The 133,773-nt window shown below is 43.1% G+C and overlaps 5 protein-coding genes across 7 annotated transcripts; 3 read left to right on the top strand and 2 right to left on the bottom strand.

The window, feature by feature from the left end:
* The first annotated feature begins 16,274 nt into the window (after positions 1–16,274).
* LOC115201392 (cytohesin-3) lies at positions 16,275–53,903 on the top strand. The gene is made up of 13 exons (XM_029764973.1): positions 16,275–16,681; positions 37,778–37,860; positions 38,386–38,450; positions 38,868–38,934; positions 39,213–39,331; positions 41,261–41,341; positions 41,533–41,645; positions 43,092–43,240; positions 43,314–43,425; positions 49,208–49,284; positions 51,021–51,092; positions 51,241–51,395; positions 52,878–53,903. The coding sequence occupies exons 1-13, from the start codon at positions 16,663–16,665 to the stop codon at positions 52,948–52,950; spliced, it is 1,185 nt and encodes a 394-aa protein (XP_029620833.1). The 5' UTR covers positions 16,275–16,662; the 3' UTR covers positions 52,951–53,903.
* Positions 53,904–54,471: 568 nt separating this feature from the next.
* LOC115201387 (ubiquitin carboxyl-terminal hydrolase 42) lies at positions 54,472–91,763 on the bottom strand. 2 transcript variants are annotated; one of them, XM_029764967.1, is made up of 18 exons: positions 91,645–91,763; positions 66,719–66,977; positions 63,966–64,175; positions 63,207–63,317; positions 62,788–62,887; positions 62,329–62,396; positions 60,414–60,484; positions 60,222–60,304; positions 59,970–60,081; positions 59,691–59,831; positions 59,341–59,441; positions 58,999–59,155; positions 58,261–58,917; positions 58,060–58,136; positions 56,557–57,666; positions 56,067–56,437; positions 55,850–55,965; positions 54,472–55,689 (listed from the first exon to the last, which is right to left on the bottom strand). In XM_029764967.1, the coding sequence occupies exons 2-17, from the start codon at positions 66,966–66,968 to the stop codon at positions 55,898–55,900; spliced, it is 3,687 nt and encodes a 1,228-aa protein (XP_029620827.1). In that variant the 5' UTR covers positions 66,969–66,977; positions 91,645–91,763; the 3' UTR covers positions 54,472–55,689; positions 55,850–55,897. The 2 variants fall into 2 exon arrangements, with proteins under 2 accessions (XP_029620827.1, XP_029620828.1); XM_029764968.1 differs by lacking the exon at positions 91,645–91,763 and adding an exon at positions 91,124–91,534.
* Positions 91,764–92,190: 427 nt separating this feature from the next.
* Positions 92,191–123,194, bottom strand: LOC115201390 (eukaryotic translation initiation factor 2-alpha kinase 1). 2 transcript variants are annotated; one of them, XM_029764970.1, is made up of 15 exons: positions 122,840–123,194; positions 112,023–112,190; positions 111,644–111,780; positions 111,486–111,529; positions 109,705–109,804; positions 109,538–109,618; positions 109,327–109,423; positions 109,153–109,201; positions 108,702–109,059; positions 107,918–108,014; positions 106,110–106,216; positions 96,445–96,565; positions 96,071–96,150; positions 94,234–94,467; positions 92,191–92,484 (listed from the first exon to the last, which is right to left on the bottom strand). In XM_029764970.1, the coding sequence occupies exons 1-15, from the start codon at positions 122,991–122,993 to the stop codon at positions 92,359–92,361; spliced, it is 1,953 nt and encodes a 650-aa protein (XP_029620830.1). In that variant the 5' UTR covers positions 122,994–123,194; the 3' UTR covers positions 92,191–92,358. The 2 variants fall into 2 exon arrangements, with proteins under 2 accessions (XP_029620830.1, XP_029620831.1); XM_029764971.1 differs by having other exon boundaries at positions 112,023–112,151.
* Positions 97,171–106,106, top strand: LOC115201391 (ankyrin repeat domain-containing protein 61-like). Its single transcript, XM_029764972.1, has 5 exons — positions 97,171–97,656; positions 98,648–98,742; positions 99,055–99,226; positions 104,908–105,108; positions 105,245–106,106. Exons 1-5 carry the CDS (start codon positions 97,504–97,506, stop codon positions 105,899–105,901), a joined length of 1,278 nt encoding a protein of 425 aa, XP_029620832.1. The 5' UTR covers positions 97,171–97,503; the 3' UTR covers positions 105,902–106,106.
* Positions 123,195–123,912: 718 nt separating the features above from the next.
* LOC115201388 (mismatch repair endonuclease PMS2) lies at positions 123,913–131,389 on the top strand. Its single transcript, XM_029764969.1, has 10 exons — positions 123,913–124,626; positions 124,768–124,907; positions 125,038–125,124; positions 125,236–125,338; positions 125,478–125,661; positions 126,627–128,164; positions 128,401–128,568; positions 128,658–128,758; positions 128,934–129,103; positions 130,944–131,389. Exons 1-10 carry the CDS (start codon positions 124,526–124,528, stop codon positions 131,085–131,087), a joined length of 2,736 nt encoding a protein of 911 aa, XP_029620829.1. The 5' UTR covers positions 123,913–124,525; the 3' UTR covers positions 131,088–131,389.
* The last annotated feature ends 2,384 nt before the right edge of the window (positions 131,390–133,773 follow it).

The following is a 133,773-nucleotide window of genomic DNA, read 5'->3' as shown; positions in this document are numbered from 1 at the left end:
CACTCTCACTCCCTCACCCCAGATCAGCTCCCTCTTCCTGGCTATCTCCACTGCAGCCCGCAGAGATGGTGGGTCCGCCATCTGAACATGCTTACCCAGTTCGGTGGAAGAGAGCGCTCTAATAAAACTGTCCCGTGCCAGCTCGTCTTGCACCCCAATCGGCATAGTTGCATAAGCCCGCCTGGTCAGGCTCAGAATACCACTTGCCAACGCCTTTAATGATTCCCCCTGAAGTCTCTTTTTGTTACTCAGTTCAATCCGCAGCATGTTGGGCTGCGCGTCGCTGCCGAAACGGCCCCCCAATGCCTCCACTAGCGCACCGTAGTCGCCCCTCTCGTCCGGGGCTAGCGTTAACAGGCATTCCGACGCCTCCTCTGCCAGGCTCAGGGCAAGCTGTAACGCTTTCGTCTCGTCAGACCACCTCCCGGCTGCAGCCAACAACTCGAATTGAGTGAAAAAAACTTCCCATTTACCTTGTCCATTGAACTTTGGTAGTTTAGCCGCTACCGTGGCTAATGGCAATAGGCCGCCGCCATCTCTGTTTACATACGCAGGCCCCGCCATTTCCGCACCCGGTGACGTCGATATCCCCGTCGCCGTGACGTCTGCTCTCGAGCGGAGTGAAGGAAAACCCGCCAGTTCTGCCATCTTGCTGACTGACAATTTAACTCCCGCCATGTGGCTCTCCAGCTCATCTACCGCTGTCGCCGCCCGACCCTCCCGACCGGGTACCCCCGAGCCCACAACGGACACTTTGTCCGACTCTTCCTTAATTTTCTGCCTCGCCCCAAGCATCATGACCGTAGATGCGAGTTACGCTAAAGCCAACCCGGCCTATACTGAACAGCTAACTCGCCTAGTCTCGATCCCGTAGTTCGAAAGCACTTCTGACACCAATGTAATGACCCGGCTGGGTCATAAAAGGAAAAGAGACGGACTCCAGGTGTGCAGGTCAGAACACAGGTTTATTCCTAAACTGGGCTATTGTTGTGGCCACAGCCCACGCCGCTAAATACCGAACGTACACAATTACACCATGTCGGGTTAAGGGTCACCCCCATAAGAACAGATCAAGGCCCGAACAGAAAAGAGAGCGAGAGATGAGACAGCAATCCCTATTTATGCATTTCCAAATCCCGCGGGATTACCCATCATACCCCCCACCCTTTCCCTCTGTCCTGACACATTCAACCCCTGCTAGTAGCCATGAGAACCATAACACACCCACGAACACAGAACACAATACCGGGTCGTTACAGTATGTTTCCGGTCGATGCACCATTGTTGACAAAATTACCTAGTGGCACAGATTTGCCTACTGTTCCATTTGAGAATGGTGCTTCTCTCTCCCTGCATTTGCCCGATGACCTTGCCCAGTGCCCTGCATAATCGAATCCGCCCATTGGAACTATCCAACCTTCTGATGGATACAGATTGTGGTAAAGATATTATTTCTTAGGAGAACTGAACCTTCTGCCATGGTGTTATTCAGTTCAAATCCAACAACATTTTATTGGTCACATACACATACTTAGCAGATGTTATTGTGACTGTAGCGAAATGCTTGTGCTTCTAGTTCCAACAGTGCAGCAATATCTAACAAGTATTTTAACAATTCAACAACAACTACCTAATTCAAACAAATCTAAGTAAAGGAATGGGATAAGAATATATACATATCAATATATGGATGAGCAGTGACTGAGCAGAATAGGCAAGATGCAATAGATGGTATAAAATACAGCATATACATATGAGTAATGCAAGATATGTAAACATTATTAAAGTGGCATTGTTAAAGTGACTAGTGATCCATTTATTAAAGTGGCCAATGATTTCAAGTCTGTATGTAGGCAGCAGCCTCTCTATGTTAGTGATGGCTGTTTAACAGTCTGATGGCCTTGAGATAGAAGCTATTTTTTAGTCTCTGTCCCAGCTTTGATGCACCTGTACTGACCTCGCCTTCTGGATGGTAAAAGGATGAACAGGCAGTGGCTCTGATGGTTGTTGTCCTTGATGATCTTTTTGGCCTTCCTGTGACATCGGGTGCTGTAGGTGTCCTGGAGGGCAGGTAGTTTGCACCCGGTGATGCATTGTGCAGACTGCACCACCCTCTGGAGAGCCCTGCTGTTATGGGCGGTGTGGTTGTCGTTCCAGGTGGTGATGCAGTCCGACAGGATGCTCTCAATTGTGCATCTGTAAAAGTCTGTGAGGATTTTAGGTGACAAGTCAAGTTTCTTGCGCCTTCTTCACAACACTGTCTGTGTGGGTGGACCATTTCAGTTTGTGGAGGTCATGTGGTTGCTCTCTTGCATTTCCTTTCCACTAAGTGTTTTGAAGCAGAACTGGATTTTAAGCTCATCCAACAGCTGAATTGAGCTCAGTTGAAGCCTTCCTAGTGTGTGTACATGCATGCATGCTGTTTTCTACTTCACTTACATTGGCTCTCAAAGATCATGGTGTGGAATTATGAATATATCTATCTATACCAGGGTTTCCCAAAGTCAGTCCTACCTTTATCCAGAGAAATTTACAATAGTGAGTAAGGATATAGACGTGTCATCTCAGCTGACCAATTTAAAGGCTCATGTCCACCAGATGCATCAAACTCTTTGCGTTCTGGCATTCATTGTCAATGGAGCAGTCCGAAACGCTAGGTTGGGGTTGTCGCAATAGGCTGCGGTGAGTTCTGTACCTCATGAGTTCAGCATTGATTTACCATGCGGTGATACAAACGACAGTAGGCCTGCACAAGCAGACTCCAACTAGCTAGCTTTTCAACTAGCTAAAAGCTAGCTAGTTGGAGTCTGCTTGTGTAGGACTACTTTCGTTTGTATCACCGCATGGTAAATCAATACTCAACGCACCGCAGCCTAGTGCGACACCCCCAACCTAGCGTTTCGGACTGATTCCTTGATAATAAATGACTTCCGCCGGAACCAAAGAGTTTGATGCATCTGGTGGACATGAGGCGTTAAGTTGACAGTCAGAGGAGATGGCGAGACCATATCCTTATGATTGCAGTGTTCAAAACAACTGGGAACTCTTAAATCACCGACTTCAGTGCGCTAAAGACAACTGAGAACTCTGAAAAAACGAGCGCCGACTGGGAATAATCTTTTGAATGGTCATCCAACTCGGAAGTCGGAAACTCGGACATCTTTCTAGAATGCCAACATTCCGACATGCAGATCACTGACATCATAATTTGACTTTTTTTTTCCTGAGTTCCCATTTGTTTGAAAGCACCATACTTTCATCCATTTTCACGGACAAAAGTCTGTCTAATTGGCCGACAGAAACGTTAGCCAATTAAAAAAGAGGAACACGTGCATGGTCCAAGGACCAACATTTATTCATTCTAGTTTGATGTCCGTTCTCCACGGATCAGTCTGGCCAAATCCATTACAAATGTACAGGTAACTGCCAAAATAATATGGAAACACTTGAGTAAATGAGGGATACAAAGTATATTGAAAGCAGGTGCTTCCACACAGGTGTGGTTCATGATTTAATTAAGCAAATAACATCCCATCATGCTTAGTTAGGGCCATTTATAAAAATCCTGGGCAGGCCATTATTTTAGGTAACATGCCTATGCCCCCATAGGATGACAATGCTGCCATCCACAGAGCACGAGTGGTCACTGAATGGTTTGATGAGCATGAAAACGATGTAAGCCCTATACCATGGTCGTCTCAGTCACCAAAGAATAATACCTGCCAGTCCATGACAGCCTGTCCAGCCAAGCCAACCATCTCAGCAGGATACACGCTCGCTCGCACACACATACATATGCATACACACATCCACAAAGACTTTCTCTATTCCAGCGCTGCCTGCTGGAAAGCCATATACAGCTGTGTCAACACTGAAAATATACAGCGCAGTAAATCTGCACCGGAAATGTTGTCTTTGCATCTCAAATGAACTTCTATCATCTCTATTTGTTCTTCCTCTAACAAACCCCTTCTAGCTTCACCCTTCCCTGGTTACTTCATGGATTATAGTCATAAAGCGTATCTCGCTCTTCTATGATGGTGGCAGAAGGATTCCCTGCTGTGTATGCAACCTCATTGTTGTATTTAAGCCAGAGGCTCTTGCTGTGAGGCTGCCTGCATGAAAATAGACCTACTAATGAAAGTACATGATCATTAGGCTGTTTGTGTGAGAAACGTATTTTGTAATGAGTTGTTGCACATTCATCAACCAGCAGCAGAGTTCTTTGTTGTTGCATTATAAATCAGCAACCAGGACATTTTCAGTGAGAAAAAATTCAGCCATAACCAGTAGCCACCGTTTCAGTGATGCGTCCTGCTCAACTGTGTACTGTACCGTTTCGCAAACACATCTCAAATACAAAACACCAGAATTAAATTATACAGTAGAAGGAATGTTCCTGTTTGTAGGGGGATGGGAAGTGTCCTGTCCAGCAGGTGTCCTGTCCAGCAGCCTTGCTCTACTTTAGGTCTAAGGTCATCACATTGTGAGAAGGAAGGATGTCCCCCACATTTCCTTTTCCCTCCAGCTCTGCCTCCCACTCCCTCGTCTGACCGTTTCACCCTCTCCCTCCCTCTGTGAGAAAGGAAGCTTATCACATTCACTTCACTGTGTGTGGTGTAGTGGGTGAACGCATTCATACTCAGATGTTTTCATTTTCTTTCGAACTACGGTGGAGTACAGTAGTTCTTGGAGAGTAGATGGGCAGGCTTTTTTCCACGTCCGATGAGTCTGAGCTATGAGCTACCCCCTAAACGTTGTAAGAAGAAAACTGACACCAGTTACTGTAAAAAGGCCCTGATTTGATCTAACGACTGTGGATGTGGATGGTGGATCTGTGATTTGTGACAAGACAGGTGGTTCATTCTTAAACTCAGCTGACTTAGTGACTCATCACTTTCCACATTCTTTACAAATATATCACAATATTCCCACCCTGCCAGGAATCACTGCCATGAGATTCAATCTGATTTCTCTGTCAATGAACCGAATCTCACAACTATTCAACCATGGTTGTTGAGTCTAATGCCAGTCATGGACATGCAGCAACATTATGTGGACACTGGGAGAGTCCCTAAAACTCACAGAGTGACTGGAGATACGATAGTCACAGTATTTCCTGGACAGTTGACTGAGACTCAGCCAGTTGGTTGTAGTCAAGAGGTGCCTCATTATAACCTTCTGGGTCACGTAACATGTTATCTTGCTCAAATATGTTGCCTAGACTTTACCAAGAGCAGCAATAGCGCAAGATATACTAGCTGAGGCAAACATGTCTGTGTGTCCCCTACTGTTTTAGAAAGTAATGTTTCATCAATATGGGTCCATTGGAGAACAGAAATCAAACATGAGCGTTGGTCTGACTCCACAAATTCTTCAAAAGGAAGCAACATTTCATGCAGAAATTGGATATATTCTTGCTGTCCTCTTGAAAGAAGGAAGTGTACATCTCATAGACAGAACAGTGTGCAAGAGACTGAAAAGGCAGCATTCGGATAGCAGTGAGGGCTTGCTAGTGGGGTGGGGGGAGGCTGTGTAGCAGCCCTCAGTTCAGCTCCCAGGCAGGGTGGCAGATGAATATTATCATATATGACGGCTCAGCACAGCCTAAGTTAACTCACACAAACGCACACACACACCGGACCATGTTAAGTTAGTCAGCTTCCCACCATTCCCCAGGACTGATGCCTTAATCTGACAGACATATGCTGCCTCAGGGAACATGACTGCCTCCAGCTAAATATGGAATGAAGAGCATCATGTGGATGTTCCTTTAGCCTCTGATTGTAAACAAAAACATAGCATTAAATTGGACAGTTTGGTTGGGGGTGGGGGGATCAAAATGTATCATAAATCCAAGACAATAAAGCCATTTGAAAATGAAAAAAGGTGACAGAAATGTCATGGGGGGATGGACTTCAGCTGTACCTTAGCAACGACAATAGATTGAGAGATTTGAGACCCATTACATTAGTTTTTATTGATTTCAAGAAAGAGCAGGAATTGTGTCTGATTGAGAGTGCTTTTCATTACTCCACCCTTCCACAACCACACACAGCAACATTTTTAAAGGGAGTAAAAGTGGGGGGGAAACAGAGCCTTTCCTGGACCAGGCCGGACATCTGTTCTCAACACAGGAAATCATTCTCCAAAATGGAGGCCCCACACTGTCTCCCTGTGTGTGTGTGTGAGTGTGTGTGTGTGTGTGTGTGTGTGTGTGTGTGTGTGTGTGTGTGTGTTGGATTGAACTCTAGATCTATTTTCTCTCTGTTCTTCTCCCTTGACGAGTGGTCCTCGGTGCATCGTTTAAACCAGCTAGCAGTACTCTCTGTATCACAGGCATCCTCTGTTGTAGCTGAGATAAAACAGCTGTGTCACAGTGGAAGAGAAGGAGAGGGAGAGAAATAGAGAGAGAGATAGAAGGAGGGGGGAAAAGAGAGAGGAGAAGTGGAGAAGAAGAAGGGGGAGAGAGAGAGAGAGAGAGAGAGAGAGAGAGGGGAAAGACAGGAGGAGAGAAGGAGTAGGAGAAAGAAAGGAGCGTCAAGGGTAATCTGGAGGTTTGATTTGGTGTCTAAAGGAGGATGGGATTGCGTCTATCGGCCTAACCTCTGTTCACTGTCTTCTAATACAAAGTTCATCATCTCCCAAATCTGACACATCATGTACGGTACTGTAGGACTTGCCCTAAGGAGATAACCCCTTAAACTCCTGGAAGGTTCTCAACTGTGTCACAAAAAAGTTTTCTCCCCTTAACTTTCTTTATAATATTGCGTGATTTGAAATCTAAACTGCTTTGTGCTTCTAGCTAAGGGAGGTCTCTGCATATCAGTAGGACTGTATGAGGTCTTTCTGTGAATTAGCTGTAACCATCCACGCTCAAAAGCAGGGAGGAATCTTCATTTGTTTACCCCTGCAGCCTTTGTGAGAGGACCATTCATTTTCTGTTCCAGTAAACGCTTGTCGCATGTTCATTACAGACAGCACAGTTGCATCATTATCCTGGTCAGATAAACATCTCCTGGTTGTCTTCTGTGTCAGTGATTGCATAAATGAATGTGGATATCATAATTTGTATGATCCTATATTAAATTGTGTGGATATCATGATCCATATCATCTTATGTACTTTACACTACATAACCAAAAGTATGTGGACACCTGCTCGTCGAACATCTCATTCCAAAATCATGGGCGTTAATATGGAGTTGGTCCCCCCTTTGCTGCTATAACAGCCTCCGCTCTTCTGGGAAGGCTTTCCACTAGATGTTGGAACATTGCTGCGGGGACTTGCTTCTATTCAGCTACTAGAGCATTAGTGAGGTCGGGCACTGATGTTGGGCGATTAGGCCTGGCTCGCAATCATCGTTACAATTCATCCCAAAAGGTGTTCAATGAGGTTGAGGTCAGGGCTCTGTGCAGGCCAATCAAGCTCCTTTACACCGATCACAACAAACCATTTCTGTATGGACCTCGCTTTGTGCACAGGGGCAATGTCATGCTGAAACAGGAAAGGGCCTTCCCCAAACTGTTGCCACAAAGTTGAAGGTACAGAATCGTCTAGAATGCCATTGTATGCTGTAGAGTTAAGATTTCCCTTCACTGGAACTAAGGGGACTAGACTGAACCATGAAAAACAGTCCCAGCGAACAGTTATTGTGCTGCCAGAGGCAGTTTGGAACTTGGTAGTGAGTGTTGCAACCGAGGACTGACGATTTTTACGGGCTTCAGCACTCGGTGGTCCTGTTCTGTGAGCTTGTGTGGCCTGCTCCTAGACATCTACACTTTACAATAACTGCACATACACTTGACCAGAGTAGAAATTTGATGAACTGACTTGTTGGAAAGGTAGCATCCACGTTGAAAGTCACTGAGCTCTTCAGTAAGGCCATTCTACTGCCAATGTTTGTCTATGAAGGTTGCATTGCTGTGTGCTCGATTTTATACACCTGTCAGCAATGGATGTGGCTGAAATAGCTGAATCTACTAATTTGAAGGGGTGTCCACATACTTTTGTATATATAGTGTATGTGTATTCAATGTGTATGTGCATTCGTATACTATGTAGGACTAGCCTAGATATCATGATATGATAAAGAGAAAGAGAACGAATGAAAAAAAGGTTAAACATTATAAGGGTATATTGCCTGTGTGTAAGAGAAGCTGTAAGAGAAAGTCATACCAAAGTAAAGGAACAATCAATGCCCACTGACTTCCTCTAAAATAAAAAAAATGACATGTTTTTATTGTCACATAAACCAGATAGGTGCAGTGAAATGTGTTGTTTAACAGGATCAGCTGTAGAACTACGGCACCCCTGGAGCAAATTAGGGTGAAGTGTCTTACTCAAGGGCACATCGACAGATTTTTTACTTTGTCGGCTCAGGTATTCTAACCAGCAACCTTTCGGTTACTGACCCAACACTCTAACCACTAGACTACCTGCTGCCCTAACTCATTTCATGATGTAATAGTTATGTCATGGCTGTTCTACTGTCAACACGCGTCAGTGTGGATATTATGTAAGGGGTGTGGTGAAGTGAGGTCAGTTTTCCATAATTGTTACACAATCCTTTGGCAATCCATGAAACGGGAGGGATCCAATGTTTTCCCATCCTCACAGTATGGTTCATGGGATAACATTCATTGTGTATCAGTAACTAAGGAGAGATGGGAAAAGGCAAGAAGTAGTGTAAGCCAACAGTATGGGGCCAAATTAGATTATTTTTTATACTCCAAGGGGTGGATCTGTCCCAGGACTTGGTTGTTTTTCCTTGGAAATCCATTTAATTCTCACTGTATGCTGTCTTTCATCCTATCCGCTCCTCCTCCAAACCCTGAAGCAGTAGGTCTACACCCCCGTAACAACAGAGCACCCTCCCCTCCCTTGACCCTTCCAATCTGTACAATGGCTCTTCCTCTCAACTGCCATTGTGCAATGACATGAGTCCTCTGGACCTGTAGGTGGACTGTACATGTACTCCTGTGAGTGAGTCACACTTGCCCATGCAGGTCGGATGCACTGAAGTCATTATGTCAGTACTATGTTGACGATTGACAGGAGGAACTGCCAGGAGTTTCTGTAACATGATGAATATATATAATAATTTACTATGTTTAGCTGTTGGTTTCATCTGTGATGTCACCAGTGGGAGGAACCTATTCCTCTAACATTCCCCAAAGAAATAGGAGAGATACAGTAGACACTTTGATTTGATCCTTAGAGCCAACACTGAGAACAATCCAATAATCATGTGTTATACATGGTGCCATTTCATTATGCCTTTGCAAATTCCAAACACATTACTCCAGAAAGATGAATATATTAATGTCATTATCACCATTAAATGACAGCAGGGGCGTAGGCACTGGTAGGCCTGGGTGGGTGCAGACCCATCCACTGGAAAGCCAAGCCCACCCAATCAGTGTTCAGTGTTCCAAACGGGACATTAATTGTTATTTTACCTGAGTACAGCACTTGACTTGGGCAGGAACTCACTAGAACCAGCATCACAAATGTTATTCTGCTTGAGTTCCTGCACCTCCTATAGAATATTAGTGCAATAGTAAATATAAACAGTATCTGCACCCAAAATGAGTATTGGAACATATTTCAATCCAAGTAAAGCACTGGCTTAAACACGTATACACCATCAGATGAAATTCATAGCAAGCAGTAAGGAGAGGGTGGGTGGGTGGGTGGGTGGGGAAATGAAAGGGATATTGGCAATAATAATAATAATAATACATATTATTTGGCAGATGCCTGTCAGGACACTCAAGGACATCTTACATAAAATCTAGTGCTGTACATAAAATCAATAATTTAGGCCTATGTAATGAATTTGAATTATGCTTGATTATTTACTGGAAAAAAACGATAAAAACAAATCGTAAAATAATGGGCAGGTTCTGGCACTTGTCACTTCGCACTGATACCATGTGCAGTAAACAGTAGCTATCACTGTGTAGGCTTGGCTACACTGTGTAGGCTACTCACCATTATCTATCTAGCTAAGACTCACTAGCCAACTTGGCTAGCAAAAACAAGTAAAATGGCTAAACAAAGCTCACTGTTAAATTTTTTGTTGGAGAATTTGTCAAGTTATTTGATATCAGTGATTTTGCCATAAAGGGCCTCCAGTCCCTCTCTATATCAATCACTGATCTCATTGATCAAATCAAATCAAATCCAATTTTTTATATAGCCCTTCTTACATCAGCTGATATCTCAAAGTGCTGTACAGAAACCCAGCCTAAAACCCCAAACAGCAAGTAATGCAGGTGTAGAAGCATGGTGGCTAGGAAAAACTCCCTAGAAAGGCCAAAACCTAGGAAGAAACCTAGAGAGGAACCAGGCTATGAGGGGTGGCCAGTCCTCTTCTGGCTGTGCCGGGTGGAGATTATAACAGAACATGGCCAAGATGTTCAAATGTTCATAAATGACCAGAATGGTCAAATAATAATAATCACAGTAGTTGTCGAGGGTGCAACAAATCAGCACCTCAAGAGTAAATGTCAGTTGGCTTTTCATAGCCGATCATTGAGAGTATCTCTACCGCTCCTGCTGTCTCTAGAGAGTTGAAAACAGCAGGTCTGGGACAGGTAGCACGTCCGGTGAACAGGTCAGGGTTCCATAGCCGCAGGCAGAACAGTTGAAACTGGAGCAGCAGCACGGCCAGGTGGACTGGGGACAGCAAGGAGTCATCATGTCAGGTAGTCCTGAGGCATGGTCCTAGGGCTCAGTTCCTCCGAGAGAGAGAAAGAAAGAGAGAAAGAGAGAATTAGAGAGAGCATATTTAAATTCACACAGGACACCGGATAAGACAGGAGAAATACTCCAGATATAACAGACTGACCCTAGCCCCCCGACACATAAACTACTGCAGCATAAATACTGGAGGCTGAGACAGGAGGGGTCAGGAGACACTGTGGCCCCATCCGATGATACCCCCGGACAGGGCCAAACAGGCAGGATATAACCCCACCCACTTTGCCAAAGCACAGCCCCCACACCACTAGAGGGAAATCTTCAACCACCAACTTACCATCCTGAGACAAGGCCGAGTAAAGCCCACAAAGATCTCCGCCACGGCACAACACAAGGGGGGGCGCCAACCCAGACAGGAAGACCACGTCAGTGACTCAACCCACTCAAGTGACGCACCCCTCCTAGGGACGGCATGGAAGAACACCAGTAAGCCAGTGAGTCAGCCCCTGTAATAGGGTTAGAGGCAGAGAATCCCAGTGGAGAGATGGGAACCGGCCAGGCAGAGACAGCAAGGGCGGTTCGTTGCTCCAGAGCCTTTCCGTTCACCTTCACACTCCTGGGCCAGACTACACTCAATCATAGGACCTACTGAAGAGATGAGTCTTCAGTAAAGACTTAAAGGTCGAGACCGAGTCTGCGTCTCTCACATGGGTAGGCAGACCATTCCAGAAAAATGGAGCTCTATAGGAGAAAGCCCTGCCTCCAGCTGTTTGCTTAGAAATTCTAGGGACAATTAGGAGGCCTGCGTCTTGTGACCGTAGCGTACGTGTAGGTATGTACGGCAGGACCAAATCGGAAAGATAGGTAGGAGCAAGCCCATATAATGCTTTGTAGGTTAGCAGTAAAACCTTGAAATCAGCCCTTGCCTTAACAGGAAGCCAGTGTAGGGAGGCTAGCACTGGAGTAATATGATCAAATGTTTTGGTTCTAGTCAGGATTCTAGCAGCCGTATTTAGCACTAACTGAAGTTTATTTAGTGCTTTATCCGGGTAGCCGGAAAGTAGAGCATTGCAGTAGTCCAACCTAGAAGTAACAAAAGCATGGATACATTTTTCTGCATCATTTTTGGACAGAAGGTTTCTGATTTTTGCAATGTTACGTAGATGGAAAAAAAAGCTGTCCTTGAAACAGTCTTGATATGTTCTTCAAAAGAGAGATCAGGGTCCAGAGTAACGCCGAGGTCCTTCACAGTTTTATTTGAGACGACTGTACAACCATCAAGATTAATTGTCAGATTCAACAGAAGATCTCTTTGTTTCTTGGGACCTAGAACACGCATCTCTGTTTTGTCCGAGTTTAAAAGTAGAAAGTTTGCAGCCATCCACTTCCTCATGTCTGAAACACAGGCTTCTAGCGAGGGCAATTTTGGGGCTTCACCATGTTTCATTGAAATGTACAGCTGTGTGTCATCCGCATAGCAGTGAAATGTAACATTATGTTTTCGAATGACATCCCCAAGAGGTAAAATATATAGTGAAAACAATAGTGGTCCTAAAACGGAACCTTGAGGAACACCGAAATTTACAGTTGATGACGTAAATGTACAGTTGCTTTGTCAGAGGACAAACCATTCACAGAGACAAACTGATATCTTTCCGACAGATAAGATCTAAACCAGGCCAGAACTTGTCCGTGTAGACCAATTTGGGTTTCCAATCTCTCCAAAAGAATGTGGTGATCGATGGTATCAAAAGCAGCACTAAGATCTAGGAGCACGAAGACAGATGCAGAGCCTCAGTCTGATGCCATTAAAAGGTCATTTACCACCTTCACAAGTGCAGTCGCAGTGCTATGATGGGGTCTAAAACCAGACTGAAGCATTTCTTATACATTGTTTGTCTTTAGGAAGGCAGTGAGTTGCTGCGCAACAGCTTTTTCAATTTTTTTGAGAGGAATGGAAGATTCGATATAGGCCGATAGATTTTTATATTTTCTGGGTCAAGATTTGGCTTTTTCAAGAGAGGCTTTATTACTGCCACTTTTAGTGAGTTTGGTACACATCCGGTGGATAGAGAGCCGTTTATTATGTTCAACATAGGAGGGCCAAGCACAGGAAGCAGCTCTTTCAGTAGTTTAGATGGAATAGGGTCCAGTATGCAGCTTGAAGGTTTAAAGGCCATGATTATTTTCATCATTGTGTCAAGAGATATAGTACTTAAACACTTTAGTGTCTCCTTTGATCCTAGGTCCTGGCAGAGTTGTGCAGACTCAGGACAAAGGAGCTTTGGAGGAATACGCAGATTTAAAGAGGAGTCCGTAATTTGCTTTCTAATGATCATGATCTTTTCCTCAAAGAAGTTCATGAATGTATTACTGCTGAAGTGAAAGCCATCCTCTCTTGGGGAATGCTGCTTTTTAGTTAGCTTTGCGACAGTATCAATTTTTTTTTTCGGATTGTTCTTATTTTCCTCAATTAAGTTGGAAAAATAGGATTATCGAGCAGCAGTGAGGGCTCTTCGATACTGCACGGTACTGTCTTTCCAAACTAGTCGGAAGACTTCCAGTTTGGTGTGGCGCCATTTCCGTTCCAATTTTCTGGAAGCTTGCTTCAGAGCTTGTGTATTTTCTGTATACCAGGGAGCTAGTTTCTTATGACAAATGTTTTTAGTTTTTTGAGGTGCAACTGCATCTAGGGTATTGCCCAAGGTTAAATTGAGTTCCTCAGTTAGGTGGTTAACTGATTTTTGTCCTCTGACGTCCTTGGGTAGGCAGAGGGAGTCTGGAAGGGCATCAAGGAATCTTTGGGTTGTCTGAGAATTTATAGCACGACTTTTGATGCTCCTTGGTTGGGGTCTGTGCAGATTATTTGTTGCGATTGCAAACGTAATAAAATGGTGGTCCGATAGTCCAGGATTATGGGGAAAAACATTAAGATCCACAACATTTATTCCACGGGACAAAACTAGGTCCAGTATATGACTGTGGCAGTTAGTAGGTCCAGAGACATGTTGGACAAAACCCACTGAGTTGATGATGGCTCCGAAAGCCTTTTGGAGTGGGTCTGTGGACTTTTCCATGTGAATATTAAAGTCACCAAAAATTTGAATATTATCTGCCATGACTACAAGGTCCAATAGGAATTCAGGGAACTCAGTGAGGAACGCTGTATATGGACCAGGAGGCCTGTAAACAGTAGCTATAAAAAGTGATTGAGTAGGCTGCATAGATTTCATGACTAGAAGCTCAAAAGACGAAAACGTGGTTGTTTTTTTTTGTAAATTGAAATTTGCTATCGGAAATGTTAGCAACACCTCCGCCTTTGTGGGATGCAAAAGGGAATATGGTCACTAGTGTAACCAGGAGGTGAGGCCTCATTTAACACAGTAAATTCATCAGGCTTCGTTCATTGACTATAACTGCCTTGGAAGTGAGGGATCTAACATTAAGTAGCCCTATTTTGAGATGTGAGGTATCACGATCTCTTTCAATAATTGCAGGAATGGAGGAGGTCTTTATTCTAGTGAGATTGCTAAGGCGAACACCGCCATGTTAAGTTTTGCCCAACCTAGGTCGAGGCACAGACACGGTCTCAATGGGGATAGCTGAGCTGACTACACTGACTGTGCTAGTGGCAGACTCCACTAAACTGGCAGGCTGGCTAACAGCCTGCTGCCTGGCCTGCACCCTATTTCATTGTGGAGCTAGGGGAGTTAGAGCTCTGTCTATGTTCGTAGATAAGATGAGAGCACCCCTCCAGCTAGGATGGAGTCTGTCACTCCTCAACAGGCCAGGCTTGGTCCTGTCTGTGGGTGAGTCCCAGAAAGAGGGCCAATTATCTACAAATTCTATCTTTTGGGAGGGACAGAAAACAGTTTTCAACCAGCGATTGAGTTGTGAGACTGCTGTTGAGCTCATCACTCCCACTTACTGGGAGGGGGCCAGAGACAATTACTCCATGCCGACAAATCTTTCTAGCTGATTTACACGCTGAAGCTATGTTGCGCTTGGTGACCTCTGACTGTTTCATCCTAACATCGTTGGTGCCGATGTGGATAACAATATCCCTATACTCTCTACACTCGCCAGTTTTAGCTTTAGCCAACACCATCTTCAGATTAGCCCTGCCCCCTGGTAAACAGTGTATGATCGCTGGATGATTCGTTTTAAGTCTAATACTGCGGGTAATGGAGTCGCCAATGACTAGGGTTTTCAATTTGCCAGAGCTAATGGTGGGAAGCTTCGGCGTCTCAGACCCCGTAACGGGAGGAGTAGAGACCAGAGCCAGAGAAGGCTCGGCCAACTATAGCGCATGGGTGGAGAAGCATAGGGCAAAGTTATATTTCCAATGAAATTAAATTCGAAGTGAAGTGAAGCGTGTTTCATGATTTCTGAAATGCTTTAATAAATCAAATCAAATTGTATTTGTCACATGCGCCGAATTCAACAGGTGTAGACCTTACCTTGTTTACTTACAAGCCCGTAACCAACAATGCAGTTTTAATCTAATAAAGACAGTTTCAGTACATTCAGAGACAATTGATCAGCACTACAACGCTGTTTTCTCTGCTAACGCAAGCGGTACCAGAGCGCCATGTCTATGTCCAAAAGGCTCCTTAACAGCTTCTACCCCCAAGACCCCCCCTTTTGTTTTCACGCTGTTACTCGCTGTTTTATTAAAACTGCATTGTTGATTACGGGCTTGTAAGTAAACAAGGTAAGGTCTACACCTGTTGAATTCGGCGCATGTGACAAATACAATTTGATTTGATTTATTAAAACATTTCAGAAATCATGAAACACGCTTCACTTCACTTCGACTCGAATTTAATTTCATTGGAAATATAACTTTGCCCTATGCTTCTCCACCCATGCGCTATAGTTGAGCCCTATAGGGATTTAATTGATATCACACAGTAATACATTGTAGGCGCACTTGATCTCCCGCGCCCAGCAGAGAATTCACTCCGCTTGCATTTTGACTCAAAGTGATCTCGACTAAGAAAAGGTTGGTGACCACTGTTCTAGTCTATATAGGCTATGGCTGCCTATTGTGATTATTACTGTTATATCAGGGCATTATGTTCTTATCTCAAAGTCTATTCATTATAGGCCTATGGTTTATTATGTTTCGGTCTATGTGATTCCTATGTTAAATGCAAGAATCATGGATTTCAAGACTATTTGGTCTGTAAAGCGAAATTACATGTCAGATGGTTTGTTGTGTTAGATCGATTACAGTAGGGTATAAGGTAGGCTATGTTTTTAATGATAATTTAATGATGATTTGAGTGCCCAAATTGTGGTCCACCTACATTGTTGCTGGCCCCGCCATCAACGGATTTCTGCCTACGCCATCGAATGACAGTTTAAGCTTGTTGCACAAAATACAGACTCTGTATCTTTTATCAGTGCAATTTCTCAGAAGTTTTTAATATGTTTTATAGATATAGATTACATGGAACTAATGAAACATTTTTTGAGGGTGAGGGGTTGTCTGTCACAACCGGGGCGGAGCGGAGTGATGACGTAGGGTAAACGTTTAGCCATGTAGAGAATCCGCTATCCTCCTTTGCATTGGACTGCATTGGAGTAGGTTGGCTAACCTGGATAGAGAGGAATGGTAGTGGCAGGATAACTATTCTCATCGCATTTAATACATCCAATTCTTGGAAACGTTTCTTAGACATTTACATCTTTAATTGTAATACATGGATGTTTATTTGGTGATATCCTAGATTTCTCATGACGGTAGGTTGTTTTGTTATTAATATATTCTCGCTGTTGCATTTCGACTGTGCACAGCTCAGCACCCTGTGAGTCTTCGGTCTGTCATTACAGGATATAGATCGTAGCCTATCTGCCGTTTCTAGACAGTAATACAAACACGTCTACCTTGACATCTAAACTTGACCCACCGATCTGATTTCTGGACTGTCTCATCACGGCATTCACGAGATGGACGAAGACAATCAAGGTAAGACGCACGATGATTCAATCACCGTCTCTCTTTCCCTCATCTGCTGTGATGTGTGCATGGACTGGTAGGGGACTATATGTTATGTGCCGTAAAGCATGAGTCGAGGCATACAACTGTGACCACCAATGCATGCATTTAATCATCAGCAATTGATCTCTATTTTCCTTCAACACTAAGGTATTAAGAAATGCAATGGTATTTTATCAAATGTTGTCAGTCTTGGGGGTACATCTGGGGTAGGGTATAAAGAGACCTAGTGGAGGATGGTTACTGTTCATGTTTCTTAATCATCAGGTGGGACAATAAATTATGATTATCCATCAAATAAGAGGGTGTATATTAATTGACCTCAGTGTGAGGAATGCATAAAAACGCATGCAGCAATGTTTAGTGCTTCTTCGACAAAATTTCGTCTGTGTTTAATGTTGCGCTAAGTCGCTTTGAAGTTTGTGCTGGAGCTCGAGCTAGGCTTCGCTTCTTTCCATTATAAAGCAGTTATATTGAAACAGCCGCTCAAGGCCCTGGACGTGTGAAAAAGATAAGATAAAGGTATCATTTTTTTAAACCAGGAAAGCCAACTTTTGCAACATTCATTAGACCCTTCAGAGTGGTGTCCGTTCCAAATGGTTTTACAGTTGAAATCGGAAGTTTACGAACACTTAGGTTGGAGTCATTAAAACACGTTTTTCAACCACTCCACACATTTCTTGTTAACAAACTATAGTTTTGGCAAGTCGGTTAGGACATCTACTTTGTGCATGACACAATTAATCTTTCCAACAATTGTTTACAGACAGATTATTTCACTTATAATTCACTGTATCACAATTATAGTGGGTCAAAAGTTTACATACACTAAATTGACTGTGCCTTTAAACAGCGTGGAAAATTCCAGAAAATGATGTCATGGCTTTAGAAGTTTCTGATAGGCTAATTGACATAATTTGAGTCAATTGGAGGTGTACCTGTGGATGTATTTCAAGGCCTACCTTCAAACTCAGTGCCTCTTTGCTTGACATCATGGGAAAATCAAAAGAAATCAGCCAAGACATAATTATTTTTTTTGTAGACCTCCACAAGTCTGGTTCATCCTTGGGAGCAATTTCCAAACGCCTGAAGGTACCACGTTCATCTGTACAAACAATAGTACGCAAGTATAAACACCATGGGACCACGGAGCCGTCATATCGCTCAAGAAGGAGACGCATTCTGTCACACCTGGAGATGAACGCACCTTGGTACGAAAAGTGCAAATCAATCCCAGAACAACAGCAAAGGACCTTGTGAAGATGCTGGAGGAAACAGGTACGAAAGTATCTATATCCACAGTAAAAACGAGTTCTATTTCGACATAACCTGAAAGGCCGCTCAGCAAGAAAGAAACCACTGCTCTAAAACCGCCATAAAAAAGCCAGACTACGGTTTGTAACTGCACATGGGGGCAAAGATTGTACTTTTTGGAGAAATGTCCTCTGGTCTGGTGAAACAAAATTAGAACTGTTTGGCCATTATGACAATCGTTATGTTTGGAGGAAAAAGGGGGGGCTTGCAAGCCGAAGAACACTATCCCAACCGTGAAGCACGGGGGTGGCAGCATCATGTTGTGGGGGTGCTTTGCTGCAGGAGGGACTGGTGCACTTCACAAAATAGATGACATCATGAGGAAGGAAAATTATGTGGCTATAATGAGGCAACATCTCAAGATATCAGTCAGGAAGTTAAAGCTTGGTCACAAATGGGTCTTCCAAATGGACAATAACCCCAAGCATACTTCCAAAGTTGTGGCAAAATGGCTTAAGGACAACAAAGTCAAGGTATTGGAGTGGCCATCGCAAAGCCCTGACCTCAATCCCATAGAAAATCTGTGGGCAGAACTGAAAAAGCGTGTGCGGGCAAGGAGGCCTACAAACCTGACTCAGTTACACCAGCTCTGTCAGGAGGAATGGGCCAAAATTCACCCAACTTATTGTGGGAAGCTTGTGGAAGGCTACACGAAACGTTTGACCCAAGCTAAACAATTAAAAGGCAATGTTACCAAATACTAATTGAGTGTAGGTAAACTTGTGTATTAAAAGCTGAAATAAATAATTCTCTACTATTATTTCACATTCTTAAAATAAAGTGGTGATCCTGACTGACCTAAAACAGGGCATTTTTACTAGGATTAAATGTCAGGAATTGTGAAAAACTGAGTTTAAATGTATTTGGCTAAATTGTATGTAAACTTCCGACTTCAACTGTATTTAAGTGACAGTGATAAACTACAGCCTATGGCACCCCATAGGTCTACTGCTTGCATGATACAAGAGAAGACCCACACACAGTATAGTTTGATCCCCCCCCCCCCCCCCCCCCCCCCACACACACACACACAGGAGGGTTGAGATACACAATCTTACACACATTTACACAATCTCACACACGAACACCAAATCCAAACAGGATAATCTTCCAGCCCCATCCCAAGGCAGGGGGCGAAGGCCATGTAAATGAGTTGTAAACATTTGTCTTGAGAAGAGAAGCAGAATAACTGTTTGGCAGTTAAACTGTGAGAGATTAGCAGATGCTGAAGAGGGGACCCTCTACATATCTCACCCCTCCTCAGCCCACACTGGTCCATCCTGTTTCTGTAGCGTTAACCCTTTTCATGCTCTACATTATAGGTCGACTGATTTAATCGGAATGACCGAATAATTAGGGCCGATCTCAAGTTTTCATAACAATTGGTAATCGGTATTTTTGGACACCGATTTTCGGATTTCTTTTCTTTTATTATAATTATTTTTTTTACACCTTTATTTAACTAGGCAAGTCAGTTAAGAATGTGTTCTTATCTTCAATGACGGCCTAGGAACGGTGGGTTAACTGCCTTGTTCAGGGGCAGAACGACAGATTTTTACCTTGTCAGCTCGGGGATTTGTTTTTGCAACCTTCCAGTTACTAGTCCAATGCTCTAACCACCTGCCTTACATTGCACTTCACGAGGAGCCTGCGTGGCAGGCTGACTACCTGTTACGCGAGGGCAGCAAGAAGCCAAGTAAGTTGCTAGCTAGCATTAATCTTATAAAAAACAATCAATCTTAACATAATTACTAGTTTATCTAGCTTGTCCTGCGTTGCATATAATCGATGCGGTGCCTGTTAATTTTTTATTGAATCACAGCCTACTTCGACAAACGGGTGATTATTTAACAAGCGCATTTGCGAAAAAAGCACTGTCGTTGCACCAATGTACCTAACCATAAACATCACTGCCTTTCTTTAAAATCAATACACAAGTATATATTTTTAAACCAGCATATTTAGTTAATATTGCCTGCTAACATGAATTTCTTATAACTAGGGCAATATGTGTCACTTCTCTTGCGTTCTGTGCAAGCAGTCAGGGTATATGCAGCAGTTTGGGCCGCCTGGCTCATTGCAAACTGTGAAGTCCATTTATTCCTAACAAAGGCCGTAATTAATTTGCCAGAATTGTACATAATTATGACATAACATTGAAGGTTGTACAATGTAACAGCAATATTTAGACTTAGGGATGCCATCCGTTAGATAAAATACGGAACGGTTCCGTATTTCACTGAAAAAATAAACGTTTTGTTTTCGAAATGATAGTTTCCGGATTTTACCATTTTAATGACCAAAGGCTCGTATTTATTATGTTATAATTAAGTCTATGATTTGATAGAGCAGTCTGACTGAGTGATGGTAGGCACCAGCAGGCTCATAAGCATTCATTCAAACAGCTCTTTCGTGTGTTTGCCAGCAGCTCTTGCAATGCTTCAAGTATTGCGCTGTTTATGACTTCAAGCCTATCAACTCCCGAGATTAGGCTGGTGTAACCGATGTGAAATGGCTAGCTAGTTAGCGGGGTGCGCGCTAATAGCGTTTCAATCTGTGACTTCACTCGCTCTGAGACTTGGAGTAGTTGTTCCCCTTGCTCTGCATGGGTAACGCTGCTTCGAGGGTGGCTGTTGTCGATGTGTTCCTGGTTCGAGCCCAGGTAGGAGCGAGGAGAGGGACGGAAGCTATACTGTTACACTGGCAATACTAAAGTGCCTATAAGAACATCAAATAGTCAAAGGTATATGAAATACAAATCGTATAGAGAGAAATAGTCCTCTAATTCCTATAATAACTACAAACTAAAACTTCTTACCTGGGAATATTGAAGACTCATGTTAAAAGGAACCACCAGCTTTCATATGTTCTCATGTTCTGAGCAAGGAACTTAAACGTCAGTTAAGAATGTGTTAGCTTTCTTACATGGCACATATTGCACTTTTACTTTCTTCTCCAACACTTTGTTTTTGCATTATTTAAACCAAATTGAACATGTTTCATTATTTATTTGAGGCTAAATAGATTTTATTGATGTATTATATTAGGTTAAAATAAGTGTTCATTCAGTATTGTTGTAATTGTCATTATTACAAATATTTGTAAAAAATCGGCCGATTAATCGGTATAGACTTTTTTTGGGGGGGGGTCCCCCAATAATCGGTATTGGTATCGGCGTTGAAAAATTATAATCAGTCGACCTCTACTCTACATAACCCCTGCCTGGTTAAATTAAGGTTAAAGGGCAGAAGGTAGCCTAGCGGTTAAGAGCGTTGGTTCGAATCCTGAGCCTACTTGATTGTCACGTCCTGACCAAAATAAGTTGTTATTTTCTATGGTAGAGTGGTCAGGGCGTGACAGGGGGTGTTTTTGTGTTTGTTCTATGTTTTCTATTTCTATGTTGTAGTTCTAGTTTGTCTTTCTAGGTTGGGGTTTATTGGGTTGACCTTCAATTGGAGGCAGCTGGTCCTCGTTGCCTCTGATTGGAGGTCATATTTAGTAGGGGTGTTTCTGCATGTTGTTGGTGGGTTACTGTCTTTTGAGCAGTGTGTCGTCCTCTCTGCGTCAGTTTGTTGTTTTGTATTTTCAAGTTATTAATGTATTGCATTCAATTTCATTTTTAATAAATATGTGGAACTACGAAAACGCTGCATCTTGGTCCGCTCCTTCGAACAACCGTGACAGACTAACCCACCAACAAAGGACCAAGCAGCGAAAGAAGGAGCAGCAGGAGGAATGAACATGGGAGCAGATTTTGGACGGGGAAGGACCCTGGAGTCAGGCTGGGGAGTATCGCCGACCGAAGGAGGAACTTGAGGCAGCGACGGCAGAGTGACGATACTACGAGGCGTTATACAGTGGGGGAAAAAAGTATTTGATCCCCTGCTGATTTTGTACGTTTGCCCACTTACAAAGAAATTATCAGTCTACAATTTTAATGGTAGGTTTATATGAACCGTGAGAGACAGAATAACAACAAAAAAATCCAGAAAAACGCATGTCAAAAATGTTACAAAATTATTTCCATTTTAATGAGGGAAATAAGTATTTGACCCCTCTGCAAAACATGACTTAGTACTTGGTGGCAAAACCCTTGTTGGCAATCAGAGGCCAGACCTTTTTTGTAGTTGGCCACCAGGTTTGCACACATCTCAGGAGAGATTTTGTCCCACTCCTCTTTGCAGATCTTCTCCAAGTCATTAAGGTTTCGAGGCTGACGTTTGGCAACTCGAACCTTCAGCTCCCTCCACAGATTTTCTATGGGATTAAGGTCTGGAGACTAGCTAGGCCACTCCAGGACCTTAATGTGCTTCTTCTTGAGCTACTCCTTTGTTGTCTTGGCCGTGCGTTTTGGGTCATTGTCATGCTGGAATACCCATCCACGACCCATTTTCAATGCCCTGGCTGAGGGAAGGCGGTTCTCACCCAAGATTTGACAGTACATGGCCCCGTCAAATGATGCGGTGAAGTTGTCCTGTCCCCTTAGCAGAAAAACACCCCCAAAGCATAATGTTTCCACCTCCATGTTTGACGGTGGAGATGATGTTCTTGGGGTCATAGGCAGCATTCCTCCTCCTCCAAACATGGCGAGTTGAGTTGATGCCAAAGAGCTCCATTTTGGTCTCAACTGACCACAACACTTTCACCAGTTGTCCTCTGAATCATTCAGATGTTCATTGGCAAACTTCAGACGGGCATGTATATGTATTCTTGAGCAGGGGGACCTTGAGGGCGCTGCAGGATTTCAGTCCTTCACGGCGTAGTGTGTTACCAATTGTTTTCTTGGTGACAATGGTCCCAGCTGCCTTGAGATCATTGACAAGATCCTCCCGTGTAGTTCTGGGCTGATTCCTCACCGTTTTCATGATCATTGCAACCCCACGAGGTGAGATCTTGCATGGAGCCCCAGGCCGAGGGAGATTGACAGTTCTTTTGTGTTTCTTCCATTTGCGAATAATCGCACCAAATGTTGTCACCTTCTCACCAAGCTGCTTGGCGATGGTCTTGTAGCCCATTCCAGCCTTGTGTAGGTCTACAATCTTGTCACTGACATCCTTGGAGAGCTCTTTGGTCTTGGCCATGGTGGAGAGTTTGGAATCTCATTGATTGATTGCGTCTGTGGACGTGTCTTTTTTACAGGTTACAAGCTGCGGTTAGGAGCACTCCCTTTAAGAGTGTGCTCCTAATCTCAGCTCGTTACCTGTATAACAGACACCCGGGAGCCAGAAATCTTTCTGATTGAGAGGGGGTCAAATACTTATTTCCCTCATTAAAATGCAAATCAATTTATAACATTTTTGACATGCGTTTTTCTGGATATTTTTGTTGTTATTCTGTCTCTCACTGTTCAAATAAACCTACCATTAAAATTATAGACTGATCCTTTCTTTATCAGTGGGCAAACATACAAAATCAGCAGGGGATCAAATACTTTTTTCCCCCACTGTATGCACCGAAAGGCAAGTGCGAGAGGCAGCCCCCAAAACATTTTTTGGGGGGGGCACACGGGGAGTTTTGCTAAGTCAGGATGGAGACCTGAGCCAACTCCCCGTGCTTACCATGGGGAGCGGGTGACGAGGCAAGCACCTAGCTATGCGGTAATGCGCACTGTATCGCCCATACGCATTCACAGCCCGGTGCGCTTGGTGAAAGCTCCTCATCGTTGTCGGGCTAAGATTGGCATTCAGCCAGGACGGGTTGTGCCAGCCATAAGCTCCAGACCTCCAGTACGCCTTCACAGCCCAGTACATCCTGTTCCAGCTCCCCGCACTCACCCTGAGGTGCGTGCTACTAGTCTGGCGCCTCCAAAGCCAGCCCACGCATTAGGCCTCTAGTGCGTCTGCCTTACCCAGTACGTCCTGTTCCTGCTCCCCGCACTCGCCCTGAGGTGCGTGTTACTAGTCTGATGCCTCCAAAGCCAGTCCGACGCATCAGGCCTCCAGTGTGCATCCATAACCCGGTACAGCCAGTGCCTGCTGTGAGCACTCGGCCCCCAGCGACGCTCCTCAGCCCTGAGCCTCCAGCGACGCTCCTCAGCCCTGAGCCTCCAGCGACGCTCCTCAGCCCCGAGCCTCCAGCGACGCTCCTCAGCCCCGAGCCTCCAGCGGCGGTCTGCAACCCAGAGCCTCCAGCGGCGGTCTGCAGCCCAGAGCCTCCAGCGGCGGTCTGCAGCCCAGAGCCTCCAGCGGCGGTCTGCAGCCCAGAGCCTCCAGCGGCGGTCTGCAGCCCAGTGTCTTCAGCGGCGGCCTTTAGCCCAGAGTCTTCTATGGCGGCGGTTAGAGGTCCGACGCCTCCGGCGATGATCCATGGTCTGGTTCCTCCGGACATACAGAAGCGGGGGGATCAGCGGGAGTTGGGGGTACTACGCCCGGAACCAGAGCCGCCGCCATAGACATTAGTCACCCACCCTACCCTCCCTTTGTGTTTTGTGTTTTAATTTTGTATTTTTTTTTTGACCGTGTGCATTCGGAGTCTGCACCTTTAGGGGGGGTACTGTCACGTCCTGACCAAAATAAGTTGTTATTTTCTATGGTAGAGTGGTCAGGGCGTGACAGATGGTGTTTTTGTGTTTGTTCTATGTTTTCTATTTCTATGTTGTAGTTCTAGGTTGGGGTTTATTGGGTTGACCTTCAATGGGAGGCAGCTGGTCCTCGTTGCCTCTGATTGGAGGTCATATTTAGTAGGGGTGTTTCTGCATGTTATTGTCTATTGAGTAGTGTGTCGTCCTCTCTGCGTCACGGTTTGTTGTTTTGTATTTTCAAGTTATTAATGTATTGCATTCAGTTTCACTTTTAATAAATATGTAGAACTACGGAAACGCTACATCTTGGTCCGCTCCTTCGAACAACCGTGACATTGATGAAACATCTGCCAATGTGCCCTTGAGCTAGGCACTTAATCCTATTTGCTCTGGATACAAGTGTCTAGTAAAATGTGTGTGTGCGCTCAAATCATACTGTACACTATGCTGGCATGCTAAATTTACCCCTGGTAGTCAGAGTAGCGCTGGTTAAAATGCCTTTTTAATTCAAGCCAAAACCCTTAAACTCAAATCAGTGCTGTGCAGAGTGTAACGCTTCATAATGTCATGGAGCTGTACTGTGCGGCATATGGTTAAAGTTGGGGCATAATTTGTTCCGCCTCCGTTTACTGCCTGCTAACAAGGAGAGGGGAAAAAGGGCCATGATATAGGATTAGTTCATGTTCTTATATGTGCTGATAGTGAGCATGCATACTGCCTCTCATAGGAGAACAGAGATAATTACACAGAAGAACACAACACACACACACTCCGGCACACTCTGAGAAACTAGGGCAGTGAGTAGAGTAGAATATGGAATTCATTAATGCGTGTTTACTCCTACTTCTACACACTTGGCGCACTCCTCTGTGCTGTTTACATGCCACAAGACAGACGTCTGCGCTCACATTGTGTAAAACAGACCCTAAATCACAAGTGTTGTATGGCACAAAGTCTATTTTATAGACTCATTGTGTAGTTAGGCTGGTAGAGTGAAAGCAGAAATTAAATACTTTGTAGTCCTACAAATTGTCCAGCGCTCACTTGATGCTGGTTGTGGGTTTTTAGAGCCTCTATTTCCTCTAGTTTCTGCAGGGACATTTTCAGCTTTGCCTTCGTCAGGGGGATAAAGGAAAGTGCTCTGTTTGAATGGTGTTTTTATTAAGTGTTCTGTTTGAATGGTGTTTTTATTAAGTGCTCTGTTGGAATGGGCTTTATACTGAGTGCTCTGTTGGAATGGGCTTTATACTGAGTGCTCTGTTGGAATGGGCTTTATACTGAGTGCTCTGTTGGAATGGGCTTTATACTGAGTGCTCTGTTGGAATGGGCTTTTTACTGAGTGCTCTGTTGGAATGGGCTTTTTACCGAGTGCTCTGTTGGAATGGGCTTTTTACCGAGTGCTCTGTTGGAATGGGCTTTTTACCGAGTGCTCTGTTGGAATGGGCTTTTTACCGAGTGCTCTGTTGGAATGGGCTTTTTACCGAGTGCTCTGTTGGAATGTTGGAATGGGCTTTATACTGAGTGCTCTGTTGGAATGGGCTTTATACTGAGTGCTGTGTGTCTTGTCAGTATTTCTTGTGTCCGGATCCTGATAACCTTAGTGACACCCTCTCTCTTTCAACACGCTTTCTTCTATCTGACCGTGGGAAACACCAAGTGGGAAACCCCTTTCCTTCCATTCTCTCTGGGCAGAAAGTGTCTGTGTTTGTGCATGATTTGTGTGTGTGTGTGTGTGCATGATTGTGTGTATTTGTTCTTTGGGACTGTAGGTTGCGGTGTTGAGGGGCAGTTGTATCTGTCAGTAGGCTTTTCTTATCAGAAATGGGCACCTTGACAACAAGTATTTTTTCAAATGAATACTTTATTCTTTTATGTTGAATTCATCTCCATTTTACTGTCAAGTCCTTTGGCTTTCATTCTGTATCTTGGAGACTATAATTATGCCATTTATCATTCTCACTGGGCATGGAAACATACATGTTCTTTAAGAAGAACATCAATACAAACTGCTTGAGTCTTTGGGGTGTTGAAGTTTCATATGAATCCAGACATGAGTGGTTTCCTGCCCTGAATATACACTATAGGTCTATTTCGTTGGCCAGCAGTCTTCGTTGTGGCGGTAGGGTGAGGGGTGTGAGGGGACATTAGGAAGTCATTATTGCCATGCTGTGGGTGCCTTTTGGCTGGTCTGTAGCTCGAACACTGCCTGGAGGGCCTTCTGGCTTGCACAAGGCATCTGCTAGCTACAGCCATAGGCTATATGGCTCCATCAGATACAGCCAGTCAACGAACTAGCCCCCCTACGCAGCTGTTTCTCTCTCTGCCCTTCTAGTTTTTCAGAGTAAGTCCTGTTTTCTTTCTTATGTTTTCTTTTACCATCCTGTGTCTTACTGTCTTCCTTCTCCACTGTATCTTTATGACATATTTCTACTCTGTGTGCTATATGATACATGTTATATTTAAAGCCCAAAATAGGCTTTGACTTGATTCTTTTGAGATGACCAGAATGAGAATATAATCTGTTTTTCCATCCTTAAAGTAGCCTTTGAGGCCTCCTACCATGTTGCCTTATTGAAACAGCTTAAAAGGAGATTTCGAAAAAAAGAATTCCGTTCATTTTGACTGTTAAGATTGAGTTCAGTGTATTGTGGGACAACATTGAAGGATTAGGCTAGACAGTAGACGCACGTACGCGCACGCACGCACGCACACACACACACACACACACACACACACACACACACACACACACACACACACACACACACACACACTGCTTAAGGGGTGAGGCATCATTGGCACTGCACAGACTAGGTTTAAGGAGGGATTGAGAGGGACTCTTAAAGGATTCCAGTACTGCTGCCTCGTCTGTAGAGAAACACCACATATGGAATTGATTATGGAGAATACTGAGGAGGCTTCCCAAGGTGTTTTCAGTGCCATAGAAGAGAGGGTAGTGGACTAGCACGTACGACTGTCTGGAAGAGTTGGCATGTCCCACAAATCATTTTGTTTGGATGCAGTATATTGCCTCGATTGTTAATGAGTTATCAAATTAGGAAGAATGAGAAGAGAGACAGACAGGGATGGAGTTCAGATAGAGGAGAAGAGAGACAGACAGGGATGGAGTTCAGATAGAGGAGAAGAGAGACAGACAGGGATGGAGTTCAGATAGAGGAGAAGAGATGTAGAAGGAGAGACTGAGAATTAGCAAAAGAGAGCGAGCGAGAGACCGTACTTTCCTTGAGTAATAATTATCTTATTTCACTAGTAGGGGAACTTAATGGAAGTAGATCCAATATTAAGGGGGTAGTTAGAGGCTGGATGGAGGCTGGATGGAGGCTGGATGGAGGCTGGATGGAGGCTGGATGGAGGCTGGATGGAGGCTGGATGGAGGCTGGATGGAGGCTACGTGGGTTGTGTGTGTTTCTTGGCCAGGCTAGGTAACTGCTGCTCTCTGGTAGAGCTGGGCGATATGGACAAAAATCCATATCATGATAAATTGACTGAATTATCACGATAACGATCAATTGAACGCTAAGTTTACAACATTAGTGTGCACCAGTTACTTTTTTACATTACCCTTTAAACTACTACTACTACATTGAATGTTGTGGCTATCAATTGTTCCGTTAGCGATAGCCTATATTAGGACTTATTTCATTTCAAATGTCACATTCCTCTAGTAAAGGCTACTTATCGATATCAGTAAAATGTCCTCAATAAATGGTTGGTTCGGTCTGTATCGATCATTTTCGGTTTATCATCCCAGCTCTACTCTCTGGAGCCCTCAGCCCTGTGGCCCTGAGAAGACAAGAATGTAGAACCAGAACACCTATTTAGAGTTCACAGGGATTCTAAAAGGAAGAAGTGTGCTGTGCTTGTGTTTTCAGGGATTCTAAAAGGAAGAAGTGTGCTGTGCTTGTGTTTTCAGGGATTCTAAAAGGAAGAAGTGTGCTGTGCTTGTGTTTTCAGGGATTCTAAAAGGAAGAAGTGTGCTGTGCTTGTGTTTTCAGGGATTCTAAAAGGAAGAAGTGTGCTGTGCCTGTGTTTTCAGGGATTCTAAAAGGAAGAAGTGTGCTGTGCTTGTGTTTTCAGGGATTCTAAAAGGAAGAAGTGTGCTGTGCTTGTGTTTTCAGGGATTCTAAAAGGAAGAAGTGTGCTGTGCTTGTGTTTTCAGGGATTCTAAAAGGAAGAAGTGTGCTGTGCTTGTGTTTTCAGGGATTCTAAAAGGAAGAAGTGTGCTGTGCTTGTGTTTTCAGGGATTCTAAAAGGAAGAAGTGTGCTGTGCTTGTGTTTTCAGGGATTCTAAAAGGTGTGCTTATAGCTAGTAACTACACAAGATGTACAGGTAGACGTCAAAGGTGTGCTTATAGATTGTAACTACACAAGATGTACAGGTAGACGTCAAAGGTGTGCTTATAGATTGTACAAACGTTCACCCTAACAACACAATATATAACACAGAAGTCAGTAAATGTCTTAGGTGTTCTATGACTGTTATTTTGAAGTGGCCTGTGTGTCTAGTCTTTCAAGCCTCCAGCAGGTCAGCCAAAGACAGCTTTGCTCCGCCTGGTCAGAATAGACAAGCATCAACATCCTGGACTTCCAGGCAACAATCGCCAGGCAGTGGTTTGTCTTCAGTCTTCAGTCACTCGACCCCCATCAAGCTCTCTGATTAGAAGTGGGTGCCAGAAACAGCATCAATCTCATTCCAAGGTGTATCAAATCTACAGAAATATGAATGTACTGGCAGCAGGCATATGGGCGTGAAGTATCAGGCCCTAGCTGATATAAGGCCCCAGCACATCAAATCAAATATTTACATTCTAGTGGTGATCCTGAGCAGATGTTGGACATGAGGGGACATGATGTCTGGACAGACCAGGGTGGAGGGAGGGACCACCCGGATGGATGGGTCACCCCCTAGCAGGGGTCTGCTCCCGCTCCTTAAAACAGCAGATTAAACAATGCAATCATTGGATGGCAGTTTGGTTTAGCCCCCCAGTACTAGATCTTAGATCTCTCTAGACCCTGGTACTAGATCCTGCTCTAGTAGCTAAACCCCAAGATATTACCCCCCACAATCTTTGCTCTCCACTCACCCAAACATGAGCTATTACTGCAAAATAATGGTATAGTGATCGCTCCTGCATAGTTGTATACACACATTCATAGATACACATTTATAGTATTATTTTTTTTTCTTCTGGATCCACAAAGCAGTGAGGTGCAACATACTCAACTATTGAAAAGGCCAAACAACAGCCGGATTATACGTTCATTAAAATAATACACTTCCATTAGCTACACTGACTAACATACAGAGTACAGTACACACACTCATCATAACCCATTGCCCTTTGGCTTGCCCTGTACTAATCATTCCACACATTCTTGCGTCTTGACAAACTGCCAGGTCGCATCTCCATACAGCTAAACAAGACTACAAATGTTTGTTACTGTGTCTGTCCGTGTTGTCACTGCCAAAGTAGGTTACTGAAGAGAGGGAAAGAGTGGCTGGCTGGCTGGCCATTGGAAACAACATCTGTGTGTGTGCACTGTATACATCCCACTTCCACTGTGGCCGTCAGCCCCATGGTCCGATTGGGATTAAGAGCTGTGGGGGTGGGTGTTAGCGGGTTTAAAGCCAGCTGGCAGCACGAGCGTGTTTCTGTGTGTGTGCTACAGTTTGTATGTATGCATGTACAGTGCTGTGAAAAAGTATTTGCTCGCTTTTAAATGTTCTCTTTTTGCATATTTTTGATACTGAATATTATCAGATCTTCATCCAAAACCTAATATTATTAAAATAATACTTATTATATTTATTTAATTAACACATTTATGCAACACCCAATTCCACTGTGTGAAAAAGTAATTCCCTCTTACACTAAATATCTGGTTGTGCCACCTTTAGCTGCAATGACTGAAACCAAATGCTTCCTGTAGTTGTTGATCAGTCTCTCACATCGCTGTGGAGGAATTTTGTCAAAGCATCCCCAAAGCATCCCACTACCACCACTATGCTTGACCGTTGGTATGAGGTTTTTACTGTGGAATGCAGGGTTTGGTTTTCGCCAGACATCATGGGACCAATGTCGTCCAAAAAGTTCTACTTTTGACGCATCTGTCTGTAGAACGTTCTCCCAAGAGTCTTGATGATCATCCAGGTGCTTCCAGGTGCTTTTTGGCAGACTTGAGTCAGCTTTCCATTTTCCATTGATCATCCTTGAGATGTTTCTACAACTTGATTGAAGTCCACCTGTGGTCATTTTAATTGATTGGACATGATTTGGAAAGGCACACACCTGTCTATATAAGGTCCCACAGCTGACAGTGTATGTCAGAGCAAAAACCAAGCCATGAGGTCGAAGGAATTGTCCGTAGAGCTCTGAGACAGGATTGTGTCCAGGCACAGATCTGGGGAAGGGTACCAAATTTTTTTTTCAGCATTGAAGGTCCCCAAGAACACAGTGGCCTCCATGATTCTTAAATGGAAGAAGTTTGGAACCACCTAGACACTTTCTAGAATTGGCCACTGAGCAATCAGGGAAGAAGGGCCTTGATCGGGGAGGTGACCAAGAACCTGATGGTCACTCTGACAGAGCTCTAGAGTCTCTCTGTGGAGATGGGAGAACCTTCCAGAAGGACAACCATCTCTGCAGAACTCCACCAATTAGGCCTTTATGGTAGAGTGACCAGATGGAAGACACTCCTCAGTAAAAGGCGCATGACAACCTGCTTCGAGTTTGCCAAAAGGCACCTAAAGACTGTCAGACCATGTGAAACAAGATGATCTGGTCTGATGAAATCAAGATTGAACTCTTTGGCCTGAATGCCAAGTGTCACATCTGGAGGAAACCTGGCACCATCCCTCAGGTGAAGCATGGTGGTGGTGGCAGCATCATGCTGTGGGGATGTTTTTCAGCAGCAGGGACTGGGAGACTAGTCAGGATCGAGGGAAAGATGAACGGCGCAAATTACAGAGAGATCCTTGATGAAAACCTGCTCAGGACATCGGACTGGGGCGGAGGTGAACCTTGTCCAACAGGACAACGACCCTAAGCACACAGCCAAGACAACGCAGGAGTGGCTTCGGGACAAGTGTCTGAATGTCCTTGAGTGGCCCTGCCAGAGCCCGGAGTTGAACCTGATGGAACATCTCTGGAGAGACTTGAAAATACCTGTGCAGCAACGCTCCCCATCCAACCTGACAGAGCTTGAGAGGATCTGCAGAGAAGAATGTGAGAAACTCCCCAAATACAGGTGTGCCAAGCTTGTAGTGTCATACCCAAGAAGACTCGAGGCTGTAATCGCTGCCTAAGGTGCTTCAACAAAGTACTGAGTAAAAGGTCTGAATACTTATGTAAATGTGATATTTCAGTTTATACATTTTTATAAATTTGTTATTTCTAAAAAACTGTTTTTGTTTCGTCATTATCGGGTATTGTGTTTAGATTGATGAGGGTAAAAAGCTATTTAATAAATTTTAGAATAAGGCTGTGACCTAACAAAATGTGCAAAAAGTCGAGGGGTCTGAATACTTTCCGAATGCACCGTATGTATGTATGTATGTATGTATCAGAGGAGGCTGGATTGGAGAAGCCATAGGAGGACTGCTCACTGTAATTGATGTAATAAATGGAACGGAGTCAAACTTGTGGATTCCATAAATTTGATGTTTGATACAATTCCATCCATTACAATGAGCCCGTCCTCCTATAGCCCCCCCCCCCCAGCCTCCTAAGGTATGTATGTATGTATGACATGATGAGGTTGGTGTCACCTTAATTGGGGAGGACGGGCATGTAGTAATGGCTGGAGCGGAATAAGTGGAAACCGATGGTTTCCATATGTTTGATGCCATTCCATTCATTCTGTTCCAGCCATTATTATGAGCCTTCCTCCCTCAGCAGCCTCCACTGATGTGCATGCATCTGTATATGTGTGTTTGTATCTGTGCGCGTGTCTGTCTGTGCTTCTGCATCTGCGTGTCTGCATGACGTGTGTCCCTGTAAATGTGTGTTTGTGCGTGCATGTGAGGCCAGTGAGCGGAGTCCAAGTGGTGTAAAATTAAATGGATTGGTGACAACAGGCTTCAGATTACAGGTTATAGCCAGAGGAGGCTTTCAGAGACAGCCTGCCTGGCCTGTCTATCTCATCCCATCTCTTTGCTGGGGCCAGTGGAGTGACAGGGTTCTCCCATGCTCCAACACACAGACCAGGCTAGCTAGGGGACAGTGAAGACAACCCGCCAGGCTGTGCCCATTACCCAGTTTAGCTTTTAAAATGGGAAGTTGGCCCATGTACAGTAACAGAGTATGGGATTTGGTCTAAGTCCTACTCTGTTCCACTGGTCAAGCTGGGATGAGTGGGGGTTCTGATTTAAGGATTTATCACACTTTCCATTCCAACAAGTGGCTAAAATGTGATGAAATGGACAGTCTGTTTTAGGTCTATTTGAATGTGTATCATGTGCAAGGCTATTTTGTACTGTAAGCTGACTAAACATAATGAGGTGGGCTTTCTTACCCCCAAATGTATCCCATCCTGTCAGAGATTCTACAGAGTAATGTGCACAGATCTCAAGTCAGAAGTTGTCTCTGTTCCTGTATCATCAACTACCCCAGTTGCAGAGGGAGGGTAGTGAACAGTTGGTCGTTTTTGGGTGAGGACTTCATCGTAGGGATTTACTCCTAAAAGGAGATTGAGGGGATTTGTTTTGGGGGTAAATTTATAGAGGGTTAGGGTTATTTATAGATTTATAGAGGCTCTGCTCTGTGGTGCTCATGTTGGAGTTTATTTAACCCCTGCCCCCTGGTGCCATTTTTGCACCTGCTCAACCCAACCTGTCACTCCACTCACTGGAGTAGATTTGACAGAGTAGATGTGTAGCTATTTCAGTGGCACTCAACTGCAACTCTCAAATCAATTTGAGATTCAGATAAAACTGTGTTGACATACACTACTGTTCAAAAGTTTGGGGTCACTTAGAAATGTGCTTGTTTTTGAAAGAAAATACTTTTTTTTTGTCCATTAAAATAATATCAAATTGATCAGAAATACAGTGTAGACATTGTTAATGTTGTAAATGACTATTGTAGCTGGAAATGGCTGATTTTTTAATGGAATATCTACATAGGCGTACAGAGGCCCATTATCAGCAACCATCACTCCTGTGTTCCAATGGCACGTTGTGTTAGCTAATCCAAGTTTGTCATTTTAAAAGGCTAATTGGAAAACCTTTTTGCAATTATGTTAGCACAGCTGAAAACAGTTTTTTGATTAAAGAAGCAACAAAACTGGCCTTTAGACTAGTTGAGCATCAGCATTTGCTGGTTCGATTACAGGCTCAAAATGGCCAGAAACAAAGACCTTTCTTCTGAAACTCGTCAGTCTATTCTTGTTCTGAGAAATTAAGGCTATTCCATGCAAGAAATTGCCAAGAAACTGTAGATCTCGTACAACGCTGTGTACTATTCCCTTCACAGAACAGCACAAACTGGCCCTAACCAGAATAGAAAGAGGAGTTGGAGGCCCCGGTGCACAACTGTGCAAGAGGACAAGTACATTAGTGTCTAGTTTGAGAAACAGATGCCTCACAAGTCCTCAACTGGCAGCTTCATTAAATAGTACCCACAAATCACCAGTCTCAACTTCAACACTGAAGAGGCAACTCCGGGATGCTGGCAGAGTTCCTCTGTCCAGTGTCTGTGTTCTTTTGCCCATCTTAATCTTTTCTTTTTATTGGCCAGTCTAAGATATACCTTTTTCTTTGCAACACTGCCTAGAAGGCCAGCATCCCGGAGTCGCCTCTTCACTGTTGACGTTGAGACTGGTGTTTTGCAGGTACTATTTAATGAAGCTGCCAGTTGAGGACTTGTGAGGCGTCTGTTTCTCAAACTAGACACTCTAATGTACTTGTCCTCTTGCTCAATTGTCCACCGGGGCCTCCCACCCCTCTTTCTATTCTGGTTAGAGCCAGTTTGCACTGTGCTTTTCTTTCAAAAACAAGGACATTTCTAAGTGACCCTAAACTTTTGAACGGTAGTGTACCTGTGGCACCTAGACGGTGTAAACAGGTGGAATACAGACTGGTGAATAGACATTAATGACTGCTAAAAGTAAGACTGATGAAGACTTGTTTTGTTGATAAAGGAACCATTCAGTTGTTGTGACTGTCAGAGCTCTGGACCCTGTTAGATTCACAAATGACTCTTTCTCTGTCTGCCAACTGGAGACTCTACTAAACTCATTTCCTGGATTAGTCAGAGGGCGGTTGCCAGGGTGGATTGTAATAGCAATCTAATTTGTAGACCCCCTACCCTATCTCAATGTTTAATGTCCACCACCACTGGACCAGAAGGGTACATTTATTACCCGTTTTAAATGTACCTTCCCTGCTTTTGCCTTGCTTGTTTTCCTGTTGATCTGATAGATGAAGGTGTGTTTTGCAGGGTGATATAATGGTCAGAGCAGATGTGGTGTAGGGAGGCTTCTGAAGGGAGCTCAGCCTTACATCTAGGCTGCTTAAACCAGACGGAATGCTGCACTCGTGTGGTGTGCTCAGTCTGAGCAGTGTTCAGTCAGGTTTAACCAGGTTAGCTCCCATACACCTTCTCATTAACGTCCATGATGAATCAGATAGTAATCAGCCAGATGAATTTACCCAGACGGTCCTATTAACCAGGAGACATATTAGAACCTCTTGTCTCAGGCAGGGGAAAAACCAGGCTATGTTCTCTCTATGCAGAATATCATCCATCCAAAAAGCAAATTACATAAGTCGAAATATATTTGCTGTAAAAAGCAATAATCTAATATGCGTTGAGTCGATGACGCACATTATTATAGAAATAGACTCAAATGGGTTTCTGGAAAACAGGATTTGATATTTCGTGTGTTCTTGGTAATAATAAGAAAAATTCAGTACATTTCTGCTTTGAAATAGGCCAAATTGAAATGAGCAGACATTTCCTATCATAGATAACATTGTGCCACTTCAAAGAATAACTTTAGCCATTTCTCAATTGAGAGCTGCGTCAACTTGAACTTGAAACTAATTGCATCACATTCAGTCACAGTTCCACTTAGGTTGTATAACCAAAGCGAGGTTAACCCCGAGGTTAGCCAGCTAATTATTGTCTCTATTTGGATGTTGAACTCCAGTCAGTGATTATTGCAGCTCCACATCCCTTCCATTGTCATAGAGCAACACAGACAGCAGCACAGTGAACCAGGAGGAAATCCTGAACTGGCTCTCTGTCTCACTACCTGACCCCCAGACACACAGTGCAACATAGGATTACATAAAATAGTTAAGGGAACAATCCTTTTGACTTCACTAGTTAAATAAAAGTTTAATACAATTTTAAAAAAATACTTTACACAGGCTTTTGTTTAATTGTTAGTCTTATTAATATCATTGCTGCGATCAGTGTTTAGACCCCTGAGCACCTCTTGTAAGAACTCTAGTTGCCAACTGCTAAATTAGCACTGGGCATCTCTTGTGCTAGGCTCCCATGTTATTTCATTGGCAAGACATGGCTTTAGTTCACTAGTAATGTTATTCGGTTCTGTATAAAGGGAAACTGTGAAGGAAACACAGTATGTTTCCACAGTATCTATACGCAGTGGCTTGGCAGTGATATCAGGCTTTTCATGTTCCTGCTTTATGAAGAGAGATTTAGTGGGTGTATAGCCTATCTATCTTCCTCTTAGCTGGGTTAATGAAGCCGGATCACAGTGACCCTTCTCTGGTGGTTTCACTGAGAGAGAGAAAGAGAGGGGGATAAAGATGGAGAGAGATGGGGGAGAGAGGGATAAAGATGGGGAGAGAGGGATAGAGATGGGGAGAGATGGGGAGAGAGGGATAAAGATGGGGAGAGATGGGGAGAGAGGGATAAAGATGGAGAGAGAGGGATAAAGATGGGGAGAGAGGGATAAAGATGGGGAGAGAGGGATAAAGATGGGGAGAGAGGGATAAAGATGGGGAGAGAGGGATAAAGATGGGGAGAGAGGGATAAAGATGGGGAGAGAGGGATAAAGATGGAGAGAGGGATAGAGATGGGGAGAGAGGGATAGAGATGGAGAGAGATGGGGAGAGAGGGATAAAGATGGGGAGAGAGGGATAAAGATGGAGAGAGAGGGATAAAGATGGAGAGAGATGGATAAAGATGGGGAGAGAGGGATAAAGATGGGGAGAGATGGGGAGAGAGGGATAGAGATGGGGAGAGAGGGATAGAGATGGGGAGAGAGGGATAAAGATGGAGAGAGGGATAGAGATGGAGAGAGATGGGGAGAGAGGGATAAAGATGGGGAGAGAGAAGGGGAGAGAGGGATAAAGATGGGGAGAGAGGGATAAAGATGGGGAGAGAGGGATAAAGATGGGGAGAGAGGGATAGAGATGGAGAGAGGGATAGAGATGGAGAGAGATGGGGAGAGAGGGATAAAGATGGGGAGAGAGGGATAAAGATGGAGAGAGAGGGATAAAGATGGGGAGAGAGGGATAAAGATGGGGAGAGATGGGGAGAGAGGGATAAAGATGGGGAGAGAGGGATAAAGATGGGGAGAGAGGGATAGAGATGGGGAGAGAGGGATAGAGATGGGGAGAGAGGGATAGAGATGGAGAGAGATGGGGAGAGAGGGATAAAGATGGGGAGAGAGGGATAAAGATGGGGAGAGATGGGGAGAGAGGGATAAAGATGGGGAGAGAGGGATAAAGATGGGGAGAGAGGGATAGAGATGGGGAGAGAGGGATAAAGATGGAGAGAGGGATAGAGATGGGGAGAGAGGGAGAGAGAAGGGGAGAGAGGGATAAAGATCGAGAGATGGGGAGAGAGGGATAGAGATGGGGAGAGAGGGATAGAGATGGAGAGAGGGATGAAAGAGAAAGGGGGATTGAGAGAGAGAGAGCGAGGGCACTCGTGTTCGCTTCACCTCAGCTCTAAGCCCTTGGGCGGTTAAAGAGTCGAGGGCGATGGTTGCGTTAATTTACCAAATTCGCTTTTAATGAACGGAAACTTAATCTGGATTGGTTTTATTAATAGAATATTCCCAAGCATTAAAAAGGGTCAGAAAACACTTTCATGTGGAATAGTTAAGACCATTCACCTTTTTTTCACTAATTAAGACAAATGTATCTGCTTTGATGTGTGTGACGCGTAGTGTAACAAGATGCATCGGCAGTAAGACTAGGATGTTCTCCCCCTGTGATCTCTCTCTTCTAGTACCTCAGGATCTCTCACTGGAAGAGAGGGGTGAGCTGTCAAACATCCGGCGGAGGAAGAGAGAGCTGCTGGATGATATTGAAGTGGGTAGCCTTGAAGTTGCTTTGCCTCGGCTTAGTAGCTGGGAAAGCTTTGAGGAAGAGTGTATTGTATTTTTCTGACATGCTCGTGTACAGATGTAGGACCTTAATTTGATTATACTGTTGTTGCAAGAAATGTTCTGCACCGCAGGAAATGCAAACTTGTAGTGTATTCAAAGTTTAAAAAGACTTATAAAGTTTGTAATTTCCACTTTAAAATGTCCATCGATTTGCCCTGACAAAAAATGTATCAATCTCTACAAAAATGTCCATTAATTATAATCCACACAATAGTTATCATGTCCTGTTGCTGCAGGATTATTTTCCTGCAGTGAGAAACGTGTCAAATTAATATTCTACATCTGTAGCCTCTATCATTTTCTCAGAATTACTATTTTGGATCTCTGTCAGTGTCTCTGTTCATTCAATGTATGTTCTTGTACAGTACTGCTTTCACTCATGAAGAGTTTTCTCAGAATACAGCCTATTCCAAGAATCCAATTCTATTTATTTTTCTTCCCCTCTCAGCGCTTGAAGTTTGAGATCGCTGAAGTCATGACTGAGATTGAGCAACTAACGTGTGTAGGAGAAAGGTGAGTGAACAGCCCATGGTCTCATTCACTGTTGCTTGAATTAGTTTTTCACTGTTCTAACTTGAATAGTGAAGAATTCTGTGCAGTGCTTTCAATCAACCTTAGCCAATGAACCGTATCTAACTTCCACAACCAAAATGTGACAGAACTACCTTATAATCTCATCTATCACCATCAGCCTGCTTCGTTTCCCATCACTAGTTGATCCCTAGTGTTATCTCCGGTGAGAAAGGACATGTCTTAAATCTGGCTCAATGGGTCACAGGCACTAATGGGTCACAGGTGTTCGAACAGATGAAGGTTAAAAAGGCACCTGTGGCTTTTTACATGTAAAGAAATATTCATGTTTTTGTAGGAGAGGTTGCTTGGTTGTATTGTAGGTTTTTCATGGCTTTCCTTCCATTTCATGTCTCACAGCAAAACAACACAGAGGAACAAACAAATCGCCATGGGGAGGAAGAAATTCAACATGGATCCTAAGAAGGTATTTTCATGTTTATGTGTATAACTAGAGCCTCGGGGTTCAGGGATGGCCACGTCTTAATTATTTTATTCCGCCTTGGGATAGCTTTTGGTGGTGCTGTGTCCAGTATATTGAAAAGTTATGTTCACGTTTGCATGCATGACCTCAAGTCTTTTATTTCAGTCCTGGTTTTCTGGGTGTTGTCCAGTAATGGAACCCTGTGATATACTGCTCTGCTACAATCATTCACCCTTGATTGAGATAAACAGCCCACTGTCTGTCGTCCATCTTGTTTCCAGGGGATCCACTTTCTCCTGGAGAACGACCTTCTGCAGCACACCCCAGAAGACATCTCTCAGTTCCTCTACAAGGGTGAGGGCCTGAACAAGACTGTTATCGGAGACTACTTAGGGGAGCGGTAAGCCATCCTATCTATCTACCTAGTAGAGAAACTGTTTTTCCCCTCCCTGTCGTGCTCCCAAAGCCGCGCTGCAGATTTATGTCCACCGCGTGATTAGTCCATTCGCTTGCCGATTCTAAGGCCATCCTTGCGGGATATTATGGTCTGGATTTATTGATGAAAGTGGCCACCAGGTTCCCTCGGAATACAAATCACCTTGGCAAAGAGTCGTCGTGGGTGTCTCTGGTCTCGTCTCCCCCGCTTATGCCAGCTCACTGTGGACACCTGCGTAGCAATAAAAAAGACTTAATTCTCCACAACTCAACCCAGAAACACAATGTCAGGTAACAGAGGGGCGTCAGCTTGGGACTAGAGATACGGCAGTTTAAAGGACTTAAAGACAATATTGTTGGCAGCTTCAGATGATATCAGAAGTGAAAGACCAGGAGGTTAGGTTATATGAAAAACAGGAGGAATAGATGAATGGAGAGAGAGTCTATGTATTGAAAGAGATGTCCAGTGTGACGCAGACTGTGTGTGTGTTTGCATCAGACTGTGTGTGTGTGTGTGTGTGTTTGCATCAGACTGTGTTTGCATCAGACTGTGTGTGTGTGTATTTGTATCAGACGTGTGTGTGTTTGCATCAAACGTGTGTGTGTGTGTGTGTGTGTGTGTGTGCGCGTGTTTGCGTGTTTGCATCAGACTGTGTGTGTTTGTATCACACGTGTGTGTGTGCGTGTGTGTGTGTGTGTTTGCATCAGACGTGTGTGTGTGTGTGTGTGCCAGTGTGTGCCAGACGTGTGTGTGTGCGTGTGTGTGCCAGTGTGTGCCAGACGTGGGTGTGTTGGAGTCAGTCGTCAATATTAAGAGTCTAGATGTTAAATCTATGATCCCCCAAACGTCCTACACTATTCCCGCCTCTAAACCCAGTGGTAATGATCAAAGAGCCAGCCCACTCAGTGGAAATAACTGTAAACATTGGTGGGGCGGCTATACTTAGCATTTTGTCCTAATTGAGTTTACGGGAGGATCTGGAACCTATCATTACACACACTGTAATTACAGATTTAATGGAGAGAAAGAGAGCGAGAGAGGGATGGAGAGAGAGAGAGAGTGGGCGGATCTGTCTTAAATGACACAATCGGGCAGGATCTTTGGTAATGTGTTAGTAATCCTGTCCTGATTTCCTAGCTCTTCTTATTGCTCCTGTTGATACAATACAAGGTTGGATTTTTTCACAGATCATTGTTTTAAGTGAGATTCAGAGATTCAGAGACACATTAGTAATAAAGCTGTTGATTTTTATCAGCTTTCTCAGACATGTCTCTCTTTGTACACACAGCAACTCTTATTTACTTGGAAAACTTTGTTACAGAACCATTTCCTGAGTTTGGTTTCCTTCTGAAGTTTATGAGCGATACATAATACAATGAGTTGTCAGGCTCAGGAACATTCAATTGGATGTTCAATAAACAACATCCGAGGACCACAGGCCACTATGCTTCAAAGGTGATGTTGACTGTCTTCAACAAATCTCTCTCACAAAAGACTGTGTGGATTCTGTTGGCTTGTTTTTCATCAATCAAATGCATCCTTGACCATGTCAAGCTTCATTAGCTCAGCACCTCAAGGTATTGGGATCCATTTCAATAGGCCAGCTGTTAAGATTGCTTCCAGACTCTTGCTGAGTTGTTTTGTATATCAATGAAGGCAGAAAATTTTCTGAAATTCAAAGGAAAGGGCATCTGCTTGGGCAAAATTAAACATTTGCAGTGGAAATATTGTTTTTCCCTTCTGGGCTCAACCTGTGTGTGTGGAACTATTCAATCTCTTCTCCAGGAAATGTTTTGGATATTCCCTTGATAATATTACCATTCTTTGCTTTGGAAAAATGCCTTGAGAAAAAAAACCACTTCCTGATTGGAATACCTGTCCTTGTGTCCCCAGAGATGAGTTTAACCTCAAGGTGCTGCAGGCGTTCGTAGAGCTCCATGAGTTTGCTGACCTCAACCTCGTCCAGGCCTTAAGGTGAGCTGCATGTTTCCATCATCTAACAGGGAACAAACTAAACAAAACTGGTTTTTATAAAGGGACTGATGGAGTCATTTCTATATAAAAACAGACTCTATATGGTATACACTCAATACTGATGATGAAAGTTAATTGTTCATCTGTGTTCGATGAAGTGTCTGCATGTTTCTGCTCTCTGTCTGTTGCAGGCAGTTCCTGTGGAGTTTCCGTCTTCCTGGTGAGGCTCAGAAGATTGACCGGATGATGGAGGCGTTTGCCTCGCGATACTGCGGCTGTAATCCCGGGGTGTTCCAGTCAACAGGTCAAATCCTCGACATTCAACATTAAGTCTGCCTAGACCCACAGGGCTCAAAACGCTGCTACATTGAAACTTGACATTCACTATTGGTAAGCCCCATAGGGGCTCTGGTCAAAAGTAGGGCACTATAGGGAATAGTGTGCCATTTGGAACTTAGTGATAGTGAATGTCCATTCACTGTTTTAGATCAGTTCCTCTGAGTTGACCACTGTGGGTCTAGGTCACCCTCAGCCTTGCATTCTCCTTATACGAAAGTAATTCAATTATCACTAATGAATACTTCCTGATCTTGATTGGAGACCTTTGCCTTTGCCATCTGTCCTGGGTCAAAAGTTCACATGTGGAATCAACAACTAGTAGTTAGCCACCAAAACATCTGACCATGTATGCATCTCTTAGGTGGATGAAATACAGTAGGACCGGATGAGACAACTTTTTATCCCCACACAATCCAGAATTATTTACAAAACAACAGCTACAGTAAGGCTAGTATTTCCACAATAGGTAATACATACTTTATAGTTCATTTTCTATGCCTGTCATGGCTCTACCCAGAGAGGGAGGGACTGTGCAGTGAATCTGTGCTCTCTTCACACAAGACACATCCAACTTGGCATAGAAGTCAATTCAGTGTCTATTCCACGTTGGTTCAACAACGTTGACTCAACCAGTGTGTGCCCAGTGGGATCTCTGCTCTGAGTAAACCAGAGCAGAACGACAGTACTGTACCACAACTCCTAACACACTTAGTGGGGGCCTCTGTGGTAGAGACAGACAATGCACTCAGTGGGGGCCTCTGTGGTAGAGACAGACAATGCACTCAGTGGGGGCCTCTGTGGTAGAGACAGACAATGCACTCAGTGGGGGCCTCTGTGGTAGAGAAAGACAATGCACTCAGTGGGGGCCTCTGTGGTAGAGACAGACAATGCACTCAGTGGGGGCCTCTGTGGTAGAGACAGACAATGCACTCAGTGGGGGCCTCTGTGGTAGAGACAGACAATGCACTCAGTGGGGGCCTCTGTGGTAGAGACAGACAATGCACTCCGTAGCTCTGGACAGACGGACGGACAGGAGTGCATCAGAGGGAAACAGAGAATAATTATTTATGTACAGACATGGGCTGGTATGTGTCAGCAGGAAATGAATATACCACCAGTACAATGGAATGTCTACTTTCTACAGACTCTGGGTTTTAGGTTTCGTTAATCCCAAAATGTAGTACAGGAGTGTCATGGATGCAGGAGAGCAGAGGAAAATAAAATAAAAAGTTGTTTATTGTTTCTAGATCAATATTCAGATATGATCGATATATTGACAACAGTATTCCCAAAACACATGAATATACTCTAGTGTCTCGTATCCCTGGTTAACCTCAGTGAAAGGCAGAGAGGTGTGTCTGTTGAGGCGTGTATCAGTACTAAATATTCATTACTTCTCTCCCTCCTGCAGACACCTGTTATGTGCTGTCGTTTGCCATCATCATGTTGAACACCAGCCTGCACAACCCCAACGTCAGAGACAAGCCCCCTGTAGAGAGATTCATCTCCATGAACAGAGGCATCAACGAGGGAGGAGACCTGCCAGAGGAACTACTCAGGGTAAGACAGAGATAGTGTGCGTGGAGAGTAAAAGTTTCTTCCATTACTCAACCTTTCGTATTCTGTTTTGCAGAATTTATTTGATAGCATCAAAAACGAACCCTTCAAAATCCCAGAGGACGATGGCAACGATCTTACACACACGTTCTTCAACCCCGACAGAGAGGGATGGCTACTGAAACTAGGTGAGTGACGACCAAAGAATCCATATCTTGGTACTTGGTTCACCAACATGCATACAAATATACTATATCTGTATTCGCCACGTTTAGGGCAGATGGAAATGTTAGCGATGCGAAAAATGTTGCGAACTTGGCGAAGCAACTCTTTCGTCTCGTATTGTGTTTCTGCACTACTGTCTCGTCCTTCTGTTTCCCCCTCTCTCGCTCCAAGCATGGTCTGTGTGATTCAGCTGCTCCTTGCTCTGTCGTTCCTTTTATGTCCTTACTGCGTCATTGTTGTCTCTGTTGAATTAGGTAGTCTTTTAAATGTGCCCTCTTGTTTTCCCTCACACCCTTTGACCTGTCACCTTTCTGTTCTGTTCTGTGACTGGCTGTGTCTTCTTACTCTGCGCTAGGAGGTAGGTACCCCCCCTAAATCCCAGTAGAAATTACCCCTAACCACTGATACAGGGTCAGATTTTCCCCATCCCCATGAATGGTTATGGTTAGGTTTGAGGGTGGCGGTAAACTGATCCTAGATCTATGGTTTAGGACAGCTTCTACTCCTACCCTCCCTCCCTGCCTCCCACCCCTCTGCTTTACCTCATCCTGAGGTCCCATGCTAACAACATTTAGCTCTTATCTTCCAAGTCAACAGATGTATTAGCTGCTGGCTGGTTAGTGGTCATCTATGAGCTTGTTTGTTGCAGAGATGTGTGTGGAACTGTGACTTATGGTTGACAGGGGTGATGGGGTTATCTAGAATGGGTTGTGTGATCTCTTTGATCTTGGATGAGGATCCACCCATCACATTCCTCCTCTGACTGGCCAACATCTGTCTCACACAGCTCCCATTTATGTTAACCATGATAACATGCTATTTCACTTTTGGGGAACGGTGTACGGCCAGGAGTTTTCCTGGCCCTCGTTACCTGACCAGGAAAAACTGAGGACTAGTTATTATTGGCTTGTAGCTAGAGTTCACAAATAGGGACCCAGAGTGATCAGGAAAAACTCCTGGCGCTAGGAAGGGGTGCATTTCCTTTATTTAGGTCATGGGTTTGCGCTATGAGAATGTGTTCTGTATGCTAGCTACAGTATGTGCTGATCCTGTGGTGTTCTGAGTTCCTCCATCCTGCTGCTGCTGCTGCCCTCCAGGCCTGAAACACCTCCTGCTGTGAAACACCTCCTGCTGCTGCCCTCCAGGCCTGAAACACCTCCTGCTGCCCTCCAGGCCTGAAACACCTCCTGCTACTTCCTACTTCCTCCTATCTGGTTGCATGTCAAATGACACCCTATCCCCTATATAGTGCACTACTTTTGATCAGGGCCTGTGTATTGCACTATAGTGCATTCTGAAACTATTCAGACCCCTAGACTTTTTCCACATTTTGTTACATTACAACCTTATTCTAAAATGTATTAAATAATTGTTTTGCCTTCATCAATCTACACACAATACCCCATAATGACAAAGAGAATTTATTAAAAATCAAAAACTGAAATACCTTATTTACATAAGTATTCAGACCCTCTGCTGTGATACTCAAAATTGAGCTCAGGTGCATCCTGTTTCCATTGATCATCCTTGAGATGTTTCTACTACTTGATTGGAGTCCACCTGTGGTAATTATATTGATTGGACATGATTTGGAAAGGCACACACTTGCCTATATAACATCCCACAGTTGACAGTGCAAGTCAGATCAAAAACCAAGCCATGAGATCGAAGGAATTGTCTTAAAGCTCCGAGACAGGATTGTGTCCAGGCACAGATCTGGGGAAGGGTAGTAAAAAAATTCTGCAGCATTGAAGGTCCCCAAGAACACAGTAGCCTCCATGATTCTTCATTGGAGAAGTTTGGAACCACCAATACTCTTCCAAGAGCTGGCCGCCTGGCAAAACTGAGCAATCGGGGGAGAAGGGCATTGGTCAGAGAGGTGACCAAGAACCAGATGGTCACTCTGACAGAGGTCCAGCATTCCTCTGTGGAAGGACAACCATCTCAGCAGAACTCCACCAATCAGGCCTTTATGGTAGAGTGACCAGACGGAGGCCAATCCTCAGTAAAAGGCGCATGACAGCTCGCTTGGAGTTTGCCAAAAGGCATCTAAAGGACACAGACCATGAGAAACAAGATTCTCTGGTCTGATGAAACCAAGATGGAACTCTTAGGCCTGAATGCCAAGCGTCACGTCTGGAGGAAACCTGGCACCATCCCTACGGTGAAGCATGGTGGTGGTGGCAGCATGCTGTGGAAATGTTTTTCAGCGGCAGGGACTGGCAGACTACTCAGGATTAAGGGAAAGATGAATGGAGCAAAGTACAGAGAGATCCTTGATGAAAACCTGCTCCAGAGTGCTCAGGACCTCACATTGGGGCGAAGGTTCACCTTCCAACAGGACAATGACCCTAAGCACACAGCCAAGACAACACAGCAGTGGCTTCGGGACAAGTCTCTGAATGTCCTTGAGTAGCCCAGCCAGAACACAGACTTGAACCCGATCGAACATCTCTGGAGAGACCTGAAAATAACTGTGAAGCGACGCTTCCCATCCAATCTGACAGAGCTTGAGAGTATCTGCAGAGAAGAATGGGAGAAACTCCCCAAATATTATTTATTATTTTTTTTTTTAACTAGCAAGTCAGTCAAGAACAAATTCTTATTTACAATGACAGCCTACCCCGGCCAAACACTAACCCGGACAATGCTGGGCCAATTGTGTACCGCCCTATGGGACTCCCAATCACGGCTGGTTGTGATACAGCCTGGAATCGAACCAGGGTCTGTAGTGACCCCTCTAGCAATGAGATGCAGTGCCTTAGACCACTGCGCCACTCGGGAGCCCAGGTGTGTCAAGCCCAGGTGTGCCAAGCTTGTAGCGTCATACCCAGGAAGACTCAAGGCTGTAATTGCTGCCAAAGGTGCTTCAACAAAGAATACTTATGTAAATGTGATATTTCCATTTTCTTATTTGTAATAAATTTTGCTTTGTCATTATGGGGTATTGTATACAGATTGATGGGGTAAAAAATTATTTAACAGATTTTAGAATAAGTCTGTAACGTAACAAAATGTGGAAATAGTGAAGGGATCTGAATACTTTACGAATGCACCGTATATAGAGAATAGGGTGCCCTATGGAATGCATCCTCTCTCTATCCACTATCTATCCCCCCCTCTCTTTCCATCCCACCGGCTGCGCTTGCCAGATCATTTTATTTCCAGTTTTCCTCTCTGAGTTGCAATACGTCCGTATGCTAATTTCAGCATCCCTTTGGATGGAGCTACCTGATGGAGAAGCTGTGTTTTTTATGATGTAGTTAGAGTCATTACAGCAGCCTGTCAGGTAGTGAAATGAGTCATTACAGCAGCCTGTCAGGTAGTGAAATGAGTCATTACAGCAGCCTGTCAGGTAGTGAAATGAGTCATTACAGCAGCCTGTCAGGAAGTGAAATGAGTCATTACAGCAGCCTGTCAGGTAGTGAAATGAGTCATTACAGCAGCCTGTCAGGTAGTGAAATGAGTCATTACAGCAGCCTGTCAGGTAGTGAAATGAGTCATTACAGCAGCCTGTCAGGTAGTTAAATGGAAGCGACTGAGCTGCCCTAACTGAGGTTAGAGCTCTCTAGGTGTACTCTGCTGTGAGTCTAGTAGAGCTCCCCTCTCTGTGGAACATCAGCATAAATACATAAATCAATGTCAGGTTTTGACATGATATGACAGGCAGGCTGACATCTGTGCTCCGAGTATTGCATGGAAAATACAGTGAACTGCAGGGGCCCCCATATACCTATTTTAGAATGTCGGCATGTTTGTACAATATGTAAACAGTGCATTTCACATACAACTCTAGGATTCTATAGCACTCTATAAGTAAACTAATAATAATAATATACTGAGGGTACAAAACATTAGGAACATTAGGTCACGGTCTTTCCATGACAGACTGACCAGGTGAATCCAGGTGAACGCTATAATCCCTTATTGATGCCACTTGTTAAATCCACTTCAATCAGTGTAGATGAAGGGGAGGAGACAGGTTAAAGAAGGATTTTTAAGCCTTGAGACATGGATTGTGTGTGTGTCCCATTCAGAGGGTGAATGGGCAAGACAAAATGTTTAAGTGCCTTTGAACAGGGTATGGTAGTAGGTGCCAGGAGTACCGGTTTGTGTCAAGAACTGCAACGCTGCTGTGTTTTTCCTGCTCAACAGTTTCCTGTGTGTATCAACAATGGTCCACCACCCAAAGGACATCCAGACAACTTGACACAACTGTGGGAAGCATTGGAGTCAACATGGGCCAGCATCCATGTGGAACGCTTTTGACACCTTGTAGTCCATGCCCCAAAAAATGTAGTCTGTTCTGAGGGCAAAAGGGGTTGGAACTCAATATTGGGAAGGTGTTCCTAATGTTTTGTACACTCAGTGTAGCGTAGTACACTGTATTATTATTACTTATAATTGCATGGATTATTTACAGCTTGCATCATATAATCCTTATCTGTACAACTGTAGAGAATTATCTGTCTGGATTTATCTACTGATTGAGACTTGACTCAAGGAGAGAAGGGTTAACCTTAACTCCATATCGTGAGGAGATATTCTTCTTGAAAAAAATGCAGTCTGAGAATTGTATCTTGTTACTCATTCTGTTCTTCACACTCCCTGGTTGGTCGGACAGACAGACAGACAGACAGACTGGCTTTGGCTGCCTTCACGGTACAGAGAGATCGATTCGGCCAATGGAAAAAGAGCTGAGTTTAGACTTTGATGAATGCTTCTAGAGATAGGCCCAACATCCCGATTTTTGAATTGTTAGTACTTGAAGTACACTCATTACTGCAAACACATGAACTTGTTTACATTGGTTAGTTTACAGAAATGCGGAATGAGTAATTGTCCCTCTGTATCTTTTCACTTTATATCCATAAAATAATGAAATAAGTTAAGATGTGTCACTTAATTTGGGAGGCAAATGTGTTTATTATGTAGTGGGTTGGGTATACTGTCACATGCCTAGCCACCCCTGACCAATGAACCATGCTCCCCAGCTCCGGCTGAGCCAACGCAATGCCGTCACACGTGAAAGGCTGCGTTTCTAGGATTCTCCCCCAAATTGAACACACATTTTGACTGTTTTCACAAGCAATACCTCGCACTGCTCAGGGCCCTCTGGGGACCGGGAGGGGAGGCTGGGGGGGGGGAATATTGGACCCCTGATTGAATCAGCTTAATGGGCAGACTGCTGATCAGAACCAGATGTGGCACGTGGAGGGGTAGGGTTGGAGGGAAGGTTGGGGGTAGGAGGGTTAGGATAGGGTAGGGTACTCCTAAGGACTGAGGGCTGGGCTATAGGCTAGTCTGTCTGTCTGTCTCAACATTGAGTCTCAATGGAAATATGCATAATTGCTTTTGCAGTTTGCATTGAAATGTGTCTGAGAGAAAGGCTGTGCTGGCTGCTTCAACGTTGACACTAAGCAGCCTCCATCTTACACCTTTTGTAGTTGCTTTTCTATAGTATTGTAAAGGCCCAAGTGATTACTGTAGCATCCACATGTAGCGCTGGGGTCTATTCAGGCGGGTGCAACATTACAGAACATTCAGATAGAAATGTATTGCGTATGTAGAATATAGGGAATCATGTCCGCTCTAAACATGACATTTCTATCTGCAATACTAACAGTATCATCTCATTGGCTGTGTAGCCTACAACCTCTCCGCATGGCTTGGCCATTTGCTCTTCTCTCTCTGTGAGGATGTTACGATGTTGTTACTCAACATGTCTGGTATGTTTCTCTACAGGTGGAAGAGTGAAGACCTGGAAGAGACGGTGGTTCATTCTCACTGACAACTGCCTGTACTACTTTGAATACACAACGGTCAGTTAGGGTGTGGTTTTATTAATACTGAAGAGAGAGAGAGAGAATCATAGGCAGACATTCAGAGAGAGAGAGAATCAGACAGACAGTCAGAGAGAGAGAGAGAGAGAATCAGACAGACAGTCAGACAGACAGTCAGAGAGAGAGAGAGAGAGAGAGAGAATCAGACAGACAGTCAGAGAGAGAGAGAGAGAATCAGACAGACAGTCAGAGAGAGAGAGAGAGAGAATCAGACAGACAGTCAGAGAGAGAGAGAGAGAGAGAGAGAATCAGACAGACAGTCAGAGAGAGAGAGAATCAGACAGACAGTCAGAGAGAGAGAGAGAATCAGACAGACAGTCAGAGAGAGAATCAGAGGCAGACAGTCATAGAGAGAGGCTATTGTATGTCATTTGTAGCCAGTCAGCCACACCACACCACAACCAGTCAGCCACACCACACCACAACCAGTCAGCCACACCACACCACAGCCAGTCAGCCACACCACAACCAGTCAGCCACACCACACCACACCACAGCCAGTCAGCCACACCACAGCCAGTCAGCCACACCACAGCCAGTCAGCCACACCACAGCCAGTCAGCCATACCACAGCCAGTCAGCCACACCACACCACAGCCAGTCAGCCACACCACACCACAGCCAGTCAGCCACACCACAGCCAGTCAGCCACACCACGCCACAGCCAGTCAGCCACACCACGCCACAGCCAGTCAGCCACACCACGCCACAGCCAGTCAGCCACACCACGCCACAGCCAGTCAGCCACACCACGCCACAGCCAGTCAGCCACACCACGCCACAACCAGTCAGCCACACCACGCCACAACCAGTCAGCCACACCACGCCACAACCAGTCAGCCACACCACGCCACAACCAGTCAGCCACACCACGCCACAACCAGTCAGCCACACCACGCCACAACCAGTCAGCCACACCACGCCACAACCAGTCAACCACACCACACCACAACCAGTCAACCACACCACAACCAGTCAGCCACACCACACCACACCGCAGCCAGTCAGCCACACCACAGCTAGTCTGTAGCAGATGCAGCCCGGCCCTTTGACCTAAATGCACCCCGGTCCAGCAATTAACACGATGCATGGAAAACATCTGGGAGGTCTGCTGCACATCTGGCCTAGCCCAGCCCCCTCCCCCATTACCCTACACCCACACACACTGCTTAGAGCCCCCAGCCCAGTCCAGTCCCCGGGCATCCCATCCCTGCTGTGTTCTCTCATTAAGAGAAAGACTGGGGACGACAGGGGGGCTGTTCTGCTCTGTTCCTCAAGGTCTCCTCAGCTTCCAGACTACCCCCAGACTCCCATCCTGCAGAGCCTCCCAGACACAATAGAAATCCACTGTAGGATTGGTTAGTTCTCCCCTAGGTACACTACTCTGTGTGAACAATAACAGTATAGTACAGTTGTAACGTGTGTAGGATACAGACCATGTACAGTTAGGACGTTACTTAGTTTTCCTGTGTTGAGTATGACTGATTGAAACACCCTTCAGTGTATATAAACTATTTGTAGTTATTGCAACACCAAAAACAGGCTTCTGGGACAGTTGTGGCACACTATTTCGTTTTTGCCAAAACTTGCAGGAAGTTTGCCACAACAAATGAATTTATGTAAGGGCAGCTGCATAAATCAATTGGCATATAACTATATGCAGTGTGTTTATATATTAAATCATGTATTGAATGTGTTCTTTGTGTTGTCTCCAGGACAAGGAACCTCGTGGGATCATTCCTCTAGAGAACCTCAGTATAAGAGAGGTGGATGAGCCCAGGAAACCTGTAAGTTCCCCAAAATATGGAAAGAAAACAATGCCTGAAAATGGGCTAATGAAATGAACTGGATACTTAGTCTCTATGTACTTTCCACTTGAATATTCACCCTAGCTAATTATTTCTCTCCCTCTCTCTAACCCTGTCCTCCAATCAGAACTGTTTCGAGCTCTACAACCCCAATCACAAGGGTTCATTGATCAAGGCGTGTAAGACTGAGGCGGACGGCCGGGTCGTCGAGGGCAACCACACAGTGTACAGGATTTCAGCGCCCACCACAGAGGAGAAGGAGGAGTGGATCAAATCCATCAAGTACGTTTTCGCTGTAACCCACCATGTAAACACAACCAAGAGTCTGCTACGAGACACCAGCGGTTCTCAACTCATCATGATTCAATGACAAAGCTAGGATTACACCAGTATGTATGTATTCACCGACGCTTCTTTGAAGATACATTCGTCTGTACACAAATAGCACTATGACCATGTGTTTCTTCCCATGTGTGAACTTTTTGATGTAACTGTGTGACTCACTAACGCATATGGCTGAGAGGCTAACTTTCTCACAGTGTGCGGTAGATAAGACTGGACTCAGAGCTGATCTGAGCTCTCTGGAGGTTAAACGGGTTTCCGTTTGATAAAGCCCTCTAGATTAGCCTATAAACAGGAGAGCTAGAAGACATGCATTACACTCTTTCTCTGGCACTCTGCCTCAATTTTTTCCTCTTAGTGTTTTTGCCAAATCCAAACTATTTATCATACACACATGCTGTCTTGTTAAGGAGAAAAATACTCTGTTAAAATGGACCCAGAGGGTGATTGATCATAGCTCCTCTCAGCTGAGCTTTCCAATGATCAATATCTGAGGCAGAAATCATATTATATGATACTCTCATCAGGCATGATGATGTAGAAACACCATTTGCAATTGACGGCTGGGTTTCCATTAGAATCAACAAAATAGATTTTTCTGCTTGTTCCACAACCTTACTGGCAAGTTTGTTTGGATGTAGTGGATGACATACACAGTTAAGGAGATTTGACAGGGAGACGTAATGTCTACTTCAGTTCTGCAATTACTACTTTAGATAGGGTGTTGGACAGGGAGTTTACAGTGGGAAACCAGTGCCTTTCCTAGTGCATACCAGCCCTGTATGAAGTCACAGCTGTAGGTCAGGTTTAGTTGTAGTTGTAGCTGTGAGACTGGGTGACAGACTGTGTGCAGGACAGGCCAGGGTTGCTTTCGCTCACGTACCCTGACTCAGCTTTCGGTAGTCTCCTCTGTGGTTAGCATGACACACACACAGAATGGCCATTTCAGCATGTCCTGTGTTCCTACTGCCGGGAAAGCAGTGAATTACTCAACCCTATTACTGTCCCGTTGGGGTTTGTGTGTGAAGAGAGAAAACAACAACCAACTCAGGCCGGACACAAGGCTTTTCTCAGTAATTTAATGGACCGCTATGGCTTTTCCCTTTGCAGTCTTCAAGGGAATATGGGGGTGTATAATAGTCTGCAGTAATGTACCGAAGAACAAGCTTGTTGAGACAGCTTTATTGTGTTACATCTATGTTGATAGAGGTACTCCTTCAGAGGAGGCTGAAAAACATGAAACCAATTGCAATGTTTTCCTTGGACGACAATGTAGGTTAGAATGTGAACTGTGCCGATACCGAATATAGTAAAGCTGGGGAAACTATTCCCAGACCTGCTCACAAAGGCCTACACAGGCTACTGTAATACACAATAACCATTGTTTGTTTATTTTCATAACCAATCCATCTCTTTCTGCAGAGCAAGCATCAGCAGGGATCCCTTCTATGACATGCTAGCCACCAGGAAGCGGAGGATAGCCAATAAGAAGTGAGAAGAACCTGACCACACCCACCCTATCATCAGTGACACCAGCATGGACCTCCATCGGTCCAGGAGACAGGGGGCCTCACACTCAGCCCAGGGACAGGAGACATGGCCACAGCAGACAAGGGGATCCAGATTTAGTGGGGATTTGACTTTGGATGCAACACATCTACACTTCATCAGTATGGATAAAGGACAAGTAGGGAAGGGCACTTGACATTTTGGTTGTTTCTTTTCAGATGCATGTGTGAATGCAATGCACACAACTATAAATTGTATAATGTGTGAATGTACTGTATTGTGAAAAGTCTGAGCAGTATGTATGAGGCCTCCCCAATGTCCCCATACAGACTGCGCTTTCCCCAACCACCGAAGCAGGCTCGAAGAAACATGGACATCTTGGCTAGCTCCACATTGTCCTCTAGTGGGTGAATTGAGTATGATTTCAATGTCAGAAGAACCTCAAACTTTTAGGAATCAACTGGTCAGATTTTCACCTGCCAAACAACTGATACAAGTAGTGTACAATACAAATTTTTCTTTCCTTTTTATAATGCGATACCCGGTTGTTACCAGTTATCACTATGGTCTATGTAAGGTCAAATGTGAATTCCTGCAGAGCTATAATATACTGTATTAATAATACATATTGTCAAGTTTGTGTGAGTTATTCAAAGCTAGTTTATGTATTGATTCAAAGTCCACTGCTATACATTTTGTTTTTCATATTTATTTTCTCTAATTACAAAAGTGTATTCCCCTTTACATTATATGTACTGTACATAGTTTGTTTCTGTAGCATGTAAAAGGTTATGGCTAGCCTACACCCGTTGGTTCACATTTCAAAGTTGAGCAATGAGCATTAGATTACATACTGCAGTGGAAGAAACCCTCAACTTCAACTCCTCACAGAGCAAATGAAGAAAAACAATTCCTCAAATAAACAAATGTAGCAGCCAAGCCAGCTGTGTTTTGCATTGGAAGGTGTCAAGGTGAAAACTAGTGGCTCTATTCACTCTATCGAAGAAGTCAGCGTTACTGCCATTACATTTCAATGTTACTGCGTTCACGGTAAACGCTGCATATGTCGGCTCAATTGGAAATTACCTCAATTTATGTAACGCTTTAGCGAAAAATATTGAATAGAGCCCTCAGGTTTGGATCTACAATTCCCCGTTGGGAGACGGACAGATGAAACTTTAACACAAGTCAAAAGTTGTGTAAAAGCTCAAGAGAATCTCAAAATGCTACAGCAGCCTTAATGTTGAGGATTTTGAGTAAAAATACCAGATCTTCTCCTGTGTAACTGACCAGTCTGATACCTACCCAGCCATCTATTCTTTAGGTTATAGCTTCCACACGGTCTATTGTATGTGGATAAGAAATGAGTACACAGGTCCTGTTTTGAACTCCCACACTGTCATTGTGTAACCTGGAAACAATATGAAAAATTACCTAACCACTGTTAGCCCAAAATCCAAAGTGTTTCTATCTAAGCAACCAATTAAACAATCACTCATATGCAATCTTTTTTTTACCAAAAGTCAGAAAAATTACTCCATCCTTCCAATAAAATGGCAGAAACTTTCCCCATCTGTGTGTACATCCCCAATCAATCAACAGCATTCACTCCAAAAAAAACAACAAAAAGCAATAACAATGACAAATGTATTAAGGCGTTTTATATACCTTGTACAATGTATAAATTTGACATGCTATTGTAGAACTAGAAATGTATTAACCATTTACATGTTTTGGTCTTTTTAGGTAGAAAACAAAGCCATCCAAGCAGACCACCATACCATTCTACTGACTTATGTCCATAGAACAACCGTCTAAATTATGTCGTGGGAATTGTAAAACAAAAAAAGAAATTCTACATTGGTATTCCTGATACAGGACCGTTTTAATGTATAAAAAAATAACTGATAGTACAGTTCAAAATTAAATTCACAGTATTCTTAAAAAAAAAAAAAAAACAGGTCCACAGCCATAACATGATTATTATTATGCTTTTTAAATCCTTGAATGAGTTAAGGATAGAAATGATCTCAGTGAAAGCGAGTGAAGAGGGGGATGCAGAGGGAGGGAATCTTCTCCAGTGACGGCTTGAGAGAGTATTTAAAAAAAGTAATTGAAAGCAACAAAGAGCTGGCAATGTCCATCAGAGTAGATGTGGTGGTAAGTGCACACGTAGCCGCATGGGGCCTGGGCCAGATCATTCTCTTCCAGACGGTCCTCACTCCTTCATAACGTTTCCCTCCATTTTCTTTTCATCAAAGCAAAAACATGTCTTTTTTTTACCAACAACTCCAGCCATACAGATATGTGGATAATGGTGACAAACTTGCAGCCAACTGAAGTCATATCAAACAGGTCATCTCCTAGGGAACAACAATAGTCGTTTGATTATTTAACCAAGTGGTCAGTTCTGAGGAGGAATAAGTCTCGTTTTAAAGTCCTGAGTCTTCCACTGAGCAGCAGAGATGGTTAAGCTCCGGGCTTCTTTTTGTTTACGTGTATATATTAATTATTTTTCATAAATGTCCATTGAGTGACAAGTGTCTACCGAGTGAATTAGAAAAAAAGAAGAAAAAAAAACTCTTTAAAAAAAGAATCTGGTAGAATCTTTGTGGTAAAAATACAGTATATTCCCAGTAATTCAGCACCACGTTCAAATATTCGGGATGACATTCCTGTTGCATTTCACTTTTCCATAAAGGTTGATTTTTACAGTATTCCAAGTCTGCAATGGGAGAGAGATGTGTTACGTTTGCATACAGACCCATTACAGTATCTAGACAATCAAGAAGATAAGTTGAAACCGGCTACTGTTTCCACACATAAGCACACAGTCAAGCATAGAGATTCTCTGAGTAAGACTGATGTAAATGCAAGATACTTACATTGTTCTGTTTCTCTCTGGCCAAACAGAGAAAATCTAATGTCTAAGGTCATTCATTGTACAGTCCATTGGTAGAACATCCGTGGGAGTTTCCATTGGGTCGACTGAAGCCATTACCTACAACAGAAAAACATATTACGGTCAAGATTATTGAACAGTTACAAACTGAAAAATACTAGTGACCTGATATCTATAGAAACCATTGTATGGTTTCTTACCTATGTGCCCGTTGAGGTGGTGGTGCGATGCGTTGTTAGAGGTTGCTGTTGGCGATATATTGCGAGAGAAGCGGCCTTTGTCATCGTCATCGGAGCGATGGTGTTTCTCAGGGTAGCTGTTGTCAGAGCCATCATCGTCCTGGTAACGTCGCTTCCTGCTCGCCCTCTCCTCGTCACTGCTGCTCGCCCTGCGACCCTCCCGGGGGGCGTTGGGGTCACGGTGCCCCTCGGAACTCTGGGTAGATCGGGACTTCTCATCCTCCGTGTCAGTGTCATGCCTCCTCCTCCTCTTCTTCTTCTTCTTCTTCTTCTTGTGTTTGGAGGACCTGCTGCCATCGGCAGCCCTGTCAGAGGAATCCACGTCAGAGGTCCTTGAAGAAAGAACACGCAGGTCAGGGTCAAAGTAACAACTGAATTAATTTCTCTGGCACATTGTCTATTATTGTGGAGGCAATAAAATACACTTAGAAAAAGAATATGACTGCCTTACCCATTCTCTTGACGCCTAGCTTTGTCCTTGGACTTCTTCTTGCTCTTCTTGTGTTTCTTGGCCCGACGCTCCTCAAAGCTGTCCTCTCTCAGAGGATCGGGTCGTTTCTCCAGGGCTGGTCTGGCTGGGGCGAGGTCTGGGCTAGTGGAGGGCTGACTGGGTTTGGTGTTGGAGCTTAGTGGGATGGGCAGGGGGGTCTCCTCCTGTGAAGGGTTGTAACCCCTCTTACCTTCACCCCTCTCCCCCCTCCACCTGGAGCGTCCGTGAGGCTCCTCTCTGTGGGGGAGGCTGTGCTCCCTCCTGTCCCTCTCCCTGTTCTCTCTGGGTCTGTGGTAGGGGTGGTGGCAGCGGTCCCTGGGGTGGTAGGCGTTCCTCTCCCAGCGACGCTCTGACTCCCTGTGTCTGTCCCGGCTGGCCGAGCGATCACGGTACGACCGGTGGTGTTCTCGGTCTCGGTGGTGTTCTCGATCTCTGTGGTCCCGTCGGTGTCGATAACGGTCTGAGTCACGGTCCCAGTTGCGTTCACGGCTCATGTCACGGTGGTACCTACTCCTTTCTCCGTCTTTATCCCGGTCAGAAGAGTACAGCCGGTCTCCATCCCTATCGCGGTCCGAAGAATATAGCCGGTCTCTCCCCTTATCCCGATCAGAAGAATACATCCGGTCTCTTCCCTCTCTGGAGCTGGGCTTGCCGTCCAGCCGTCCATCCAGCCCTGCTGCTGGGCTGTTCTCAGTCTCCCTGACGTCCTCCCCAGATCTGCTGTGTGGTGCTCCGAGGCCTTTTGTGGTCCCCAGGCCTGTTCCAGAGAGGGGCTGGGAGAAGGCTGGAGAGACTAGGGTTCTGAGGGAGTGGGGGGTGGGCTGGAGGGGTAAGGCCCCAGGGTTGGAGGTGGAGCTGGATTCCCTCATGGCGTCAGTAGGTGGCTTAGCACCAACATCGGCCAATGAGGATGGCGGGTTAGCAGTGGTTGATGGTGCGTGGTGAGGGAGGGGGTCAGAGTGAGTTTTAGTCCTTTTCTCTGGGGTTGAGGAGAGCTGGCTGTCGCTGTCGACACTGTGGAGGCTCTGAGACGGGCTGTCCTGGCTGGGTGTGGCGCTAGACACCTCTTTGCTGTAGAATAAAACAAGTACATCAATAACATTCATGAATTACTGTATATCAAAATGATCATGAGAGAATCTGATAAAACAAAATAGGTAAAACAATCTAATGCTGCGTGCACACAGGTTACTGCTGTATGGTACATCTCACATAGTCTTCACAATCCATGCACCGCATCACAACAAAAAGTATCACGCTACACATTAGCAACTTCTTGTGTGGTTTACTTCTGGTTCCGCATGGCAAAGCAACGCATGTGACACACTGCACGCAGTGCCACGCACCACAACCTAGTCCGGCAGATGAGTCGCAGCAGTGCGGATTGCCTCCCAATTAAATGAACGGACTTCTGACGGAAAACATAGTTTGACGCAACCGGTGTACACGAGGCGAAACACTCACCTTGGGCCACTGTGGTGAGACTCTGCCCCATTAGAAATGCTGGGACCCAACCCAGGAGACAGTACATGACCGTTGACCTGCACAACACACATACACAGATAATACACAGCTGCTTGTGTGTGTGAAGATTCTGCAAATGTAATGTGATTTGTGGATTAGAGTAAAGTATTTAAATATGTGTGCGTGTCTCGACTGAAGTACCTTCTCCGGGTGTTTGATGCCATTAACTTTGTGGTGTCCGTTCTGATGTCCGATCTGGCTGAGTTTGGAGAAGCCGTTAGTCCCGTTGGCCCCGGACCCGTTATGGTGCATGGTGGCCTGGCCGTTACTGATGCCGTTGGGCTTAAGGGCCAACACTCTGGGGACGGGGCCGTAAACGGCCCCTCCCTTCCTCCCGTTAACGTGAGGCTTGGTCGTGCCGTTCTCCAGACCGCTGCCTCCCTCCTGGTCAGACTCCTCCGATGACTCCTGGCCATATGGCACCAGGAATGAGGCTCCATGACCGTTTCCGTTAACGGAGGGCGTACCGTTTATGCAAGGAGCCCGGGGTGCGGACATGTCTGAGGTAGTCTGTGACGAAGAACAGGAGGACGGCTGGGCGTAAGAGGCGGAGGATGATGAGGGGCGGATCTGTTTGCCCTGACCGATGAAGAAGGAGAGCTTCTGGCGCTTGGCAGTGTCAGGGATGCCTGTAGGACGGCTTAGAGAATGAGAGGAAGAGGAGGAGGAAGAAGAGGAAGAGGAGGAGAGCAGGCCGTAGCTAGTCTTGCCCATGCTGCTGCCGCCACTGCTGGTGCTGGGCTTAGAGCCAGAGGGGAAGTCCCTTAGGGAGCAGTTCCCATTGATGTGAAAGGTGTTCTGGGGAAAAAAAGACAGTTATTACACATGTTGCTTTTGAACAGAAGATTGTGCAGGGGCTAGTGTGTGTTGAGGCTGTACCTTGGCCATGTGTGGGGGCAGCTGTGGTCCTATGAAGCCAGTGTTGGTGTGTCGTGGCCCGATGTTGACCCGGGGTGTGAGGATGGGGCGGGGGGACGACTGTCCGGGGGGCCGACTCATGTGGTTGTAGTCCCCTCCATTCTTCAGATCAGGTGACCTGGTGGCAAGAACAGGCAGCACCCATCACAGATGAAAAACTCAACTCAACCACTAAAAGGGAAATCCTGCACAGGACTATTGCATCGTCAAGCAGACTTCATTTTAGAAACACACGTAATGCTTCAACGCTCAGATATATTTTTCATCATTCAAACAAAAGGTGAATGGGAGCTAGCTACTCACCTGATATAGAAGAGGACGTACGCCTGCTGGTTGAGGACTGATCTGATGTCACTGACTGATACAGAGGAATCATTCATCTGGTGCCACTGGCCGTTGCTAGCCTGAGAGCAAGTGGGGGGAGAAAGAGAGAAATTATAGACATGCATCCCACAAACATACAGTACGTCACACGGACACCATAGTAACCATCACCCCATGTAGAAGACAGATGTAATCAAATACATCAGGCTTACATAGAACTGGTGAGAGGCTTATTCGCTTGGGGGGTTTAATCAGTCTCTCTCATTGATTGATTGGAGTGTGTTTGGGAGCAGTCTTAACAGTGGTTTTGCGTCTATGTTGGGGCTTACCTTGACGTAGCAGTAGTAGTGTCCAGCGTGGCAGCTGAAGCCAGAGTGCACCAGGACCGCGTAGAGCACATAGACCTGGGGCTCCCCGTGGGACTGAGACATGAAGGGACGCAGGTCCAGGCACTCAGGATACCTCACGTCCTAAGGGAGAGAGCAAGGCCATGTGAGATGATATCTCCAATTAAACATTTCAGTAAAAATGTGACCGGTTAAACAGTTCTCTTAAAAGAAGTGGTCCATGTTAATGTTTCTGTTATCAATAATGTACTCTGAACTTACCTTAGCGATCTTGCCCCCGTTGTAGTTGGCGAAACGCTTCAGTGAGATGGTGAGCACATTGGAGCTGCGGTGGATGGTGAATCTCTTAGAGGCTGGAACCATCTTCTTACACCTGCACAGACACAGTTGGAACAGTTATAAAAACCAATGAAACAACGAGGAAACTAAAAACGCAGTTCACAAGGTTGCAATAACACTGGTTTAGGCAACACTATGCTGAGACGAACAATAAATGAATACAGATATACTCACTTAGTGCATTTGTAGGCATTCTCTCCATCTAGCTGCTCAGGCTTAACAAACTGCTCCAGTGCTTTGGTGATACTGGGAGCAGTCTGAAAGGTAACATGGATGACACGTGTCAATGATGTATTCTTAGAAAGACACCAAAAGGTTTGACAGGTTTCCTCATTGTACACCATGAAAAAGGTACTTCACTGTTACCTTTATTTCCAAAGCGACATCCAAATAAGGGTCAAACGTGTCAGAGACTGCTTTGCAGTTTAAACATTTTACTGTAAAAAGACAGCATAGACAATTATTAGATAACCTTACCTATTAACAAATATGACAGTCATGTAATCATAATTGCCTCTTCAAAAGTTCTACGGTGTCCAGCAGCACACACAGAGAAAGTATATCAAATGTATTTTAGAAAGTTTCTTTACATCAGCAGTTGTCACATAGTGCTTTACAGATACCTTGTCTAATACCCCAAAGAGCAAGCAATGCTTGTATCTGCATCATATATCACATACACAAAGTACCAGTCAAAAGTTTGGACACAACTACTCATTCAAGGGTTTTTCTTTATTTGTACTATTTTCTACATTGTAGAATAATAGTGAAGACATCAAAACTATGAAATAACACATATGGAATCATGTAGTAACCAGAAAAAAGTGTTAAACAAATCAAAATGTATTTTATATCCGAGATTCTTCAAAGTTGCCACCCTTTGCCTTGATGACAGCTTGGCATTCTCTCAACCAGCTTCACGAGGAATGCTTTTCCAACAGTCTTGAAGGAGTTCCCACATATGTTGAGCACTTGTTGGCTGCTTTTCCTTCACTCTGCGGCCCAACTCATCCCAAACCATCTCAACTGGGTTGAGGTCGGGTGATTGTGGAGGCCAAGTCATCTGATGCAGCACTCCATCACTCACCTTCTTGATCAAATAGCCCTTACACAGCCTGGAGGTGTGTTTTGGGTTATTGTCCTGTTGAAAAACAAATGATAGTGGGACTAAGTGCAAACCAGATGGAATATTGCTGCAGAATGCTGTGGTAGCCATGCTGGTTAAGTGTGCCTTGAATTCTAAATTAATCACAGACAGTGTCACCAGCAAAGCACCCCCACACCACCTCCTCCATGCTTCACGGTGGGAACCACACATGCAGAGATCATCCCTTTACCTACTCTGCATCTCACAAAGACACAGCGGTTGGAACAAAAAATCTAAAATTTGGACTCATCAGACCAAAGGACAGATTTCCACCGGTCTAATGTCCATTTTTCGTGTTTCTTGGCCCAAGCAAGTCTTCTTCTTATTGGTGTCCTTTAGTAATGGTTTCTTTGCAGTATTTCGAACATGAAGGCCTGATTCACGCAGTCTCCTCTGAATAGTTGATGTTGAGATGTGTCTGTTACTTGAACTCTGAAGCATTTATTTGGGCTCCAATTTCTGAGTCTGGTAACGAAAATTAACTTATCCTCTGCAGCAGAGGTAACTCTGGGTCTTCCTTTCCTGTGGGGTCCTCATGAGAGCCCGTTTCATCATAGTGATTGATGGTTTTTGCAACTGCACTTGAAGAAACTTAAACATTTCTTGGAATTTTCCACAATGACTGACCTTCATGTCTTAAAGTAATGATGGACTGTTGTTTCTCTTTGCTTATTTGAGCTGTTCTTGCCATAATATGGACTTGGTATTTTACCAAATAGGGCCATCTTCTGTATACAACCCCTACCTTGTCACAACACAACTGATTGGCTCAAACGCATTAAGGAAAGACATTCCACAAATTAACTTTTAACAAGGCACACCTGTTAATTGAAATGCATTCCAGGTGACTACCTCATGAAGCTGGTTGAGAGAATGCCAATAGTGTGCAAAGCTGTCATCAAGGTAAAGGGTGGCAACTTTGAAGAACCTCAAATATAAAATACATTTTGATTTGTTTAACACTTTTTTGGTTACTACATGATTCCATGTGTTATTTCATAGTTTTGATGTCTTCACTATTATTCTACAATGTAGAAAATAGTAAAAATAAAGACAAACCCTTGAATGAGTAGGTGTGTCAAGTTTTGACTGGTACCGTTTTTTTTTTCTTCAAGATAACACTAATAAGCCTACCTCTGGACCTTAGATACCCTCCAAAGACTTGATGGATGAAACTGGTTGCCTGCGTTTGCCTGTCCAATCTGTTGAAAAAGGAAACGTCAAACCATTAAAGATGCTAATCAGCAACTCCCAATAGCTTCAAGGGAAATTGCTGGCTATGCGTACACACGGGATCATTTAAATCAAGATAGCCTTCATTTCTCATTGGGACACAATGTCCTAGCCCTTTGAGGAGGAAGAGACAGCAGAGGAAATAGAGCAAAAGTAATTCCAGAGAGTAGAGGCAACCTGTTGGAGGGCAGAATAGCCCTCCACTCTACATGGGAGGAAGGCTTCCTAAAGTCAGTTAAGGGTCCCTAGTGTATAGGAGATGGTCACTGAAACATGATTTATTAATCATGTCTCACTCTGTGCTGTAAGTGAAATGTGAATGTGGGTCAGATGAGATGTGAGTTTCAGTGCAACACCTACTTGCTTCCAGGCAGGCAGGACTTTTGCATAGCATCCACTGTGTACCGCAGGAACTCATGGGCGTCCTCTTGGCTACCAAAACGGAAGTGCTTTGCAATCCCTGCACAGGTGTGACAGAGATATAGACAGGTGAAGAAGCAACATAATAAATGAGACTTTGACCATGTCAGTTTTCCCTCCAAAAATTACAGAATCAACTCAATATTTTTGTGAGGAAAACTCATTTTGCTGACTAGGTTTCACAGAATTCTACACCTGTGATGGAGTCTCAACTCTCCTTCCATTTTTGTATGAAAAACCTATTTTGCTGACAGGTTGGTTAGCTGTAATGGCTTTCAACACGTTGACACAAAGACTAATTCCTATCCACATTGTGCAAAAGTCTTTCCCCCTCTGATTCCAAAGTAAATACTACTCACGTTTGAGCTCATTGAGGACTCCGATGGGCTTGATGACATTCCCAGAGTTGGCAAAGACCTGGGTGATATGATTCTGCATGGTGCACATCATACAGAATCCAGGCTCGTGACCTGAACATCAACACAGAGGCGGTCAATCAGGTAATAGGCATTAAAGGTCTAATGCAGCCACTTTGATCTCAATATCAAATCATTTCTGGGTAAAAATACATTTTTGGGGAAAAAGTATCTTACTGTGATTGTTTTCAATTAAAATGGTCAAAAAAAATAAAAATAAAGAATAAGAGGCTTTTGGCAAAAAGCGATTTCTCAAGCAAGAATTTTGCTAGGCCTGTCTGGGAGTGGTCTTAGTGTGAAGGGGAAACTGAAAACTAGCTGTTATTGGCAGAGCGGTTTAGAACTCTTTCTTATTGGTCTATTAACTAATTTACCACCTGGTGATGTCACCAGGCAGGCCAAAACTACATCCCACCAAAACAGGCTGACATTTCAGGCAGTCTTTTCAAACAGCTCTTACAACAAAAGGGCATTATCATAATTTCACAGTATTATTCCAAGTTCATAGTGTGGAAATGTATATAAAACACAGGAAAAACTTGACTGCACTGGGCCTTTAAGCAAAGAACCAACATACACTTTGATCAATTTGAAGCCACTCTTTGTCGAAATATTACTTTTGTTTCCCTTTCTAACCTTCTGCTTTGCATTATGAAAATGTAATATAAACAAAAAGAGCCCCTGGTTCTATTATCAACATACATGTTTTAGAGTGCTCCCGGGACAGCATGTAGTTGCTGAGGGGAGCAGTGTAGGTGAGACACTGCAGAGCCGAGTTGAGGAAGCAGGTGTTGCCCAGGTTCTGGAGACCTGATCCGATGCGGTTGACCTGGTTCCACTTCAGGCTGAGCCGCTCAGCCGGGAACAGCACCTTCTGGGGCAAAGCGATGCCGTCGCCACTGGTCAGCACCACTGCGGAGGGGAAAGGGAAACCAACGGTAAAATACATACTGAAAAGGAGTGTTGCCTGGTAGATAAATCAGTGGGAATACATCTCTAAAGATGGTCTTAGGAAAGGTTATTTTTTTACTGCTTCCAACTTCAAGGCACTTTCAAATTGACAATCAATTTCTTTGAATTGAAAGCTAGGCATATTTGATGGATGGGTGGGGAAGGCAGAAAGATGCTGTGTTTCTTGTTTAGTGACATAACATTTGGTGCCACAGGATCTATGGTTCAGGGTACATCAGGCTATTGATTTACACCCTTCAAAACAACAATACAGTTACATAACTGGGCCAGTATAATAGAAACATGTAGGGGAACCGGTTAAGGCAGTCACTTATGAGAAGAGATCTGGGAAACCACTCTACTCAACTCAGCACTCCCTGTTTGGAATATAGTCTTGAAAGATTTCATTCATTACAATCTGGCATGAATTACATTTTTAAAGACTATTTTCCAATGAATTAAGGTCCTTTCCTTCTGTAATTTTATGCATTTGGAGCCCTGCAACCAAAGATACCGGGCAATACCACAGTAATGGAATTACGCTTTGACTCTGTTTTTTTCCACTTTAAAATGTATGCCAAACCACAAATATTGATTTGAAAGTTTAACAAACGTACAGCTATGAATATAACTACTGTTCACTGAAGGAGGGAACGAGGTATAACATAGTATGGGGAGTCAACGGCCAATCACATTCACCTGAAGAAAAAAAACGGGGGAAAAAAAAAAAGAGTCAACGGGCCAATGAATACCTAGCACGCCCTTGGAAGCCCAGCCTTCCTGGCTATAATACTGTGACTTGCATTCATTTCCTCAATTCAGTTCCACTCTTCAGCGAGCACAAATCCCGACGGCGCAGGGCCAACATATGTTATACCTCAGTCCCTCCTTCAGGGAACAGTAGTTATTTTCACAACTGTATATTCCCTTTCAGTCGGTCACTCAGTATAACATACTATGGGGACTTAGAATCACGCCCCTCACGCCTAGGAGGCCCTCAGCAGCCCAAGCACACACATGTTCCACAGGCACCAAAAAGGGGTTACAGAAGACACCTTTTCCCCTTAATACTTATCTGAGAAGCCTGAACTGTCAGAGCCTCATGAGGCCTGAACTGTCGAGTCCCATATTGGGAACCAAAACCTGCTGTAACTTGGCTATGGATATTGACACGCTGCCACTGCAGCCCAAGTCCATAGACCCAAAGGTTCCAAGAACAATACTTACTGTGCAAGCCTGAAATGTCAGAACGCGTACAAGTAACCGCAAGTCCAAAAAGAACACCTGTCGTGACTTTGTAAAGCGCACACGCGCACTGCATAGCATTGACTATAGTCGATGAACCACGGCATGCTGAGGCTAAAACCCACAGGAAAACTGCAGGAACCTTTCTGCTCAAACCCACAGGAAACTGTGGTAACCTTGCTAATGCGCGCTTTACGCGCTGCTGCACCCCAAGGCAGCCCAAGTTCCAAACCCACAGGGAATTGTGGTAACTCAGATAAGCAGCGCACAGGTTGTGCTCCCACCACTCCCAGACCCAGCCATAAGACTATGAGCCACACTGGGAACAGTTACATCCAAGCAATAAAACCTCAAAACAGAACACCAACTCGCCGCAGCACAGATATCACCAATCATCATGCCCCCGAACAATGCCCAAGCAGCCGCCACACCCCTGGTGGAGTGAGCACGCACACTGCTAGGCAAACTTTGCCCTTCGCTGTAAAGACACTGCTCAGAAAGCCACCTACCCCGAGATGGATTAGTGAAACAGGCAAAAAGCTGGTCACAGGCAAAAAGCTGGTCACAAACACAGATATCATTGGTCTTATCCATATTCACTGAGTGTATAAAACATTAAGGACACCTGCACTTTCCATGATAGACTGACCAGGTGAAGGCTATGATCCCTTATTGATGTCGCTTGTTAAATCATTTACATTTTAGTCAACTCAATATTAGGGTGAATATCCCAGCCAATCACAACACTGGTGGGTAAGTAATACTGTGAAACACTATCATTCCACTATTAGTGCCAGATATATTATGGACATTTTCTGAAATTATAATGCAACAATTTAAAAAAAAAATTCATGTGTAGCACCTTTAAAGATATGTGGGTTTTTGGAAACAGAATTACAAGGCAATATTTCTTAAACTTACAGAAGGTAAACAATTTCAATTACTAAATACAATTGTTGACATTAGTTTATGTCAACATTGTGTTTTGATGCATTTCTGATAGAAAACATCTACCAGAAAAACTCTAAGACCCCTTTTCCATCTGTTTATCCAGAAATCAAAGCCTTTACTTATGCCTAATTTTTACGATGGAAAATGCCTTCATTTCCCAAAAATATAGACTTGGTCTTCATTTGACACTCAATTTGATATGCTGCTATGAACTTCACATTGGTGCTCATGCGTCCTTTGATGGAAACGCCCGATCTTTTCTGTTAGCGTCAAAAGACTTCAGAATTGAGCACATCAACCCTCCTCACCTTGCTCCTTGGGCCTGTCTGCGGTGATGCCAGCACTGCTGCTGTAGACAGTGGCTCCAGGGGTTGGGCCCATGCAGCCCCCTGTCTTCACCCTGGGGATGTCGGAGGACGAGGGGCCCCCCGCCCCCCAGCTGGAGCAGCCGCCGTCCATCCCGTTCCCGTCGCCGCCGGGGAAGGTCAGCGATCCGGAGCGCTTGCACCCGACTGACTCGTGGTCAGACTTCTCTGAAGATCTGTCAACTATGGTCATTGTTCATTGCTGTTGGACAAAAACAAATAAATACAGAGGAAGTTAGATAATGCTGTTTCTTTAGATACTACAACTAACCTGTGCTTAGTTGGGAGAACGGTCTTGAAGACTAGCTCTGTAGCTAGAGGATGAAAGACATTTGCAGAAACAGCCGATAAACCACCCAAAAACATCCTATTTCAAACTCACATTATTTCCTGAAAATGAAATGGTTCAGTACTATCATCCAACTTGAAGATGCCGAATTCACTGCACTATACGGAATTGTATGTTTTCGTATTCTAAAGAACCTGCACAGCAACAGTGGATTGTCTGTAATATCATGATGTCACAATTAGAGGTCGACCAAATAATCGGAATAGACGATTAATTAGGGCCGATTTCATAGTCGGTATTTTTGGCCACCGATTTGACAATGTTTTTTTTTTTATTTATTTTTTACACCTTTATTTAACTAGGCAAGTCAGATTAACCTCTCTGGCGCATGTGGGACGAACTCGTCCCACCTACGTAACAGCCACTGAAATCCAGTGGCGCGATTTTTGAATCGTTAGAAATACTATTACTTCAATTTCTCAAACATATGACTATTTTACAGCTATTTAAAGACAAGAATCTCGTTAATCTAACCCCACTGTCCGATTTCAAAAAGGCTTTACAACGAAAGCAAAACATTAGATTATGTCAGCAGAGTGCCCAGCCAGAAATAATCAGACACCCATTTTTCAAGCTAGCATATCATGTCACATAAACCCAAACCACAGCTAAATGCAGCACTAACCTTTTATGATCTTCATCAGATGACACACCTAGGACATTGTGTTATACAATACATGCATGTCTGTTCAATCAAGTTCATATTTATATCAAAAAACAGCTTTTTACATTAGCATGTGACGTTCAGAAAAAGCATAACCCCCGCAAACTTCCGGGGAATTTACTAACAGTTTGCTAAATTACTCACGATAAACGTTCACAAAAAGCATAACAATTATTTTAAGAATTATAGATACATTACTCCTCTATGCACTCGATATGTCCGATTTTAAAATAGCTTTTCGGATGAAGCACATTTTGCAATAATCTAAGTACATAACCCGGCATCACAGGGCTAGCTATTTAGATACCCACCCAGGTCAGCCTCCACCAAAATCACATTTCCTATAAGAAAAATTTTCTTACCTTGCTTGTTCTTCGTCAGAATACACTGCCAGGACTTCTACTTCAATAACAAATGTTGGTTTGGTCCCAAATAATCCATCGTTATATCCAAACAGCGACGTTTTGTTCGTGAGTTCTAGACACTATCAGAATGCTTCATCACGGTCTCGAGCATGGCGCATTGGCGTGACAAAAATGTCTAAATATTCCATTACCGTACTTCGAAGCATGTCAACCGCTGTTTAAAACCAATTTTTATGCCATTTATCTCGTAGATAAGTGATAATATTCCGACCGGGAATATGCATTGAGCCTAAACAGCCGAATTAAATTTATCCTCAGGAGCGAATCGTGCACGCGCCTCATTCAAAGGTGCTCTGAGCCGCCACTTACCAAAGCCGATGATGTGTTTCAGCCTGAGGCTCCCTCGTCAACCTTCAGTTATTTCCTGGGTTCTGAGAGCCTATCGGAGCCCTGGGAATTGTCACGTTACAGCTAAGATCCTTACTTTTCAATAAACAGATGCAAGACGCACGACTCCTTGTCAGACAGGGTACTTCCTGCTTGAAACCTTGTCAGGTTTTTGCCTGCCATAGGAGTTCTGTTATACTCACAGACACCATTCAAACAGTTTTAGAAAATTCAGAGTGTTTTCTATCCAAACCTGAACAATAATATGCATATTCTAGCTTCTGAGTTGGTGTAGGAGGCAGTTAAAAATGGGCACATATTTTTTCCAAAATTCTCAATACTGCCCCCTATCCCAAACAGGTTAAGAACACATTCTTATTTTCAATGATGGCCTAGGAACGGGGGTTAACTGCCTTGTTCAGGGGGGGAATTCGGGGATTCGTTTTTGCAACCTTCCGGTTACTAGTCCAACGCTCTAACCACCTGCCTTACATTGCACTTCACAAGGAGCCTGCATGGCAGGCTGACTACCTGTTACGCGAGGGCAGCAAGAAGCCAAAGTAAGTTGCTAGCTAGCATTAAATTTATCTTATAAAAAACTATCAATCTTAACATAATCACTAGTTAACTACACATGGTTGATGATATTGCTAGTTTATCTAGCTTGTCCTGCGTTGCATATAATCGATGCAGTGCCTGTTAATTTCTCATCGAATCACAGCCTACTTCGACAAACGGGTGATGATTTAACAAGCGCATTTGCGAAAAAAAAGCACTGTCGTTGCACCAATGTACCTAACCATAAACATCAATGCCTTTCTTTAAAATCAATACACAAGTATATATTTTTAAACCTGCATATTTAGTTAATATTGCCTGCTAACATGAATTTGTGTCACTTTGTGTCACAAGCAGTCAGGGTATATACAGCAGTTAGGGCCGCCTGGCTCATTGCGGACTGTGTGAAGTCCATTTATTCCTAACAAAGGCTGTAATTAATTTGCCAGAATTGTACATAATTATGACAATGTTGGTTGTGCAATGTAGGTTGTGAAGGTTGGGCAATGTAACAGGAATATTTAGACTTAGGGATGCCACCCGTTAGATAAAATACGGAACGGTTTCGTTTTCGAAATGATAGTTTCCAGATTCGACCATATTAATGACCAAAGGCTCATATTTCTGTGTATTATTATTTTATAATTAAGTCTATGATTTGATAGAGCAGTCTGACTGAGCGATGGTAGGCAGCAGCAGGCTCGTAAGCATTCATTCAAACAGCACCTTTGTGTGTTTTGCCAGCAGCTCTTCGCAATTCTTCAAGCATTGCTCTGTTTATGACTTCAAGCCTATCAACTCCCAAGATTAGGCTGGTGTAACCGATGTGAAATGGCTAGTTAGTTAGCGGGTGCGCGCTAATAGCGTTTCAAACGTCACTTGCTCTGAGACTTGGAGTACTTGTTTCCCTTGCTCTGCATGGGTAACGCTGCTTCGAGGGTGGCTGTTGTCGATGTGTTCCTGGTTCGAGCCCAGGTAGGAGCGAGGAGAGGGACGGAAGCTATACTGTTACACTGGCAATACTAAAGTGCCTATAAAAACATCCAATAGTCAAAGGTATATGAAGTACAAATCGTAGAGAGAGAAATAGTCCTCTAATTCCTATAATAACTACAACCTAAAACTTCTTACCTGGGAATATTGAAGACTCATGTTAAAAGGAACCACCAGCTTTCATATGTTCTCATGTTCTGAGCAAGGAACTTAAACGTTAGCTTTTTTACATGGCACATATTGCACTTTTACTTTCTTCTCCAACACTTTGTTTTTGCATTATTTAAACCAAATTGAACACTTTCATTATTTATTTGAGGCTAAATTGATAGTATTTATGTATTAAGTTAAAATAAGTGTTCATTCAGTATTGTTGTAATTGTCATTATTACAAACAAAAAAATATGTTTTTTAAATTTATTTAAAAAATAATAATAATAATAATAAAAATAAAAAAATAAAAAAAATACAAATTGGCCGATTAATCAGTATCGGCTTTTTTTGGTCCTCCAATAATCGGTATCGGTGTTGAAAAATCATAATTGGTCGACCTCTAGTCACAATGTGACTAACATGTTTCCAGTGCCTAAATAAATCAACTGAGATTGTTAGATATGCCGGGTAGGATTTCAGTGCGTAGGTAGCGCCAATCACACAGAGCATCTAACAGGATTGACCCACTAAATTACCAGCAGGTGGTCTGTCTGGAGGTGTAAATGGGTCACAAGTCATGTAGACAACACCATGGCTGTGGGATATAAAAGCAAAAGTAGCCTCTCAGAGGGAAAATGAGTTCTGCAGACAGTGTAGTAGCCCCAAAGGCATGCTCTGCTTATGTTTTGCATTGAATTTACATGCGACACAGAGCTCCCTTTCAAGTCAGATTTAGTGATACGTTTAGTGACTGCAAGTTGTAATAAAATATTACAACAAAGCTCCAGGGACTAGGGCCAAATCCCAAATGGACCCTATGCTCCAGTGGAGATCTGAGAAAATTCAACAAGTGCAAACAATATTGAAATAGCTTCACCTTGTCCTGATAGGTTAGGTGGAAGTTTCATCATATTGCAACTAATTAGATCCTTCCAACTACCACAAGTGTATAGGGTCTAGGGGTCAGCGTTTGAGTTGCATCTGGGACACACTGGTTGCATATATAGCTAGTAGATACGTTTGAGACACACAAAACTGTACTAAAATGTCACCAAATGATATCACTACACTACCAGTCAGTAGTAGTGATTGATAATGTTATTAGCTAGCTAAAACTGAAGTCAAATGAACAACATTGTAGATAGTAGTAATGACATACAGGAACAATCACCAAAATGAAACCAGAGACTGAAGAGGAAGCTAGGCATCCCACTCCCTCATTTTTTCTGGTTAGTCAATGAACTAACCAGACCCGGCTGCTATCGCATTGGCACAGCATCTTTGGTATTGGTGCCTATGGGAGAGCCACCCCTTAAAACCTCTTACATCTAGACGTTCCGCTAGCGGAACACCTGCTCCAATATCCAATGATAGGCGTGGCGCGAATTACAAATTCCTCAAAAATCCCAAAACTTCAATTTCTCAAACATATGACTATTTTACAGCATTTTAAAGACAAGACTCTCCTTTATCTAACCACAATGTCCAATTTCAAAAAGGCTTTACAGCGAAAGCAAAACATTAGATTATGTCAGCAGAGTACCCAGCCAGAAATAATCAGACACCCATTTTTCAAGCTAGCATATAATGTCACAAAAACCAAAACCACAGCTAAATGCAGCACTAACCTTTGATGATCTTCATCAGATGACACGCCTAGGACATTATGTTATACAATACATGCATGTTTTATTCAATCAAGTTCACATTTATATCAAAAACCAGCTTTTTACATTAGCATGTGACGTTCAGAACTAGCATTCCCACCGAACACTTCCGGTGAATTGACTAAATTACTCACGATAAACGTTCACAAAAAACAATTATTTTCGGTTGACATGCTTCGAATTACGGTAATGGAATTTTTTGAATTTTTTTGTCACGAAATGCGTCGTGCTCGTAACCCTTCTTCACCATTCGGATAGTGTCTTGAACGCACAAACAAAACACCGCTGTTTGGATATAACTATGGATTATCTGGGACCAAACCAACATTTGTTATTGAAGTAGAAGTCCTGGGAGTGCATTCTGACGAAGAACACCAAAGGTAATCAAACTTTTCTAATAGTAAATCGGAGTTTGGTGAAGGCTAAACTTGCTGGGTGTCTAAATAGCTAGCCGTGATGGCTGGGCTATCTACTGAGAATATTGCAAAATGTGCTTTCACCGAAAAGCTATTTTAAAATCGGACATAGAGTGCATAGAGGAGTTCTGTATCTATAATTCTTAAAATAATTGTTATGTTTTTTGTGAACGTTTATCGTGAGTAATTTAGTAAATTCACCGTAAGTTTGCGGGGGTATGCTAGTTCTGAACGTCACATGCTAATGTAAAAAAGCTGGTTTTTGATATAAATATGAACTTGATTGAACAAAACATGCATGCATTGTATAACATAATGTCCTAGGTGTGTCATCTGATGAAGATAATCAAAGGTTAGTGCTGCATTTAGCTGTGGTTTTGTTTTTTGTGACATTATATGCTAGCTTGAAAAATGGGTGTCTGATTATTTCTGGCTGGGTACTCTGCTGACATAATCTAATGTTTTGCTTTCGTTGTAAAGCCTTTTTGAAATCGGACAGTGGGGTTAGATTAACGAGAGTCTTGTCTTTAAATAGCTGTAAAATAGTCATATGTTTGAGAAATTGAAGTAATAGCATTTCTAAGGTATTTGAAAATCGCGCCACAGGATTCAACTGGCTGTTACGTAGGTGGGACGATTTGGTGCCACCTGCCCTAGAGAGGTTAATAGATACACAGGCTTTACGCAGTGCCAGATCATTAGTGAATATTTTTTTTTAAAGCAAGGGGCCTAGACAACTGCCCTGGGGAATGCCCGACTACCTGGATTATGTTGGAGGCTTCCATTTTATTTATTTTTTATTTCACCTTTAACCTACCAGGTAGGCCAGTTGAGAACAAGTTCTCATTTACAACTGCGACCTGGCCAAGATAAAGCAAAGCAGTGCAACACAAACAACACAGAGTTACACATGGAATAAACAGAACGTACAGTCAATAACACAATAGAAAAGTCTATATACAGTGTGTGCAAATGAAGTAAGATTAGGGAGGTAAGGCAATAAATAGGCCATAATGGCAAAGTAATAACAATTGAGCAATGAAACACTGGAGTGATAGATGTGCAGAAGATGAATGTGCAAGTAGAGATACTGAAGTGAAAAGGAGCAACAACAAAAAATAAATATGGGGATTAGGTAGTTGGATGGGCTACTTACAGATGGGCTGTGTACAGGTGCATGATCTGTAAGCTGCTCTGACAGCTGATGCTTAAAGTTAATGAGGGAGATAGGAGTCTCCAGCTTCAGTGATTTTTGCAATTTGTTCCAGTCATTGGCAGCAGAGAACTGGAAGGAAAGGTGACCAAAGGAGGAATTGGCTTTGGGGGTGACCAGTTTAATATACCTGCTGGAGTGTGTGCTACGGGTGGGGGCTGCTATGGTGACCAGTGAGCTGAAATAAGGCGGACTTTACCTAGCAAAGACTGATAGATGACCTGGAGCCAGTGGGTTTGGCGACGAATATGAGCCAGTAGATGGGGCTTTGGTGACCAAACGGATGGCACTGTGATAGACCGCATCCAATTTGCTGAGTAGAGTGTTGGAGGCTATTCTGTAAATGACATCACCGAAGTCAAGGATCGGTAGGATAGTCAGTTTTACGAGGGTATGTTTGGCAGCATGAGTGAAGGATGCTTTGTTGCGAAATAGGAAGCCGATTCTAGATTTAATTTTGGATTGGAGATGCTTAATGCGAGTCTGGAAGGAGAGTTTACGGTCTAACCAGACACCTAGGTATTTGTAGTCGTCCACATATTCTAAGTCAGAACCGTCCAAGTAGTGATGCTAGACGGGCGGGCAGGTGCAGACAGTGATCGGTTGAAGAGCAAGCATTTAGCTTTTTCTAGCAATTAAGAGCAGTTGGAGGCCACGGAAGGTGCGTTGTATGGCATTGAAGCTCGCCTGGAGGTTAGTTAACACAGTTTCCAAAGAAGGGCCAGAAGTATACAGAATGGTGTTGTCTGCGTAGAGCTGGATCAGAGAATCACCAGCAGCAAGAGCGACATCATTGATATATACAGAGAAAAGAGTCCGCCCGATAATTGAACCCTGTGGCACCCCCATAGAGACTGCAAGGGGTCTAGACAACAGGCCCTCCGATTTGACACACTGAACTCTATCTGAGAAGCAGTTGGTGAACCAGGCGAGGCAGTCATTTGAGAAACCAAGGCTGTTGAGTCTGCCGATAAGATTGTGGTGATTGACAGAGTCGAAAGCCTTGGCCAGGTCGATGAATACAGCTGCACAGTATTGTCTTTTAGCAATGGCGGTTATGATAACTTTCAGGACCTTGAGCATGGCTGAGGTGCACCCATGAACAGCTCGGAAAACAGATTGCATAGCGGAGAAGGTACGGTGGGATTCCAAATGGTCGGTGATCTGTTTGTTAACTTGGCTTTCGAAGACCTTAGAAAGGCAGGGTAGGATAGATATAGGTCTGTAACAGTTTGGGTCTAGAATGTCTCCCCCTTTGAAGAGGGGGATGACCGCGGCAGCTTTCCAATCTTTGGGGATCTCAGACGATATGAAAGAGGTTGAACAGGCTAGTAATAGGGGTTGCAACAATTTTAGAAAGAGAGGGTCCAGATTGTCCAGCCCAGCTGATTTGTAGGGGTCCAGATTTCACAGCTCTTTCAGAACATTAGCTATCTGGATTTGGGTGAAGGAGAAATGGGGAGGCTTGGGCAAGTTGCTGTGTGGGGTACAGAGCTGTTGACCGGGGTAGGGGTAGCCAGGTGGAAAGCATGGCCAGCAGTAGAAAAATGCTTATTGAAACGGTCAATTATCGTGGATTTATCGGTGGTGACAGTGTTTCCTAGCCTCAGTGCAGTGGGCAGCTGGGAGGAGGTGCTCTTATTCTCCATAGACTTTACAGTGTCCCACAACTTTTTAGAGTTTGTGCTACAGGATGTAAATTTCTGTTAGAAAAAGCTAGCCTTTGCTTTCCTAACTGCCTGTGAAATATTGGTTCCTAACTTCCCTGAAAAGTTGCATATCACGGGGGCTATTCGATGCTAATGCAGTATGCCACAGGATGTTTTTGTGCTGGTCAAGGGCAGTCAGGTCTGGAGTGAACCAAGGGCTATATCTGTTCCTGGTTCTACATTTTTTGAATGGGGCATGCTTATTTAAAATGGTGAGGAAAGTACTTTTAGAGAATAACCAGGCATCCTCTGACGGAATGAGGTCAATATCCTTCTAGGATACACGGGCCAGGTCGATTAGAAAGGCCTGCTCGCTGAAGTGTTTTAAGGAGCGTTTGACAGTGATGAGGGGTGGTCATTTGACCGCAGACCCATTACGGACGTAGGCAATGAGGCAGTGATCGCTGAGATCCTGGTTGAAGACAGCAGAGGTGTATTTAGAGGGCAAGTTGGGCAGGATGATATCTATGAGGGTGCCCGAGTTTACGGATTTGGGGTTGTACCTGGTAGGTTTTATGATAATTTGGGTGAGGTTGAGGCATCTAGCTTAGATTGTAGGACGGCCGAGGTGTTAAGCATATCCCAGTTTAGGTCACCTAAACACTAAGAGTTCTGAAGATAGATGGGGAGCAATCAATTCACATATGGTGTCCAGGGCACAGCTGGGGGCTGAAGGTGATCTATAACAAGCGGCGACGGTGAGAGACTTGTTTCTGGAAAGGTGGATTTTTAAAAGTAAAAGCTCGAATTGTTTGGGCACAGACCTGGATAGTAAGCCTGCAGAGTTCTGTCAATCTCTGCAGTAGATTGAAACTCCGCCCCCTTCGGCAGTTCTATCTTGTCAGAAAATGTTATAGTTGGGGATGGAAATTTCAGGATTATTGGTGGCCTTCCTAAGCCAGGATTCAGACACGGCTAGGACATCCAGGTTGGCAGTGAATAAAACAAATTTAGGAAGAAGGCTTCTAATGTTAACATGCATGAAACCAAGGCTTTTACGGGTACAGAAGTCAACAAATGAGGGCGCCTGGGGAACGGGAGTGGAGCTAGGCCCTGCAGGGACCTGGATTAACCGCTACATCACCAGAAGAACAGAGGAGGAGTAGTATAAAAGGTACAGCTAAAGGCTATAAGAACTGGTCGTCTAGTGCGTTCGGAACAAAGAGTAAAAGGAGCAAGTTTCTGGGCGCAGAAGAATAGATTCAAGGCATAATGTACAAACAAGGGTATGGTAGGATGTGAACACAGTGGAGGTAAACCTAGGCATTGAGTGATGGTGATAGAGGTTTTGTCTCTAGAGACACCATTTAAACCAGGTGAGGTCACCGCATGTGTGGGAGGTGGAACAAAAGGGCTAGCTAAGGCATTTTGAGCAGGGCTGGAGGCTTTACAGTGAAATAAGACAATCACTAACCAAACAGCAATGGACAAGGCATATGACCGCAGACCCACTACGGACGTAGGCAATGAGGCAGTGATCGCTGAGATCCTGGTTGAAGACAGCAGAGGTGTATTTAGAGGGCAAGTTGGGCAGGATGATATCTATGAGTGAAGAGGCATGCGTAGCAGAGTGATCATAGGGTCCAGTGAGTAGCTAGGCGAGCTGGAGACACGGCGATTCAGACAGCTAGCGGTCCGGGGCTAGCAGATGAGTCTTCAGGGGACGTCGCGACGGAGGAGCCTGTTGAAACCCCCTCGGGCGGATTATGTCGGTAGACCAGTCGTGATGGATCGACAGGGCTCCGTGTCGGCAGTAAAAGGGGTCCAGGCCAACTGGCAAAATAGGTATTGTAGCCCAAGAAGTGGCCGATGAACCTCTTCAGCGAGCTGGGAGATGGGCCTAGCACGTGGCTAGCTCCAGGCTAACTGGTGCTTGCTTCAGGACAGAGACGTTAGCCAGGAGTAGCCACTCGGATAGCAGCTAGCTAGCTGCGATAATCCAGGTGAAAAGGTTAGAGCTTGCAGTAGGAATCCGGAGATGTGGTAGATGTGCAGACTGGCAGGAGTTGACCGGGCTGAGGTTAGCTGATGACCGCTAGCAGTGGCTAACTGACTACTAGCTAGTTAGCTGGCCAGCTTCTGTTGGGGTTCCGGTTATAAAGTATAGAAAATAGCAAATCTATACCACATTGGGTGAGGCGGGTTGCAGGAGTGTATGTTGAAATTGAGGTTAAAAAATATACGAAGAAAAAAAAGATACACACACGGGACACGACAAGATGCCTGACTGCTACGCCATCTTGGAATCTTTTTACAGAAGGAGGCCCCACAGAACACCCTCTGTGGGGCCTCCCGAGTGGCGCAGCGGTCTAAGGCACTGCATCACAGTGCTTGAGGCATCACTACACACCCGGGTTTGACCGGCCAGGATGTCCTTATCCCATCGCGCTCTAGCGACTCCTGTGGCGGGCAGGGCACATGCACGCTGACACGGTCGCCAGTTGTACGGTATTTCCTCTGAAACATTGGTGATGCTGGCTTTCGAGTTAAGCGAGCAGTGTGTCAAGAAGCAGTGCGTCTTGGCAGGGTTGTGCTTCGGAGGACGCACAGCTCTTGACCTTTGCCTCTCCGGATTCCGTACGGGAGTAGCAGCGATGGGACAAGACGAACTACCAAACAGAGATCACAGCTTCCCTGTGGCTCAGTTGATAGAGCATGGTGTTTGCAATGCCAGGGTTGTGGGTTCAATTCCCACGGGGGGCCAGTACAATTACATTTTTTTTTAAATTAAAATAAAAAAAAGCATGAAATGTATGCATTCACTACTGTAAGTCGCTCTGGATAAAAGCATCTGCTAAATGACTAAAATGTAAAAGTAATGAAATTGGCGAGAAAAAGGGGGTAAAATGTTTAAGAACACACTGTCTGTGTTCTGTTCGACAGGTAACTCTCGATCCACGATATAGCAGATGTAAAGCCATAACACACGTTTTTTCAGCATCAGATTATGAACAATAATGTCAAAAGCGGCACTAAAGTCTAACAAAACAGCTCCCAATCTTTTTATCAATTTCTCTCAGCCAAAATCAACAGTAATTTGTGTTAGTGCTGTACATGTTGAATGCCCTTCCCTATAAGCATGCAACTAATCTATTAATTCATTTACTGTAAAATAGCATTGTATGTGGTCAAACACAGTATTTTCCAAAAGTTCACTAAGGGTTGGTAACAGGCTGATTGGTCGGCTATTTGAGCCAGTAAAGGGGGCTTAACTATTCCTGGGTAGCGGAATTACTTTTGCTTCCCTCCAGGCCTGAGGGCACACACTTTCCAGTAGGTTTAGACTGAAGAGATGGTAAAAAGGATTGGAAATATGGTGCGCTATCATCCTCAGTAATTTTCCCTCCAAGTTGTCAGACCCAGGTGGTTTGTTATTGTTGATACACAATTTTTTCACCACTTCCACACTCACTTTACAAAATTACAAAGCTTGTCTTTCATAATTGTCAGTTTTGAAGGGATGTGTTGTAGAGGTCGACCGAGTAAGATTTTTCAATGCCGATACCGATTATTGGAGGACCCAAAAAAGCAGAGACCGATTTAATTATATATATATATATATATATATATATATATATATATATAAATAATATAATATATATAATATTGTAAATGAGAACTTGTTCTCAACTTGCCTACCTGGTTAAATAAAGGTGAAATAAAAATTTTAAAAATTTTTAAAAAATAAATAAATAAATATATATATATATATATATATATATATATATATATATATATATATATATATATATATATATATATATATATACACACACACACACACACACACACACACACACACACACACACACACACACACACACACACACACACACACACACACACACACACACACACACACACACACACACACACACACACACACACACACACACACACACACACGTTTAAGTTCCTTGTTCAGAACATTTGAAAGCTGGTGGTTCAATATTCCCAGTTAAGAAGTTTTAGGTTGTAGTTATTATAGGAATTAAGACTCGTCGACTATTTCTCTCCATACCATTTGTATTTCATATACCTTTGACTATTAGATGTTCTAATAGGCACATTGGTATTGCCAGCCTAATCTCAGGAGTTGATAAGCTTGAAGTCATTAACAGCTATGTGAAGCAAGCAATGCTAAGAGCTGCTGGCAAATGCAGTCAAGTTTGAATGAATGCTTACGAGCCTGCTGACGCCTACCAACGCTCAGTCAGACCGCTCCATAAAAATCATAGACTTAATTATAATAAACACCCAGAAATACAAGCCGTTGGTCATTACCGTAATTTCCGGACTATAAGCCGCTACTTTTTTCCCACGCTTTGAACTTCGCGGCTTAAACAATGACGCGGCTAATATGGATTTTTCCCGCTTTCAAATTAAAAAAAAAATTAAAATTAAAAAATTAAAAAAACACATTCTGTGACGTGCTCAGTTTTTTTGCGGCATGAAGCTTTCATTAGACCAATGAAATTGCCGAACGGGTTAAGGTCAAACAACTTTTTTGTTTACTGTTTAGATTCAATCGAGAGCTCTCAAACTTCCCATCATTCTGATTACGGTAGTCATTTTGTCACCCTCATCATGGCAAAGACACGGAGAAATGCATATGATGCAGCTTTCAAGTTGAAGGCGATTGATCTGGCTGTTGGAAAAGGAAATAGAGCTACTGCACGGGAGCTTGGTCTGGAGCAATGACTTTCTTGGTAGGCTACTGTTTACTGCTAATTTTTTTTATTTTTGTTACAAGCCATGTTTCGTTAAAGCCTATTTATTTTTGTTACAAGCCGTGTTTCGTTAAAGCCTGTGTAAAGTTTATTTGTTTCAATGTACCAGTAGGCACCTGCGGCTTATAGACATGTGCGGCTTATTTATGTTCAAAATATATATATTTTTTTAAATTCAGTGGGTGCGGCTTATATTTAGGTGCGCTTAATAGTCCGGAAATTACAGTAATATGGTAAAATCCAGAAACTATCCTTTCGAACTTCAAATTTCATTTAAGGAACTCAAACTTTTTAGTATCATTCTTTATATAATTTATTTTTGTATTTGTTTAGTTTAACCACGACTTCTCAATATACAGTACACGTTTCCCAGTCATCTGTGCAGCCAGACTTATTTGCAATTCCTTTTGCCTCAACCCTCTCTCAACAGTAAACAATCTTCAATTCCTCATCAATCCACGGGGAATTAACCATTTTTAGTCATTTTCTTAATGGGTGCTTGCTTATTAGTAACTGGAATAAGCAATTTCTTAAATGTGTCAAGCGATTTCATTCCTGTGCTATTTGTAAATACCCTGGTAGGGTTGACTGATAACCTGGTTCAGGTTGAAGGCACTGCTTACAGTTTGAAGATTCTTCTTGAGTGGACTAGGCAGGTAGCCTAGCGGTTAGAGCTTTGGGACAGTAATCTAAAGGTTGCTGGATCGAATCCCTGAGCTGACAAGGTAAAAATCTGTAGTTCTGCCCCTGAGCAAGGCAGTTAACCCACTGTTCCCCGGGCGCCGAAGATGTGGATGACGATTATGGCTTAGTTAAATGTGATAGACACATTTCAGTTGAAGGCATTCATCTGTAAAACTGACTAGGTATCCCCACGTTCCCTATAAAAAAGCCAATCAATATTTAGGTTACCTAGAACATATATACCTCCTCTCTGTTGATATCACATACATTATCAAGCATTTTTAAGGTCCCGGTGGACTAAACTCCCCGGTCAAGGAAGTTTCTGATTAACTTTACCAACAACGTGGAGCAGAGACCAGGCTTTGTGGAATCTAGCTCAGACTACATCGATTCGCTCAAGGTCAATACTTTGTACCCACCTTCTACCCATGTTTGGTCTCTGTAGTTGCATGCCTTTGTTTGCAGATATCAATACTTTTTCAAAAAGCATTAATTAAATACCACCGACTGCTTCCTTGTTAAGTTTCAATTGGCACATGCGCATTTGCGATGACTTGCCGTTTTAGGGCAACAGCAAATAAGCAAACAGTCGATGGACATATTTGATTAACAGTTATTACATTTTTGGGGGGAATTTCAGCAAACAAAGGCACGCAACTACCGAGGACAAACATAGGTACAAGGTGGCCATTTAATTCATATATACACACTACCGTTCAAAAGTCACTTAGAAATGTCCTTATTTTTTAAAGAAAAGCACATTTTTTCTCCATTAAAATAACATCAAATTGATCAGAAATACAATGTAGACATAGTCATTTACAACATTAACTTCTCTAGGGTAGGGGGCAGTATTTTGACATCCGGATGAAAGGTGTGCCCAAATTAACCTCTTGACGTTACCCTAGGATAGGGGGCGCCACAGCGCATTTTGAAAAAAAATCGTTCCCATTTTCAACGGCCTACTAATCAAAGTCAGAAGCTAGGACATGCATATACTTATTTTATATGGATAGAAAACACCCTAAATTTTCTAAAACTGTTTGAATGGTGTCTGTGAGTATAACAGAACTCGTATGGCAGTCAAAACCCCGAGACCGATTGAACCAGGAAGGGGAATCTGAATTGTCGACTCGACTTCACAGCCTTACCTATAATTCACAACGTGAAAAAATGATAATTGAGCACTTTCCAGTGCTTCCACTAGATGTCCCCAGTCTTTACAAAGTGTTTTGAGGGTTCTGCGGTCGAAACTCAGTGAAAGAGACGATGTGGCAATTGGTCACTGTAGTAGGGCCATCAGCATTGTGACGTCGGCGGCCGTGTCTGCCCCCACCTTTGGAAACCTTTTGAAACACAATGAAATCGTCCCACTCGAATCTGATTGGCTCTCTTGTTGAAACAGGCCCTGACGATTATTTTATACAACGTTTGACATGTTTGAACGAACCTAACTGACAGTAAACAGTCATTTATCGTCAGCCAGGTGCCGCGCACGGATCAACATTTGATTACAGCCTTAGGACGCGCTAACAACAGGAAGCTAATGGAACATAAAGCATGGACTTTTTCGACCGAAAATACATTTGTCATGGACCTGGGATATCGGGAAGTGCTTTCTGATGAAGACAACTAAAGGTGAGGGATTATTGGCGATATTATACAATATCAGATGTGATTTGCAATTGTTCAAAGATGGCGCCGAGCTAGGCTTTCGAGCTCATTTTCTGGGTATCGCATCCCCTTTGATCTCAAAGTGTGATTACCCTGTAAAGTTAATTTAAAATCTGTTATGACGGGTGTTTTCAAGAGATATTCATCTATAAATCTTAGATTGACAACATAAAACAAAAAAATCGTTTTCGAATAGTAATTTATAAAATTGTAGCACTGTTTCCCGGGACGCATTTTATGGGAAAATAGTTAGTCAACGTCAGGTGCCGATGTAAAATGCTGTTTTTATATAGAAATATGACCTTTATTGAACAAAAGATTGCATGCTGTGTGTAACATGATGTCCTAGGTGTGTCATCTGATGAAGTTTGTAAAAGGTTAGTGCTGCATTTAGCTGTTTTTTGGTTATATGTGATGGGTGTGCTTGCTCGGAAAATTCATATGATGCGACTTTTACCATGTACTCCTCTAACATAATCTAATATTGTGCTTTTCCTGTAAAACCTTTTTGAAATCGGACAACGAGGGTCGATTCAAGAGAGGTGTATCTATAAAACGATATGAGACAGCCCTATATTTGAAAAAAAAAAATATTGAATTTCGTTATGCTAATGTTGCTAGGAGTTTTCGCTGGAAAATGATCCCGCTAACGGGATGATATGCGCAAGAGGTTTTAAACTGCCTGTTACTCAGGCTCAGAAGGTAGGATATGCATATTATTAGTAGATTTGGATAGAAAACACTCTAAAACTGTTTGAATGATGTCTGTGAGTATAACAGAACTCATATGGCAGGCAAAAACCTGAGAAAAATCCAACCAGGAAGTGTGGAAATCTGAGGTTTGTAGTTTAAGTGATTCCCTATCCAGTATACAGTGACTTAGGGTTCATTTTGCACTTCCTACGGCTTCCACTAGATGTCAACAGTCTTTAGAACGTTGTTTCATGCTTCTACTGTGAATGTAGAGCGAACAAGAGGGCCTGGAAGTTGATGAGTGAGGAAATGACATGAGCTCAGAGGCGCGCGCTCACGTGAGAGTTAGCTGTGTTCCTTCTCTTTTCTAAAGACATTGGAATTGTCAGGTTGGAATATTACTGAAGATTTATGTTAAAAACATCCTAAAGATTGATGCTATACATCGTTTTACATTTCTACGAACGTAAATATAACTTTTTTTTACATTTCGTTGTGACATTTGCGCACGCTTCCTGCATTTGGAGTAGTGGACTGAACACGCGAACAAGAGGAGGTATTTGGACTTAAAACCTCTTACATCTAGATGTTCCGCTAGCGGAACGTCTGCTCCAATATCCAATGATGGGCGTGGAGCGAAATACAAACTCCTCTAAAATCCGAAAACTTCCATTTTTCAAACATATGACTATTTTACAGCTATTTAAAGACAAGACTCTCGTTAATCTAACCACACTGTCCGATTTCAAAAAGGCTTTACAGCGAAAGCAAAACATTAGATTATGTCAGCAGAGTGCCCAGCCAGAAATAATCAGACACCCATTTTTCAAGCTAGCATATAATGTCACAAAAAACAAAACCACAGCTAAATGCAGCACTAACCTTTGATGATCTTCATCAGATGACACACCTAGGACATTATGTTATACAATACATGCATGTCTGTTCAATCAAGTTCATATTTATATCAAAAACCAGCTTTTTACATTAGCATGTGACGTTCAGAACTAGCATTCCCACCGAACACTTCCGGTGAATTTACTAAATTACTCGCGATAAACGTTCACAAAAAGCATAACAATTATTTTAAGAATTATAGATACAGAACTCCTCTATGCACTCGATATGTCCGATTTTAAAATAGCTTTTCGGATGAAGCACATTTTGCAATATTCTAAGTACATAGCCCGGCATCACAGGGCTAGCTATTTAGACACCCAACCAGTTTAGCCTTCACCAAAATCACATTTCCTATAAGAAAAATGGTCTTACCTTTCCTGTTCTTCGTCAGAATGCACTCCCAGGACTTCTACTTCAATAACAAATGTTGGTTTGGTCCCAAATAATCCATCGTTATGTTCCATCAACGACGTTTTGTTAGTGCGTTCTAGACACTATCCCAATGGTAAATCACGGTCGTGCGCATGGCGCAGAATGTGACAAAAAAATTCTAAATATTCCATTACCGTACTTCGAAGCATGTCAACCGCTGGTTAAAACCAACTTTTATGCAATTTATCTCGTAGAAAAACGATAATATTCCGACCGGGAATCTGCATGTCTGTAAACTGAGGGAAAAACCGAAAGACGGGGGCGGGGCAGGTCACGAGCGTAAGCATTTCTCCACTGATAGACCACTTAGCTTTTGCTCTCGTGTGTTTCAGCCAGGGCTTTGAATTACGTCATTCCTGTTTTTCCCGGGCTCTGAGAGCCCATTGGAGACGTGGGAAGTGTCACGTAACAGCAGAGATCCCTTGTAATAGATAGAGAGAATCAACAAGGGCAAGAAATGTTCAGACAGGGTACTTCCTGAACAGAACCTTCTCAGGTTTTTGCCTGCCATAGGAGTTCTGTTATACTCACAGACACCATTCAAACAGTTTTAGAAACTTTGGAGTTTTCTATCCAAAGCTAATAATTATATGCATATTCTAGTTTCTGGGCAGGACTAATAATCAGATTAAATCGGGTACGTTTTTTATCCAGCCGTGAAAATACTGCCCCCTAGCCATAAGAGGTTAAATGATGGACTTTATCAAACATTTATTGTGGACCTGGGATGCCTGGGAGTGCATTCTGATGAAGATCAAAGGTAAGTGAATATTTATAATATTATTTCTGAGTTTTGTTGACTCCACAAAATGGCGGGTTTGGTTTCGTGTCTGAACGCTGTACTCAGATAATTGCAAAATTTGCTTTCGCCGTAAAGCTTTTTTGAAATCTGACACAGCGGTTGCATTAAGGAGAAGTGTATCTATAATTCTTTAAATAACTGTTGAATATTTTATCAACGTTTATGATGAGTATTTCTGTAAATTGATGTGCTCATTCACCGGAAGTTTTGGGAGGCAAAACATTTCTGAACATTACACGCCAATGTAAAATTGGGTTTTTGGATATAAATATGAACTTTATCGAGCAAAACATACATGTATTGTGTAACATGAAGTCCTATGAGTGCCATCTGATGAAGATAATCAAAAGGTTAGTGATTCATTTTAGCTGCATTTCTGGTTTTTGTAACGCCTTTCCTTGCTTGGAAAATGGCTGTGTGGTTTTTCTTGTTTAGGTGCTGTCCTAACATAATCTAATGTTATGCTTTCGCCATAAAGCCTTTTTGAAATCGGACAATGTGATTGGATTAACGAGAAATGCATCTTTAAAATGGGATATAATAGTTGTATGTTTCAGAAATTTGAATTATGAGATTTTTGTTGTTTTGAATTTGCCGCCCTGCTATTTCACTGGCTGTTGAATAGTGTGTCCCGCAGGTGGGACGCTAGTGTCCCACATACCCCAGAGAGGTTAACAATTGTAGCTGGAAACAGCAGATTTTTAATGGAATATCTACATAGGCGTACCGAGGCCCATTCACTATCAGCAACCATCACTCCTGTGTTCCAATGGCACGTTGTGTTAGCTAATCAAAGTTTATCATTTCAAAAAGGCTAATTGAGCATTAGAAAAACCTTTTGCAATTATGTTAGCACAGCTGAAAACTGTTGTTCTGATTAAAGAAGCAATAAAACTGACCTTTAGACTCGTTGAGTATCTGGAGCATTAGCATTTGTGGGTTCGATTACAGGCTCAAAATGGCCAGAAACAAAGACCTTTCTTCTGAAACTCGTCAGTCTATTCTTGTTCTGAGAAATGAAGGCTATTCCATGCGAGAAATTGTCAAGAAACTGAAGATCTCATACAACGCTGTGTACTACTCCCTTCACAGAACAACGCAAACTGGCCCTAACCAGAATAGAAAGAGGGGTGGGAGGCCCCCGGTGCACAACTGAGCAAGAGGACAATTGCATTACAGTGTGTAGCTTGAGAAACAGACACCTTACAAGTCCTCAACTGGCAGCTTAATTAAATAGTATCTGCAAAACACCAGTCTCAACGTCAACAGTGAAGAGACGACTCCGGGATGCTGGCCTTCTAGGAAGAGTTGCAAAGAAAAAGCCATATCTCAGACTGGCCAATAAAAAGAAAAGATTAAGATGGGCAAAAGAATACTGACACTGGACAGAGGAAGATTGGAAAAAAGTGTAATGGACAGACAAATCTAAGTTTGAGGTGTTCAGATCACAAAGAACACTCGTGAGATGGAGAAAAAAATGAAATGATGCTGGAGGAGTACTTGACGCCATCTGTCAAGCATGGTGGAGGCAATGTGACGGCCTGGGGGTGCTTTGGTGGTGGTAAAGTGGGAGACTTGTACAGGGTAAAAGGGATTTTGAAGAAGGAAGACTGTCACTCCATTTTGCAACGCCATACCCTGTGGATGGCGCTTAATTGGAGCGAATTTCTTCCTACAACAGGACAATGACCCAAAGCACAGATCCAAACTATGTAAGAACTATTTAGGGAAGAAGCAGTCAGCTGGTGTTCTGTCTATAATGGAGTGGCCAGCACAGTCACCGGATCTCAACCCTATTGAGCTGTTGTGGGAGCAGCTTGACCGCATTGTACATAAGAAGTGCCCATCAAGCCAATCCAACTCGTGGGAGGTGCTTCAGGGAAGCATGGGGTGAAATCTCTTCATATTACCTCAACAAATTGACAACTAGAGTGCCAAAGGTCTGCAAGACTGTAATTGCTGCAAATGGAGGATTCTTTGACGAAAGCAAAGTTTGAAGGACACAATTATTATTTCAATTAAAAATCATTATTTATAACCTTGTCAGCGTCTTGACTATATTTCCCATTCATTTTGCAACTCATTTCATGTATGTTTTCATAGAAAACAAGGACATTTCTAAGTGACCCCAAACTTTTGAATATATATATATACACACACATATATACACATACACACTACCAGTCAAAAGTTTGGACACCTACTGACTCCAGGGTTTCTTTATTTTTACTATTTTCTACATTGTAGAGTGTTAAACAAGTGTTAAACAAAGTGTTAAACAATTCAAAATATATTTTATATTCTTCAAATTACCACTCTTTGCCTTGATGACATCTTTGCACACTCTTCATGAGGTAGTCACCTGGAATGCATTTCAATTAACAGGTGTGCCTTGTTAATAGTTAATTTGTGGAATTTCTTTCCTTTTTAATGCATTTGAGCCAATCAGTTGTGTTCTGACAAGGTAGGGGTGGTATACAGAAGATAGCCCTAAAAAAGACCAAGTCCATATTATGTCAAGAACAGCTCAAATAAGCAAAGAGAAACGACAGTCCATCATTACTTTAAGACATGAAGGTCAGTCAATACGGAACATTCCAAGAACTTTGAAAGTTTCTTCAAGTGCTATGATGAAACGGGCTCTCATGAGGACCGCCACAGGAAAGGAAGACCCAGAGTTACCTCTGCTGCAGAGAATAAGTTCATTTTTGTTACCAGCCTCAGAAATTGCAGCCCAAATAAATGCTTCAGAGTTCAAGTAACAGACACATCTCAACATCAACTGTTCAGAGGAGACTGCGTGAAACAGGCCTTCATGGTCGAATTGCTGCAAAAGAAAGCACTACGAAAGGTCACCAATAAGAAGAAAGACTTGCTTGGGCCAAGAAACACAAGCAATGGACATCAGACCAGTGGAAATCTGTCCTTTGGTCTGATGAGTCCAAATTTGATTTTGGTTCTACCTGCCGTGTTTTTGTGAGACGCAGAGTAGGTGAACGGATGATCTCTGCATGTGTGGTTCCCACCGTGAAGCATGGAGGAGGAGGTGTGATGGTGCTTTGCTGCTGACACTGTCAGTAATTTATTTAGAATTCAAGGCAGACTTAACCAGCATGGCTACCACAGCATTCTGCAGCGATACGACATCCCATCTGGTTTGCGCTTAGTGGGACTATCATTTGTTTTTCAACAGGACAATAACCCAAAACACACCTCCAGGCTGTGTAAGGGCTATTTTACTCAGAAGGAGAGTGATGGAGTGCTGCAACAGATGACCTGGCCTCCACAATCACCCGACCTCAACCCAATTGAGATGGCTTAGGAGGAGTTGGACCGCAAAGTGAAGGAAAAGCAGCCAACAAGTGCTCAGCATGTGGGAACTCCTTCAAGACTGCTGGAAGAGCATTCCAGGTGAAGCTGGTTGAGAGAATGCCAAGCGTGTGCAAAGCTGTCATCAAAAATAACATTTATATTTTTTTCTTTAACACTTTTTTGGTTACTACATGATTCCATCGGTTATTTCATAGTGTTGACGTCTTAACTATTATTCTACAATGTAGAAATAGTAAAAATAAATTAAAACCCTTGAATGAGTAGGTGTTCTAAAACTTTTGAACATGTGTGTGAGATATAGATAGATGAGAGATATAATTTTTTTAATATTGACCGTAGGAAAATTGATGTAGTCAGAGCCAGAGTCCACAAAGCCTGGGGCCGTATACACAATCTATATGAGCTGCAAAGAGACATTTTACTCCTACTATTGTGGATAAAAAAAGATACATTAAGCCTTTTTAGTCATAAGAGTCCCAGCTCGTCAACAGATATTTATGACACATCAAGGTGTCCTAACTAGTTAAGAGTTACCAGCAAGTGTCTTGATAATAGAAAAAGTAGGTCAGTGGTTCCTGCACCACATGCAATTGTTTTGGAGTTGTTGAAAGAATGATGAAATAGAAATATCAAAAAAGAATCTACACCTACATGCTTTTGAAAATGATTTCAGATATGCTTAAATACTTCTAACCACAAACTCATCACTTTTTTCCCTTTCAATTATTATGCATGCCAACGTATTATCAAAGAATTAAAGCTGTAACATTTTGGGTGACCGGAACAAATTCACATAGAAACGTGGTATAGATCTGTCGTTCTCATTGAAATCTAGTCTAAGAAGTGGTAGATGTGTTCTGTGCGCTGTTTCTGTGCTTCTATTTTGTTTTTTTATATTTTCCTTTCCATTTTGTACACCAGCTTCAAACACAATATTTTTGGTTATGGAAAATATATTTCACAGCGGTTTAGATGGTACATTGTTTCTCTAAACTATACTTGCTTGTTTTGTCAAACGGAAATTAGGCTAACTATTACAATTTTAGCAACCAAGAAACGGAGGAGTGATTTTTAACAGTAGGCCAAGTGATCATGTCTGGTGAAAATGATATCAAACATTTTACCATTGCAACATTTGACAATCACATTCACTGTGGTTGTCTGAAGCATGCACAGCTAGCAATGCCTCATCGCGATTTGTTATTCCCCATCATCTTCAACAATGTCAATGAGCGTCATCACTATTTTGCCTTTGCGGTACCTCAAACTGTTGTGATTACCAGCTGAGAAACTTTCATGAGTTGATTTTTATGCCAGGAGCAGACTGTCTGGGCAGTGTCTTAACATGATCCTAAAACCTCTGAGCTGGGAGTTTTGTCTTAAAAAACAGCTTTTAACAGGATTCCTAGGACCTTTTCGGAGATGCTTTGTGGATATGGGCCCTGGTCTCATCTCCACGCAATTGGTGAAGTTCATCATAAACTTCCTTCACCACAGAGTGGAGTTTAGTCCACCAGTAAGGTCCTTGGACTATAAGGAGTATTTTAGGCTCCTTTAGTCCATTATTAGGTTAAGGCTTAAAGCTGCAATGTGCAGAATCGCACCGCCAATTCCTGGTTGCAAGTTTGCTTGTTTTTATCACAAACTGAAATGAGGCAATGTAGAGCAGGGGTATTCAACTCTTACCCTACGAGGTCCAGAGCCTGCTGGTTCTGTTCTACCTTTAAATGAACTGCACACACCTGGTGTCCCAGGTCTAAATCAGTCCCTGATTAGAGGGCAACAACTGAAAAACGCGGTGGCCAAAGTTCTGTTTGAGGGGTGTCGAGAATAATTGTACTATTTAAACAGCTTAGAAATACTTTCTGCTGAAACCGGTGTACAAAACCAAAAGTAAAAGAAGCAAAAACGAAACTTAAGGGAAGCATAGAAATAGCGCACAAAAACGATCCAACCGATTCTTATACTTGTTATCAATGAGAATGACAGAGCTATTACTAACACTTCTATGTACATTTGGTGGAGTAAACCCAAAACTTATATAATGCAGCTTTACGGTTAAGGTTTAGGGTACATCCCAAGGATCCCGGCTAGCACTAACGTCAACCAGATCAGAAGAACGGAGACTTAGCCAATTTATTAGCTAATTGGCTAGCTTTCTCTGGAGGTCCCAATGATTCAACCAGCATTTAAAAAAATATATATATAAAAATAAAAAAAAGATTCAACCAGCATTTCAAGCATCACCATCCGCACAGCCAAGATGCCTGTGCAAGAAGCTAACTAGCATTACCACATAGAAAGCTAACAGCTAGCTAAAATAGTACTACCAATTAGAAACGCAATTTCCCCCAAATGATTAAATCACACAAATAAGCAAAATTACATCGATTAAGCACTTAAATAAAAGTAGTATTCGTTAGATTTAAGTGGCAGTAGTTTCAAACAAATAATGTTACCTAGCTAACCAGCCATTTTAGCAGGAATTACTTTTTACACACGCACGTTTACAACAACTGTTCCCTCCCACCTCTGCCAGGCAGTCTGGCTGGTTGAGGCTTTAACGAGATAGGCCTCTAACACGCAATTCAAAAGGAGATCAGAAAATAATTTCAAACTTTCTTACCGTGTTTTTTAAACAAGTGCTCGGAAAGTAAACAATGTATTTCTTATTAACAAGTAAAGAATGTTTAATTCGGAGGCGTGCGTGCATGGTAACCACAAACGCCATGGTAACGGCGAAACGTAGTTAATACTGCCGAAACATGGTACGGCGATGAGCATTGTGCTAGTGGCTAGTTACAATGCTAGCTAGCTGGCCTTTTCAGTTGTAAAACAATAAATATGGTGTTTATATACGGTTCCGTGATAAACCTGGAGACAAGAACGCCGAAACATTTTAGCATTCACAGGTTTATCTAAACGGGAAAGATGGCTAGCAATTTAGCTGCTAGGCTAACTACGTTCTAAAAGGAGGGGCTCGAGATTTAAAATTCACTGGTGGTTGAACGCTTGCCTCCGACATGACACTCAGTGAGCCGCCCGGTGTAAGCCAACTACAGCAAAACCCAATAGGTTAAATTGTTTAGAATTCTCCGAATATATAACTAAAATGTTCAGTATTTAATACAACAGAAATGCCCTTACCTGTAATTTTTCATAAATGTATTATTCGTGTAGGTCCATTTCTTATTTCAAGCGGGGTAGTCCGTCGGTGAACAATGACGTAGCTATTTCCCCCACGGGTAAATCCGGGTACTACCGAAGAAAGGCAACTCTTGATTCGCTTAGGCTCGGTGTGGAACGTGTTCATATTAGTCGTAGAAAGCACGTACACGTCTGACCTTTGTGTAGTGAATGCCGTGCTCGACTTGTCTTTATACTATATATTTTTAAACACAGCTGATCGGGAGTTTGTATACACACATTATATTAGGTTCGTTGTCAATCCCTAGGTGTGTGTGCTATGCCTGTTTACTTCTTATACAACTACTCCCAGATGATTCATGACTGTCTGAGGCATGCATAACAATAATTAACGGGAGTGAGTGTCTTAATTACCTAAAATTAAAGGGTGGTCAAACAAACAACCCAGTCTTATTGTCTTGATTACCTTCATCATATGAGTATGTTAATCACAACCACAAATTATGTAAATGAATCTTGACTAGATACTATGTCTGCAGACTCTCATAAGTGTAAATTAAATGATTTATTCTACAGTTTCAACTTATAGTCACATTGTTACATCCAGGCAGAGAGACCACACACATATTCAACCATTTGCACCAAATTATTCACATTTGGTAAGGTAAAGGGGTCGAATATAACAGGTTTGAAGATGGGCAGAGATGGTTGATGTCAGGTCTTGTCTGTGGAATGGGATGCTTGCTGCCTGCTCTGAGTCTGTAGCTGACTGATCTGTCTCCTGAGTTGAACTATCTCCTCTTCCTGCTCTTCAACCCTTCTCTGCAAGCCATGGATAACCTGTAAGGAGAAGAGGGACATTGGTATCACAGATCAAACATTTCCAATGTGTAACACTCTTCTCCTGATATAGCCAAGCGATGCTACTAGCATTTGGATCATATGTGTTTGAGCTTGTACAATAGCAGTGTAAATATCATGGCAAGCAGAAATTCAACAAGTACATACACCCCAGTCAAGAGCTGTTCAATCCCTAACGGTCAGGCAGACAGTATTGGGGCATGAGGACTGATACCAACTGTCTCAGAGAAAGTTTATATCTTAGCCACAAGATTCCACATTACCATTATGCTTTTTTACACTGAGTTACACCAGGATCTGAACTCCATCATTGTTAGATTAAGACACAGCGGAGCCGGCTCGAGATATTGGCACTGTATTCCAAATTTTACCTTTATTCAAACTGATACATTGAGAAGATCGAAACACTGCTAGTTTTCCCAGAAAACTGTCCCTTTCGTCCTCATGCTAGCTAGCTAGCAGTAGCCCGCCACAGGAGTCGCTAGTGCGCGATGAGACAAGGATATCACTGCCGGACAAACCCTCCTTAACCCGGACGACGCTAGGCCAATTGTGCACCGCCCCATGGGCCTCCCGGTTGCGGCCGGCTGTGACAGAGCCTGGGCTCGAACCCAGAATCTCTGGTGGCACAGCTAGCGCTGCAATGCAGTGCCTTAGACCACTGCGCCACCCGGGAGGCCCCTAACTAGCAGTATTTCAATCTTCTCAATGTATAAGTTTGGATAAAGATAACATTTCTGTGCCAGCTCCGCTGTGTCTTATATAACCATTACGGTACTACGACCCCAGTGCAGCTCAGTGTAAAGTGTAACGGTAGGATAGTTTCTATCTGCAAGCCATCAAACTGTTAAACACTTGAACTGGACTGACCACTTGCACTTACTCTCCGCACCTTAGCACACATGCACTCACTCACTCCCACACATACACACACACCACAATTGATGCTATTGGACAATAAACTGTGCCTTCTCATATTATAAACTGAACCAAGATAAACGCAACATGTAAAGTGCTGGTCCCATGTTTCATGAGCTGAAATAAAGGATTGCAGAAATGTTCCATATACACAAAAAGCTTATTTCTCACAAGTTTTGCACACCAATTTCATTTGTTTACATCCCTTTTAGTGAGCATTTTATCCTTTGTGAAGATAATCCCTTCACCTGACAGGTGTGGCATATCAAGAAGCTGATTAAACAGCATGATCATTACACAGGTGCACCTTGTGCTTGGGACAATGAAAGGCCACTCTAAAATGTGCAGTTTTGTCACACAACACAATGCCACAGATGTCTCAAGTTTTGCGGAGGAGTATTTCTCTCTGTAGTAAAGCCGTTTTGTGAGAAACCCTTTTTCTGATTGGCTGGGACTGGCTCCCAAGTGGATGGGCCTATGCCCTCTCAGGCAGGCCCAGGCCAAATAAAACTATTTCAATTGACTGATTTCCTTATATGAACTGTAACTCAAAAAATATTTTAAATTGTTACATGTTGCTTTTATATTGTTGTTCAGTACTTATGCTAAAATGTTTATTCTATTCTACTGAGCCGTTTACTTTATGTTCATATTCTTATCTTTTATTATTTCTTATTGTTGTTGCATTGTCCAGAAGGAACCTGCAAGTAAGCATTTCCTTCAACGGCGTATACTATGTGTATCCTGTACATACGAATAATAAAACTTGAAACTATCTGTCTCAATCCCAGTCAGCCTAGTCATCCATACCATGTCTTTGCTGCTGAACAGCTCACTCTGCAGCAGCTGTGTGGCGCTGGGTCGTAGAGTGGGGTCTCTGCTGGTCAGCAGTGTGATGTACTTGGCCAGGACAGGCCAGCGCTGGGAGAAGGAGTCTGGGACCTTCCCCTCACGGAGGTCCCCTAGCGTCTGAACACGCTCCATCTCTGTCCCAAAGGGCTGGAACAGCTCTTGGGCCACCACTCCTATACTGTACATGTCTGACTGCATAGGAGAAGAAAAGGCATAGTGATACAAATATTTTGATTTACTGTGTATCAATTACTTTACAAATAAAAATGTTATATTATCATCATTATAATTCAATAAAAGTTTGTTTTATGTAGAAAAGTCACACTGATTGTGCCCAGTCATTTTTGTGTGTCTCTCGAGCGGCTAGATGTTTTTTTACCATCGGCCATCAGATTTGCCACCAATGCTCCTTATAGGACAGATCACTGCACTCTATACTTCTCTGTAAACTGGTCATCTCTGAATACCTGTCGCATGACCCACTGGTTGATGCTTATTTATACTCCCCCCTATCTGAGATATCTACGGCAGCCCTCATCCTCCTCATACAACACCCGTTCTGCCAGTCACATTCTGTTAAAGGTCACTGCAGCTAGCGACTGGAACGAGCTGCAAAAAAACACTCAAACTTGACCGTTTCATCTCTTCATTCAAAGACTCAATCATGGACACTGACAGTTGTGGCTACTTCGCGTGATTCATTGTTGTCTCTACCTTCTTGCCCTTTGTGCTGTTATCTTTAGGGCTCCCGAGTGGCGCAGTGCAAGAGGCGTCACTACAGTCCCTGGTTCGAATCCAGGCTGTATTCCATCTGGCCATGATTGGGAGTCCCATAGTGCGGCGCACAAATGGCCCAGCGTCGTCGGGTTTGGCCAGGGTAGGCCATCATTGTAAATAAGAATTTGTTCTTAACTGACTTGCCTCTGTCCAGTGTCTGTATTCTTTTGCCAATCTTAATCTTTTCTTTTTATTGGCCAGTCTGAGATAGGGCTTTTTCTTTGCAACTCTGCCTAAAAGGCCAGCATCCCGGAGTCGCCTCTTCACTGTTGACGTTGAGACTGGTGTTTTGCGGATACTATTTTATGAAGCTGCCAGTTGAGGACTTGTGAGGTGTCTGTTTCTCAAACTAGAAACTCTAATGTACTTGTGCTCTTGCTCAGTTGTGCACCGGGGGCCTCACGCTCCTCTTTCTATTCTGGTTAGAGCCAGTTTGCGTTGTTCTGTGAAGGGAGTAGTTCACAGTGTTGTATGAGATCTTCAGTTTCTTGGCAATTCCTCGCACGGAATAGCCTTCATTTCTCAGAACAAGAATAGACTGACGAGTTTCAGAAGAAAGGTCTTTGTTTCTGGCTATTTTGAGCCTGTAATCGAACCAGCAAATGCTAATGCTCCAGATACTCAACTAGTCTAAAGGCCAGTTTTATTGCTTCTTTAATCAGAACAACAGTTTTCAGCTGCGCTAGCATAATTGCAAAAGGGTTTTCTAATGATCAATTAGCCTTTTAAAATTATAAACTTGGATTAGCTAACACAACGTGCCATTGGAACACAGGAGTGATGGTTGCTGATAATGGGCCTCTGTATGCCTATGTAGATATTCCATTAAAAATCAGCCGTTTCCAGCTACAATAGTACTTTACAACATTAACAATGTCTACACTGTATTTCTGATCAATTTGATGTTATTTTAATGGACAAAAAATGTGCTTTTCTTTCAAAAACAAGGACATTTCTAAGTGACCCCAAACTTTTGAATGGTAATGTATATATTTCTGACATTATGGAGATGACTCACCCTTGAATCATAGTGGGAACCCTCCAGTTGTTCAGGTGCTGCGTAAACAAATGTCCCCACTCCAGTGGTGTGAGAGGAACCTGCAGAAAGATTACAAGCATATCAAGAACACACACAGGACCAGAGCCAGCCAGGGGAAATGTGTGCGTCAAGTTCAGTGCTATGCCATAAAAGGGATTTAGTTACACAAACCCATAGCACCATCTTCTGGTGATTTCAAGAACTACACATAGACAAGTGTACAATGGATCTACTTTGATTTGATACATTGTATACATCTCTGAGATGTTAAATGGTTACATATATATTGTAACAACCATTGAGCTTGTGGTGATAGAGACAGATTAGAAAAATAGATGAAATCAGTTTTTCACCAGTGTTCTGTGAAGTGGAGGGTGGTTTTTCCTTGTCATCCATCATTATATCCCTGCAAGCCAGTCCAAAGTCTCCAATCCGCACATGGCAGTCATGTCCATGCAGGAAAATATTCCTGGGCTGTAAAACGACATCATACAAAATGTAAAATATTCACATAATATCCCATTTTTATGTTGAGTGTGAGGTCATAATGCTACAGGGGATTCTAAAACATGGATTCTTCTATACAATGCGTAATTCTATTTTGTCATTACCTCTAGGCCACGTTACTGCTTTAGTATATTATTTCACGTTTATTTTTTATTTAAAATGGGTAATATTAGTAACAAACCATGCCTTAGTCCCTATTGCATGCATTATAAACTACAGCTTAATAACAAAATCAGATTCAGCGATGGAGTCCCCGGTGAATTTGATCATTTGCAGTTTAAAATTCACGAAGCAATAGTCAAAGGAGATGTGTCTAGTATTATCAAGCTTTTAAGATCTCACCCTGTCAATGAGCCTGTTCAGATTTGGAAATACTGTACTGTTTTTTCTACACTTCAAAGACAGGTAAGTGTTGAAAAACATGTAATTTTCGCTAGCCTAAAAAAGTTCTAAATCGTTCACAGGGAATAACTATCAGCTGCAGTAAGAATATATGACGCGTCTATGCGTTGTTTTGTTTTTTTTGCAAATAAAGTCCTTATTATTATTATCATGAAATAGCTCAGGTAGGTTATGCCTAATCGTAATATTACATACAGGTTGTTATTTTCGTCAGTGGAATCAGCCATAGGAGACGCACCAACATCATATCGACGGCTGTCACCAGCGATGCAGAATGATGACGTTTCCAAGCGTGCTTATTATTGCTTTCTTGAGAAAAAACATCAGAGCACAGAGTACTGCGCTGTAATTTACTGTTTGCTCAGAGGCTACTGTTGAGGCTGAAAACCAGCATTTCACGATAACTGACATTTACAAAGAGCCTTAAGACGTGTACGTTTTCAATAATGTAGAGCAAAGCGAACGTACACTTTAGTAGGACCTTGATCTTCTAGCTATGGGGTATGGATACGAACGTCAACTTTTCAGATGCTGAATTATATGATGCGATCTTGATAGAAGACCTGGCGCGTATTAACGATTTTACCCAAAAACGGGGGTCCAACTTTTACATCGATTTAAGAACAATGGGACTTCTTCATGAAATCCTTTCAAAGGTAACCCACAATAAAAACTTCAGACATGGTATGGTACAAAAGATTTCCTGCATTCTGGAGTTATTAACCAAAAACTCCCAGACCTCCAAAACCATTGAGCATGCGTAATAACCACGTTATTCAGTTTACTCACAGATTACCCATTATACTGACTAGATACTCAAGTGGGGCCATTCTAGCCAATGAGAGGGCAGATACGCGTGTGAACAACAGGCACAACACGACATAAAGTGTTTTCTAGATGTTGCCAGGATGTCAAGCGGCCTACTTATATCTATCTCTACACTCGTAACAAGTTACGCATTACGACATTTATATTCGATCAAATAAGCCACACATAGCAAATAAACCAGTCCAAAAACTCCTCGCTATGTGAGCGAAGAAAAAGTACAAAAATCCGCCACCTGCTGGAAAATACAGATTTTGGGCGCAGCTGTCCCTCGTTCAAATATCCATTGCAAAATCCATTTTGCACACAACATACATAAAATACAATACATAACAAGTTAGGGAACAGCAAACTTCATGCATTTCCAACACATTTTACTATGAGGCAGAGAGAAACAGTTTACGTTTTATGCTATTCTACAAATGTTGGCATGAAGCCGAGAGATACTTTTGCAGTTTTAAAGCACATTTTCTGCAATTCTACACATTTTGCCATTGGACAGAGAGAAAAATGTGCTGTTTTATAGCTTATCTCATGCTATTTTTCACATTTTGCCATGACAATGAGAGAAAATTGTGCTGTTTTAAAGCAATTCTCCTGTAATTGTAAACATTTTGCCACGAGGCAGAGAGAAAACTGTGCAGTTTTAAAGCTAATTTCCTGCAATTCTACACATTTTGCCATTGCTTATGACGTGTTAATATGCTATCTGGGGGCCCTGACCTCCAGGGGTCCCCCAGCCCATTTGGTAACAAACATTTAGCATTCCTAACATGTTTTTCTAAGTCTTTAAACAAGTTCTCTCTCGCTCATTGCCTACAGGGCTTGGCAATTCTTCCCCTCCACCTGGCTGCATCTTACAGGAGAGTGAAGAGCCTTGAGAGCCTTCTCTCTGCCGGGGCAGACCCGGAGATCAGGTATCCCTATATGAACAGGTTCCACTGGTTTAAGTCATACACTGAAAAGGGATGACCATATTAGAGCTTTATAACGATAATGCTGCTCTGTATAACTAAGCAACATTAGACTATTGAGTTACACCCCTAAACTCCAGCATGACCATTCCAAATGTCTTAAACATGAAAAAAGCTCTATGAGTAATGCCAGTATTTGGAAGTGGCACCACAAGTCTCCGTAATCTCCTTTTATGTGGGAAAAAAAATCACCACCAGCAAAACAAAACCATTCTGACAAGACCATTTCCCCCATGTCCTCCTTGCGACCTCCAGGGACCAGCGAGGGCGCAACGCCCTGCACCTGGTGATCACCCACTGGCCCGCCATCCTGGCCTCCTGGCCCAAGCCACGCACCAAGTTTGAGACGGCCATGATGTCCATGCAGCACCGGGCCGAGGCCTGCCTCAGGGTGCTCTGCAACCACGGAGTCAACATCAACGCAGAGGTAATTGATTGGTTAATTGAAAATTTAATCTAAAATTGTTCCATCCCTATGTTGAAAATAATTATGCATATACTAACCCAATTATCAAGGGTAAACACAAAGCATGATGAAGTTGCCTGTAGAGATGCTGATCTTATTGTCCGTTTTGCATTTCCACCCAAGGGTTCAAGCTGATCCAAGGTCTGTGCCTAAAGGGCTGTGTTTACACAAGCAGCCCAATTCTGATATTTTTTTCCACTAACTGGTCTTTTGACCAATCACATTAGATCTTTTCACATCAGATCTTATTCAGATTTGTCAAAAAGACCAGTTAGTGAAAAAAAAGATCAGAATTGGGCTGCCTGTCTAAACGCAGCCGATTAGAATTAAACCAGAAGTCATAAACAGGTTTTTTTCTGCATAGAAAAGTTTTGGGTTGTCCATAAAGAAAAAAGAAAAAATGTTTGGGGATGGAAAAACTGAAAAACATTTTTCAGTGTAAACTTAAAATGACTAAAACCAGATGAAGTATGTAGAAAAAATAATGGACCTGCATATTTTTAATAAGATAATCTTTGAGAACTAACAATCACCCACATTTTACATTTTAGTCATTTAGCAGACGCTCTTATCCAGAGCGACAGTAGTGAATGTATACATTTCATACATTTTTTCCCCCCCGTACTGGTCCCCTGTGGGAATCGAACCCACAACCCTGGCGTTGCAAACACCATGCTCTACCAACTGAGCCACACGGGACCACAAATAAATGCTAGACAGTCGGGGAGAATCTAAAATGTAAAAAATTATACATTAAGGAGTATTTTGTCATGGCATAGGGCCCCCATAGATTTTCCTATAATGTTTGAATAACTCAGATAGCATAAGGGCAATTCCACTGTAACAGAATTACGCTTTGACTCTGTTTTCACTTTAAAATGTATGCCAAACAAAAACCATTGAGTTCAAAGTTTAACAAACCATACAACTCTATGCACTTAGTTTACAAAAACTAAATTAGCGGAATAACTGTGCAGAATTACTTTAAAATCCCTTTCAAGTTTTCATGCAACAGCATTTTCCCAAAATTCTTAAATATCTGCTCTGAATTAAGATTCAGATGTCTGTGGAAACAGGGTGTCAACTATGACAGTTTGAAAAAAATCTATTTTGGTTATTTAACTACACTAAGTGAAGTGGATTTATACCCGGAAATGGAATTACGGTAACATAATTACAGAAAGAGAGGGGGCTCATGGGTAGGTGTCAGTAAGAGCTGGGAGAGGTGACATTAACTGGACAGTGAGAGTGAGAGTGAGAGAGAGAGTGAGAGAGAGAGAGGTCCATACTCAGACTGTTTTAACATTCTTGGTTATACCACCAGAAAGACCAAGAAAACAGTTATCAGCTGAACATAACAGTATGCCAGTGGAAGAGCAGGTGACCCACCTGTGGTTTGTGACTGTTATGAATTCCCATTGTAGCCAATTCAGTTGCAGTAAATCTGTTACAGATTTTTTGGGTAATTCGGTTACCAACTTGGTAACGGAATTACAAGTTTTAATCACTTAATAATTCATAAAACAAAATTGATATCAGTAAAATCACTATAACTAATTGGTAGGTCTACCATTACTTGTTACTTTTGCTTACATTATCCTCGCTCCTCATGAGGGAGAGAAATTAGAAAATATCCTAAAGATATGTGGGTTTTTGGTAACGGAATGGCAAGGCAATATTTCTTAAACTTACAGAAGGTAAACAATTTCTCCAAAACGAAATATAAAAGTGTTGATATTAGTTGGCAGGGGTCTTCTTTACAACAACATTATAGTATTTTGATGTATTTTTGATAACTTTGAAGGCTTTTTCTGGTAGATGTTTTCTAAGACCCATTTTCCATCTGTTTATCCAGAAATCAAAGCTTTTACTTATGCCTAATTTTTAAGATGGAAAATGGTTGAAGAATGTTTTTCCATTTCCCAAAACTATATAGACTCAGCTATCATTTGACACCCAATGCTCCTATGAACTTCACATGTTGATGCTCATGGGTCCTTTTAGATGGAAGTGCCCATAAGCCATGGGCAAATGTGTAGAATTGCAGGAAAATAGCTTTAAAACAGAAAAATTGTGTCATTGCGGTCAACCGGAGGGCCGTCTGGCGACCTCATCATTGGACATGGCCACGCCCACCACCTAAGCCACATTTTGATCCAACTTTTGGAGCACCTTAAATTACTTTTTTTTTTAAATGGCAAACTCAGATGGATCTTTCATTACAAAAACGACTGATATTGCCAAATAAACTCAGCAAAAAAAGAAACGTCCCTTTTTCAGGACCCTGTCTTTCAAAGATAATTCATAAAAATCCAAATAACTTCACAGATCTTCATTGTAAAGGGTTTAAACACTGTTTCCCATGCTTGTTCAATGAACCATAAACAATTAATGAACATGCACCTGTGGAAAGGTCGTTAAGACTAACAGCTTACAGACGGTAGCAATTAAGGTCACAGTTATGAAAACTTAGGACAAAAAAAGAGGCCTTTCTAGTGACTGAAAAACAGCAAAAGAAAGATGCCCAGGGTCCCTGCTCATCTGCATGAACGTGCCTTAGACATGCTGCAAGGAGGCATGAGGACTGCAGATGTGGCCAGGGCAATAAATTGCAATGTCTGTACTGTGAGATGCCTAAAACAGAGCTACAGGGAGACAGGACGGACAGCTGATCGTCCTCGTAGTGGCAGACCACGTGTAACAAACACCTGCACAGGATCGGTACATCCGAACCTCCTGTACCTGTCCTGCAGGTGTGATGGCAACAACCACTGCCCGAGTTACACCAGGAACGCACAATCCCTCCATCAGTGCTCAGACTGTCCGCAATAGGCTGAGAGAGGCTGGACTGAGGGCTTGTAGGCCTGTTGTAAGGCAGGTCCTCACAAGACATCACAGGCAACAACGTCACCTATGGGCACAAACCCACCATCGCTGGACCAGACAGGATTGGGAAAAAGTGCTCTTCACTGACTAGTCGCGGTTTTGTCTCACCAGGTGATGGTCGGATTCGCGTTTATTGTCGAAGGAATGAGCGTTACACCGAGGCCTGTACTCTGGAGCGGGATCGATTTGGAGGTGGAAGGTCCGTCATGGTCTGGGGCGATGTGTCACAGCATCATCGGACTGAGCTTGTTGTCATTGCAGGCAATCTCAACGCTGTGCGAATCAGGGAAAACATCCTCCTCCCTCATGTGGTACCCTTCCTGCAGGCTGATCCTGACATGACCCTCCAGCATGACAATGCCACCAGCCATACTGCTCGTTCTGTGTGTGATTTCCTGCAAGACAGGAATGTCAGTGTTCTGCCATGGCCAGCAAAGAGCCCGGCTCTCAATCCCATTGAGCACATCTGGGACCTGTTGGATCGGAGGGTGAGGGCTAGGGCCATTCCCCCCAGAAATGTCGGGGAACTTGCAGGTGCCTTGGTGGAAGAGTGGGGTAACATCTCACAGCAAGAACTGGCAAATCTGGTGCAGTCTATGAAGAGGAGATGCACTGCAGTACTTAATGCAGCTGGTGGCCACACCAGATACTGACTGTTACTTTTGATTTTGACCCCCCCCTTTGTTCAGGGACACATTATTCAATTTCTGTTAGTCACATGTCTGTGGAACTTGTTCAGTTTGTCTCAGTTGTTGAATCTTGTTATGTTCATACAAATATTTACACATGACAGTGAGAGGACGTTTCTTTTTTTGCCAAGTTTACTTTAATGATTTTTTTATTGGCAAGATTAGCAAACTTCGGCATGACATGCCAGCAACAAACGCTGACACTACACATCCAAGTATATCTGACCAAATTATGAAAGACAAGAATTGTAATTTTGAATTCTGTAAAGTGAGCATGGAAGAGGTGAAAAAATTGATTGTTGTCTATCAACAATGACAAGCCACCGGGGTCTAACAACGTGGATGGAAAATTACTGAAGATAATAGCGGACTATATTACCATCCTATTTGTCAGATCTTCAATTTAAGCCTACTAGAAAGTGTGTGCCCCCAGGCTTGGAGGGAAGCAAAAGTCATTCCTCTACATAAAAATAGTAAAGCCCCCTTTACTGGCTCAAATAGCCGACCGATCAGCCTGCTACCAACCTTTAGTGAACTTTTGGGAAAAATTTTGTTTGACCAGATACAATGCTATTTTACTGTAAACAAATTGACAACAGACTTTCAGCACGCTTATAGCGAAGGACATTCAACAAGCTCAGCACTTACACAAATGACTTATGATTGGCTGAGAGAAATTGATAATAAAAATATTGTGGGGGCTGTTTTGTTAGACTTCAGTGCGGCTTTTGACAATATCGTTCATAGTCTGCTGTTGGAAAAACGTATGTGTTATGGCTTTACACCCTCTGCTGTACTGTGGATAGAGAGTTACCTGTCTAACAGAACACAGAGGGTGTTCTTTAATGGAAGCCTCTCCAACATAATCCAGATAGAATCAGGAATTTCCCCAGGACAGCTGTCTAGGCCCCTTACTCTTTTCAATCTTTACTAATGACATGCCACTGGCTTTGAGTAAAGCCAGTGTGTCTATGTATACGGATGACTCAGCACTATCCACGTCAGCAACTACAGCAAGTGAAATAACAGCACGACTTAGTAAAAGGGTTGCAGTTAGTTTCAGAACGGGTGGCAAGAAATACGTTTTCCTAAATATTTCAAAAACTAAAAGCATTGTATTTGGGACAAATCATTCACTAAACCCTAAACCTCAACTACATCTTGTAATAAATAATGTGGAAATTGAGCAAGTTGAGGTGACTAAACTACTTGGATTAACCCTGGATTATAAACTGTCATGATCAAAACATTGATACAACTGTAGCTAAAATGGGAAGAAGTCTGGCCATAATAAAGCGCTGTTCTACCTTCTTAACAGCACCATGAACAAGGCAGGTCCTAAAGGCTCTTGTTTTGTCACACCTTGACTACTGTTCGGTCGTGTGGTCAGGTGCCACAAAGAGGTACTTAGGAAAATTGCAATTGGCTCAGAACAAGGCAGCACGGCTGGCCCTTGGATGTACACAGAGAGAAAACATTAATAATATGCATGTCAATCTCTCCTGGCTCAAAGTAGATTAGAGATTGACTTCATCACTACTGGTATTTGTGAGAGGTATTGACATGTTGAATGCACTGAGGTGTCTGTTTAAACTATTAGCACACAGCTCAGACACCCATGCATAACCCACACGACATGCCACCAGAGGTCTCTTCACAGTCCCAAAGTCCAGAACAGACAATGGGAGGCGCACAGTACTACATAGAGCCATGACTACATGGAACTGTATACCACATCAGGTAACTGATGCAAGCAGTCAAATCAGATAAAACAACAACATAAAAATACACCTTATGGAAGAGTGGAGAATGGGAAGCAACACAAACATAGGCACAGACACATACATACACACACACATGACAACATACGCACTATACACACACACACACGGATTTTGGGTTGTAGATATGTGGTAGTGGAGTATGGGCCTGAGGGCACACACTTAGTGTTGTGAATTCTGTAATGAATATTGTAATGTTTTTTTAAATTGTATAACTGCCTTAATTTTTCCAGACCCCAGGAAGAGCTAGTGGGGATCCATAGTAAATATAAATTCAAAATTCTAGGTGGACAGTGACGGCCGCCACACCGCGCTTCACCTGGCCGTTCGCTACGGAGCCCTGCCCGCTATCAGCATCCTGGCGAGCCACGGTGCCAAAATCAACACCATCGACCACTTTGGGATGATGCCACTGCATATGGCTGCCGGGATCCTCAATACAGAGATGACAGCCAGCCTGATCAAACTTGGAGCCGACGTCAACAAGGTTTTTAGTTTCTTTGTTGTTATTTGTGTTTTACGTAACCCATTTTCAACTCCTGCTGTCAAGCTTTGAGGAATGTTTCCGGTGAAAGCATACTGATGTTTAGAAGTGCACATTTTAAATAAAGTTTGCTTTGAAGGTGATGAATAAGTCAGGTAACAGCCCCCTCCACCTGGCTGCCCTGGCGGCGGCCAACAAGCCAGTGAAGGCCCTGGGAGTGGACCTTGGCTGTATCATTGAGCTGCTGGATCAGGGGGCTGACCCGAACACAGTGAACCATGCCGGGCGCACGGCCCTGCACGAGGCCTGTAGCGGGGGCCACGAGGCCGTGGTGGCGCTCCTCCTGAAGTATGGCGCGGACATCAACCAGCTGACCACCGCAGGGGAAAACTGCCTCTTCCTGTACCTGGATCGGAAGCTCAACCTGAGGCATACCTCTCTGCTGTGGAAGCTCCTCACCATGACCTACCCCCTGACCATCAGCAACAGAGATGGCCACCTGCCCAGCTCTTTAATGCTCCCAGAGTACTTTGACCAGCGGGACCAGCTACTGAACCTGTGCCAGCAGCCTAGGAGCCTCATGGACATATGTAAGATCCACATCTACCAACGCTATTGGAAGAGTCATGGTAGAGAATGCCTGAAGCAGGTTCTACCAGACAGGGTGCATGACTTTGTGTTTAACCATTGGGAAAACGCATGTGATGTCACATTTGTTAAGGAGGGTGATGACATCCCACCTCGGTTCCCCCGCTTTCCCAATATGGAGGACTTCACCATGCCTCAAGGAGTCTAACTCCTCCTGTCCAAGGAGATGAAGGCTGCAGCATGTTACTTTTACATTTTAACACACATTACCTCAACATATTCCATGAACCTCCAGAGAAATGGAGAGGTTCACACGTGATCAACCTCAGAGAGCGGCAAAACCTCCTTTGTTATTATTTGATGGTGCACTTCTTTTTCTTATGAAATTAAATAATATACACTTGCAAAGAACATACCTTCAGGTCTCTATGCATGATTCCTCTAGAGTGAATGTATTCTACACCTTGAAGTATTTTATGTAGAATGCTGAGGGTTTGTTTCGTGTCCACAGTCTCATAAGGATCTGAAAAACAAAAGAAAAAACATACTCATTAACAAATTCTGCATAATGTAAACCTAATCAAAACAGTGATAAATGTTGCATGAAAAACCAAAGCAACAAAAGAGGTGCATCTCATTACAGGGCTTTTCTTTATTTTTACTATTTTCTACATTGTAGAATAATAGTGAAGACATCAAAACTATGAAATAGCACATATAGATTAATGTAGTAACCAAAAAAGTGTTCAACAAATAAAAATATATTTTATATTTGAGATTCTTCAAAGTAGCCACCCTTTGCCTCGATGGCATCTTTGCACACTCTTGGCATTCTCTCAACCAGCTTCATGAGGTAGTCACCTGGAATGCATTTCAATTAACAGGTGTGCCTTGTTAAAAGTTAATTTGTGGAACTAATTTCCTTCTTAATGCGTTTGAGCCAATCACTTGTGTTGTGACAAGGTGATTGTGGAGGCCAGGTCATCTGATGCAGGGGTGGTATACAGAAGGTAGCCCTATTTGGTAAAAGACCAAGTCCATATTATGGCAAGAACAGCTCAAATAAGCAAAGAGAAACGACAGTCCATCATAACTTTAAGACATGAAGGTCAGTCAATCTGGGAAATGTCAAGTACTTTGAAAGTTTCTTCAAATGCAGTCGCTAAAAGCACTATGATGAAACTGGCTCTCATGAGGACCGCCACAGGAAAGGAAGACCCAGAGTTACCTCTGCTGCAGAGGATAAGTTCATTAGAGTTACCAGAAATTGCAGCCCAAATAAATGCTTCACAGATTTCAAGTAACAGACACATCTCAACATCAACTGTTCAGAGGAGACTGCATGAATCAGGCCTTCATGGTTGAATTGATGCAAAGAAACCACTACTAAAGGACACCAATAAGAAGACACTTGCTTGGGCCAAGAAACACGCGAAATGGACATTAGACCAGTGGAAATCTGTCCTTTGGTCTGATGATTCTAAATGTGCGATTTTTGGTTCTAACCGCCATGTCTTTGTGAGACGCATGGTAGGTGAACGGATGATCTCCGCATGTGTGGTTCCCACCGTGAAACATGGTGGTGGTGTGTGGGTGCTTTGTATTTCAGGTGTGGTGGTGCTTTGATGGTGACACTGTCAGTGATTTATTTAGAATTCAAGGTACATTTAGCCTGCATGACTACCACAGCATTCTGCAATGATACGCCATCCCATCTGGTTTGCGCTTAGTCGGACTATCATTTGTTTTTCAACAGGACAATAACCCAACACACCTCCAGGCTGTGTAAGAGCTATTTTACCAAGGAGAGTAATGGAGTGCTGCATCAGATGACCTGGCCTCCACAATCACCCGACTTCAACCCAATTGAGATGGTTTGGGATGAGTTGGACCGCAGAGTGAAGGAAAAGCAGCCAACAAGTGTTCAGCATATGTGGGAACTCCGTCAAAACTTTTGGAAAAGCATTCCAGTCGAAGCTGGTTGGGAGAATGCCAATAGTGTGCAAAGCTGTCATCAAGGCAAAGGGTGGCTACTTTGAAGAATCTCAAATATATTTTGATTTGTTTAACACTTTTTTGGTTACTACATGATTCCATGTGTTATTTCATAGTTTTGATGTCTTCACTATTATTCTACAATGTAGAAAATAGTAAAAATAAAGAAAAACCCTTGAATGAGTAGGTGTGTCCAAACTTTTGACTGGTACTGTTCATGTATGCTCACTTTGTGAGGTGTGTTCGGTGGTTCGCTCTAAAATCCAGTCTTTGAGCGAGCGTTCACACAGCTGCATCTGGATATACAGCATGAGATGGAACTGCACCTGAGGAAGCCATAGAAGTGTCCAGTAAAATCAGAGTTTAACCAAAAATCTGTAAAATAATCATCTATATCAGGCAACTTTGATGGGGGTGGGGGCCACAAAAAAATCATAACTCATCATGAGGGGCTGCAGTTGCTCGCGGTTCTGCGTACCCACATCCATACCCCCCCACATTGTGAGCAAACGTCTTAGTGGTCCCCCTCGACAGCGGAGATTTAAAAAAATAATAATAATAATTTCAGAGTTAATTTGGTGCAGTTCTACACATTTTGCCATAGGGCGGAGAGAAGATTTAGCAATTTTATAGCAAATTTCATGCAATTCTACACGTTGACATAGGGTGGAGAAAGGGGTTTGCAGTTTGTAATATGATATTGGAGTGAGACTGACTAACAAAATCAATAGGGGGCCCCCCGGTTGGTAATCCAACAATGATAACAAGTTTAGATAGCTGGCCGCTAAACTAATTTAGTAATCAAAAATGTTTTGCTGACACGGGCTAATTGACTGAATATCAGTGACTGACATAATAATGCGGCCCACCAGTTGCCCATGATCTATATATACACAGGGGACATTTGTAGACGTTCAGAGTTGGAAGATTAGAGGATTTTGTTAAAACAACAGGATAAGAGGTGCTGCTCCTACTGAGCTCCATTATATACATAGGTTACACAGTATCAATACCTCCTTGGCGGGGAATTTCGTGTCCCACTGCTCGCTCCCCATGTCAATGTAGGAGTTGTTGTTCAGATCTATCCCATTTCTGGTTCCTAAGTCATCCTCCGACAGGGCCGAGCTATCCCAGCTGACCACAGGGCAGCTGTCCCCCGTCAGGCCACACCGTCCCAGCAACACACAGGGTACAAAGTTATCTGGGAAACGGGCGTGGCGCATGGTTTTAGGACACACCGCCTGCGTGCTCTTCTCCTCTTTCACCGGGAGGCTCACTGGTGCTTTAGCTATGGCCACTGGCTCCTTTGACTGATCTGAGCTCGCGAAGACTATTGAGGAGCCGCTGCTACTAACTGTACTCTCCTCAATGCTGTGAGATTGGGGTAAAACAAGTTTAGGTTTCTAATATGATACTGAATAATAATTGGTTTTGTAATTCAGTTATATGAGATAATAATTGTACCGTTCTGGCAGCACATGCGTTTCCAGTGGTGAGAGTATTGATGCAGGCTCTGAAATAAAGAAATTGTACCAAATGTAAAATGTGAAAAAACAAGAGAGGTTAGCTATGAATAAATTAAAATCACTTGAATTTCTATACTAGAACATGTCAGAGGAAAGACGTAACGGAACTCACTAGTAAAAGCATGTGTGATATGCTCCATCCAGGCAGTGTGGTAGCCTACTACATTGATGTTCTGAAGACTGGATAACACTTTCACCTCTCTGAGAACCTGAAACAAATACAGGAAAATACTCAATGACTGATAAATTCACTTGTGTCCATTAATACTTCACTGAAGAATACTGCATTTTTGGAACATTAAAACTCAATACATTTTAAATACCTTCATGCAGTCTTCCCTTGAAACGTTGTTGATGAGAATTTTCTTCACAGCATACTTCTGGCCATCCAGCTTGTTTTTTACCTATGACAAAAAATTAAAAGGGGGAATTTATTCCACTGTAGGTTTTATTAATGTATGATTTTTATTTTGACAAGACAGTTCCGTACCTTGAAGACTTTGCCATAGGATCCTTTTCCAAGTCTAGAGAGCTCTTCAAACTCACTGAGGTAGCGAGACGTCTGTGCCTGGAACAGACTCGCTTTTGGTCTACGGTGAGATGAAGAAAATGAGTAAAGAAACAGGTCCTCAAGTTCCTCTCACAACACGAAGTACACAGCAGTACATTTATTTTTATTTCAGTCATTTAGCTGACCCTCTTATCCAGAGCAACTTACAATTAGTGCATTCATCTTAAGATAGCTAGGTGAGACAACACAATCGTATTAAGTACATTTTCCCTCATCCGCAGGAGGTTGGTGGCACCTTCATTGGGGAGGACGGGCTCGTGGTAATGGCTGGAGTGGAACGGTATCAAATACAGTACCAGTCAAAAGTTTGGACACACCTACTCATTCAAGGGTTTTTCTTTATTTTTACTACATTGTAGAATAATAGTGAAGACATCAAAACTATGAAATAACACATATGGAATCATGTCGTAACCAAAAAGTGTTAAACAAATCAAAATATATTATATATTTGAGATTCCTCAAAGTAGCCACCCTTTGCCTTGATGACAGCTTTGCACACTCTTGACATTCTCTCAACTAGCTTCATGAGGCAGCCACAAAAACCATCAAGCGCCATGATGAAACTGGCTCTCATGAGGACCACCACAGGAAATGAAGACCAAGAGTTACCTCTGCTGCAGAGGATAAGTTCATTAGAGTTAACTGCACCTCAGTCATTTCAGCCCAAATAAATGCTTCACAGAGTTCAATTAAGAGACACATCTCAACATCAACTGTTCAGAGGAGACTGCGTGAATCAGGCCTTCATGGTTGAATTGCTGCAAAGAAACCACTACTAAAGGACAACAAAAAGAAGAGACTTGATTGGGCCAAGAAACACGAGCAATGGACATAAGACCAGTGAAAAGTTCAAATTTCTTATTTTTGGTTCTAACCACTGTGTCTTTATGAGACGCAGAGTAGGTGAACGGATGATCTACGCATGTGTGGTTCCCACCGTGAAGCATGGAGGAGGAGGTGTGATGGTGCTTTGCTGGTGACACTGTCTGTGATTTATTTTGAATTCAAGGCACACTTAACCAGCATGACTACCACAGCATTCTGCAGCGATACGCCATCCCATCTGGTTTGCGCTTAGTGGGACTATCATTTATTTTTTCAACAGGACAATGACCCAACACACCTCCAGGCTGTGGGCTGTGTAAGGGCTATTTGACCAAGAAAGCAGAGTGATGGAGTGCTGCATCAGATGACCTGGCCTGCACAATCACCCGACCTCAACCCAACTGAGATGGTTTGGGATGAGTTGGACAGCAGAGTGAAGGAAAAGCAGTCAACAAGTGCTCAGCATATGTGGGAACTCCTTCCAGACTGTTGGAAAAGCATTCCAGGTGAAGCTAGTTGACAGAATGCCACGAGTGTGCAAAGCTGTCATCAAGGCAAAGGGTGGCTACTTTGAAGAATCTAAAATCTAAAATATATTTTGATTTGTTTAACACTTTTTTGGTGACTACATGATTCCATGTGTTATTTCATAGTTTTGATGTCTTCACTATTATTCTACATTGTAGAAAATAGTAAAAATAAAGAAAAACCCTTGAATGAGTAGTTGCGTCTAAACTTTCGACTGGTACTGAACACCCAACACATGATTTCCATGCGTTTGATGCCATTCATTCCGCTCCGTTCCAGCCATTATTATGAGCTGTCCTCCCCTTAGCAGCCTCCTGTGCCCTCAACAAAGTTACTAAGCTTACCTTAACATAAGGCTCTGGGTGTCTGTATTCAATAACATTTGACCCTGAAATAGCAGCGAAAAAAAACTGGTCAGTGAGTGAACATCAATGATAAACAAGAAATCTGACCAGGCATGTCCCGCATTACATTATCACTAGATGGACACATCAAGTGTTACCTGTGGAAAGAAGGAGGGGCTGACAGCATGCAGTAGTTCAGTGAAGGCTCTGTTGTATTGAAGTCTGACCGTGCTGAACTCCTCACTGATGGCCAATGGGGAGAGGAGGTTCTTCGCTGCTAAATGCTGACCAATGGCTGGAGAGGACAGCAAAGGCAAGGAAGTCATTCACTGTGTTGTTGTTAAGTTATTTTTTAGACTTTTTACACAAAAAAATTATCTTTCCTGAAGTCAGCGATGCAAAAGTGTTGCAAAAACACAGACAAAAACAGAGTTTACCGAGTTACTTAGTTGAAAATAATCATATTCTAACCTCTACAACAACCAGAGAATGTTCATGTTTTACTGATAGAGATAGAGTTTAGTCGATCCTCTTTACCTTTGAACAGCATATGTGAGCGGGTCGGGTCGCTCTCATAGACAAAGCACAGGTGTTCCAGCAGGGAGCCCAGCAGCAGGTGGTTGGGGATGGCTGAGGCAAACTCCTGGATGGACGGGTACTGTTTGCCTGCCATCAGAACCTCACAGTTGTTATCAGAGTCTGACGCTGTGTTTACATAGAGAATGAGAAACAGTACAGAGGAGAGCGTGGTAAGTGTTTGTAACAAGATTATAGATTATGTAATAGATTGCTTTTATCCAAAGTTGTTTCAACGGTAAACTGTCCCCTCCAAAACTTCCTTGTAGCTAGGAGATGATGCCCAACATAATGTAACAAAAACACTTTAATACCCCTTTATAGCGAAATTAGTTATTTGTAAAAATGTAAGGGGGAAGGATGTAGCCACAGTATATATATTTTATCTGCCCCATGGTACTGATGATGGGGGTGTGGCGCAAAAGCAGCCCTCAAAATTGGTTGTGACTAAATAGAGTATGACCGGAAGTTACTTTTCGTAGCAAGTTAGGAGAGCATTTTAGCTAACCCTAACCCAAGTCTCCTAACCTGCTGCATAAAGTCACTTCCAAATATATAAAATTGGTTTAGCTCACATAATATTTTTGAATACAGCGCCCTCTAAATCAGTCAACCTGGGTTTATACAAATCATTTGTCTGAACGTCCAAAACTGGCCATGGCCCGGTTTCCCGATAGCGATGGAACTTTTAGGCTTACGAGTGTTTCAACTATGCATCTTTTCTACAATGGCCGAAGATGTAACATTCCATTACCAAAACACCACGCAGAGAGAACGGTAGCTAAGTGCGTCATTGGAGCAGGTTTCGATACTGTAGGAGCTGATCTGTGGTTAGTATTGTGAAATTATTCTAATATTGAAGTAAGATTTGAATGGAGAAAGCTGATCCAAGAGCAGCGCTCTCTTTCTTTTGATCCTATGAAAGATATTACCACCTATGGCTGCAAATATTGAGACGACTTATTCTGACAATAGTGTGCAATTCGGGGGGCGTTCATGCATCTGCAGGAACGCCCACCTTCAAGCACCCCATTGGTTCCTTCATGAACACCCCCCATTGGTTACTGTATGAATGCCTGAGACGTAAACTGAACAAGTCCCACAGACATGTGACTAACAGAAATTGAATAATGTGTCCCTGAACAAAGGGGGGGGGGTCAAAATCAAAAGTAACAGTCAGTATCTGGTGTGACCACCAGCTGCATTAAGTACTGCAGTGAATCTCCTCCTCATGGACTGCACCAGATTTGCCAGTTCTTGCTGTGAGATGTTACCCCACTCTTCCACCAAGGCACCTGCAAGTTCCCGGACATTTCTGGGGGGAATGGCCCTAGCCCTCACCCTCCGATCCAACAGGTCCCGGATGTGCTCAATGGGATTGAGAGCCGGGCTCTTTGCTGGCCATGGCAGAACACTGACATTCCTGTCTTGCAGGAAATCACGCACAGAATGAGCAGTATGGCTGGTGGCATTGTCATGCTGGAGGGTCATGTCAGGATCAGCCTGCAGGAAGGGTACCACATGAGTGAGGAGGATGTCTTCCCTGTAACGCACAGTGTTGAGATTGCAGGCAATGACAACAAGCTCAGTCTGATGATGCTGTGACACACCGCCCCAGACCATGAGGGAACCTCCACCTCCAAATCGATCCCGCTCCAATATACAGGCCTCGGTGTAACGCTCATTCCTTTGATGATAAACGCGAATCTGACCATCACCCCTGGTGAGACAAAAAATAACACGTTTTGCCAGTCCTGTCTGGTCCAGCGATGGTGGGTTTGTGCCCATAGGTGACGTTGTTGCCGGTGATGTCTGGTGAGGACCTGCCTTGACTTTGTTGTCCTTAAGCCATTTTGCCACACCTTTGGAAGTATGCTTGGGGTCATTGTCCATTTGGAAGACCCATTTGCGTCCCAGCTTTAACTTCCTGACTGATGTCTTGAGATGTTGCTTCAATATATCCACATCATTTTCCTCCCTCATGATGCCATCTATTTTGTGAAGTGCACCAGTCCCTCCTGCATCAAAGCACCCCCACAACATGATGCTGCCACCCCCGTGCCTCACGGTTGGGATTGTGTTCTTCGGCTTGCAAGCCTCCCCCTTTTTCCTCCTAACGTAAAGATGGTCATTATGGCCAAACAGTTCTATTTTTGTTTCATCAGACCAGAGAACATTTCTCCAAAAAGTATGATCTTTGTCCCCATGTGCAGTTGCAAACCGTAGTCTGGCTTTTTTATGGCGGTCTTGGAGCAGTGGCTTCTTCCTTGCTGAGCGGTCTTTCAGTTTGTGTCGACATAGGACTCGTTTTACTGTGGATATAGATACTTTTGTACCCGTTTCCTCCAGCATCTTCACAAGGTCCTTTGTTGTTGTTCTGGGATTGATTTTCACTTTTCGCACCAAAGTACGTTCTAGAGGTCGACCGATTAATCGGAATGGCCGATTAATTAGGGCCGATTTCAAGTTTTCATAACAATCGGTAATCTGTATTTTTTTTTAAAAAACACCTTTATTTAACTGGACAAGTCAGTTAAGAACACATTCTTATTTTGAATGACGGCCTAGGAACGGTGGGTTAACTGCCTTGTTCAGGGGCAGAACGACAGATTTTTACCTTGTCAGCTCGGGGATTCAATCTTGCAACCTTACGGTTAACTAGTCCAACGCTCTAACCACCTGCTTTACATTGCACTCCACGAGGAGCCTGCCTGTTACGCGAATGCAGTAAGAAGCCAAGGTAAGTTGCTAGCTAGCATTAAACTTACCTACTAAAAAACATTCAATCAATCAATCATACAATCAATCATAATCACTAGTTAACTACACATGGTTGATGATATTGCAAGTTTATCTAGCCTGTCCTGCGTTGCATATAATCGATGCGGTGCGCATTCGCGAAAAAGGACTGTCGTTGCTCCAACGTGTACCTAACCATAAACATCAATGTCTTTCTTAAAATCAATACACAAGTATATATTTTTAAACCTGCATATTTAGCTAAAAGAAATCCAGGTTAGCAGGCAATATTAACCAGGTGAAATTGTGTCACTTCTCTTGCGTTCATTGCACGCAGAGTCAGGGTATATGCAACAGTTTGGTCCGCCTGGCTCGTTGCGAACTAATTTGCCCGAATTTTACGTAATTATGACATAACATTGAAGGTTGTGCAATGTAACAGGAATATTTAGACTTAGGGATGCCACCCGTTAGATAAAATACGGAACGGTTCCGTATTTCACTGAAAGAAACTTGTTTTCGAGATGATAGTTTCCGGATTCGACCATATTAATGACCTAAGGCTCGTATTTCTGTGTGTTTATTATATTATAATTAAGTCTATGATTTGATAGAGCAGTCTGACAGAGCGGTGGTAGGCACCACCAGGCTCGTAAGCATTCATTCAAACAGCACTTTTGTGCGTTTTGCCAGCAGCTCTTCGCAATGCTTCAAGCATTACGCTGTTTATGAATTCAAGCCTATCAACTCCCGAAATCAGGCTGGTGTAACCGATGTGAAATGGCTAGCTAGTTAGCGGGGTGCGCGCTAATAGCGTTTCAAACATCACTCGCTCTGAGACTTGGAGTAGTTGTTCCCCTTGCTCTGCATGGGTAACGCTGCTTCGAGGGTGGCTGTTGTCGATGTGTTCCTGGTTCGAGCCCAGGTAGGAGCGAGGAGAGGGACGGAAGCTATACTGTTACACTGGCAATACTAAAGTGCCTATAAGAACATCCAATAGTCAAAGGTATATGAAATACAAATCGTATAGAGAGAAATAGTCCTATAATTCCTATAATAACTACAACCTAAAACTTCTTACCTGGGAATATTGAAGACTCATGTTAAAAGGAACCACCTGCTTTCATATGTTCTGAGCAAGGAACTTAAACGTTAGCTTTCTTACATGGCACATATTGCACTTTTACTTTCTTCTCCAACACTTTGTTTTTGCATTATTTAAACCAAATTGAACATGTTTCATTATTTATGAGACTAAATTGATTTTATTGATGTATTAAGTTAAAATAAGTGTTCATTCAGTATTGTTGTAATTGTCATTATTACAAATAAATAAATATAAAACATTTTTAAAAATAAAGAAAGAAAAAGTAAAACAAATTAGCCCATTAATCGGTATCAGCTTTTTTGGTCCTCCAATAATCGGTTTCCCATGATGTCAAGCAAAGAGGCACTAAGTTTGAAGGTAGGCCTTGAAATACATCCACAGGTACACCTCCAATTGACTCAAATTATGTCAATTAGCCTATCAGAACCTTCTAAAGCCATGACATCATTTTCCGGAATTGTCCAAGCTGTTTAAAGGCACAGTCAACTTAGTGTATGTAAACTTCTGACCCACTGGAATTGTGATACAGTGAATTATAAATCAAATAATCTGTCTAAAAATTTTTGGGAAAATTTCCTTTGTCATGCACAAAGTAGATGTCCTAACCAACTTGCCAAAACTATAGTGTTAACAAGAAATTTGTGGAGTGTTTGAAAAACAAGTTTTAATGACTCCAACCTAGGTATATGTAAACTTCCGACTTCAGCTGTAAAAATATATATATTTTTTTACCTTTATTTAAGTAGGCAAGTTATTTTTTTAATTGAACCTTTATTTAACCAGGAAAAGCCCATTGAGACGCAGTCTCTCTTTTTCAAGGGAGACCTGACCAAGGCGGCAGCAACAATCAATATCACAGAATTAAAACATACAACATGATCCAGCCTTAAAAAAGCATTTACACTCCTCCATAACAGTCTCCCATCAATATTTTCAATTAATTCAGTGGCACTAACATATCTAGATGATGGCGCCGAAGATAATGGCTGACTTTTTACATGCCAGTAACCAATTGTGCTATTTTGTTCGTAACTTATTTTTTTACTTACTTTGTACATAATATTGCTGCTACCATCTCTTATGACTGAAAATAACTTCTGGACATCAGAACTGGGATGACTCACCACGAACTGGAAGAAGCTTTTTTCTTTAACGAGTCCAACGAGAAAGATAAACTGCTCTCCCAGGAACAGGCCCAAATCCCCGTCATTTGCGTGTAGAAAACACAGAGGAAAAGAGGACGCAAATCGGGCTGCCTCTTGAGAATCCGTAGGCGAGCGAGTAAACTCCCACTGCCATCAATTCTACTTCCTAACATGCAATCATTGGAAAATAAAATTGATGACTTACCAATATCCTACCAACAGGACATTAAGAACTGTAATATCTTATGTTTCACCGAGTCGTGGCTGAATGACGACACTGATAATATAGAGCTGGAGGGATTTTCAATGCACCGGCAGAACAGAAACGCTACGTCTGGTAAGACGAGGGGTGTGTGTCTTTTTGTCAATAACAGCTGGTGCGCGATGTCTAATATTAAAGAAGTCTCAAGGTATTGCTCGCTTGAGGTAGAGTACCTTATAAGCTGTAGACCACACTATCTACCAAGAGAGTTCTCATTTATATTATTTGGAGTCGTCTATTTACCACCACAGACTGTTGCTGGCACTAAGACCGCACTCAACGAGCTGTGTAAGGCCGTAAGCAAACAAGAAAATGCTCACCCAGAAGCGGTGCTCCCAGTGGCTGGGGACTATAATGCAGGCAAACTAAAATCAATTTTACCAAATTTCTACCAGCATGTCACATGCAACCAAAAAAAAAAAATAATAAAAAAAAAAAACTCCAGACCAGCTTTACTCCACACACAGAGATGCATACAAAGCTCTCCCCCGCCCTCCATTTGGCAAATCTGACCATAATTCTATCCTAATGATTCCAGCTTACAAGCAAAAACTAAAGCAGGAAGCACAGTGACTCGCTCAATACGGAAGTGGTCAGATGACGCGGATGCTATGCTGCAGGACTGTTTTGCTAGCACAGACTGGAATATGTTCCGGGATTCATCCAATGGCATTGAAGAGTATACCACATCAGTCATATCCCAACCAGAAGCCATGGATTACAGGCAACATCCAAATCCAGCTAAAGGCTAGAGCTGCCGCTTTCAATAAGCGGGACACTAATCCGGACGCCTATGAGAAATCCCACTATGCCCTCCGACGACCCATCAAACAAGCTAATCGACAATACAGGATTAAGATTGAATCCTACTACACCGGCTCTGACACTCGTCAGATGTGGCAGGGCTTGAAAACTATTACGGACAACAAAGGGAAACCCAGAAGCGAGTTGCCCAGTGACGTGAGCCTACCAGACGACCTAAATGCCTTTTATGCACGCTTCAAGGCAAGCAACACTGAAGCATGCACGAGAGCACCAGCTGTTCTGGATGACTGTGTGATAATGCTCTCGGTAGCCGATGTGAGCAAGACCTTTAAACGGGTCAACATTCACAAAGCCGCGGGGCCAGATGGATTACCAGGATGTGTACTCAAAGCATGTGCGAATCAACTGGCAAGTGTCTTCACTGACATTTTCAAAATCTCCCTGACTGAGTTTGTAATACCTACATGTTTCAAACAGACCACCATAGTACCTGTGGCCAAGGAAGCGAAGGTAACCTGCCTAAATGATTACCGCCCCGTAGTACTCACGTCGGTAGCCATGAAGTGCTTTGAAAAGCTGATCATGGCTCACATCAACAGAATCCTCCCGGATACCCTAGACCCACTCCAATTCACATACCGCCCCAACAGATCCACAGATGACGCAATCTCAATCACACTCCACATTGCCCTTTCCCACTTGGACAAAAGGAACACCTATGTGAGAATGCTGTTCATTGACTACAGCTCAGCGTTCAACACCATAGTGCCCACAAAGGTCATCACTAAGCTAAGGACCCTGGGACTAAACACCTCCCTCTGCAACTGGATCCTGGACTTCCTGATGGGCCACCCCCAGGTGGTAAGGGTAGGCAACAACACGTCTGCCACGCTGATCCTTAACACTGGGGCCCCTCAGGAGTGTGTACTTAGTCCCCTCCTGTACTCCCTGTTCACCCACAACTGAGTGGCGACACACGATTTCAACACCATCATTAAATCTGCTGACGACACAACTGTGGTAGGTAGGCCTGATCACCGACAACGATGAGACAGCCTATAGGGAGGTAAGAGAACTGGCAATGTGGTGTCAGGACAACAACCTCTCCCTCAATGTGAGCAAGACAAAAGGAGCTGATCGTGGACTACAGGAAAAGGAGGGCCGAACATGCCCCCCCATTAACATCAATGGGGCTGTAGTGGAGCGGGTTGAGAGTTTCAAGTTCCTTGGTGTCCACATCACCAACGATCTATCATGGTCCAAACACACCAAGACAGTCATGAAGAGGGCACGACAAAACCTTTTCCCACTCAGGAGACTGAAAAGATTTGGCATGGGTCCCCAGATCCTCAAAAAGCTATACAGCTGCACCATCGAGAGCATCCTGACCAGTTGCATAACCGCCTGGTATGGCAACTGTTCGGCATCTGACCGTAAGGCGCTACAGAGAGTAGTGCGTACGGCCTAGTACATCAGTGGGGGCAAGCCTCCTGCAATCCAGGACCTATATAATAGGCGGTGTCAGAGGAAAGCCCATAAAATTGTCAGAGACTTCAGTCACCCAAGTCATAGAACGTTTTCTCTGCTACCGCACAGTAAGCGGTACCGGAGCGCCAAGTCTAGGACCAAAAGGCTCCTTAACAGCTTCTACCCCCAAGCCATAAGACTGCTGAACAATTAATCAAATGGCCACCACCCCTCCATTTGTTTTGTACACTGCTGCTACTCGCTGTTATTATCTATGCATTGTTACTTCACCCCTACCTACGTGTACAAATTACTTCTAACCTGTACCCCTGCACACTGACTCGGTACCGGTACCCCCTGTATATAGCCTCGTTATTGTTATGTTATTGTGTTACTTTTTACATTAGTTTATTTGGTAAATATTTTCTTAACTCTTCTTGAAATGCACTGTTGGTTAAGTAAGCATTTCACGGTAAGGTCTACACTTGTTGTATTCGGCCCACGTGACAAATAAAGTTAGATTTTATTTTTGATTTGATTGTAGACTATTCCATGCCTCTGGTGCACAAGAAGAGAAGGCAGTCTTGCCTAATACTGTGAATGTCCTGGGGACTTTAAGTAGCAACCAGCTAGCAGACCAGGTATGGTAACTGCTGGTGGTGAAGGAGACCAGACTACAGGAGGTAAAGAGGGAGTTTACCCAAAAGGGCTTTGTAGATGAACACACAAATGTATCTTTCTGCGCATATAAAGTGAGGTTCAACCTACCATTTGGTACAAGGTGCAATGATGGGTGAGTGACTTGGCATTTGTAATAAAGCACACGGATGCATGATAAACAGAGTCCAGTCTCTGTAAGACGGAGGAGGTTGCATGCATATACAACAAGTCACCATAATCAATTACAGCAAGAAAAGTGGCCTGAACAAGCGTCTTTCGAGCCATAAGTGGGAAGCAATCCTAATTACAAAAATTAAAACCCAATTTCAATTTAAGCTTCCTCACAAGATTATCCACATGAACTTTGAAGGAAAACTTGTCATCCAACCATATACCAAGGTATTTGTAGGAGGACACTTTTTCAATGGATAAGCCACCAGATGTGACAATGCTAACCTTCTCTGGCTGAGTGCGAGCTCTGGTAAAGGTCATGAATTTCATTTTTTGTACATTCAAGACCAGTTTGAGACCATAAAGGGAGGCCTGCAGTGACTGAAAAGCAGTCTGGGGCTCTTCAACAGCCTGAACCAGAGAAGGAGCACATGAATATATGACTGTATCATCTGCATATAGATGTCATTTTGCTAGTTGCATCCCATTTCCCAAATCATTAATAAAAATTGAGAACACAGGAGCTAAAATGGAGCCCTGGGGCACACCTCAAGAAAGCTAGACTTGGGATTGTCAGTTATACGCATTCTGTCAGAAAGATAGTTCCTAAGCCAATTTACTGCCCCTTCACTGAGACCAGTGTTACTGAGTCTCGCTAGCAACAATTCATGGTCTTTCATGTCATCCTACAACCTGCCCTATCTAACTAGTACACCTACTCCCTTTTCTGACAGCTGGAGCAGGAAATACATTCACCCTCTTCCATTGCTGTTATCTACAAATGTATTTGGAACATGAGTTTTTAAATTTAGAATGAAAAAAAATAGGCCTACATCAAGATAACAAGCTAATATGAAGTTAACTAGCTGATTATATTTCACTTTGCTAGCTATAGTATGTAAAATCGGCTAGCTAGCTAACAAGCAGCTCATTAGCCTACACACAGTGGCCTGCTGTAGCTAGCTAGACTGCTAGCTAATACATAGTTTAACATTTTCAAAACGTATTTACTAACTTACTTGAATAGTTTCACACCTACGCCCACGAAGCCGCCAATATTTTGGAGACAAAAGTTGTCAAGAGCGCATTCTGACACACTGGAAGCAATTTACGAACGCACCCTTTGTTCAGTGGACACAGAAAGACGGATAAACCATGTTTAGGGGATCTCTTCTGTGTATAAAGTGATGCAGGTGTGCAAAAAAGCATCTAACGATGCCCTTAGCTGTTCTACAAGTGGTCTGGGGCAGGCGTAAGACTACAAGCATTTTCAAGTGCATTGGTTTTGGGAAACAGCTCGGAGATGTAACGATGTTCTTACGAAGGTGTTAACGACGAATTCATGCCGCGTTCAAAACAACTGGGAACTCTGAATAAAACGAAGTAAGATTATGACGTCAGGGATCTTCAGGTCGGAAAGTCGGTTCTCTAAAAAGAGGCCCGAGTTGGATGACCGTTGAAATCGATTTTTCCCAGTTGGAGCTCATTTTTTCCCCTGGTTTTCCAGGTGTTTTGAACGCACTGAAGTCGGACATTTCCCAGTTGTTTTGAACGCGGCATTAGCTTTTGGGAAAGGGGTCCAGCTCCGATATCGTCTCTCAGAGCAGTCATCCCTCAGGGTCTCTCTGCTACCACCTACTGATATGTAATCTCTCAACGCAGTGCATCTCAGGAAAAGTGGGGGTTTCCAAAGGAGTGGACGTTTCAAAAGGAACCATATCAGGAGAAGTGGGTTTTTAAAAAAGTGCCACTCAAGATGTCCTCTGTGTTATCGGACTTTAGTCATGGTCTGCAGAGATGACAGTAAGGTATTTCAGTTGTGGCAAAACAAAATGTCTATTCACTCACTGAGCTTTGAACTGTATCTACCCGTAGCCATGTATGTAACTTTAAGTTTTTCGTAAATGCTAGTTAACGTTAGCTACCTTATTTTAAAAAGCATTCATTTTACAATGTATTTTATTAAATATTTGAAATAATAATAATAGAAATATCAAGTCATGGCGGTTCTTCTTATATGGTTCCTTTCGAAACGCCCACTCCTTTCATATCCCACTTTTTCTGAGAGATGCAATGCATTGAAAGATGACATTTCAGTAGATGGCAGCATAGAGACCCTGAGGGGTGCCTGCTCTGTGAGTTGCAATGCATTGAAAGATGACATTTCAGTAGATGGCAGCATAGAGACCCTGAGGGGTGCCTGCTCTGTGAGTTGCAATGCATTGAAAGATGACATTTCAGTAGATGGCAGCATAGAGACCCTGAGGGGTGCCTGCTCTGAGAGATGGCGTCGCAACTGGACCCTATTGCAGGTACATTCCGTGGGTAGGTTTACTGACAGCAGGATGACTCCGCCCACAGTACCATACATACGTTCTCTCAATTCTGCCTAGCTAGTTAGATTGAGGCTAGTTAGCACAGCCATATTTGGAGAATCAATTTCAGGTGTCTATCAACTTACTGTCAAATTCAACCTCATCTTCACTGGTGGTCAAATTAAACACACTCCGCTCATGTCTGGTCGTTGTGGTGGTTAGATTTCGGCGAATCAAGGGGTTGATCATGCTGCTGCTACTCGAACTTTCCTTTCTGTGTCCGTTCAGAGAGCTAAACATATTGACGTCGGCGACTTAACCATTTAACTGTGGCATAAATCCATGTACAACTGTAAGAATACTTAGGCTTTAATATTTCGCATGAACGGTAACTACTGTAGGTAGACGTTATTACAAAATAATATTTCCAAAAGCTCGCCAGAGGAGTCCCATACGGTCAAGTGTCATCCATTTCGAACAACACACAGGAAAGAGAGAGTGGGGGCTGTCTTAAAACAGCATGAGCTGAACATTACGTTCAGTTTAATAATTTCACGTCCACTGTGAGGGGAAATTATGAATCAAGTCTGACTTCATTTGTATCATTATATATTGATGAGATTGTATCACTTTTAAACCGTAACCCTATCCATTCATGTAATCCATTACTGCGGTCTTGTTCGTTTTATTATTTTGCGCTACAAGTCAGACATTCCCTGCAGCATCTCATTTCGTCCCTGATCCTGGCAAGGATGATGATGAAATGTTACAAATCTTTATTGGTGACATACAACATGTTTTTTTTATTAATCAGAAAAAATACACATTTTAGAGATGGGCTCAAACGAAAACTACAAGTACTGACTTGTTCAATAGTTCACCCCAGAGTCATATATTTAGTCTATATTCTATGGCTTTGGTTTACCTTTATGCAAAAAATAATTGAATGGTTCTATTGACCGGCAGACATCAGGGGGATTGACCTGCTGGATGGTCTTGGCAAGACGGGATACTGTTTTTGTCAAACAACTTTTTACGTTGATTTGACAAAACGTAAATTCTTTCTAGCCATGACCCTGCTTGGACCCCGCGAACCCTAGATAACTGTTCATGCGCATTGCGCACCAACAACTAACAATAAGAGAACGTCATAACACAGGCACACAAACTGTCTAAGAGGGTTGAATATAATGTAGGCACTAGCGCAGGGGTGGGCAAACTTTATGGCTCGAGGGCCACATCGGGATTTTGAAATTCAACGGAGGGCCGCATTTTTGGGGGGACTAATTGTTTGTCAAAATCTATTTGCGGGGCCTCCCGAGTGGCGCAGCGGTCTAGGGAGGGTGGTGTAGTGGGGGGAGGAAAGGAAAGTGGTGTCTAGTGCTCTATTTCACTAGTCTTACAGGAACAGGACTAATGGAAAGAATTTAATGTACGGTAGGCAGGCCGTGACTGGCCTCACACTCCAGTACAGTAGTTGGCAATGTATGCACATTAAAGTTGGATGCGATCCGCTTAACCAACCACGACGAAGAAGAAGAAGACGAGGAAGAGCAAGCGCTCTGCTCGTGTTCTCTGCGCAGAATCAATCGTGATTAATCAAAAACAAGCGCGCGGATAGATGGACGTCAACATGAGGAGGAAGAGGACTACCTTTGTTTTCATTGCAGCCACTTCAATCTAAATCGCGGTTTACTGATTTTTGTTGTTGTTGCGACAACTGAATTCTGTGAACTTAACGTTAGTTTTCTTACTTACTGACAACATGTATGACAGCTAGCTAGCTGGTTTGTCAGACGCTAGCCATCTAGTTGTATCCGGAATTTGATTTGATGAAATGGTGCTACCAGAGAAAACAGAATCAACAAACAGAATATAGTCCTTATACAGACCGACAGAGTTTTCTTCAAACAGTCGAGATGACGGATGCAAGGTGAGAGGAGTACCCCATCTACATGTTTCCTTGTTCATTGATGTTACACTCAACTGCAAGGAACCATAATTGTGTAGAATGAAAACACCTGCATACATGTACCAAAGCCATTTGTGTCATGATGATTATATTTCATAACAGCTCTGAACCAGCTGGAACCATCAAGGCCATTGACAGGCACTCTGTGCATCAGATCTGCTCTGGACAAGTTGTGTTGACCCTGGCTACAGCTGTCAAGGAACTGGTTGAAAACAGTATTGATGCAGGGGCCACCAATGTTGGTAAGTGCTTTGCAAATACTGTACTGTAAATCGACTGTGGATGTAGTATGGTTTCTGTTTTGGAAATGCGTTGTTGTTGATGTTGCACAAATCCAAAATATGGAGAGTTGTTTCCACCTCATATCTGTAGACATTAAATTGAAGGACAGTGGAACAGAGCTTGTGGAAGTGTCTGACAACGGCAAAGGAGTGGAAGAGGCTAATTTTGAAGGACTAAGTGAGTAACACCATTTATCTGCCAATTGTATGTTTGTATATTGCATACTGTAGTATACTGTATTTATAGGACACTGTACTCAGGCCCTTTATTTTATCCTCCTGCCCACAGCCTTGAAGCACCACACATCGAAGCTGAAGGATTTCTCTGACCTTATCCACGTGGAAACATTTGGCTTCCGAGGGGAAGCCCTCAGCTCTCTTTGTGCCCTCAGGTAAAGCTGTGTTCTATCTCTCTATATCTCCTGGATGGATGGAGAGTATAACGTAGTTGTACTTTTTCTAAGAGTCAGATGCAAGTTCCCTACTCTCCTCTGCAGTATTATCAGCTGAGCTCCTCTCTTCTCTCCCCAGTGACCTCAGTGTTGTGACCTGTCATGAGGCTGCCCAGGTGGGCACCAAGCTGGTGTTTGACCACAACGGTCACCTGACCCAACGGTTGCCCCACCCCAGGCAGCAGGGCACCACGGTCAGCCTTTCGCAGCTCTTCTACACCCTGCCCGTCCGACACAAGGAGTTCCAACGCAACATCAAAAAGGTCAGTTATTATCAAATCAAATTTATTTATAGAGCCCTTACATCAGCTGATGTCACAAAGTGCTGTACAGAAACCCAGCCTAAAACCCCAAACAGCAAGCAATGCAGGTGTAGAAGCACGGTGGCTAGGAAAAACTCCCTAGAAAGGCCAGAACCTAGGAAGAAACAAAGAGAGGAACCAGGCTATGAGGGGTGGCCAGTCTTCTTCTGGCTGTGCCGGGTGGAGATTATAACAGAACATGGCCAAGATGTTCAAATGTTCATAGATGACCAGCAGGGTCAAATAATAATAATCACAGTGGTTGTCGAGGGTGCAACAAGTCAGCACCTCAGGAGTAAATGTCAGTTGGCTTTTCATAACCGATCATTGAGAGTATCTCTACCGCTCCTGCTGTCTCTAGAGAGTTGAAAACAGCAGGTCTGGGACAGGTAGCACGTCCGGTGAACAGGTCAGGGTTCCATAGCCGCAGGCAGAACAGTTGAAACTGGAGCAGCAGCACGGCCAGGTGGACTGGGGACAGCAAGGAGTCATCAGGCCAGATAGTCGTGAGGCATGGTCCTAGGGCTCAGGTCCTCCTCCTCCGAGAGAGAATTAGAGAGGTCCTCCGAGAGAGAGAATTAGAGAGATTAAATTCACACAGGACCCCGGATAAGACAGGAGAAATACTCCAGATATAACAGACTGACCCTAGCCCCCCAACACATTAACTACTGCAGCATAAATACTGGAGGTTATTAGTCACTAGTCAGTCATATTCTTTTGGATCTACACTGAGTGGTGTGTCATGCTGTGGTTGGACAGTACATTACTCAACCACAACAACACAATTGACTAAAATAACAGCACTCCTTTAAAAGGAATGTCAACACACTACTTTGACTGGTTGTATTGTACTGTTTGTATTTTCTTCAGAACTGGTTTAGGGAATGCATAAAGTATTGTGCTCTCACTTTGTATGTGTGCAGGAATACACCAAGATGATTCACGTGCTCCAGTCCTACTGCATCGTCTCTACAGGGGTTCGTATCACCTGCACCAACCAGACGGGACAGGGCAAACGCACCCCGGTCCTCTGCACCAGCGGCAGACAGAGCATGAGGGACAACATTGGAGCCATATTTGGCCCCAAACAGTTGCAGAGTCTGCTTCTATTCCAGCAGCTCTCCCCAACAGACAACATCAAGGAGGATTATGGACTGAGTAATGCAGACCTACCCAAAGACCTCTTCACAATCTCCGGTTTTGTGTCGCGAGGGGATCATGGTGTCGGGAGAAGTGCCACAGACAGACAGTTCTTTTACATCAACAACCGGCCGTGTGATCCTTCTAAGGTCTCCAAGGTTGTGAATGAAGTGTATCACACGTTTAACAGACATCAGTATCCATTTGTTGCATTGAACATCACTGTTGCCTCAGAGTGTGTGGATGTGAATGTCACTCCAGACAAGCGTCAGATCTTCCTCCAGGAGGAGAAGCTCCTGCTAGCCATCCTGAAGAGCTCTCTCATCGCCATGTACGAGACTGGAGTCAACAAGATTAGCCTCAACCACATGTCCTTCTCCACCACCAGTAAACACACTTTACAAGGTTCCTACAGACCAGCAGAGCCTCCATCTGATATGGAAGGATGCCAGGTTCCATCATCTGAGACGGCTCCTGAAGCTGGAGATGATTCAGAATCTGTTATACCAAGCCCCCAGTCTTCTCTCAACTTGGCTGGATTGAAGGCTGCTTTTTCCATGCACAACAGCCCAGGCAGTGGGTCCAAGTCGAGCACTACTAAAGCTGCTAACACTGGTCCAACCCAGAAGAAACTGCAGTCTTTCTTCGGAGGCTCTGACAAGAGTCAGAACACACACGGGCCAAGTTTACAATCTCCTTTGAAATCCAGTCGAGGTGCAGTGAAATGTTCCCCAGTGGGGAGGTCTGTGCTGGTGGGGTTCAGGTATGGAAGGACGCCGGACAGCGACGTAGACTCTGGCAGAGAGAGCGTCCTGTCAGAGCACAGCTCCCCAACAGCCACCCCAGAGAGTCTCTATGCCACTACAGGGTCAGAGTTCAACTCACCAGACATCACAGTAGATGACGAACCCATTATTAAAAGCGAGGCACTCGATGAACCCTTCAATGAGGAACGCACAGTTGCTAAGCACTTCGACCGGCCGATTGAACCACGTATTTCAGAGACGTCTGAGGAGATGAGCTTCAGTCCCAACGCCAAGAAGGCCAAACTAGAGGATGGTCAGTTCTCCTCAGAGTACAAGACCACACATTCAGCCGGTTCGGAAGGATCCTCTGGGTCTAATGTGGACGCACCAGTCTGTGTACAGAAGAGGGCAGTGCCACTGCAGTTCTCTGTACAGGAGCTGTTTGGGAGGGTGAGAAGGCTACAGGAACAGCGTAGAGAGAAGGCTGAAGACGGGCTGCGCTACAGACGCTTCAGAGCCAAAATCAGCCCTGGAGAGAATCAGAGTGCTGAGGATGAGCTGAAGAAAGAGATATGGTGGGAATTTAACTGCTATTTTTGGTAAATTGTAAGGACACATTTTTTTTCCTGACCACTATGTTTGACCTTTTATCTCCATAAAAGAAAGTGGCACAATTTAATCGTATTTTTTTATTGCATTTCTGAACCTATTTTTAGGTGCACGTTGCCTTTGTCAGGGTCGACATAACATGATTATTATCGAGTTATTATACTTAAATCCGTTGAAATGTTCCCATCTGTAATCCCCATAGCAAAGACAGTTTTAAGGACATGGAGATAATCGGCCAGTTTAACCTGGGCTTCATCATAACTAAGCTCAACTCTGACATCTTCATGATAGACCAGCACGCCACAGACGAGAAGTACAACTTCGAGATGCTTCAACAACACACCGCACTGCAAGGACAGCGACTCATTGTGTAAGGAATCACTGACATTCACCACCACTTTCAAATAGGTAACTTAACTCCTTTTGTGTTAAACGTATTTGTTTTTATGGTGTTCTCAGTCCACAGAATCTCCACCTCACAGCAGTCAGCGAGAACGTTCTCTTGGAGAACCTTGAGATCTTCAGAAAGAATGGCTTTGATTTCCTCATAGATGAGGAGGGTAAGAAAAATTGAAAACAACACGCTCACTCACTCCTATATTTAGTGGGGTAAAATATACCTTGCCATAAGAAATTAGAATAACATTCCCCAAAAGGTAGATTTCAAACTAGTATGCATGGGTATGGCTCCTATCTGTTTTCTGATTCTGAGTTCCATTGCTCTCTGTGTTCCAGCCCAGGTGATGGAGCGGGTGAAGCTGGTATCCCTGCCAACCAGTAAGAACTGGACATTTGGTCCGGGGGACATCGAGGAGCTCATCTTCATGTTGAGTGACAGCCCAGGGGTCATGTGTCGGCCATCTCGTGTCAGGCAGATGTTCGCCTCCAGGGCCTGCAGGAAGTCGGTAAGTGTCTGTTACAGTTGAAGTTGGATGTTTACATACACCTTAGCCAAATACATTTAACTCAGTTTTTCACAATTCCTGACATTTAATCCTAGTAAAAATTGTCTTCGGTCAGTTAGGATCACCACTTTATTTTAAGAATGTGAAATGTCAGAATAATAGTAGAGAGAATAATTTATTTCAGCTTATTTCTTTCATCACATTCCCAGTGGGTCAGAAGTTTACATGCACTCAATTAGTATTTGGTAGCATTGCCTTTAAATTGTTTAACTTGGGTCAGACGTTTCGGGTAGCCTTCCACAAGCTTCCCACAATAAGTTGGGTGAATTTTGGCCCATTCCTCCTGACAGAGCTGGTGTAACTGAGTCAGGTTTGTAGGCCTCCTTGCTCGCACACGCTTTTTCAGTTCTGACCACAAATGTTCTATGGGATTGAGGTCAGGGCTTTGTGATGGCCACTCCAATACCTTGACTTTGTTGTCCTTAAGCCATTTTGCCACAACTTTGCCACAACATTATCCATTTGGAAGACCCATTTGCGACTAAGCTTTAACTTCCTGACTTTTGTCTTGAGATGTTGCTTCAATATATCCACCAAATTTTCCTCCCTCATGATGCCATCTATTTTGTGACATCCACCAGTCCCTCCTGCAGCAAGCACCCCCACAACATGATGCTGCCACCCCTGTGCTTCACAGTTGGGATGGTATTTTTCGGCTTGCAAGGCTCCCCCTTTTTCCTCCAAACAACAATGGTCATTATGGCCAAACAGTTAAATTTTTGTTCCATCAGACCAGAGGACATTTTTCCAAAAAGTGCGATCTTTGTCCCCATGTGCAGTTGCAAACCGTAGTCTGGCTTTTTTATGGCGGTTTTGGAGCAGTGGCTTCTTCCTTGCTGAGCGGCCTTTCAGGTTATGTCGATATAGAACTCGTTTTACTGTGGATATAGATACTTTTGTACCTGTTTCCTCCAGCATCTTCACAAGGTCCTTTGCTGTTGTTCTGGGATTGATTTGCACTTCTTGCACCAAAGTACGTTCATCTCTGGGAGACAGAACTCGTCTCCTTCCTAAGCGGTATGACGGCTGCGTGGTCCCATGGTGTTTATACTTGCGCACTATTGTTTGTACAGATGAACGTGGTACCTTCAGGCGTTTGGAAATTGCTCCCAAGGATGAACCAGACTTGTGGAGGTCTACAATTGTTTTTCTGAGGTCTTGGCTGATTTCTTTTGATTTTCCCATGATGTCAAGCAAAGAGGCACTAAGTTTGAAGGTAGGCCTTGAAATACATCCACAGGTACACCTCCAATTGACTCAAATTATGTCAATTAGCCTATAAGAAGCTTCAAAAGCCATGACATCATTTTATGGGATTTTCCAATCTGTTTAAAGGCACAGCCAACTTAGTGTATGTAAACTTCTGACCCACTAGAATTTGTGATACAGTGAATTATAAGTGAAATAATCTGTCTGTAAACAATTGTTGGAAAAGATTACTTGTCATGCACAAAGTAGATGTCCTAACCGACTTGCCAAAACTATAGTTTGTTAACAAGAAATTTGTGGAGTGGTTGAAAAACGAGTTTTAATGACTCCAACCTAAGTGTATGTAAACTTCTGACTTCAACTGTATTTTCAGAGGGACTTGGTGTGCTTACCATCCACTAAATAAGAATTATTAGTACAAATACACCAGTTATAATGTATGTTATGCAGTGATTGAAAGTGTAAATGTTTTTTTGGTATTTTAAACATACTTTTGCGCTAGTTTTCCAATGACACAATTTTAATTTGTGCCCTGGTCCAATGATGCTATGTACTCTGTCTCCCGCGGAAGGTGATGATCGGTACTGCTCTGAGCACCAGTGAGATGAAGAAGCTTGTGGTTCATATGGGGGAGATAGAGCAGCCTTGGAACTGTCCACATGGCAGACCCACTATGAGACACCTTGCAAACTTGAACATCATCTCAGAAGACTGAAGTTTACATTGGTTTGGTTTCTCAACTCAGCTGAACCAGCTCAAACAGATGCACTGAATACATCTCTAAAGGGTGTTGGCCTGCTCTTATCTGAATAGACACTAGGTTGCTTTTCACCCCCAAAACATTGACTAACTCATTATGTAAAACCAAGCACTGTTATATTTTGTTTTTTTGTCAAAACAATCTAACATTTCATCAATTTGACACTGCATGTTCATGTTCAGCCTTCACATTTGTTTTATATTTCTATACATTTTATTATTTTAAGTACGCATTCAATAAAATAATCCAAACACAAATGCTCTGACATAATTTCAGTACATAAACCCAACTTGAATAGAACAATATTTTTTGTGTGTTTGTACAGTAAATACTTTCTTGACATGCTGAGGATAGCGTACTGAGCTCCTTAGCATGGTATGTTTTCGGGCATCGGCTGGATGACCAAGTGAAATGGCAAAAGGGGTTAAACAGAAAAAAACTGAAAACGACCCACAGTCATTAAGTCAACTTTTTGGCATTTGGCTCCAAAGCTGGTGTTGTCTTGGAACCACATGTTGTAGATCAGGGGTGTCAAACTCATTCCATGGAGGGCCTATGCCGTGTTGAAATGCTAATCGACTTGCTGATTTGTTGAATGCGGCACATGTATATCTACAACCAGTTAGCAAGTCAGAAATGTCAGAGTTTCCTAGTTCCGACTAACATGTGAACATGGCATTAGTGTCTGCAAGTTTTTGTTTCCAATTAAGCTCTAGACAACCAGGTGTGGAGAGTTTCTTACTAATTAGTGTCCTTAATTAATCAACCAAGTACAAGGGAGGGGCGGAAACATGCAATCACTCTGCCCTCCGTGTGAATGAGTTTGACACCTGTGTTGTAGATGAAGAGTGGGATAGGACACAGATTTAATGACAACCACCATTCACTGACAACCAATTTGAGAGAAGTCTCTGGTCTTCCAAATATTATTGTCCAAAGGTTAACCATTGCTCATCATTCGCCTCTCTCTCTGAACATGCAACAATGCCTCCATATTGTTTTTTTCCCCATAATAAATTAAGCATACATTGCTCAGCCTGCTAACTACATAATCAATGAAAGCAATCTGCTCACTCAGATATGATGAGGAAAAGTATCAAGAGCAGTTCCATAGTGAAGGTGTGGCATATTTTCAGGGAGAACATGTCTTTAAGGTATTTCATTATGCCATTTCCATATTGTGTCTATATCACATTGTATCCTGAACAAAAATATAAACGCAGCATGTTAAGTGTTGGTCCCATTTTTTATGAGCTGAAATAAAAATTCCCAGAAATGTTCCATATGCACAAAAAGTGTATTTCTCTCAGATTTTGTGTACAAAATTGTTTACATCCCTGTTAGTGAGCATTTTTCCTTTGCCAAGATAATCCATCCACCTGAAAGCTGTGACATATCAAAAATTGGATTAAACAGCATGATCATTACACATGTGCACCTTGTGCTGGGGACAATAAAAGGCAAATGTCCAACAGAGCTGTTGCCAGAGAATTGAATGTTAATTTCTCTACCAATAATCTGCCTCTGACATCGTTTTAGATAAATTGGCACTACATCCAACCGGCCTCACAATCGCAGACCACATGTAACCACCCCAGCCCAGGACATCCACTTCTGGCTTCTTCACCTGTGGGATCGTCTGGGGGGAGCAGAGGAGTATTTCTGCCTGTAATAAAGACCTTTTGTGTGGAAAAACTCATTCTGATTGGCTGGGCTCCCCAGTGGGTGGACCTGGCTCCCAAGTGGGTGGTCCTATGCCCTCTGAGGCCCACCCATGGTTGCGCCACTGCACAGTCATGTGAAATCCATAGATTAGGACCTAATTTATTTCAATTGACTGATTTCCTTCTTTGAAGTGTAACTCAGTAAAATCTTTGAAATTGTTGCATGTTGCATTTATATTTTTGTTCAGGATATAAGATAAAATATATATATTTAACTTTTATTTAACCAGGTAGGCTGTAATATTTGTGTTGTGGAGAAATGACCAAGCAGGAGACGGGAGTACAGTTAGTTTTCGTTTAGTCAAAACCCCTCGTGCTCTACAGCCCCCGGCCCAATAGTACGCATGTGCATTTCCTATTAGGTGTAGTAACATAACACTGCCGTAATACATTACTGCTTAGTAACAGCATAGTAACTAATATAAACAGATGTAGATCCCAGATACTACAGGCCAGTTGAGAACAAGTTCTCATTTACAACTGTGACCTGGCCAAGATAAAGCAAAGCAGTGCGACACAAACAACAACACAGAGTTACACATGGAATAAACAAACATACAGTCAATAACACAATAGAAAAAAGTCTGTACAGTGGGTGCAAATGAGGTAAGATAAGGGAGGTAAGGCAATAAATAGGCCATAGTGGTGATATAATTACAATTTAGCAATTTAAACACTGGAGTGATAGATGTGGAGAAGATGAATGTGCAAGTAGAGATACTGGTGTGCAAAGGAGAAGAAAAAATAACAGTATGGGGATGAGGTAGTTGGTATTTACAGATGGGCTATGTACAGGTGCAGTGATCTGTGAGCTACTCTGACAGCTGGTGCTTAAGGTTAGTGACGGATATATGTCTCCAGTCATTTTTGCAATTTGTTCCAGTCATTGGCAGCAGAGAACTGGAAGGAAAGGCGCC

This window comes from Salmo trutta, chromosome 10 (genome assembly GCF_901001165.1).
Source record: "Salmo trutta chromosome 10, fSalTru1.1, whole genome shotgun sequence".
Lineage (NCBI taxonomy): Eukaryota > Metazoa > Chordata > Actinopteri > Salmoniformes > Salmonidae > Salmo > Salmo trutta.
Note: the sequence above shows the minus strand (reverse complement) of the source record. Positions and strands in the feature narration are given on the sequence as shown.

Coding starts and splice junctions, on each gene's coding strand:
- LOC115201387 (XM_029764967.1), bottom strand. CDS start 66,968: ATGACCATAGTTGACAGATCTTCAGAGAAGTCTGACCACGAGTCAGTC. Junction 59,832..59,969: donor ACGGGGGCAAGATCGCTAAG/GTAAGTTCAGAG, acceptor TCTCTCCCTTAG/GACGTGAGGTATCCTGAGTG. Junction 57,667..58,059: donor TCTCACCACAGTGGCCCAAG/GTGAGTGTTTCG, acceptor TTTATTCTACAG/CAAAGAGGTGTCTAGCGCCA.
- LOC115201391 (XM_029764972.1), top strand. CDS start 97,504: ATGGATACGAACGTCAACTTTTCAGATGCTGAATTATATGATGCGATC. Junction 99,227..104,907: donor GAGTCAACATCAACGCAGAG/GTAATTGATTGG, acceptor TCAAAATTCTAG/GTGGACAGTGACGGCCGCCA. Junction 105,109..105,244: donor TTGGAGCCGACGTCAACAAG/GTTTTTAGTTTC, acceptor TTTGCTTTGAAG/GTGATGAATAAGTCAGGTAA.
- LOC115201390 (XM_029764970.1), bottom strand. CDS start 122,993: ATGTTTAGCTCTCTGAACGGACACAGAAAGGAAAGTTCGAGTAGCAGC. Junction 111,781..112,022: donor CTCACATATGCTGTTCAAAG/GTAAAGAGGATC, acceptor TGTCCTCTCCAG/CCATTGGTCAGCATTTAGCA. Junction 92,485..94,233: donor TGTTCAGCAGCAAAGACATG/GTATGGATGACT, acceptor TTCTCCTTACAG/GTTATCCATGGCTTGCAGAG.
- LOC115201388 (XM_029764969.1), top strand. CDS start 124,526: ATGAAATGGTGCTACCAGAGAAAACAGAATCAACAAACAGAATATAGT. Junction 124,627..124,767: donor GTCGAGATGACGGATGCAAG/GTGAGAGGAGTA, acceptor ATTTCATAACAG/CTCTGAACCAGCTGGAACCA. Junction 124,908..125,037: donor TGCAGGGGCCACCAATGTTG/GTAAGTGCTTTG, acceptor TCATATCTGTAG/ACATTAAATTGAAGGACAGT.
- LOC115201392 (XM_029764973.1), top strand. Junction 38,451..38,867: donor CTAACGTGTGTAGGAGAAAG/GTGAGTGAACAG, acceptor CATGTCTCACAG/CAAAACAACACAGAGGAACA. Junction 41,342..41,532: donor AACCTCGTCCAGGCCTTAAG/GTGAGCTGCATG, acceptor TGTCTGTTGCAG/GCAGTTCCTGTGGAGTTTCC.